The sequence below is a fragment of the Lepus europaeus genome, chromosome 22, assembly GCF_033115175.1.
Source record: "Lepus europaeus isolate LE1 chromosome 22, mLepTim1.pri, whole genome shotgun sequence".
NCBI classification, from domain to species: Eukaryota; Metazoa; Chordata; class Mammalia; order Lagomorpha; family Leporidae; genus Lepus; species Lepus europaeus.
The window spans coordinates 31,081,472-31,203,367 of NC_084848.1; the positions used below are offsets into that span (position 1 = coordinate 31,081,472).

The following is a 121,896-nucleotide window of genomic DNA, read 5'->3' on the forward strand; positions in this document are numbered from 1 at the left end:
TGGATCACTGGAAATGGACCTGCCCTGGAGTCGAAGGATGCCCAGGTCAGAGCCACAGATCTTATTGGCTCTAAGCTGAAAAGCCCTTCACTCAGCCCAACTTCCAAAGTGACCACTGCAGCTGAGGGGATGGTCAAGTAGGGTCAGCAACATTGCAGGCAGAACTGTAAATTTCTTGTTAGAGATGCCCCCTGCCTTTACCTGGCCAGCTCTCCTTCCAGGCCAGCCAAGTAATGAAATTCAACAGAGTGCCTTCCCCTAGGAGGTTCACACCTCCCTTAGGATGTACCCCATGTGAAGAGATAGATAGGCCTGGGCCTCTGAATTTACAAGGCCTAAAGCCCACCAGACTATTATCAAGCCCCTTCTGTCAGGTTCTATTTGCCTCTCAATCAGAAAAATTACTTGTAGCTTAGACAGCACCTTTCTTAGCTCCTCTAATAATGACTCTGTCCTTTGTTCTAAACCCTGCCTAGCGCACTTGGGCCTCATTCCTTCGTAATCAAACCTCTACTCTACCACCAATGGCTCTACTCCCATCCTGTGTGTACTGATGGTCCTCTTCCCCACTTAATGCTGGTAAATGCCACTCTTAGGATCATTGGTTACTATCCTTACCCTGTCTTTTATGACCTTGTCTAAATATGATCAGAGTTGGCGAACTTGGAAGGCTTCCATAGCCTTGGCAACTCATGACGAGAGCCTAGGGTGGTTACTGGCGCCATAAACTAGAGTGTCCATTTGTTGGGTCAACAACAGGAGTCACTGTTAACTTGCTCCTCATGTGGGATCTCTGTCCTTAGTGTGCTGTACATTTTGACCTAATGCTATAAATAGTACTCAAACAGTATGTTTCACTTTGTGTTTCTATGTGGGTGCAAACTGTTGAAATCTTTACTTAATATATACTAAATTGATCTTCTGTATATAAAGAGAATTAAAAATGAATCTTGATGTGAATAGAAGGGGAGAGGGAGCGGGAGAAGGGAGGGTTGTGGGTGGGAGGGAAGTTATGGGAGAGGGAAGCCATTGTAATCCATAAGCTGTACATTGGAAATTTATTTTAAAAAAAAAAGAAATATCTTTGGAAAAATGGCAGGGCAAAGTCACTGCTTATCAATAGTCACATTGAAGGAAAATGGCCTCAATTCTCCAGTTAAAAGACACAGACCAGGCCGGTGCCACGGCTTAATAGACTTATCCTCTGCCTGCGGCACCGGCACACTGAGTTCTAGTCCTGGTCGGGGCGCTGGATTCTGTCCCAGTTGCCACTCTTCTAGTCCAGCTCTCTGCTGTGGCCCGGGAGTGCAGTTGACGATGGTCCAAGTGCTTGGGACCTGCACCCCCATGGGAGACCAGGAGAAGCACCTAGCTCCTGGCTTTGGATCAGCACAGTGCACTGGCCGCAGCGGCCATTGAAGGGTAAACAAATGATAAAGGAAGACCTTCTCTCTCTCTCTCTCTCTCTCTCTCTCTCTCTCTCCTTCTCACTGTCCACTCTGCCTGTCCAAAAAAAAAAAAAAAAAAAAAAAGACAGACTGGCTGAAATGATTAAGGAACAAAACCCATCTATTTGTTGCTTACAAGAAACACATCTTCCCAACAAAAATGCATGTAGACTGAAAGTGAAAGGTTGGAAAAAGATATTCCTTGCCAACAGAAACCAAAAAAAAGAAGGTGTAGCAATCTTAATATCAGACAAAATAAACTTTAACACAAAAATTGTTAAGAGACAAAGAGGGGCACTATATAATGATTAAGGGATCAATTCAACAGGACGATGTAACTATTATCAATGTATATGCACCTAATTACAGGGCACTGGTTTATTTAAAAGATATGCTAAGAGACTTAAAGGCAGATGTAGACTCCAATACAATAGTACTGGGGGACTTCAATACTCCACTCTCAGAAACAGATAGATCAACCCGACAGAAGATCAACAAGGAAAGAGCAGATTTAATCGACACTCTAGCCAAAATGGATATAACAGATATCTACAGAACTTTCAACCATACACTTAAAGAATTTACATTCTTCTCAGCAGTGCATGGAACCTACTCTAGGCCATAAAGCAAGTCTCAGCAATTTCAAAAGATTCGAAATCATACCATGCATCTTCTTAGACCACCATGGAATGAAGTTGGAAATTAGCAACTCAGGAATCCCTAGAGAACATGCAAACACATGGAGACTGAACAAAATGCTCCTGAATGAACACTGGGTCATAGAAGAAATCAAAAGAGAAATCAAAAACTTTCTGGAAGTAAATGAGGATAACAAAACAACATACCAAAACTTATGGGATACAGAAAAAGCAGTGCTAAGAGGAAAGTTTATAGCCATAGTGCCTACATCAAGAAATAGAGAGGCACCAAATAAATGAGCTATCAATGCATCTCAAGGAACTAGAAAAACTGCAGCAACCAGACACAAAACTAGTAGGATAAGAGAAATAATTAAAACTAGAGAAGAAATTAACAGAATTGAATCCAAAAAAAATTACAAAAAATCAGCCAAACGAGGAGCTGGTTTTTTGAAAAAAATAAACAAAATTGACACACCATTGGACCAACTAACTAAAAAAATAAAAGACCCAAATCAATAAAATCAGAGATGAAAAAGGAAACATAACAACAGACACCACAGAAATAAAAAGAATCATCAGAAATTACTATAAGAGTTGTATGCCTGCAAACAGGGAAATCTATCAAAAATGGATAGATTCCTGGACACACAGAAATTACCTAAATAGAACCATGAACATAGAAAACCTAAACAGACCCATAACAGAGACAGAAATTGAATCAGTAATAAAGTATCTCCAAACAAAAAAAGACCAGGACCAGATGGATTCACTGCTGAATTCTACCAGACATTTAAAGTAGAACTAACTACAATTCTTCTCAAACTATTCAGAACAATTGAAAAGAGGGAATCCTCCCAAATTCTTTCTATGAAGCCAGCATCACCTTAATCCTTATGCCAGAAAAAGATGCAGCAGAGAAAGAGAATTATAGACGAATTTCCCTTTTGAACATAGACACAGAAATCCTCAATAAAATTCTGGCCAATAGAATACAACAACACATCAGAAAGATCATCCACCCAGGCCCAGTGGGATTTATCCCTGGTATGCAGGGATGGTTCAATGTTCACAAATCAATCAATGTGATACACCACATTAACAAACTGCAGAAGAAAAACCATATGATTACCACAATAGATGCAGAGAATGCATTTGATAAAATACAACACCCTTTCATGATGATAACTCTAAGCAAACTGGGTATAGAAGGAACATTCCTCAATACAATCAAAGCAATTTATGAATAACCCTTGGCCAGCATCCTATTGAATGGGGGAAAGTTGCAAGCATTCACACTGAAATCTGGTACCAGACAGGGATGCCCACTCTCACCACTGCTATTCAATATAGTTCTGGAAGTTTTAGCCAGAGCCATCAGGCAAGAAAAAGAAATTAAAGGGATACAAATTGGGAAGGAAGAACTCAAACTATCCCTTTTTGCAGACGATATGATTCTTTATTTAGGGGACCCAAAGAACTCTACTAAGAGACTATTGGAACTCATCGAAGAGTTTGGCAAAGTAGCAGGATATAAAATCAATGCACAAAAATCAACAGCCTTTGTATACACAGGCAATGCCATGGCTGAGAAAGAACTGCTAAGATCAATCCCATTCACAATAGCTACAAAACAACCAAATACCTTGAAATAAACTTAACCAAGGACATTAAAGATCTCTACGATAACAATTACAAAACCTTAAAGAAAGAAATAGAAGAAGATACCAACAAATGGAAAAATCTTCCATGCTCATGGATTGGAAGAATTGACATCATCAAAATGTCCATTCTCCCAAAAGCAATTTATAGATTATTTGTGATACCAATCAAGATACCAAAGACATTCTTCTCTGATCTAGAAAAAATGATGCTGAAATTCATATGGAGACACAGGAGACCTCAAATAGCTAAAGCAATCTTGTACAACAAAAACAAAGCCGGAGGCATCACAATACCATTTCAGGACATACTACAGGACAGTTGTAATCAAAACAGCATGGTACTGGTACAGAAACAGATGGATAGACAAACGGAACAGAATAGAAACAGAAGAAATAAATCCAAACATCTACAGCCAACTTATATTTGATCAAGGATCTAAGACCAATTCCTGAGCAAGGACAGTCTATTCCACAAATGGTGCTGGGAAAACTGGATTTTCATGTGCAAAAGCATGAAGCAAGACCCCTACTTTTCACCTTACACAAAAATCCACTCAACATGGATTAAAGATCTAAATCTGCAACCCGACACCATCAAATTATTAGAGTATATTGGAGAAACCCTGCAAGATATAGGTACTGGCAAAGACTTCTTGGAAGAGACCATGGAGGCAAAGGTAGTCAAAGCAAAATTAACAATTTGGACTACATCAAATTGAGAAGTTTCTGTACTGCAAAAGAAACAGTCAGGAAAGTGAAGAGGCAACCGACGGAATGGGAAAAAATATTTGCAAACTACACAACAGATAAAGGGTTGATAACCAGAGTCTACAAAGAGATCAAGAAACTCCACAGCAAAATAAACAACCCACTAAAGAGATGGGCCAAGGACATCAATAGACATTTTTCAAAAGAGGAAATCCAAATGGCCAACAGACACATGAAAAAATATTCAGGATCACTGGCAATCAAGGAAATGCAAATCAAAACCACAATGAGGTTCTACCTCACCCTGGTGAGAATGGCTCACATTCAGAAATCTACCAACAACAGATGCTGGAGAGGATGTGGGGAAAAAAGGACACTAACCCATTGTTGGTGGGAATGCAAACTGGTTAAGCCACTATGGAAGTCAGTCTGGAGATTCCTCAGAAACCTGAATATAACCCTACCATTCAACCCAGCCATCCCACTCCTTGGAATTTATCCAAAGGAAATTAAATTGGCAAATAAAAGAGCTATCTGCACCTCATTGTTTATTGCATCTCAATTCACAATAGCTAAGACCTGGAATCAACCTAACTGCCCATCAACGGAGGATTAAATAAAGAAATTTTGTGATATATACTGTATAGAATACTATACAGCTGTAAAAAACAATGAAATACACTCATTTGCAACAAAATGGAGGAACCTGGAACACATCATGCTGAGTTTAATGAGCCAGCCCCAAAGAGACAAATATCACATGTTCTCCATGATTGATGACAACTAACTGAGCACCAAAGGGGAAACCCATTAAGTGAAATGGACACTATGAGAAACAATGACTTGATCAGCTTTTATCGTGGCTGTCAAGGAACAACTCATTATTTTATTTCTTTTAGTATTTTTTGTTCTACTTAATACCATTGGTTGAACTCTTTAATTAACACACAATTATTCTTAAGTATTTAAATTTAACTGAAAAGTGATCTCTGTTAAATATAAGAGTGGGAATAAGAGAGGGAAGGGATGTACAATTTGGGACATGCTCTATTGGACTTACCACTAATGGTAGAGTCAGAAACGTGCCTAGGGATTCCAATTCAATCCCATCAAGGTGGCATGTGCCAATGCCATCTCACTAATCAAAGTGATAAGTTTCAGGTCACAATTGATCATAATGATAGGACTAGGAGTCAAAGGGATCACATAAACAAGACTAGTGTCTGAAAATACTAACTGGTAGAATTAAAAAGGAGAGAATAATCCAACATGGGAAGTGGGATACACAGCAGACTCATAGAATGGCAGATGTCCTAAACAACACTCAGAATCAGCCCTTAAGGCATTTGGATCTGGCTAAAAAGTCCATGAGATATTTCAGGCATGGAAAGCCAAGACACTCTGGCAAAAAAAAAAAAAAAAAAAAAAAAAACACCTAAATGAAAGATCTCTGCGAGTGAGATCCCAGTGGAAAGAACAGGCCATCAAGGACAGAGGTACCTTTCTCTGAAAGGAGGAGAGAACTTCCACTTTGACTATGGCCTTGTCTAAATAAGATCGCAATTGGTGAACTCAAGAGACTTCCATAGCCTTGGCAGCTCATGACAAGAGCCTCAGGTATTACTGACTCATAAATAAGAGTGTCAATTGTTAAAACAACAACAGGAATCACTGTGCACTTACTCCCCATGTAGGATCCCTGTCCTTAATGTGTTGTACTATGTGAATTAACGTTATAACTAGTACTCAAACAGTACTTTACACTTTATGTTTCTGTGTGGGTGCAAACTGTTGAAATCTTTACTTAGTATATACTAAGTTGATCTTCTGTATATAAAGATAATTGAAAATGAATCTTGATGAAGAATGGGATGGGAGAGGCAGTGGGAGATGGGAGGGTTGCAGGTGGGAGGGAGGTTATTGGGGGGAAAAGCCACTATAATCCAAAAGTTGTACTTTGGAAATTTATATTTATTAAATAAAAGTTTAAAAAGGCTTGTTATTAAACTTAATGTGGTACAGTATTCACCCCCATCTAGTCTTCGCTTTCCTTGGATCACAGCTGCACTCCATTTAATACCTTCACTCCTCCTTGTATCTACATGATGCAATGTAAATAAGTCCTGAACAACACAAAATTGCCTCAATAGTCCCCATATTTTTTTTGACAGGCAGAGTGGACAGTGAGAGAGAGAGACAGAGAGAAAGGTCTTCCTTTGCCATTGGTTCACCCTCCAATGGCCGCCGCGGCTGGTGCACCGTACTGATCCGAAGGCAGGAGCCAGGTGCTTATCCTGGTCTCCCATGCCGGTGCAGGGCCCAAACACTTGGGCCATCCTCCACTGCACTCCCGGGCCACAGCAGAGAGCTGGCCTGGGAGAGGGGCAACCGGGACAGAATCTGGTGCCCCGACCGGGACTAGAACTGGGGTGCCAGCACCACTAGGCGGAGGATTAGCCTGTTGAGCCACAGCACCGGCCCGATAGTCCCCATATTTTAAAGAATAGCTTTTGTTCTTCTTATCAGACCGTTATACGTGGAAGTACATGTCCCTGAGTGCTCAGAAAATGATCACACCATAATGCCATAGGACCATAGAAGCCTGAGTCTCCATTTTTTAAGACAATCATCCAGAAAAGTTGCTAATTCAGAAATATCTGCATTTTTAAGGTAAATTAGCAAAATTTCATTATATTAAGTCACTGCCATGGGACTACTGTATTAAGCTGCTAATTTGTTATGGAATTTCTTGTTCATTACAATGACTAATGAAAATCAAATCACTCTTGAAAGAAGGTAATAGATTTCTGGATATGAAAACAGTCCATGATATATTTGAAATGTATTTTATATTAAGTGGGAGTCAAATGATATTGTTTATGACACTTGGTATTTTGGACAGATTTAAATAGTTTGGGAAGAGAAAATGATGGGAGAGAGGTGAATGATGAGAGAGAAGGAGAGTTGAATGATCAATAGAGCATTCACTAACTTGTGAAAGACTTTAATGTGAGAAATGAAAATCTTTCTATGGTCCTACTTGCTAAGGCTTGAGTGAGTCAAATTGAATGGACAGAGAAAGAGGAAATCCACACATTTCCTTATGACTTTAAGTGCTAAAACCAACAATGATATAGATTTTATAAGGAACAATTCTTCTTAAATAATTTTATACTATTCCAATTTATCAATAAATATGAATAGCAGCCGTGTTTGTAATGAAATGCAATACTTATCTAAAGAATGACATTAAAGATAGGAGGGGCATAATGTTTGAGATACATAGAACAGATGACAGAGTTAAGTTTTTTTCTGAAAACACAGATTTGAGTTAATGTTTATATATTTTCCCGTATCCAGGATCACATGCTATTTCAAGACAACTTAAATAACATTGCAGTGAAAACTAATTTTAGTGGAAATTTCAGTTTATCAAAGAACATGTGTTTTCAGGTTTCCAGGGCATGTCATATATTGTAGTCAAGATTGATGTTATTTTGGCTGTGTAATTGTTCCAAAATTTACTTGCTTAAAAAGCACTGACATTTATTCTGTATGAGACTTAGGGCATGACTTTCAAAACACACATTTATTCTATCAAGAATTGGTTCACAGCTTGTCTGGGCATGTTATTTCAGGGTCTCCATAAGATTTCAGTCATTGTTTGGCTGGAGCTATAGTTCATAGGAAGGCTCATGAAGGAAGGTTCAACTATTATACCATTTATCTGAGCTGTTGTCACATGATTCAGTTTCTCCAATGTTGCTACACACCAAGGGCCTTGTTTCCTTCCTTGCAATGGTATAGACATTTTCCTCAGTTCCTTGCTACTTAAGCCTCTCTAGCTTACCTGACAGAGCAAGCAAGCACCTGACAAAAGCCAAATACTTTATGAAGATGAGACTGAATCTCTGTCGCTAACTCAGAAAACAATATCTTAGTCTGTTTGCCATAATCATTTGTTAGAAGCAAGTGATTGTGTCCAAACCATAAACGGGGGAGATCTTTACACAAATGTGTGATATTAGAATACAAGGTCATTGAGAACCTTTTCAGATGGCTATACTGAGGTTCCCTCACGAATGTGCTAAAGTGTTTTGACAATAATTGGCAGTGTCTGCAATGTTCAGAGTTATGAAGTGCCAGTAAATATGCTCGACCAGGAATGACTTACGAAGACATGGTTGGTATGAATGCCTGGGTGACCCTGTGACTTTTACATCCAGGATAGTGTGTCATGTTCAGTGGTAGCCATTTGTATAAGGGGAACCTGCAGTGACTGTGATGTGCAATGGCAAGTCCTTGTTGGATACCAAGTAGATGTTTCACCAGCTTGCTATTGAAAGTGGAGTAGCATAGTTGATTTATTTGGAAACTCTGTGTTTATGTTCCAGTGAGTGGCAGAAAAACATGTTACCAATGAAGAACATGTTGACATTTTGTGGAACACTGCAATGTCCTCGTGTTGTCTATAGAGCTGGGAGAATTTAGCACACTATGTTTCCTAAAGGATAGGGTCATGGTACTGAGTGGCCTGCTACAGGACTAATAATTCGGTAATTGGGCCAGAATATTTGTAATGTAAACAAGACAGTACCTCTAATGTTTTCACATATCATTTTTTTCTAGTTCATTTACTTTTGGTAGTCTTATGTGAGAGAAACAAGTTATAGAAATGAGAATGCTTTTAAAAACAAATTGAGAATAACGAATCGAAGGAAATACTTATCAGAATTCTTAGTAAGGAAGATATCACCCTGGAACTTACTGGGAAAAATAATCTAATCACATTGGCAATTAAATCATTATTTTGTGATTCTGAGGTTATTATGTTCAAAAAATCACCCAGGAAATGAAAACAGTTTCTATGTTTAACTTATCTTGCCTTTCACGTCTGGCAATATTTTTGATTCTTTTACAGGAAATAGCAGAATGCTTAGATTCAATTTAAAAACAAATCTCTATTTCCTCTATTTCTTTCGCATTTGCTTCTGCTGTTTTTTTTCTTTTCTTTTCTTTTCTTTTCTTTTTTTTTTTTTTTTTTTTTGGACAGGCAGAGTGGACAGTGAGAGAGAGAGACAGAGAGAAAGGTCTTCCTTTTCCATTGGTTCACCCCCTCAATGGCTGCTGCAGCCAGTGCGCTGCAGCTGGTGCACCGTGCTGATCCGAAGCCAGGAGCCAGGTGCTTCTCTTGGTCTCCCATGCGGGTGCAGGGCTCAACTTGGGTCATCCTCCACTGCACTCCCAGGCCACAGCAGAGAGCTGGACTGGAAGAGGAGCAACTGGGACAGAACCGGGCAACTGGGACAGAACCAGCGACCCGACTGGGACTAGAATCTGGAGTGCCGGTGCTGCTAGGCAGAGGATTAGCCTAGTGAGCCGTGGCCAAGCAGAAAATCTTGCTTGTACATGTCTGCCCTGGTTTTCACAGTGAATGGCATTTTTTCAAATTGCTTATATACAGGGTTTTTGCCATGTAAATATTTTATTGTTAGTGTAAAACAAATAAGCATATAACATAACATTTTCAGTAATACAGATGGAGGACAAAAGAAAATATTTGTGTAACAGGCCCCCTGAGTTTCTATAGTACCACATGCTGACTTTGTGATTACAGGAAAAGTCGTAATCTTTCTGAGTTTAAGGTATACATTTTGCATCCAGAGTTGAAATGTACTTCTCCAAATTTTGGTAATGGCAACAATAGAACTTAAGGAAGGCCTGAAATATTTTGGCACTTAATATATACCAAGTGCTATGGACTTCATTTTTTTCTCATATTACTCTCTTGCTTTATATTAAACCCAGGTTATTCCAAGTATGTTTCTGATATTTTATATCTACTATTCAACTACAAAATAGGAAGTCATTCAAAAACAAAAGTCATTCACCATTGATAAGTCACTCCATAATGCCTCTGGTTATTGAACTCATGGAAACATCCCTCCAGATATTATAGCATTCAAGCACCTCATTAAAAGTGAACACTGGCCTGTTGCCCTTGTTTTCCCATGAGTGCATGGCCTCCATATCACCTGTTCTCTGCTCTCTTGCCTGCATGCTTGCTCCAAATGGCTCCTGGCCTGCTCTCTGCTTGGTATGGACCCAACTTAGCATCTAGCCCTCCCTTTTACTCCTAAATAAAGCCCTCACTCTCATGTGTCTTCTTCCCACTGAATAAAAGCTTAAAACTTACCATGTTGCCTGCTTTATTTGAGCCAGTATTCAGAATTCTTCTATGAATAAGTGGCAAGAACCCATAGGGTTAATATTGAAAATTATTAATAAGCAAGACAATATCATAATGGCTCCCCAGATAAGACTCTAAGTAACAAAGGGATTCCCAAGGACTATTTATTAATATTTGTTTGATTTAAAACTGAAGACCAGCAACATGGTAAGAACTGGCTTCCTGTGGTTTCTAACTTTACTCATCTTTTTGCACTCCACTCGCTCCCCTATCTGTCACTACAGACTAAAAAACCAGCTAATGATATTTCAGGAAATGGCAGGATTCTGTGGAATATGGATTCCAGGATTTGGATTCCAAACTTTTGTATTAAGCTTTTTTAAAAAAGATTTATTTATTTATTTGAAAGTCAGAGTTACACACAGAGAGAAGGAGAGGCAGAGAGAAAGAGGTCTTCTATCTGCTGGTTCACTCCACAAATGGCCTCAATGGCTGGAGCTATGCTGATGCGAAGCCAGGAGCCAGGAGCTTCTTCCAGGTCTCCCACATGGGTGCAGGGGCCCAAGAAGTTGGATCATCTTCTACTGCTTTCCCAGGCCATAGCAGAGAGCCAGTTCATAAGTGGAGCAGCCAAGACTCAAACTGGTACCCATATGGTATGTCGGGACTACAGGAGGCAGCTTTACCTGCTATGCCATAGCATCAGCCACTTGTATAAAGTTTTTTTTTTATTTGACAGGTAGAGTTATAGACAGTGAGAGAGAGAGAGAGAGAGAGAGACAGAGATAAAGGTCTTCCTTCTGTTGGTTCACTCCCCAAATGGTCGCTATGGCCAGCAGTGCACCGATCTGAAGCCAGGAGCCAGGTGCTTCTTCCTGGTTGCCCATGCAGGTGCAGGGGGCCAAGCACTTGGGCCATCGTCCACTGCCCTCCTGGACCACAGCAGAGAACTGGACTGGAAGAGGAGAAACTGGGACTAGAACTCAGAGCCCATATAGGATGCTGGCGCCGCAGGCAGAGGATTAACAAAGTGAGCCATAGCACAGGCCCCAAGCATTATTAAGGTTTATTCATGGGAATTAATTGGGGTCAGGGAAGATGGCAGTATAGCAATGGGGTGCTCCAAGTCATGCAGGGAAAAATAGAGAATTAATGAGCAGAGAGGATACAGGAAGGTGGCGGAATCACGGAAAGGTCACACAGAGTGACTCAGGAGTTCACCAGAGATTGCCCAGTCCATGCCAGGGAAAATAGAGAGGTGCCCGAAGTGCATAAAGGAGATAGCATGGAGACCCAGTGAGGAGACAGCCGCAGCACCTGCAGAGAACCAGGTTGCAAACCCACAGAGATGCAAACATGGATAAATGGAGAGATTTAATGAACAGCGCTTGATGCTTTTAGGGGGAAGATGGAGAAATCCTGGGGGATGGGCAGAAAGGTTGAACACGCCACAATCCTTCAGTGTCTTCCCCCTCCCCGCAACCAGAGCTTTGGCTGGTGGGGAGAGGCCTATGGAATGTTTACATTTTTGAGCATTGGCAGCTGGCTACCGCTTGTGCCTCCCACGCACAAACCCAGCATCTGCAAGGACCACCTCACAAAGCTCCAGGAGGTGGAGCTGCGTGCTTCCACTTGCTACGGGCACAGACACATAGCAGCTCATAACAAAGGGAAATAAGTGTAAAAATCAAACCAATCAGGGGTTGGTACCATGGCTCATTTGGTTAATCCTCCAAGATGCGGCACTGGCATCTTATGTGGGTGCCAGGTTCTAGTCCCGGTTGCTCCTCTTCCAGTCCAGCTCTCTGCTGTGACCCAGGAAGGCAGTGGAGGATGGCCAATTGCTTGGGCCCTTCCACCCACATGGGAGACCAGGAGGAAGCACCTGGCTTCTGGCTTCAGATCGGTGTAGCTCCAGCTGTAGCGGCCATTTGGGGGGTGAACCAATGGAAGGAAGACCTTTCTCTCTGTCTCTCTCTCTCACTGTCTAACTCTATCAGTCAAATAAAATTTTTAAAAAATCAAACCAATCAGAACCCAAACAGAAATGCCAAAGGACAAAGCAAAATTTTGAATAAGAATAGGGAAGAATCTATGAATTTGCCAATGGAGCAATCTAAATCTTCAGTAATTGAGGCTGAAGAAGAAGAAATTGAAGCCATGCCAGAAAAAGAATTCAGAAAATTAATTATCAGATTACTTAGAAGCAATCAGAAACAGATTCAAGATCTGAATGAAAAGCAATCCCAAGTAATTGAGATTCTAAAGAGAAGCTGAAATGAAAAATTCAATTGACCAAATAAAAAATGCCATGGAATCTCTCAGAAATCAAACAGATGAAATAGAAGAATGAATATCAGAACTGGAAGACAAACTTCCAGAAATAATGCAGTCAAGCCAAACATTAGAAATTAGAAGATTAAAAATCATAGTTGGATATCTACAAGATTCTATCAAGCAATGCAATGTACAGATCATAGGATTCCCAGAAGGTGTGCAAAGAGAGAATGGAGTAGAAGGCCTTCTTAATGAAATAACATCAGAAAACTTCCACAATAGGCAGATTGAAAGAGATGTCCAAATACAAGAAATACGCAGAACTCCCCAAAGACACGACCAGAAAAGGAATTCACCACGACACATTGTGGCAACACTCAACTCAGTGAAACACAAAGAACATGTGCCAGAGAGAAATGAGAAATCACATTCAGAGGTAATCCAATTAGACTCACCCCAGACTTCTCATCGCAAACCCTACAGGCAAGGAGACAATGGCGAGATATATTCCAAATCCTAAGAGAAAAAAAAACTGTCAACCCAGAATACTCTACCCTGAAAAACTATAATTTATGAATGAAAGAGAAATAAGGATTTTCCACACACAAAAAAAAACCAGAAATTGAAAGAATTTGTTTCTTCATACCCAGCCCTACAACACTGGTCAAGGATGTGCTGCATACAGAAACACAGAAACAGGAACTTCACTACAAAATACGACGAATGCAGAAAATGACCCAGCAAAAGTACAAACAAAATCCAAAATGCATAAATAGCTCTACTTAAGGAAACATGGCAGGGAAAAGACAGTATTTAACCATAGTCACACTGAATGTAAATGGTCTCAACTCCCCAGTTAAAAGACACAGACTGGCTGAATGGATTTAAAAAGAAAACCCATCTATCTGCTGCCTACAAGAAACACATCTTAGCAACAAATACATATGCATACTGAAAGTGAAAGGATGGAAAAAGATATTCCATGCTAACAGAAACCACAAAGAGCCAGTGTGGCCATCCTAATATCAGACAAAATAGATGTAAACACAAAAACTATTAAAAGAGACAAGAAGGAAACTGTATAATGATTAAAGGATCAATTCAACACGAAGATGTGACTATTATAAATGTATATGCACCTAGGGGGCTGGATCTATGAAGCAGTAGGTTAACCCTCCCCCTGTGGTGCTGGCATCCCATATGGACGCCGGTTCTAGTCTCGGCTGCCCCTCTTCAAATCCATGTCTCTGCAATGGCCTGGGAAAGCAGTAGAAGATGGCCTAAGTGCTCGGACCCCTGCACCCACATGGGAGACTGGGAAGAAGGACCTGGCTCCTGGCTTCAGATCAGCACAGCTCTGGCCATTGCAGCCATCTAGGGAGTGGACCAATGGAAGTAAGACCTTTCTCTCTGTCTCTCTCTCTCACTGTCTATACTCTCAAATAAATAAATACAATCTTTTTAAAAATGTATATGCACCTAATTACAGGGTGCCTGGTTATTTGAAAGAATTATTAAGTAATTTAAAGGGAGACATAGACTCCAATGCAATAGTAACAGGGGACTTTAATATTCCCTTTTCAGCAATGTACAGATCAACTGGACAGAAAAATCAATAAGGAAACAATAGAGCTAATTGACACTATAGAACAAACAGACATAGAAGATATCTACAGAGCCTGCCACCCCACAACCAGAGAATGCACATATTTCCCCTGGTGCACACAACTTTCTCTAGAACTGACCATATGCTAGGCCATAAAGCAAGTCTCAGCAAATGCAAAAAAAAAATGAAATCATACCATGCAACCTCTCAGACCATAATGCAATGAAGCTGGTAATCAACAAATCAAGAATCTCTGCATCATATGCAAACACATGGATAATGAACAACATGATTCTGAATGAGCAGTGGGTCAAAGAAGAAATCAAAAGAGAAATCAAAACATTTCTAGAAACAAATGAAAATGGCAATACAACTTATTAAAATTTGTTGGATACAGCAAAAGCAGTGCTAAGAGGAAAGTTTATAGCAATAGTGCCTACATCAAGAAATTGGAAAGGCACCACATAAATGAGCTATCAATGCATCTCAAGGATCTAGAAAAACTACAGCAAACAAAACCTAAAACTAGTAGGGGAGGCAAGCGCCGCGGATCAATAGGCTAATCCTCCGCCTTGCGGCGCTGGCACACTGGGTTCTAGTCCCGGTTGGGGCGCTGGATTCTGTCCCAGTTGCCCCCTCTTCAAGGCCAGCTCTCTGCTGTGGCCCGGGAGTGCAGTGAAGGATAGCCCAAGTCCTTGGGCCCTGCACCCACATGGGAGACCAGGAGAAGCACCTGGCTCCTGTCTTGGGATCAGCGCGGTGCGCCGGCCACAGCTTGCTGGCCATGGCGGCCATTGGAGGGTGAACCAATGGCAAAGGAAGACCTTTCTATCTGTCTCTCTCTCTCACTGTCCATTCTGCCTGTCAAAAAAAAAACTAGTAGGGGAAAAGAAATAATTAAAATTAGAAAAGAGCCATAGCCGTGGCTTACTTAGATAATCCTCTGCCTGTAGCGGTGCCATCCCATATGGGTGCCAGATTCTATTCCTGGTTTTTCCTCTTCCAGTCCATCTTCCTGCTGTGGCCCGGGAAGGCAGTGTATAATGACCCAAGTGCTTGGGCCCCTGCACCCACATGGGAGACCAGGAAGAAGCACCTGGCTCCTGGCTTTGGATCGGCACAGCTCTGGCCATAGCAGCCATTTGTGGGGGTGAGACAACAAGAAAGAAGACCATTCTCTCTGTCTTTCTCTCTCACTGTCTAACTCTATCTGTCAAATAAAAAATAAAAATAGAGAAGAAATCAACAAAATTGACGCCAAAAAATTACAAAAGATCAGCAAAACAAAGAGCTGCTTTTTGAAAATATAAACAAAATTGACATACTATTGGACAACTAACAAAAAAAAGACCCAAATCAATAAAATCAGAGATGAAAAAGGAAACATAAGAACAGACACCACAGAAATAAAAAGAGTCATCAGAAATTACTAAAAGGAGTTGTATGACAATAAATTTAGCAGAAATGGATAGATTCCTGGACACATACAACCTACCTAAATAGAATCATGAAGACATAGAAAACCTAAACAGACACATTACTGTGACAGAAACTGTGACAGTAATAAAGGCCCTCCCAACAAAGAAAAGGACTAGATGGATTCAATGCTGAATTTTAGCAGACAGTTAAAGAAGAACTAACTCCAATTCTTCTCAAACTATTCAAAACAATTGAAAGAGAAAGAATCCTCCCATATTCTTTCTATGAAGCCAGCATTACCTGAATTCCTAAACCTGAAAAAGATGCAGCAAAGAAAGAGAATTACAGACTAATTTCTCTGATAAACATAGATGCAAAAGTCTTCAATAAAATTCTAGCCAATAGAATCCAACAACACATCAGAAAGATTATCCACCGAGACCAAATTGGGATTTATCACTGATATGCAGGGATGGTTCATCATTCACAAACCAATCAATGTGACACACCACATTAACAAACTGCAGAAGGAAAACCATATGATTACCACAATAGATGCAGAGAAAACATTTGCTAAAAAACAACACCCTTTCATGAAGAAAACTAAGCAAGTAGGGTATAGAAGAAACATTTCTCAACACTTTCAGGCAATTTATGACAAACACACAGCCAGCATCATATTGAATGGGGAAAACTTGGAAGCATTCCCACTGAGATCTGGTACGAGACAAGGAATCCCACTCTCACCATTGCTATTCAATATAGTTCTGAAAGTTTTAGTCAGAGCCATTAGGCAAGAAAAAAAGATCAAAGAGATACAAATTGGGAAGGAGAAAGTCAAGCTATCCCTATTTGCAGACGATATGATTCTTTATTTTGGGGATCCAAAGAACTCTACTAAGAGACTACTGGAACTCATCGAAGAGTTTGGCAAAGTAGCAGAATATAAAATCAATACACAGAAATCAACAGCCTTGTATACATAGACAATGCTATGGCCGAGAAAGAACTTCTAAAATGAATCCCATTCAAAATGGCCACAAAAACAATAAATACCTTGGAATAAACTTAATCAACAGTGTCAAAGATCTTTATGATGTGAATTTTAAAAATTAAAGAAAGAAATAGTAGAAGATACCAAAAAATGGAAAAATCTTCCATGCTCATGGATTGGAAGAATCAATATCATCAAAATGTCCATTCTCCCAAAAGCAATTTATAGATTCAATGTGATACCAATCAAAATACCAAAGACATTATTCTCTGATCTGGAAAAAAATGATGCTAAAATTCATATGGAGGCACAGGAGACCTCGAATAGCTAAAGCAATCTTGTACAACAAAAACAGCAGAAGCCATCACAATACCAGACGTGAAAACATACTACAGAGCAGTTATCACCAAAACACCATGGAACTGGTACAGAAACAGATGGATAGACCAATGGAACAGAATAGAAACACCAGAAATCAATCCAAACATCTACAACCAACTTAAATTTGATCAATTAGCGAAAACCAATTCCTGGAGCAAGGACAGTCTATTCAACAAATGGTGCTGGGAAAACTGGATTTTCACATGCAGATGTATGAAGCAAGAACTCTACCCTACACTTTACATAAAAATCCACTCAACATGGATTAAAGATCTAAATCTATGACCTGACACCGTCAAATTATTAGAGAACATCAGAGAAGCCCTGCAAAATATTGGCAAAGGCAGACTGCTTGGAAAAGACCCAGAGGCACAGGCAGCCAAAGCCAAAATGAACATTTGTGATTACCTCAAATTCAGAAGTTTCTGTACTGCAAAAGAAACAGTCAGGAAAGTGAATAGGCAAATGACAGAAAGGGGAAAATAGTTTTCAAACTACAGAACTGATAAGGGATTAATATCCAGAATCTACAAAGAGATCAAAAAAATCTACCACAACAAAACAAAAAACCCACTTAAGAGATGGGCAAAGGACCTCAACAGACATTTTTCAAAAGAGGAAATCCAAATGGCCAACAGACACATGAAAAAATGTTCAGGATCTCTAGCCATCAGGGAAATGCAAATCAAAACCACAATGAGGTTTCACCTCACCCCAGTTAGAGTGGCCCTCATACAGAAATTAACTAACAACACATGCTAGCGATGATGTGGGGTTAAGGCATACTAATCCACTGTTTGTGGGAATGCAAAATGGTAAAGTCACTATGGAAGACAAATCTGAATATAGCCCTACCATACAACCCAGTCTTCCCACTCCTCAGAATTTACCCAAGGGAAATTAAATTGGCAAATAAAAGAGCTATCTGCACCTCAATGTTTATTGCATCTCAATTCACGATAGCTAAGACATGGAATCAACATAAATGCCCATCAATGGAGGACTGAATAAAGAAATTTTGGGATATGTACTCTATGGAACACTACACAGCAAATAAAATTATCCTAATTGGGACCAGCACTATGGCATAGTAGGTTAAGCCTCTGCCTGTGGAGCTGCCATCCCATATGAGCATTGTTTCGGTCCCACCTGCTCCACTTCCAATCCAGCTCACTGTATTGCCTGGAAAGGCAGTGGAATATGGCTCAAGTACTTGGGCCCCTGCACCCACATGAGAGATCCAGAATAAGCTCCTGGCTCCTGGCTTCATATTACCCCAGTTCCAGCCTTTGTGGCCAGTTTGAGAGTGAATCAGTAGCGGATGGAAGACCTATCTCTCTGTCTCTCCCTCTCACTGTCTGTAACTCTAATTCTCAAATAAATAAATAAATCTTTGACAAAAAATTAACCTAATTATTTTTTCCAACCTTACCTTTCTCATTTTATTCTCATCATCACAGTTAAATATTACCACTTTCCATTCATATACAGTAATAAATTTATTGCTGGCCATGACAGTTTTTCCAAATAACCCAATTATTTTCATGTGTTCCTATTTCCTTATAAGTCATAACACACTGTATGTGTTCATATTTTCTGGTAAGTCATAACACACTTCTTTTTTTTTTATTTGACAGATAGAGTTATAGACAGTGAGAGAGAGGGAGAGAGACAGAGAGAGAAAAGTCTTCCCTCCGTTGGCTCACTCCCCAAATGGCCGCCACGGCCAGCGCTACACCGATCTGAAGTCAGGATCCAGGTGCCTCTTCCCAGTCTCCCATGCAGGTACAGGGGCCCAAGCACTCCACTGCCCTCCTGGGCCACAGCAGACAGCTGTATTGGAAGAGGAGCAACCAGGACTAGAACCCGGCGCCCATATGGGACGCCGGCACCACAGGCAGAGGATTAACCAACTGAGCCAGGGCACCAGCCCCCAGAAAATACTTCTAATATATGAATTAATCAATTAATTTATTCCAATCGGTTGTATTCATCTTTTTTTCTAAAATTCTCTTTTTTCTTATACAGTAATTTCATCATGGCCAATTCATTTAAAGCTGACATCAACTTTTACTTATAACCTTTTGAGTATTTCTGCCTACACCACCTTTTAAAAAAACTCTCAGTGTTGCATATATTGCATCTAAACACTAATATATTCTTGCTTGTTTTCTGAATATTACTGTGAGTATTGAAGGTAAGATCCAAAAGAGGAAAAAACAATGGGTGACAACATGACCTAATGAGGAGCCCCCACTTTTATCTCTCTTGCACAGCCAAGAATCAAAATAACAAGTCAATAACTGTATATCAGTGGGGAATATGCAGGAAGCCCTCAGGAGTTAGAGATGTGAGATCACAGCAGAATAAAATTTAGGGGCAAACAGTAAGAGGGAGGGGACAGCGGACTTTATCTCCAGGGACAGTGAACATCAGCAATCTTAGTTACAGGAGCGATCCACAATCAACACAAGCATGGATAAGATACCTGGATGTGCTGAGTAGCATTGCATTAGAGAAGGAACTTAGCGTGCATGTGACACATACCCCAGAACAAAGGCTACAGAATGTGTATCTTGAGAAAGGAGTCACTGTGGGATATCATACTACCATAAGGGACAGAAACCCCTAACAATTTCCCATCCCTGGCTCTTCACCAACACTCTACCATTCAGGAAAATGTTTCATTGATTCCCTGAAAACATGGTCATATTATATGTTAATCAAACTTTAAAATAACATCAGAAAAATAAGTTAAACTAAAAAATATAAGGATTTTTTCAAGGAGAATATTAATTTAACACTCTGAAAAGAGAACATATAGAAATCTCTATTGAACTGTGCTGGCTCTATTTAAGATATAACATTTTCCCTAATGTTTAATTTCTCATTTGAAACTTGGAATATTGCCAACAATGTTAATGTGGACTACTGAAATACTAAAGACTTTCAACAGTAAAAATAAATAAATAAAAGGAGAAAACATACACTAAGTTTAACTTGGCATTTTCTTATAACCAGTTGAATATATTTATATAAAATTCTACTTTGTAGCTTAAATTTATGGACAATCTTATCTAAAAGCCATTTAAAATAAAACTCTTAATAAATGGCTTTTAGATAAGATTGTCCATAAATTTAAGCTGCTAAAATCAATCAAAGATACATTTTAATTTGTATGACCTGAATCAGTGTATCATATGTTTTAAACTTGTTGGTAGAAAGAAACTAAAAACATTTTATATGGTTGTGCTTAAGTTTACTGGTTAAACAAACTACACCATGTTAGATATTTAAGATGTGTTTTCAAATACATGATTCTTAAAATTTATAGAAGGCATTGGACCTTCCGGTAAATGTTTTATTAAGTTCTTATCTAAGGGTTGAAACGGTTTGCTAAGTATTCATGTAATATTGCTATTGTCAGCAAGTGATCTAGGACTTGCTCCCTCATTTCTCTATTCTAAGCCCAACTTGTTCTTTCATTTCTCTATTCTCTTCAAGGTAGGGAACTAATTCTATTATGAAGGAATCTGTGGGACGCACAATTTAATCTTTAGACCTTATAAGAGATGGCTGACATTTTTCTGTAATAGCATAGCCAAAATAAGAACTTAACTAATAATCTCATAGCTAGATTCACATCGCCATCAGCGAAGTATACAGTAAGTAGAAAAAACAACCTCCCTTTCAGACCAAAGGGAAAGAAAGTTTTAAAGTGAGAATATAATTTTCCTCATGGGCATTGTCTACCTTAGAAAACCTACTACAGAACATGCCTGTGACTATAGACTTGTAGTTCAGGCCACCGAAGATTAGAGATGGGAAACGGGCACTCCCTTGACTTGCATCCTCTGGTCTGCTTTAACACAAACCAGGAGGAAAAGAAAGCTAGGCATCAGAAGCAATGGGTGGCAGGCCTATTAATGGCTGATCTGTGCAGTGATCTGCCCTCAAGGAGACCCAACAGGCCAGTCCACTGCAGTGGCTTTCAATGTGGTAAGCCTGGGCTTCAGCAGAAGTCAGCTTGTGAAGAGCCCTGGCAGCTCTGCCAAGAGTTGGATCACTGGAAATGGACCTGCCCTGGAATCGAAGGATGCCCAGGTCAGAGCCACAGATCTTATTGGCTCCAAGCTGAAAAGCCCTTCACTCAGCCCAACTTCCAAAGTGACCACTGCAGCTGAGGGGATGGTCAAGTAGGGTCAGCAACATTGCAGGCAGAACTGTAAATTTCTTGTTAGAGATGCCACCTGCCTTTACCTGGCCAGCTCTCCTCCCAGGCCAGCCAAGTAATGAAAGTCAACAGAGTGCCTTCCCCTAGGAGGTTCACACCTCCCTTAGGATATACCCCATGTGAAGAGATAGATAGGTCTGGGCCTCTTAACTTACAAGGCCTAAAACCCAACAGATTATTATCAAGCCCCTTCTATCAGGTTCTATTTGCCTCTCAATCAGAAAAATTACTTGTAGCTTAGACAGCACCTTTCTTAGCTCCTCTAATAATGACTCTGTCCTTTGTTCTAGACCCTGTCTAGTGCACTTGAGCCTCATTCCTTTGTAATCATAACCTCTACTCTACCACCAATGGCTCTACTCCCAACCTGTGTGTACTGATGGTCCTCTTCCCCACTTAATGCTGTATAATTGTTCAGACCTGGTTAAGGCCACTCTTAGGATCATTGGTTACTATCCTCACCCTGTCTTTTATGACCTTGTCTAAATATGATCAGAGTCGGGGAACTTGGAAGGCTTCCATAGCCTTGGCAACTCATGACGACAGCCTAGGGTGGTTACTGGTGCCATAAACTAGAGTGTCAATTTGTTGGGTCAACAACAGGAGCCACTGTGCGCTTGCTCCTGATGTGGGATCTCTGTCCTTGATGTACTGTACATTTGGATTTAATGCTATAACTAGTACTCAAACAGTATGTTTCACTTTGTGTTTCTATGTGGGTGCAAACTGTTGAAGTATTTATACTAAATTGATCTTCTGTATATAAATAGAATTGAAAATGAATCTTGATGTGAATGCAAGGGGAGAGGGAGCGGGAGAGGGGAGGGTTGCGGGTGGGAGGGAAGTTATGGGAAGGGGAAGCCATTGTAATCCATAAGCTGTATACTGGAAATTTATATTCATTAAATAAAAGTTAAAAAAAATTCTACTTTGTAATTACTTCTGAAAGTGTTAAGAGCATAGTGTCTGAAATAAAATAGTGGTGTGTTGGGACTGGTGCTGTGGCATAGCAGGTAAAGCTGTGGTGCCAGCATCCCAAATGGGAGCCAGTTCAAGTCCCAGCTGCTGCACTTCTGATCCAGCACCCTGCCAACGTGCATGGGAAAGCAGCAGAATATGGCTGAAGTACTTGGGCCCCTATATCAGTGGGAGACCTGGAAGAAGCTCCTGGCTCCTGGCTTTGGACTGGCCCAGCTCTGGCATTGTGGCCATTTCGGGAGTGAACCAGAGCATGGAATATCTCTCTCTGATTCATCCTTTCTCTCTCTCTCTCTTTCTCTCTCTCTTTCTTTCTCTGTGTGTGTGTGTGTGCACGCGCATGTGTCTGAATTTCAAATAAATTTTTGAAAACTGCAGTGACTGAATTTCTGTTTTTTTAAAAGGTAGTGATGTGATTTTCTGGACAGTTTTAAAAAGATGAAGGGGCTGGCGCCATGGCGCAGTAGGTTAATCCTCTACCTGCGGTACCAGCATCCCATATGGGCACCGGTTCTAGTCCTGGCTGCTCCACTTCCGATCCACTTCTCTGCTATGGCCTGGGAAATCAGTGGAGGATGGCCCAAGTCCTTGAGCCCCTGCACCCACGTGGGAGACCCAGAAGAAGCTCCTGGCTCCTGGTTTTGGATTGGCCCAGCTCCGGGCATTGCAGCCATTTGGGGAATGAACCAGCAGATGGAAGACCTTTCTCTCTGTCTCTCCCTCTCACAGTCTGTAACTCTACCTCTCAAATAAATAAATAAAATAATTTTTAAAAAAAGAAGATAAAGTCAGACCTTCTATAAAAAATGAAAGAAAGCCCTTTGAAATATGCAAAGTTACAACAAAAGGTTGATAGAAAAAAATGGAATTAAGAGGTAAGTTTATTTTACTGCAAGTATTTTGAAATTCATATGTAGATTTTTTCATAGTATGCATTTCCATGAAATTTTGGGAGACATCACAAATGCACAGACTTTTTAAAAATTTCATTTAAGGTATACAAGTTTCATGTATTTGATATATACAGATTTAGGAACATAGTGATACTTCCCACCATACACCCCCTCCTGCCCACACTCCAAACCTTCTTCCTCCTCTCCTATTCCCACCATTAATTTCTACAAAGATATATTTTCAGTTTACTTAATACTCATAAGGTTAATCGTACACTAAGTAAAGAAATCAACAAAGTATGAAAAAATCACTGTTCCTTAACAGTATAGACAAGAGCTATAAACAATCATTGATTGAAAATTGCCCATTTCATTCCAATACGTTACATTTTAGGTACTTGATCAATTAACCCAGATCAGGGAAAATATATGACATTTGTTCCTGGGACTGGCTTATTTCACTAAGTATAGTGGTTTCCAGTTGTATCAATTTTGTTGCACAATACAGGATTTCATTTTTTTACAGCTGGTAATACTCCATAATGTATATATATGGTAATTTCTTTATTCAGTCATAAGTTGATGGACATCTGGGTTGATTCCTTATCTTAGCTATTGTGAATTGAGCTGGTATAAATAAGGGGGTACAGATAACTGGCTCATATGCTGATTTCTTTTTGTTTGGGTAAATTCCCTTGATGGGATGGCTGGGTCATATGCTAGGTTTATATTGACATTTCTGAGGTACGTCCATACTGTCTTCCACAGTGACTGCACAGTTTACATTCCCACCAAGAGTGGATTAGGGTACCTTTTTCCCCACATCCTCACCAGCATTTGTTGTTTGTTGATTTCTGTATGAAAGTCATTCTGAGGTGAGGTGAAACCCCATTACGGTTTTGTTTTGCAATTCCCTCATGGCTAGTGATCCTAAGCATTTTTTCAAGTGTCTGTTGGCTATTTGAATTTCCTCTCTTGAAAAATGCCTGTTCTAGTCCTTATTGACTTGATGTCATTCCATTTTTTTAGGTGTTGGCTTTGATTACCTGTGCTTCTGGGGTATTTTCCAAGAAGTCTTTCCCTATGTCAATGTCTTGCAGAGTTTCCCCAAAGTTCTCTAGTAATTTGATGATATCAGGTTGTAGATTTAGGTCTTTGACACATTATGAATGAATTATTATGTAAGGTATAAGGTGGGCATCTTGCTTCATAGTTCCGCAAGTAGAAATCCAGTTTTCCCAGTACCATTTGCTTAGAGACTGTCCTTACTCCAGGGATTGATTTTTAGTCCTTTGTCAAAGATACGTTGACTGTAGATGTGTGGATTATTTCTGGAGTTTCTACTCTATTCGACTGGTCTATATGTCTGTTTGTGCCAGTACCATGCTGTGTTGATTATAACTGCCCTGTAGTATGTCTTGAAATCCGGTATTGTGAAGCCTTCAGCTTTGTTTTTGTTATATGAGATTGTTTTAGATATTTGGAATCTGTTGTGTTTCCATATGAATTTTAACATAGTTTTCTCTAGATCTGAGAAGAACGTTCTTGGTATTTTGATTGGGATTGCACTGAATCTGTAAATGCTTTTGGTAGTAGGGACATTTTGATGGTATTGATTCTCTCAACCCCTAAATATGGAGATTTTCCATTTCTTTGCATGTCTTTTCTATTTGCTATCTTTAATGGTTTTTTAGTTTCCTTCATAGAGGTCTTTGATTAAACCTTGGTTAAATTTATTCCAAGGTATATATATTTTTTGTAGCTACTGTGAATGGTATTGATCTTAGAAGGTCTTTTGTGTATACAAAAGCTATTGATTCTTGTATTTTTTTATATCCTAGCCCTTTACCAAACTCTGTTATCAGTTCCAATGACATAAACATTTATAACAGGTGGTTCTGTCAACCAAAAAACATCTGCAAAAAAGGGAAGATTAGGATTCTGTGCTAGATTTGAGTCTAATATGTCTCAATTTTCTTATTTTAACTGATGTAAGAGAGATTTTTTTTAAGTTGAAGAATTTATCAATTATATGGTTAAAAAAAGAAAAACATCTTATTTCATTTCTTTTAATAGAAACATTTAATTTATTTCATAGATACAATTCAAAGATTAAAATATTTTCCTTGGTCCCTTCCTCTCTTCTTCTCTCCCTTTCTTTCTATTTTTCTTTCAATATTTGAGATAACAAATACAATATACTCAAAGGCTTACGGATCTACTAAATGAAGAGTTCAACAAGTAAAAAGTAAAAACACCATACTTCAGCAGGTACATAGGCAAGGGCTATAAACAAAAACCTAATGAAAAGATGTCAATTTCACTCACATACAGCAAATTTTAAAAAAATAAAAGATCTTTAAAACTATAATAGTATATACGTGTTACTCATCTATATTACAAAAATTTAAAGCATAATTAGAGAAAATTGCAGTTGCAGCAATACTGATACACACTGATATTTCTGCTTTTTGTTTGCATGTTTTTTGCTTTATTTCTTTTCAATTTATCTCCCACTTATAAGTGAGAGTATGTGGTATGTATGTATGTATGTATGTATATGTATACTTACATATTTATTTGTTTATCCATTCACCAAATACATACTGATTTTTTCTCCAGTTTGTGGAATAAACTTAGAAATAATGCTAGGGCCAGCGCTGTGGCATACCAAGTAAAGCCACCGTCTGCAGTGTGGCCATCCCATATGGCCGTTGGTTCATGTTCTGATTGCTCCACTTCCAATCCAGATCTCTACTATGCCCTGGGAAAGCAGTAAAACATGACCCAAGTCCTTGGGAGCCTGCACCCACGTGGGAGACCCTGAGGAGGCTCCTGGATCCTGGCTTCAGATTGGTGTAACTCCGGTCATTGTGGCCAACTGGGGACTGAACCAGCAGATGGAAGACCTCTCTCTCTCTCTCTCTCTCTCTCCCTCTCCTTCATTCCTGTGTAACTCTTTCAAATTAAATAATTATCTCTCCTTGCTCTCTTGTCTCGCTCCTCTCTCTCTCTCTCTCTCTCTCCTTCTCCCTTTTTCCTTCTTTGCCCCTTCCCACCGGCCTGCTGGGTTTTCCCCAATAAACCCTTTCCCTTAAAAATAAAATAAATAATTAATTAAATAATTAAATCTTTATAAAAAGAAGAAACAATGCTAAGAATAATAATAAACCATATGACATGGCTAAATTCCTACAATTGGATTGCTAAATCATAGAAAAACATAGATTTAACTTGAAGGAAATTATTGTCAAACATCCTAAATTTTGACATTCATGATATCTATACACTCATATTCTATCAAAATCCCTCACCTCCACCCAATTTATATAGGCAATAAAAAACACCCAAAACTCCTATAAAGAGCTTTTATTCTCATCACTAGTCCTTATAATCATAAGTTTAACCCTTCCTTGAAAATATTTTAAGAAAAAAATCAGTAACTGTCCAAAAATTACACCAACCCATTTGTTCTTTTTCTACTTATGATTTCTGATTAGAACTTCCAAGATTCAGCCCAGGTTGCCCCCACATTTTGTCTCTTCCATAGGACCTCTGCCCTAAGGGTCCTCAGCTCAGGACAGAATCAGAATTCTGAGTGTCACACAATTGTTGTGTAATAGACCAACATTTCCCCTTCACCTCTCACCTGTAGCCACACTCTGGTCTCCTAATCACTGCCCTGGTGGGAAAGCTGATTTCAAGGGATGGTCTTCCCTGCTCCCACTTGACTGCATTTGCGTTGGCCACTGGCTCCCTTCTTCATGGGGCCTGCCTGCACCCAGGCCCAACTAACAGGAGCTCTCTGGCTACATGTGCTCTGGACACTCCTGTTCCCTGCCAGCTGCTCCCATGCCCCACCAGCATGGCGCTTCACTTCTTCTGAAATCGTCATCCCAAGGAAGGTGCCCCACAGGACGGGTAGAGTTCAGGCACCAGCCCAGCTATCCTACAGCATGCGCTTCCAAGGCCGAAGACACGTGCTCCACATGAAGCTCAAGAAGAGCTTGGTGCCCAGAAATTTTCCTGTTATTACCGACAATGACCAGGGTGCAATGCAGGAAGACTACCCATTTGTCCCCCGAGACTGTTACTACTACAGCTACCTGGAAGGGGTTCCTGGGTCCATGGCCACAATGGACACCTGCAACGGAGGTCTGCGTGGCATGCTGCAAGTGGATGACTTCACTTACGAAATCAAACCACTGGAGGCTTCTTTGAAATTTGAGCATGTGATTTCCCTGCTTGTGTCAGAGGAAAGAGAAGAGGAGGCTAAGCACTGTAAAATTGGAGGGAAAGACACGTATCAAGCCTCTGAAGAGGAAAATCATGCCGAAACTCCGAGAGCAGGTCCTGTTTATATGTGGCAGGTACATTATAAAGTCTTGAGACTGCACTACACAGTTTCAACCTCTTTACGGAATATGAACCAAAATGAGACCCAGATAATAGAGAATGTGTTCATTATGAACAATATACTGCATTCTATTTATCGGCCAGCATCCCTAAATGCTGCCATACGTGTTTTGTGCATATGGAGTATAGATAGATCAGGTGTAACAGACAGACCTCATCCAGAACGTGCTATAACTGATTTTGGTTTGTGGAAATTATACAACTTGTTTAATGCTATCCCACATTCTACTTCTGTGCTTTATACAGGACACTTAATTGCGGGACATAATTATTATGCCAGTCCTGGAGGAATATGCAATCCTAACTGGGGTGCATTATTTGTATGTGTATCACGGTACCATTTATTTTTGGCTGCGAGTATTACTGCACATGCATTAGGTCATAACCTGAATGTAGGTCATGATTCTGCAGGTTGCCACTGTTTCCGAAGAAGCAGTTGTGTCATGGCTCCTGTGCCTGGTCTTCAGGATATGCTAAGCAATTGCTCTTATAACATCGTGTATCAAAGGGTTTTTTTCTGGGATCCTTGCTTGAGTACTCCAAATGTTCCATACAACAATTTTCCTTATGTAGCTCCTCGTTGTGGAGACAAGATTAAAAATCAGCAGGAGGAATGTGACTGTGGCTCCTTTAAAGAATGTATCAAAAATAAGTGTTGTGAGACTACTTGTACCCTCACCCTCGGCAGTGATTGTGACCATACTCCTTGCTGCAACGAGAGGTGCAAATTATCTGCCCCTGGAGTCATTTGCAGAGACACTCTTGGGATTTGTGATCTGCCAGAGTATTGTGATGGGAAAACAGAAAAATGCCCAAATGACTTTTACATCCAGGATGGAACCCCATGTTCACCAGTAGCTGTTTGTGTAAAAGGAAACTGCAGTGACCGTGATATGCAATGCCAAGCCCTTTTTGGATATCAAGTAGGTGATGGCCCAAAAGCATGTTATGAAAAATTGAATATTATTGGTGATCGATTTGGAAACTGTGGGATTAGGTTACAACGACCTGGAAGCGTACCTTTTAAATGTGAACAAGATGATGTTTTATGTGGAATGCTGCACTGTGGAAACGTCAAGGAAATACCTGGTGGAGGACTGCACACTACATTTAGACGCATATTAGTGCAGGATGTTAAACAAGAAGAATGCTATGGATTCGATACACATCATGGGTTAGACCTGCCAGAAATGGGGCTTGTCGTCGATGGTGCAACATGTGGTCCAGGAAGCTTCTGTATGAACCAGAATTGTACTTTTCATGCAGACATGAAATTTGACTGTGATGTGAAAACATGCAATTACAAAGGAGTGTGTAACAACAAAAAAAACTGTCATTGTGTGCGTGGTTGGAGACCACCAAATTGTGAACAAAAAGGACCAGGTGGTAGTGTAGATAGTGGCCCCCCACCTGACAAAGAAGTTGGTATTCAAGCTAAAATACTTGTAAATGTCAATAAGGAATTACTTTTAATATGTGTTCGATTAAGTCTTCTTCTGTTTGCAATTATTGTTGGTGCCCTTACAACAGCAAAACGGTATATAGAGAAGAAAGTATTGAAAGATGAATATGAAAGTGATGAATCTTTGTAAATACTACTGGGAGTTCACACCTGGAGGGGATCACATCGAAACTTACTGGGAGCAATGATCAATAAACACTGGTAATTCCAATATCTTTAAGTGATTCTGAGACTGTAATCTTGAAGTAAAATCACATGCAAATAAAAAGTGAATGCTGTCTGTTAATTTCATTAATATTTGCTATGTGATCATGTTCTTTCAACTCTTGAGTAAGCCAAAAACTCTTAGACTCAGTAAAAAGAGGAAATGCACTTACTTAAAATTCTTGTTCTAATATTTTTGATGCAGTTGTATTTATGTCTGTTTCATTTAGTACCCACTTGTAACATATTTTTCCAACTGGTTATCAACTAGCCTTTTTTGTTTATTTGATTTATTGTTACATGGTAACAATAAACATAAGAAACATTTGCCAGTGACACAGAAGCAAGATGAAAAATCTTTTTGCCATAAGGAACTTAAGTTTCAAAAGTTTTCTATCAACTTCTATTATATGGCCATAAAAGTTTTCTATCAACTTCTATTATATGGCCATAAAGAATTAATATTTAGAATTTGAAAGATCACTGTAAATTATGAAAAGGAATGTATTTTTCCACAGTTATGTTATGCTTAAAAGAAAAGCCTAGAACACTTCATGAACTTAATTCTTTTTGAAACTAGCTTCATTACTCTCATATCTATTTCTGAGTTTTGCTAAACATGCAGTAGTCCTACTATCATGTTTTTACATTTTTCTTTATGGTTGAATGATAAAATAAAGAGTCATTTCTCACTGATATATCATTTCATTATTCCATTTTATTGAAGTCGTAGGATCCCACATTTAAAATCTTAGAAATTGGCTGGTGCCGTGGCTTAACAGGCTAATCCTCCACCTTGCGGCATTGGCACACCGGGTTCTAGTCCTGGCTGGGGTGCCGGATTCTATCCCGGTTGCCCCTCTTCCAGGCCAGCTCTCTGCTATGGCCCAGGAAGGCAGTGGAGGATGGCCCAAGTCCTTAGGCCCTGCACCTGCATGGGAGACCAGGAGAAGCACCTGGCTCCTGGCTTTGGATCAGCGAGATGCGCCGGCCGCAGCGGCCATTGGAGGGTGAACCAACGGCAAAAAGGAAAACCTTTCTCTCTGTCTCTCTCTCACTATCCACTCTGCCTGTCAAAAAATAAAAAATAAAAATCTTAGAAATTGGGGCCAGCGCTGTGGCTCAGCGTGTAAAGCTGCCACCTGCAGGGCCACCACCACATATCATGTGCTGGTTCGATTCCTGCCTGCTCGGCTTCCAATCCAGTTCTCTGCTATGGCCTGGGAAAGCAAGGAAGAAAGCCCTAGTCCTTGTGCCCCTGCACCCGTGTGTGAGACCAGGAAGAAGCTCCTAGATCCTGGCTTTGGATTAGCTCAGTTCCAGCCATTGTGGCCATCTGGGGCATGAACCAGCAGATGGAAGATCTCCTTCTTGCTGCCTCTGCCTCTCTGTAACTGTGCCTTTCAAATAAATAAATAAATATTTTAAAAAAATAAAAAATAAATAAAATCCCAGGAATTGCCACAAGACTGCCTGTCCATAAATGACAGGATGGAGTACTCTATGAAAAACACAGAACTTATCTGAAAGAAACAGATGTTTCTAACTTGTATGTAATAATTTAGGTGGTAGGACACAAACAAAAATAAGTGTTAGCATCAGCATCAAGGCCTTACAGTGGTATTCTTTCAAGTGGTTTCTAATTAGTATCAAGAGATTTCAGACATTCATCATACCATATTTTTTTGCCAGTTAGACAGTGAGAGACAGAAAGAGTTACAGACAGTGGAGAGAGACAGAGAGAAAGGCCTTCCTTCCGTTGGTTCACTCCCCTAATGACCGCCATGGCCGGCGCTGCACCGATCTGAAGCCAGGAGCTGGGTACTTTCTACCAGTCTCCCATGTGGGTGCAGGGACACAAGCACTTGGGCCATCCTCCACTGCCTTCCCGGGCCACAGCAGAGAGCTGGACTGGAAGAGGAGCAACTGGGACTAGTACCCGGCGCCCCAACCAGGACTAGAACCTGGGTGTCAGGGCCACAGGCAGAGGATTAGTCAAGTGAGCCACGACGCCAGCCCATCATACCATATTTTTTAATAATTGTTTTATTTATTTGAAAGCCAGAGTTACAGAGAGAGAGAGAGAGAGAGAGAGAGAGAGAGAGAGAGGCCTTGCATTTGTTGATTCATGCCAAAATGGCCTCAATGGCCAGGCCAGGGCCAATCCAAAGTCAGCAACCAGTAACTTCTTCCATGTCTCCTTGTGGGTGCAGGGGCCCAAGAATTTGCATCTTCCTCTGCTGCCTATCCAGGTGCTTTAGGTGAGCTGGATTAGAAGTAGAGATTTCACTGTGGCCAGTGAGTGGCGCAGCAAGATAAAGCTCCATTCTGCAGCGCCAGCATCCCATATGGGCATCGGTCTAGTCCCAGCTGATACTCTTTCAATCCAACTCTGCTATGGCTTGGGAAAGCAATAGAAGATGGCCCAAGTCCTTGGGTCCCTGCACCCATGTAGGAGACCCGGAAGAAGCTCCTGACTCCCGGCTTCAGCTCTGGCTGTTGCAGTCATTTGGGGAGTGAACCAAAAGAAAGGAAGACCTCTCTCTTGCTATGACTCTACCTCTCTCTGTAACTCTGTCTTTCAAATAAATAAAATAAATCTTTTTTAAAAAAAAAGAGGTTTCAGGATTTGAAACTGCACCCATATGCATGCCAGCATACTAGGCGGTGGCCTAACCCACTGTCTTACAGCACTGGCCCTCATCGCACCCTTTTCAACATGACTGAATAAACCCAGTCATCACAGAGCAATAAACATCAGAGTGAACCTTTCAAAGATGGTTTTCCTGTTTCTAGGGATTCGGCAGATGCTGAGCGAGGTGATGCTGCTGATCAAAGGTTTTGAGGAAGTACAGACATTAATAAGGACAACCATAGGGCCAGAAAGAAGATAAGGATCAGGATAGAGGGAGGCTGGAAAAGAGGAGTGGGTTGTAAGGCACAGAAGCAGAGGAGATGGAAGAGAGGTCTCTGGGAGGCAAAACTGTTGAGATTGTTGACAAGAGGCTTAGTCTGTTCCAAAGATTTCTCTGCCCCTCGTGTTTGTACCAGCTTAACAAAGCTATCCCTGGGGGTGTCAGCTAATCTATTGCCCTTTCCTTCTAAGAGCCACACAATGCACAAGTCTGACAACTTCATGTAATCAAAGGGCCACTGAGTTCATGACTGTACCGTCTGAAATCATGCCATGTTCAGTGCACATGAAATGAACTGCCAACATTTGCAGAACTATTTTTTTAGCTCAGATCTGGACAGGCTGTTAGGTTGATTAGAAGACTGATTGCATATAGCTGTTGCAAATACAAGAAGATCCCCACTTGCTTTAGGAAAATTGACTAATTTCTCAGATCATCCAAACATCAATGAAGAACAAGAGGGAAATACCAACTTCTCTCTGATAAAAAGCTGACCTAAAATATCGAGTGCCACAATATCTATGCAATGACAGAAATCAGAAACCAGAGCAAAGGAAAAAAAGAAAGAAAGAGCAGGTCTAAATATGTCAAGCAAGGGAAACAGAGTCCTTTATGGCATGCTGACCTTGAATGCAAACCAGGAAGTTTGGGTGTTTGTCCAAAGCTATCTCAAACACCAGCACACAACTACATAAAACAATGTGTGTGTCTATTTCACACATTTTTAAAAACTCACAAGATATTACTCTACCGGACCTAATCCTGTCTATACACGATCACCAAATCTGGTTAAAGGTTTGTCAGCTTTATTCAGGAAGTATCAGGGAATACGTGCAGACAAGATGAGATCACAAGTGAACCAGGATCAAGGTTACTTCAAGACCAAAAGGGTTAGAGCGACTCTCCTTGTTCTTTCAATGTGAGGAGCAGTTTTAACCTTAACCGACACTTGAGGGAGAGAGTAAGTTCTGTTTTCCTGCCTCTTCTTTGGAGACACAATAGGGAGACCCAGAGGGAAAATGCTGCGCTATATCCACTGACTTTGAGCCAGGCTGGGAGGGTTGACGGTGTGATGGGCACCCACACAGGATTCTAAGTTACCCCCATCCTCTGAGCATATCACGGGCTCCAAGGGCTCAAACTGCAAACGTGGAGTGCACACAGGCAGACGGCCCTGGGAATGTCTCTGCTCTCCTTGGATGGGGCAGGCCTGCGGGGCCGAGCAGATACTCTGCACTCCCTAATTATGGGGGCCTAGTGTGCTGTGACAGTGAGAATTCTGTGACTGCACAAAAGGGTGCACAGTGTTGCTGGTTATCTGGACAATCAATGTTTCTGGTGCTAGAGGCTCAGAGCTCTCCAGCTGACTGTTGTGGCTCCTTGCAGAGGGTTCCTGGCTCACACTGAGTTCCACACAGATCCTTCATATGGTTTTGTGACAGCCTAGATGGGAGTTATACCCACTGTGTGCTAATCATGGTCACTGATAACCTTGGAGTTGTATCCATTTTGATGCAAATGGTGTAACACCACTCTTTTTATAGCTGAATAACATTGTATTTATATATAAATGTATACAGGGGAGGGAGCCAAGAAGGCGGAATAGTGAGGGCACACAGATAGTCCGGGAAAAGATAGTTTAATAAAAGTGGAGATACTATAGTTTCAGGGAAAGGTTCAGGAAAAAAAAACTGCAGAGGAAACTCTTCCGGAACTAGGGGGGTATGGTGGACCTTCGTGGAGGGCAAGGGCGCCCACGGCTTGGAATCCCAGCCGCGGAGAAGCACCAGCGCTGGAAAGGGAGGTGAGGTGAAATCTCAGTAGCCGGAGACATTGGCAGGGAATGGCAGGAAGAGCCTAGAGGGAATGAGGCTTGAAGCTCCGCTGGGGAAAGTTCACCAGGCTAACTAGAGGAGAGAAAAAGATAGATAAATAAAAGGGACTGGCACGGACATGAGTCTCTCTATACACTCACCTTACAAAGGCGAGTAAGATAAAGAGCAGGCGCCATTTTGGACATACGTAAAAGTGGCATCTGCCATCAGCTAGGCAGAAAAACCTGACTCTGGTGGGGAGAAATAACAGGAGGTTAGGACCTAGTGAATGTGTGGAGCTAATGAACTGAGACTGTGAAAAACTGAAGGTGCGGGAGAGAACTCACAGAGATGTGAGTACTCTCCGGAGAGTACACAAACTTGGTAACCTGGGCAACCCGGTGGGAGACTGCAGAGGTACCCACAGGGGCCAGATTTCAGACACTGACTACCTTCAATTCTGCTCAGCTGTGAGGAATTACTTCCCTTCTGAATTAAAAGAGAGAGAGAGAGAGAGCAAGAGAGAGAGTGAGAGATTCACCACTCCTAACCTGGGTGTGTCACCTTTGGCACACCCTTAACCCTGAAGAACCAAACAGAGCTCTCTGGCCATACCCATCATAAACCTCTAAGGATCCATCAAAAGCAAACAGTCCACTTAATCTAGAGTCAGAGTATAATGAGAAAAACCACTACAGTGGAGAAACCAAAGAATAAATCCAAAATGCCAAGCAATAAAAGCAGAAACTGAGGAAACAAAACAAGGAAGATATTATGATGCCTCCAAATGATCAAGACCCCAATTCAAGATTATGAAGATGATGAGATAGAATAAATGCAAGAAACGAATCTCAAAAAAATTATAAGAACATTAAGAAGTTCTCAAAAACAAATTCTTGAACTACAGAAATCCTAACTGGACAGGATAGAAACTCTCTTGTGAAAATGAAATAATAAGAAGGAATCAAAATGAAATGAAGAAACTATAGAACATGAAATTGTGATAGTGAAGAGAAATCAAAATGAAATGAAGAATTCAAAAGATAAAATGACAAACTCATTACAGAGCCTTAAAAACAGAATGAGTAAAACAGAAGAGAGAATATCGGAATTAGAAGATAGAGCACAGGAAGGTATAGAGTGAAACCAACGAAAGGAAGAAGAAATTAGAAATCTAAAAAATATTGCTGGGAATCTACAGCATACTATTAAAACACCCAACATTCGGGCTCTAGCAGTTCCTGAAGGCATGGAGAGGGAGAAAGGATTAGAAGGCCTTTTTAGTGAGATACTAGCAGAAAATTTCCTGGGTTCGGAGAAGGATAGAGACATTCTAGTACAGGAAGTTCATAGAACCCCTAGTAAACATGACAAAAAGAGATCCTCACCACGACACATTGTAATCAAACTCACCACAGTGAAACATAAAGAAAAGATTCTAAAATGTGCAAGAGAGAAATGTCAGATTACTCTCAGAGGATCTCCAGTGAGACTCACAGCAAACTTCTCATCAGAAACCATATAGGCTAGGAGGGAATGACAAGATATAGCCCAGGTACTAAGAGAGAAAAACTGCCAGCCCAGAATATTATATCCTGCAAAGCTCTAATTTGTGAATGAAGGTGAAATAAAGACCTTTCATAGCAAACAGAAATTGAAAGAATTTGTCACCACTCATCCAGTCCTGCAAAAGAAACTCAAAGATTTGTTACACACAGAAACACAGAAACACGGCCATCAATACGAAAGACGTTAAAAGAAGAAAAGATCACAGGAAGTTAAAAGCATATATTAGAAAATATCTTTGGGAAAATGGCAGGGCAAAGTTACTACTTATCAATAGTCACATTGAACATTAATGGCCTCAACTCTCCAGTTAAAAGACACAGACTGGCTGAATAGATTAAGGAACAAACCCACCTATTTGCTGCTTACAGGAAACACATCTTTCCAACAAAGATGCATGTAGACTGAAAGTGAAAGGTTGGAAAAAGATATTTCTTGCCAACAGAAACCAAAAGAGAGCTGGTGTAGCCATCTTAAATCAGACAAAAATAAACTTTAACACAAAAACTGTTAAGAGAGACAAAAAGAGGCATTATATAATGTTTAAGGGATCAATGCAACAGGACGAGGTAACTATTATCATGTATATACACCTAATTACAGGGCACCAGTTTATTTAAAAGATATGCCAAGGGACATAAAGGCAGATGTAGACTCCAATACAATAGTACTGGGGGACTTCAATACTCCACTCTCAGAAGTAGATAGATCAACCCAGCAGAAGATCAACAGGAAACAGTAGGTTTAAATGACACTCTAACCAAAATGGATATAACAGATATCTACAGAACTTTCAACCCTACACTTAAAGAATTTACATTCTTCTCAGCAGTGCATGGAACCTACTCTAGGACTGACCACATACTAGGCCTTAAAGCAAGTCTCAGCGATTTCAAAAGAATTAGAATCATACCAAGCAGCTTCTCAGACCACAGTGGAATGAAGTTGGAAATTAGCAACTCAGGAATCCGTAGAGTGTATGCAAACACATGGAGACTGAACAACATGCTCCTGAATGAACACTGGGTCATAGAAGAAATCAAAAGAGAAATCATAAACTTTCTGGAAGTAAATGAGGATAACAACACAACATATCAAAACTTATGGGACACGGCAAAAGCAGTGTTGAGAGGAAAGTTTATATCAATAGGTGCCTACAACAAGAAATTGGAAAGGCACCAAATAAATGAGCTTTCAGCACCTCTCAAGGATCTAGAAAAACTGCAGCAAACCAGACCCAAAACTAGTAGGAGAAGAAAAATAATTAAAATCAGAGAAGAAATCAACAGGATTGAATCCAAAAAAAACACTACAAAAAATCAGCCAAGCGAAGAGCTGGTTTTTTGAAAAAATAAACAAAATTGACACACCATTGGCCCAACTAACTAAAAAAAGAAGAGAAAATACCCAAATCAATAAAATCAGAGATGAAAAAGGAAACATAACAACAGACACCACAGAAATAAAAAGAATCATCAGTAATTACTACAAGAACTTGTATGCCAGCAAACAGGGAAATCTATCAGAAATGGATAGATTCCTGGACATATGCAACCTACCTAAATTGAACCATGAAGACATAGAAAACCTAAACAGACCATAACAGAGACAGAAATTGAAACAGTAATAAAGGCCCTCCCAACAAAGAAAAGCCCAGGACAAGATGGATTCACTGCTGAATTCTACCAGACATTTAAAGAAGAACTAACTCCAATTCTTCTCAAACTATTCAGGGCAATCGAAAAAGAGGGAATCCTCCCAAATTCTTTCTATGAAGCCAGAATCTCCTTAATCCCTAAGCCAGAAAAAAATGTGGATTGAAAGAAAATTACAGACCAATATCCCTGATGAACATAGATGCAAAAATCCTCAATAAAATTCTGGCCAATAGAATGCAACAATACATCAGAAAGATCATCCACCTAGACCAAGTGGGATTTGTCCCTGGTATGCAGGGATGGTTCAACGTTTGCAAAACAATCAACGTGATATACCACATTAACAAACTGCAGAAGAAAAACCATATGGTTATCTCAATAGATGCAGAGAAAGCATTTGATAAAATACAACACCCTTTTATGATGAAAACTCTAAGCAAGTTGGGTATAGGAGGAACATCCCTCAATACAATCAAAGCAATTTATGAAAAACCCACAGCCAGCATCCTATTGAATGGGGAAATGGTGGAAGCATTTCCACTGAGATCTTGTACCAGACAGGGATGCTCACTCTCACCACTGCTATTCAATATAGTTCTAGAAATTTTAGCCAGAGCCATCAGGCAAGAAAAAGAAATTAAAGGGATACAAATTGGGAAGGAAGAACTCAAACTATCCCTCTTTGCAGACGATATGATTCTTTATTTAGGGGACCCAAAGAACTCTACTAAGAGACTATTTGAACTCATCGAAGAGTTTGGCAAAGTAGCAGGATATAAAATCAGTGCACAAAAATCAACAGCCTTTGTATACACAGGCAATGCCATGGCTGAGAAAGAACTTCCAAGATCAATCCCATTCACAATAGCTACAAAAACAATCAAATACCTTGGAATAAATTTAACCAAGGACATTAAAGATCTCTATGATGAGAATTACAACATCTTAAAGAAAGAAATAGAAGAGGATACCAAAAAAATGGAAAAATCTTCCATGCTCATGGATTGGAAGAATTGACATCATCAAATGTCCATTCTCCCAAAAGCAATTTATAGATTCAATGCGATACCAATCAAAATACCAAAGACATTATTCTCTGATTGGCAAAAATGATGCAGAAATTGATATGGAGGTACAGGAGACCTCAAATAGCTAAAGCAATCTTGTACACAAAAAAAAAGCCGGAGGCATCACAATACCAATTCAGGACATACTACAGGACAGTTGTAATAAAAAAAAATCAAAACAGCATGATACGGGTACAGAAACAGATGGATAGACAAACGGAACAGAATAGAAACAGAAGAAATAAATCCAAACATCTATAGCCAACTTATATTTGATCAAGGATCTAAGACCAATTCCTGAGCAAGGACAGTCTATTCCACAAATGGTGCTGGGAAAACTGGATTTTCATGTGCAAAAGCATGAAGCAAGACCCCTACTTTTCACCTTACACAAAAATCCACTCAACATGGATTAAAGATCTAAATCTGCAACCCGACACCATCAAATTATTAGAGAACATTGGAGAAACCCTGCAAGATATAGGCACAGGCAGAGACTTCCTGGAAGAGACCACGGAGGCAAAGGTAGTCAAAGAAAAATTAACTATTGGGATTGCATCAAATTGAGAAGTTTCTGGACTGCAAAAGAAACAGTCAGGAAAGTGAAGAGGCAACCGAAAGAATGGGAAAAAATATTTTCAAACTATGCAACAGACAAAGGGTTAATAACCAGAATCTACAGAGATCAAGAAACTCCACAACATCAAAACAAACAACCCACTTAAGAGATGGGCCAAGGACCTCAACAGACATTTTTCAAAAGAGGAAATCCAAATGGCCAACAGACACATGAAAAAATATTCAGGATCACTAGCAATCAGGGAAATGCAAATCAAAAACATGAGGTTTCACCTCACCCCGGTTAGAATGGCTCACACTCAGAAATCTACCAACAACAGATGCTGGAGAGGATGTGGGGAAAAACGGACACTCACCCATTGTTGGTGGGAATGTAAACTGGTTAAGCCACTATGGAAGTCAGTCTGGAGATCCTCAGAAACCTGAATATAACCCAACCGTTCAACCCAGCCACCCACTCCTTGGAATATACCCAAAGGAAATTAAATTGGCAAATACAAAAGCTGTCTGCACCTTACTGTTTATTGCAGCTCAATTCACAATAGCTAAGACATAGAATCAACCCAAATGCCCATCAACAGTAGACTGGATAAAGAAGTTATGGGACATGTACTCTATAGAATACTATACAGCAGTAAAAAACAATGAAATCTGGTCATTTGCAAGAAAATGGAGGAACCTGGAACAAACACATCACGCTGAGTGAAATAAGCCAGTCCCAGAGGGAAAAATATCATATGTTCTCCCTGATCAGTGACAACTGACCAAGCATCAAAAAGGAAACCTGGTGAAGTAAATGGACACTATGAGAAACAATGACTTGGTCAGCCCTTATCATCACTGTTGATGTACAATTTAATACTATATCCCTTTTAGTATTTTTGTTTGTTCTACTTAATACCATTGGCTGAGCTATGTTATTAACAGACAATTATTCTTAGGTGTTTAAAGTTAACTGAAAAGTGATCTCTGTTAAATATAAGAGTGGGAATAAGAGAGGGAGGGGAAGCACAGTTTGGGACATGCTCAAGCTGACTTGCCCCAAGTGGTGGAGTTAGAAATGTGCCTGGGGATTCCAATACAATCCCATCAAGGTGGCATGTACCAATGCCACCTCACTAGTCCAAGTGATCAATTTCAGGTCACAATTGATCATAATGATAGGACTAGGAGTCAAAGGGATCACATAAACAAGACTAGTGTCTGCTAATACTAACTGATAGAATTTAAAAGGGAGAGAAGGATCCAACATGGGAAGCGGGATACACAGCAGACTCATAGGATGGCAGATTTCCTGAACAGCACTCAGAATCAGCCCTTAAGGCATTCGGATCTGGCTGAAGAGCCCATGAGAGTATTCTAGGCATGGAAAGCCAAGACACTCTGGCAAAAAAAAAAAAAAAACCTAAATGAAAGATCTCTGTGAGTGAGATCCCAATGGAAAGAATGGTCCATCAAAGAAAGAGGTACCTTTCTCTGAAGGGAGGAGAGAACTTCCACTTTGACTATGGCCTTGTCGCAATAAGATCAAAGTCAGCGAGCTCAGGGGCTTCCATAGCCTTGGCAACTCATGACTAGAGCCTGGGGAGATTGCTGATACCATAAACAAGAGTGTCAATTTGTTAAGTCAACAACAGTAGTCACTGTGCACTTACTCCCCATGTAGGATCTCTATTCTTAATGTGTAGTTCAATGTGAATTAGTGATATGACTAGTGCTCAAACAGTATTTGGCCTTTGTGTTCTGTGTGGGGCAAACTGATGAAATCTTAACTTACACTAAATTGATCTTCTGTATATAAAGATAACCAAAAATGAATCGTGATGTGAATGGAATGGGAGAGGGAGCGGGAGATGGGAGGGTTGCGGGTGGGAGGGAAGTTATGGGGGGGAAAGCCATTGTAATCCATAAACTATACTTTGGAAATTTATATCTACTAAATAAAAGTTTAAAAAATTATACTTGGAACCTGAAAAAAAATAAAGAACAAAGAAAATGATGGCACCATAATGCCAAAGGACTACTGCAGCCTGCCTCTCCATTTTTAGGCCAATCACCCAGAGAAGTTGCCAACTCAGGAATATCTGCATTGCATTTTAAGGTGAATAAGTAGCATTTTTATTATATTAAGTCACTGAATTAGGACTACTGTATTAAGCTGCTGAGGATTTGTTATGGAGTTTCATGTTCATTACAATGACTAATGAAAATAAAATCACACTCGGAAGAAGGTAATAGATTTCTGATTTGAATAGAGTCTATGGTATATTTGGAGTGTACTTTATGTTAAATAGAAGCCAATAGCTATGGTTCAGGATGCCAGATATTTTGGACACAATTAAACAGTTTGGGGGGGGGGGAGGAGAATGATGAGAGAGAGGGAGAGGTTACTGATTAACAGAACATTCTGAAAGGCCTTAATGAGAGAAATGAAAATCTTTTTATGGATCTACTTGCTGAGGCTTGAGTGAGTCAAACTGAATGGATAGGGAGAAAGAGGAAGTCAACACATTTTCTTCTGACTTTAAAGGCTAACATCTGCTGTGAGTCTAGAATACACCTTTAATTAGGAATAATTATTTTGAAATCATTCTAATATGTTGTAATTTATCAGTCAGTACACATGTTTCTAATGGAATAAAATACTTATCTAAAGGGTAACATTAAAGTTTGGAAGGAAAATATTGTTTGTAATACTTAGACTAGACGACAGAGTTAAGTGTCAATTGAAGTGTGCTTCTGGAAACACAAATTGACTTTTTTTGTTTTCCCATATCCAGAAACACATGGTGCATCAAAGCAATTTAAACAATACTGTAGTAAAAACTGATTTAAGTAGAAATTTTTATTTCTTTACCAAAGTAAGGATTTGTTAAACAACTTTGCAGTCCATGCCACATGAAGAAGTCAAGACTGCTGTTATTTTGTCTGTGTAATTGCTCCAAAATCTAGTGGCTTAAAAAGCATACATATTCATTCTTCCTGAGACTGTGTGTCTTTTAAAAGCTGTGCTCCAAAACAAAAGTAATAAATAGATAAATAAAGCCACGCTCCAAGTCTCAGAATAAAGGTGTGTGTGTGTGTTTTAAGTCCCGCCATGCTCCAAGTCTCAGAATAAAGGTGTGTGTATGTGTTTTAAGTCCCTACATTTTGGAGCTATTACACAGCCAAAATAAAAACAAAGTCATGACTAAAACATACACTTATTTTATCAACAGTAGGGCACATTATTTCAGTCTTTTCAAGGATTCAGTCAAGGTTTGAGCAGGGATACATTTCATGGGAAGGTTCCTGATGGAAGGATCGGCTATTATACCACACGTATGGGCCACTGCCATGATTCAGTTCCCCCAGCATTGCTACACAACGAAGGCCTCAGTTCCTTTCTTGCAATGAAATTGTTGCCTTAGTTCCTTACTGCTTTGCCTCTCTGGCTTATTTGATTAGAGCAAATACTGGACAAGAGCCAAATAGTACATGAAGATGAAAGTGACAATCTCTATAACTAATGCAGAAAGCAAAATCCTACTTTTTTGCCATATTCAATTATTTGGAAGTAAGTAATCATGTCCCAATAGTAAAAGGGGAGATCCTTACACAAATGTGTGAACATTAGAAGGCAGGATTCATTGAGAGTCCTTTCAGAAGGATGTCACTGTGGTTTCTTTGAAGAATGTGCTAAAGATAATGTTTTCACACCACAACATTGGCAGTGTCTATAAAGCTCAGAGTTTTAAAGTAATTGCCAAAATGCTCCACTAAGAGTGATTTTTTTATCCATGTTTTCCTTTAGTTCTTTGAATATATTGAAGCCAATGGTTTTATAAACATTGTCTAGTAAGCCTGACATCTGAACTTCTTTGCAGATGAGTGCTCTCAATTTATTTTGTTCCTTTGAATGAGTATGTCTTACTGTTTCTTTGAATATCTTGTTGTTGCTGTTGAAAATTGTGTACTTGATTATCATAATGAGGTAAGTGGAAAATATACTGTAATTCTTCTCCAGTGCTGCTTTTCAAAAAAATATATTATAAATAAGCCCTTTTGAAGTGAATTAAGACAAGATAAATATCTCTACTTATGTGTGTTCAGTGAAGTCTCTGTTATGTGAGCTCATGCTGAGCTAAACACTTTGACAGATTTCTTTTTTAGTTTCAGGACTATTTTGAAGATGTATTTTTCATTGTTATTGATGGTTATTTTCCTGGGTACTTTAAAACTCTGAATTTTTTTATTCAGATCTACAGAATTGGTTCACACAGTTTTGAGGCTTTTTCTTTTTCTTTTTTCTAAGACTTTTATAGGAGGGGCAGATGCTGAGCCTGTCAATTAAGACCTCTGCCTCCCAGGGCTGGCACTGTGGTGTAGCTGGTAAAGCCGCTGCCTGCAGTGTTGGCAACCCATCTGGGTGCCAGTTCGAGACCCGGCTTCTCCAATTCCAAACCAGCTCCCTGCTATGGCCTGAGAAAGCAGTAGAAGATATCCCAAGACCTTGGGCCCTTGAATCTGCGGGTGAGACCCAGAAGAAGTTCCTAGATCCTAGCTTCAGGTTGGCTCCAGCCGTTGCAGCCACCTGAGAAGTAAATCAGTAGGTAGAAGACCTCTCTCTCTCTCTGCCTTTGCCTCTGCCTCTCCGTAACTCTGCCTTTCAAATAAATAAGTAAATATTAAGAAAAAAAGACTCCAACCTCTCAATCAGAGTACCTGCATTCAATTCTTGGCTTGGATCCTGACTCCAGCTTCCCGCCTATGCAGGCCCTGGTCGGCAGTGGAGATGGCTCTAGTCTTTAAGTTCCTGTCACCCACTGAGATCTGGACTATATTTCTGGATCCTCACTATGATCCAAATGAGGCATTACGGGTGTTTAGGAAGTGAATCAGGGGATGAGAGCTTGCTCTCATGTGCACGCTTTCTCTCAAGTAAATATGAATAAGAGCTTGCAACTTCCAAGTATGATATTTTGCTGATGTCATTTTCATTCCATAATTTTAAATCACAATTAAAGAAAATACATAGCATTCATTGCGACCCACATGAGACAGAAAAGCAAAATCCAATTCAAGAAGGTTGTTGAGGGGTGATAATCTGAGTTACCAGTTAAAATGGCACTCATGACTGCATCCCATATCACAGTGCTTGGTTTAATATCAGTCTCCTCTTGTGACTCCAGCTTTCTGCCAGTGTGAATGCTGTAATGCTGCAGATGATGCTTCAAGGATTACCCACCAACAAATCCTGGATTAAGTTCCCAGATACCAGGATTTACCTGTACCAGTCCTGTTCATTGGGGGCATTTGGGGAGTAAATCAGCAGATATGAGCTCCTTGTCCCTTTGTATTTCTGTTTTTACCTGCCCTTCAAATAAATTCAATAAATAAAAAATTAAAACATGATTACTAAAATAGTAAAATTACAGACTCACACAAGATTACTCTAAACTAATTCATTTTTTGGTTCATCCCTGTGTCTGTGAATAGTCCTCCTGAAAACATTTAGATTCTTCATGAATTTATGCAACATATTGTCTGGTTTTGCTCCTTCTAGGACCTGCATATTAGAAGTAGTCTAATGATATTTCCAGCATTACCACTCTCATGTCATTTTCATCTTCACAGATTTAAGTAACCATTTTCCAGTCACATACAGTAATAAATGTATTGCTGGCTATACAGTTTTCCCAAATTATCAAATTCTTTTCATGTGTTCCTATTTTTTAACAAGTCATAATACACTTTTTTTTCAAAGATTTTATTAGAAGGTAGAATTACAGTCAGATAGAGGGAGAGACAAAGATAAAGGTCTTGCATCTGCTAGTTCACTCCCAAAATGACCACAATGGCTGGAGCTGGGCCAATACAAAGCCAGGACCCAGGAGCTTCTTCCAGATCTCCCACATGGCTGCAGGTTCCCAAGCAGTTGGACTATCTTCCACTGCTTTCCCAGGCCATAAGCAGAAAGCTAGATCAGAAGAGGAACAGCTGGGACATGAGCCGGTGCCCATATGTGATGCTGGCACTGCAGGTGGAGGCTTAGCTCACTACGCCATAGCACCAGCCCCCCATAACACACTTTTAATGTAAGAATTATTTAATTTCATGATCTTACCATTACACTTAATTGTATACAGCTTTCATATATTTCTTTTTATCAAGTAATTTTATCATGTCCAATTCACTTCAGATTGGCATCAAATTCTACTTGTAACCTTTGGAATATTTCTGCCTACACCAATTTAAAAGATTTCCCCAGTTTTGCATACAACACATCTGAACGCTAATATATTCTTACTTGTTTTCTGAATATTACTGTGTGCTACTATTCTCAAACAAAAGATCCAAAAGTGTAGAAAACATTGGGAGTCAAGATGGCCTAACTGAGGTGCCTCACTTTTTTCTTCCCCAGCAAAGACAAGAACCAAAATAATGAGTAAATAACTATCTCAGCAGGGAATATGCAGGAAACCCTAAGAACTCAGAGACATAGGATCACAGCAGACTGAAAGGCACCAAGAATGCTAGCAGCAGAGACCCTGGCCCCATAAACATGGGGAATCCCCACTGCAGGAAAAAGAGGAAGCGGCAGGACCCAGCAGATCCTATCTCCAGGGATGGTGGATATCAGCAACTTTAGTTACAGGCAGGATCCACAACCATCACAAGCTTGGAATCCAGTAAGGGAAGCTACCTGGATATGCTGGGTAACATTGCATCAGAGAAGGAACTTTTCATGGCGACCCCACATACACCAGAACAAAGGCTGAAATTGTATGACTGCATCTTGAGAAAGGAGTCACTGTGAGGAATCATACTACCTTAAGAGACAAAAGCCCCTCCCAATTTCCCATCCTCAGGTCCTTACCACCATTCCAGTCTCCCAGAAACAAATGATTGCAGCCTCATATTCCCAGCTGGACCCAGTAGAGACAGTGGCTACAGCACTTTAACCCAAGTGGTGTTCTGCATTACATGGGACAGATGTTCCAGCACAGCGGGTTCTGTTACAAGACCTTAGAAGTCAGTTCACTCTGCACTATAGGCCATCCCCTGAAGGGAATGGGACTTACAACACCTGGACGCAAACGTCTTCTGGAGTTACCTAGAATCTAGCAACATTGTTTGTACAGACACACACACTTGAACTAGCAGCTTCCGTGTGGGCTTTGGTTTTACTGATTACTCCAGACTATACTGCTCAAGTCCAGGATGCCTAGGCTTTGGTGGCTATGTTTGCTTGTACACGTCCATTACAGTTGCCAGGGATGGTGTCTGCTGGGGGCTGCTGGCTCAGTTCTCTTCTGCAGCAGAGTCCAGCCTTAGTGGACATCTCTGACACTCAGGGCTGGAACAAGCTTGCTTAGGTGGGCAGGTCTGGCTGTGCAGCACCTGCGGGGGTTTTGGCTGGCAAGAAGGCTTGGTGAGTCCTCCTGATTACAGCCCTGCTTAGCTTGGAAATTCCTCGCTTTGGTGACCCCATTTCCTCAAAACACACCAATGTGGGCAGTCAGTCATCGCCTCCAGCCCACATCAGCTGCAGTGAGTGCTCCTTACTCGATCCCAGTATCAGCTGAAGCAAGCTACAGCATGTATGATCTTTCACACCTGCCTGAGCTACCCACTACATTCTCCAGGGGTCTTGGCTGTGGGAGCTCCCAAATCCCAGCACCTCTGACATAAGCCCAGAGGGGCTGACCTGGTATCTTTGGTGGTGCATAGCTAGATGCTCTGACTGTGCAGCTCCCCTCTCCAGCAGACCTCAGCATTGGTGAGTGCCCTGCTCCCAGACTGACACAGCCTAAGCTTACCTAATTTGGGCACATACAGTTAGTGGTGCATATGAACTCAGATAGTACAACTCTCTTAACCTGTAGGCTCCTGCTTTGATGAACATCAGACCCTAGCCCAGTGAGGCCCAAGGCCTGAGAGATCTGAGCCTGGATCAAGGCACAGCCATTGTAGACTAGGCCTCCATTTTGTAACTCAGGTCTGACCGGGCCCTGAACCCTAAGCCAAAAGCTCCTAAAAAAGAAAATAAAACTCTCCTTGCGATAAGCTCTCCTAGCAACAGCCAATTAACAAATACCAGGGAAATACGCAAAGTTCCAGGTGTCTTTTCAGGAAGTTAAGGCGATTGATAACATCCCAAAACCCTGCAGTTTGGCAAGTACACCCTAGCAGCTTGGACCCTATACTTTAGCCAATCATAAAACGACAAGTATAAATTTAAAAATATAAGCCTATCAGATGCTGTATAGCCAAACTTTTTTGTTCAACTGTATAAAAACCCTAACAACCTTACTGTAGGGCCGCCGATCCAGCCCAGCTGTGCCTGGTGCAGACGTCGGACCAAACTTGAGTTTGAAATAAAACTCTTGCGTTTGCATCAGCCTTGGCTCCTGTGGTCTTAATTGGTGGGAATCGGACGCTTCAGTACAACAGGCCATCCTGGCTTTGGCAAGTGTGGTTGGTCATGCAAAAGCTTTCTAGTCTACTCAGCCCCTTTCTCCAGTCTGGCTTGGCTTGGACAAGTGACCCAGACATCAGGCTCATTGCAGCAAGTATACCCTAGCATTACTGGGTAGGGATGGTTGATTCCAGTAGCTCGGGCTTCAGGCCTCTACTTCTTTAGCTTACCCTGATCTTGGAGAGTGTCCCAGCCCCCAGCCCCATCACAGCACATGCCTGCCTATGCTTTGGTGGGCACAGATGGCAAAACACACAGGCCACAGACCCCAGCCACCACCATAAAACCCTGTATACCCTTGGTGGGACTGAAAGGTGCCCCTCATCCCGCCTACACACACAGCTACTATTGCTGTGGCCATCAGTAACAGCGCTAAACTACATAGAGAGGCTATATCTCACCATCCAACTGCAAACAAAACCCAAAACAGCCTGCCAAAGTCATATCTGAAGACATGTCTTCTGAAGAAATCTTAAATCCATGAAAACCACCACTTAAAAATGAAGACAACTGATCTACCAGCTGCACAAAAATCAGCAGAGAGATAAAAGAAATATGAAAAATCAAGACAATATCATGCCCAAAAAGAATCCAAAGACACTTTGGATTCATATTAAACTCCACAGAAAGGGAGATTGATGAGATGCCTGATAGAGAATTCAAAATAATCATTATAAGTATGCTCAAAGAGGTGTAAGAGACCACAGACAGAAAGTTAAGTGAAATTAGAAAATAAATGCATCATATAAATGAGAAATTTAGCAAGTAAATAGAAATATTGAAAAAGAGCAAACAGAAATCCTAAAGATGAAGGACTCAGTAAATCAAATAAAAATACAATTAAAAGTCTTAATAATAGACTACATGAAGCAGAAGAAAGGGTACTCAAACTTAGTCAGGTTTTTTGTAATATCCCAGACAGGAAAAACAACAACAACAACAACAACAAAAACAAACAACAACAACAAAAAAAAAAAAAACAGAGAAAGAACAAAAAAGAAAAAAGAATAAAAATAATGGGTTATTTAAAAAATTAGAAATTTCTGTAAATTAGTGGAAATGGAAACACTTCCGGGACCAAAACTTGTGTGGTACACCAAGATGGAAGTTTATAGCAATAAGCGCCCACATCCAAAGAAAGAAAAAGATGAAGCAAGCTGGCACCGTGGCTCAACAGGCTAATCCTCCACCTAGCGGCGCCAGCACACCGGGTTCTAGTCCTGGTCAGGGTGCCGGATTCTGTCCCGGATGCCTCTCTTCCAGGCCAGCTCTCTGCTATGGCCAGGGAGTACAGTGGAGGATGGCCCAAGCGCTTGGGCCCTGCACCCCATGGAAGACCAGGAGAAGCACCTGGCTCCTGCCTTTGGATCAGCACAACGCCAGCCGCAGCACGCTGACTGCGGTGGCCATTGGAGGGTGAACCAACGGCAAAGGAAAACCTTCCTCTCTGTCTCTCTCTCTCTCACTGTCCACTCTGCCTGTTAAAAAAGAAAGAAAGAAAGAAAAAGAAAAAGATGAAGCAAACAACCTAATAAAGTATCTCAAGGATGTGGAAAATCAGGAATAAACCAAACACAAAGTCAGTAGAAGTCAAATAATAATAAAAATTAGAGCAGAACTAAAAGAAACAGAAACTAAGAAAACACAAAACATTAATGAAATGAAGGGCTTGTTTTCTGAAAAGATAAATAAAATTGATAAACTTTCAGCTAACCTAAGGAAAGAGAAGACTCAAATTAATAAGAGATGAAAAGGAGATATTAAAACTGATACCACAGAAATATCATTAGGGACTACTATGAGCAACTATGTCAACAAATCAAAAGATCTAGAAGAAATGGTTGCACGTCTGGAACACATTACCTTTCACAACTGAACTGTTAAGACACAAAAAACCTGAACAGATTAATAGCAAGTAATGATACTGAATCAGTAATAAAAAGTCTCTGATTAAAGAAAAACCCAGAATCAAATGCTTTCACTGTTGAAGTTTATCAAGCTTTTCAGGAAGCACTAACGCCATTATCCCTCAAATTATTTCAAAAACTGGGAAGGGTGGGAATGCTCCAGTGGGAACCCTCCCAAACTCCTTCTGTGAGGTCATCATTACCCTGATTCCAAACCCAGACAAAATAGACACAATAACAAAAGAAAGAGAGAAGTATACACTCATGAACAAAGATGCAAAAACTCAACAAAATGCTAGCAAGTTGAATCCTACAACACATCAAAAAGATCATTCACCTTGACCAAGCTGGATTCATCTCAGATGAATCAACATTCAAAAATCAATAAATGTAATTCACAGCACCAGTGAATTAAAGGATAAATATCCCATGGTCACTTCAATAGATGCAGAAAAATTGATAAAATTCAATACCCATTCATAATTTTAAAATACCTTCAACGAATTAGGTATAGAAGATAACTACCTCAGCATAATAAAGATTATCTATGACAAACCCCAGTAAACAATTCATTAAATAGGAAAAAGATGAAAGCCTTCCCTCCAAGATCTAGAACCAGACAAGGGTATCCCTGCTCACAATCTTATTTAATATAATACTGGAAGTTTTAACCAGAGCCACTAGGCAATAAAAATAAATAAAAGGCATATAAATAAAAGAGGAAGAAGTCAAACTAGCCCTGTTTTCAGATGACATGACTATAAAGTGAAGCCAGAAGACTGTACCAAGTGACTATTAGAACTGATATGCAAATTCGGTAACGTGGCAAAATACAAAATTAACAGTCAAAAATCAGCAGCTTTTGTATATGCCAATAAGGAACTTACCAAGAAATAAATTTTAAAGCAGTCCCATTCACTATAGCTCCCCCAAAAATAAAGCGTATTGCAATAAATTTACCCAAGCATGTGAAAGACATTTACAATGAAAATTACAAAATATTCTTCAAATAAATTGAACAGGACATGCAAAAATGGAAAGACTTCCCATGTTCATGACTTAGGAGAATTAATATTACTAAAACTTCCATAACAACCCATTGCACCTTTTCACCAAGATGGTGCCGAAGGCGAAGAAGGAAGCTCCTGCCCCTCCTAAAGTTGAAGCCAAAGCAAAGGCCTTAAAGGCCAAGAAGGCAGTGCTGAAAGGCGTCCACAGACACAAGAAGAAGAAGATCTGCACGTCCCCCACCTTCCGGCGGCCCAAGACACTACGCCTCCGACGGCAGCCCAAATACCCTCGGAAGAGCGCCCCCAGGAGAAACAAGCTTGACCACTATGCCATCATCAAGTTCCCCCTGACCACAGAGTTGGCCATGAAGAAGATAGAAGACAACACACTGGTGTTCATTGTGGATGTCAAGGCCAACAAGCACCAGATCAAACAAGCTGTGAAGAAACTCTATGACATTGATGTGGCCAAAGTCAGCACCCTGATCAGACCTGACAGAGAGAAGAAGGCCTATGTGCGGCTGGTTCCTGACTATGATGCTCTGGACATTGCCAACAAAATTGAGATCATCTGAACTGAGTCCAGCTGGCTAATTCTAAATATATGTTTTTCCATCATAAAAAAAAATTGCTATTTACAGATTTAATGTGATTTTTGCCAAATGTCAATGAAATTAATTGCAGAACTTGTTAAAAAATCATCTCACAATTCATGTGGAAATACTAAAATACTCCCAAATAGTCATGTAATCTTGGACAATAAGAAGAAAACTGGAGGCATCAAAATACCATATTTCAAGTCATATATAGTGCGATTGGAACCAAAACAGAATGATACTGGCATTAAAATAGATACATGGACAATTAATGAAAAATGGAAATCCAGAAATAAGCTTGCACACCTATAGCCAACTTACCTTTGACGAAGAAGTAAAACACACCCTGGAGAAGAGACAATCTCTCTTATAAGTAGTATTGGGAAAACTGGATATCCATATGTGAACCAGACCTTCTACCTTGCAATCTGAACAAAATAGATCATTCAAGATGCATCAATAACAATAACTCTGAATAGTCCTTGTCTAGACTATTGAGGAACAGGCTTTGTTTTTTTCTTTTCTTTTTCTCATACAAATGTTCAACTCTTTACCTAGAATAGAGTTAAACCTCTGTATATAAAGTTAAATGAAGATAGATCTTAGTGAAAAACAAAACAGAGAACAGGACAGGGAAGAGGAAGAGGGGTGGGAGAGTGGGTGGGAGAGTGGGTGGGAGGGCAGGTACAGGGGAAGAATTATTATGTTCCTAATATTGCATTTATAAAACACGTGCAAATAAATTTACAAAAAAGATGCATCAATGATCTCAATTTAAGACTCAGACCTATGGAACTGTTAAAATAATGGTGGAAACACTTCAAGAGATAGGCACTGCAACAATTCTTTGGACAAGATATCAAAAATACATGTATTCTGTCTCTCTAGTTCATATTCACAATAGCAACATTTCTTGTATACCTTGTAGGCATGCTGTAGGACCGGAGCAGAGTTCAATATATGTTCTCTAGTCCCAGAATCAAGGCTTTTGTTGTTATAAGCCACTGCACCAGTTGGACTCTCCTAGTAGAACCTGAGGAATAATGCATCTGCTTCACACAGTCCTAGAGCCACAGCAACTGTGGGAAAAGGAGACAGCCACATTAATCTCCCTCAGCACCAAGAACAAGTTGCTTTTTTATACATTAATGCCAAACTCACTGAAAGAGAAATCAAGAAAGATCCCACTCACAATAGTCACAAAAAATCAAATATTTAAGGATACATTTAACCAAAGAAGTGAAAGAGTGAAAGATCTCAACAATGAAAATTATGAAAAATTGATGAAAAAAATGATCAAGGACACACAAAAAATGGAGAGATATTCCTTGATCATGAGAAGATAGAGATAGATAAGAGAGAGAAACAGAGAGAGAGAGAGAGAGAGAGAGAGAGAGAACTATGTGTATCAGTTTACCACAAACATAGTTTTGTAAAATTTTGCTATACCAGTGTCAAAGGGTCAAGAATATAATACAACTGTAGTTTCAATTATTTGTAATTACTTTAAAATTTACTGTATGTGAGTTAAATGATCATTTTTCCTTTATCATTTATGGCTATAGACTATAATCCCATTAAACTAGGGTCTTTTTGCTTTTTACTTGTTAAACTTATTATCTGGTGAAGCACTAAGCCATCTTACTGCAATGTAAATTTAAAATGTTATCTCAAAAACTAAAAAAATAAAGAAAGGGAGAGGGAGGGAAGGTAGGTGGGAGAGAAGGGGAGGGAATATTATATTCTTAAAATTGTACCTGCAAATTATATTGACTCTATTAAAATTAATTATATAAAAATCTTAAATCACATTTAAAAATACACAAGCCAAGGAACCTATGCACAGCAAAAGAAACAATCATCAGAGTGAAGAGGCAATGAACAGAATTCATCTGACAAAGGAGATTAATATCCAGAATATATAAGAAACTAAAAAATCAACAACAAAAAACTAATCCAATTAACAAACGGACCAGGGAAATAAATAGACCTTTTTCAGAAAAAGAAATAAAAATGGCCAACATATACGTGAAAAAAATGCTCAACATCACTAGCTATCAGGGAAATGCAAATCAAAACCACGCTGAGGTATCATCTCACTCATGAAAGAATAGCTATTGCCTAAAGGACAAAAGAATATCAAATGCTGGTGATGATATGAAGAAAAGGGAACTGGGATGTAAATCAGTGCAGCCATTATGAAGAATAACAGAATGGAGTTTTCACAGAAAAGTAGAAATAGATCTACCATGTCACGCAGTTATTCTCTTTCCAACTACATAGCCCAAGGAAATAAAACTCGCATATGAAAAAGATACCTGCACTCTCAAGTTCATTGCAGCACTGTTCACAATAGCAAAGATATGGAATCAATCTAGATGTTCATCAATGGAAGACCAGAAAAATAAAATGTGATGTAGATATACAATTGTGTGCTTTCTTGCGATCAAAAACAATGAAATCCTAACATTTTAAGCAAAATGAATGAAACTGGAGATGACTATGTTAAGTGAAATAACACAAACTCAAAAAGACAAATACCACATATTTTCTCTCACATAAGGGAGTAAAATGAATAACATAATGTGTGTGTATATCCACATTTTTTTAAGATTTACTTATTTATTTGAAAGAGTTACACAGAGAGAGGAGAGGCAGAGAGAGATAGAGAGGTCTTCCATCCAATGGTTTACTCCCCAGCTGGCCACAACGGCCAGAGCTATGCCAATCCAAAGCCAGGAACCAGGAGCTTCTTCCGGGTCTCCCACATGGGTTCAAGGGACCAAGGACTTGGGCCATCTTCTACTGCTTTCCCAGGCCACAGCAGAGAGCTGGATTGGAAGCGGAGCCCCTATGGGATGCTGGCACTTCAGGCCAGGGCGTTAACCCACTGCGCCACAAAGCTGGCCCCAACACATATATTTATTTTCAATCCAATTTTATATACTCAACATATACAAATAAATATTTATATGTTCAATCCAAATTTTTATACAGACACACACACACACACACATATTCAATCTACATTTGAAAGAGTGATTACTAGAAGTTGGGACAGATTGGGGGAGAGAATGGGAATTGAATAATGGGCACTAAAATACTGTAGCCTGAATGTAAAAGGTTCTGATATGTTGCAGCAAGTGGGCTGACTATGTCTCAAGATGATGTGTAATATCCTGTAGAAAGAACAGGAAGATGAGAACTAGTAGGCTGCGAACACAAAAGAGAACATACAAAAATCTCTACTGAACTGCACTGCTTCATTAAAGATAGACCATTTACTCTAATGTTTAATTTCTCCTTTGAAAATATGGATATTTTCAACTATAGGAAAATTGAAGATTTTTTTAACAGTAAAAAATAAATAATAAGGCCGGCACTGCGGCTCAGTAGGCTAATCCTCCGCCTTGCAGCGCCGGCACACCGGGTTCTAGTCCTGGTCAGGGCACTGATCCTGTCCCGGTTGCCCCTCTTCCAGGCCAGCTCTCTGCTGTGGCCAGGGAGTGCAGTGGAGGATGGCCCAAGTGCTTGGACCCTGCACCCCATGGGAGACCAGGAGAAGCACCTGGCTCCTGCCATCGGATCAGCGCGGTGCGCCGGCCGCAGCACGCCTACCGCGGCGGCCATTGGAGGGTGAACCAACGGCAAAAAGGAAGACCTTTCTCTCTGTCTCCCTCTACTGTCCACTCTGCTTGTCCAAAATAAATAAATAAATAAATAATAAAAGGAGAAAACAAAGGAGATTAAGTTTAACTTGGTAAGTTCCTTATAAGAGGCTGAATCTATTTACATGCAATTTTACTTTGTAATTATTTTTGAAAAAGTAAGAAGATGGTGTCTGATATTAAGTTGATAATGTGAAAATACTAGACAGTATCAAAAAGAAAGTGAAGTCAGACCATCTATAAAAAAGAAAACCCTTCGAGGTACAACAAGGATACTACAAAAGGTCCATGGAAAATGGAATTAAAAGATGAGCTTATCAAGACACCATCACATACTACAGGGCAGTTGTAATAAAAACAGCATGGAATTTTCACAAAAATAGACATGTAGACCGATGGAACAGAACAGAACCCCCAGAAACTAATCCACTCATCTACAACCAACTAATCAACTAATCTTTGGCAAAGGAACTAAATCAATCCCTGGAGAAAGGATAATCTCTTCAACAAATGGTGCTTGAAAAATTAGATCTATGCATGCAGAAGTATGAAACAAGACTCTACATTACACCTTATACAAAAATCAACTCAAAATGGATCAATGATATAAATCTATGACCTAATACCATCAAATTACTAGAGAAAAGATCAGAGAAACTCTGCAAGATTTTGGCATAGGCAAAGACATCTTGGAAAAGACCCCAGAAACATAGGCAATAAAAACAAATATGGACAAATGGGATTATATCAAGCTAAAAAAGCTTTTAAAGTAAAAAGGAAATACTCAACATGTGAAGAATGAATTGATAGAATTGGAGAAAATATTTGCAAGCTATGGGGCCAGTGCTGTGGCGCAGTAGGTTAATATTCCATCTGCGTTGCCGGCACCCGATATAGGCGCTGAATCTAGTCCCGGCTGCTCTTCTTCCAATCCAGCACTCTGCTGTGGCCTGGGAAAGCAGTAAAAGATGGCCCAAGTGCTTAGGTCCCTGCACCTGCATGGGAGACCAGGAAGAAGCTCCTGGCTCCTGGCTTCGGATCAGCACAGCTCTGGACATTCCGGCCATTTGTGGGGGTGAACCAACGGAAGGAAGACCTTTCTCTCTGTCTCTCCCTCTCACTGTCTGTAACTCTACCTCTCAAATAAATAAATAAAATCTTAAAAAGTTTTTGAAAATTATGCAACTGATAAAGGGCTAATATCCAAAATCTATAAAGAGCTCAAGAAACTCAGCAACAACAAAACAAACAATCCAGTTAAGAAATGGGCAAGGGACATGAACCAGCATATTTCAAAGGATGAAATACAAATGGCTGACACATGAGAAAATGCTCAGGATCACTAGCCATTATACAAGCAGTTCTGAAGGCATTAAAGTCAGGAAGGTCAGAGCTTCCATAGCATGGCAACAGCTTTGCAGATTTCCACATCATGATAGTTAAATGGTAAAGCCAAGAGTACCAGAAGACCTGCCTTGGTAGCTTTCTGTGGATCTCCATGAACATAGTAACAACTTTTCCTAGGCCCCAGTGACTATGGAGAGTGAGAGCTGCCACCAAGGAGTAGTCCGTCACAAAGCATGGGTTCAAACAAGCACCTAAAAGCAGGTTTAGTAGCAAAACATTGACAACTTTCTCACCAGTCCAGTGGAGAGATGTAGTATGGGAACCAGAATGACAACTTGGTAACAGGTGAATGTGCTATGCTCCATGCTACCCTGGAGAAGGTCAGTCCTGGAGAAATGCTGAGATGTGAACAAGTCTCACCACCAGCCTTCAGAGGAACGCATCTCAACCTCTTGGGCACCTCAAAGGGCACTCAGCCTCTAAAGCGGTACCACCTCACTCTGGAGGGCTCAAAGTTATCCACCGGCCCAGAAGCAACTATATGACCAAGACTTTGGCTTTTCTTGTAAATGAGATGAAAAGACACTGAAGGATTTTGAGTAAGGACATGGAGCAGTAAAACATTTTTATAGCAAGAAACCAGATTATAAATCATTACATGTGCCCTACTAAGGAATCTGTCTTTGAGTTGAAGACTAAGGAAAGCCACTGATAAATTTTAAACAGGAAAGTTACAGAATAAAAACTGAAGGGTGGGATCATGGATGGGAGAGAAGGTAAGGTGGAAAGTGTCACTATGTTCCTAAATTTGTATATATGAAATTTGTTGACCTTAAATAAAATTTTTAAAAAAAATTGAATTCTAGAAATATCTGGAAACATGTAGGGGATAAATTTAAGGAGCTAAGACTATATCTAAGAGATCATTTAAGAGATTCCTAAAACAATGCAGATAAGATTGCAAGGATATGAATTAAAGAAATCAGCTTAAGAATGAAGAGGAAGAAACAGTTTTGAAACTTAAGAACACAAATTTACTGACTGGGGCCGGCGCTGTGGCATAGCAGGTAAAGCCAACGCCTACAGTGCCGGCAACCCATATAGGCGCCAGTTCAATCCTGGCTGCTCCACTTCTGATCCAGCTCTCTGCTATGGCTTGGGAAAGCAGTGGAAGATGGCCCAAGTCCTTGGGCCCCTCCACCCACATGGGAGACCCGGAAGAAGCTCCTGGCTCCTGGGTTCAGATTGGCATAATTCTGGCCATTGTGGCCACTTGGGGAGTGAACCAATGGATGGAAGACACCCTCCCCCACCCCCCGCCTCTCCTTCTCTCTATGTAACTCCAAATTTCAAGTAAATAAATAAATCTTTTTAAAAAATTTACTGACTGAAGGAGTGAGGAGGTTAGAAGAGAACAATCTGGGATATTTCAGATTTCGTATGTAAGTCACTAGTATACAGAGATATTATTCAACTAAATATATAATGAAATAACTAGGACAATTTTTTTCTAAATATCCTAAATGAAAAGACTGTTAGATATAGCAAAAGTTTCTTAAATAAATTTATCTTAAGCACATGTCAAATTGTACTAACTTAACAAGTGAGGTGACTAAAAAAGAAATGGTAATTCTGAGAAAGTAAGAAGGATTATATAGGTGAGAGACAGGCTACTTACATAGGTAACTAATTGGCATTTTTTAAAACAAAGCTTCTGCTTTTAAATTTGTTTAAGATTTATTTATTTGAAAGGTAGAATGATTGGAATGATACAGAGAGAGGGAGAGAAAAGAGAAAGGGAGAGAGGGAGAGGCAGAGGGAGAGAGATCCTCCATCCCACAGTTCACTTCCCAAATAGCTAGGGGCCAGGCTAAACCAGGAGTCAGGAACTCCATCCAAGTCTCCCACTTGAGTGGCAGGAATCCAAGTACCTATGCCATCATTTGCTCTCTTCCCAGGCATATCAGTAGGAAGGTGGATCAGAAGCATGAGCAGCTGGGACATGAACTGGCACTTTGATACGGGATGCCAGTGTCCAGAGAGGCAGCTTAACCTGCTGCACCATGATACCAGCCCCTAATTTGCATTTTAAATAGAAACATTAGACATTCATTCCACAGAATACATATCAATAGTTACAAAGGAAGTCTTCAGAATGATGATTGAAGATACCAGGCAGGTAAACTCTCTCCAACAGGAACAAACTGCACAATTAAGAAGCAAGTGATACAAATACATCTGAACCTCACATTGGAATAACAAGGTTCCATCCCCCTACAGCAATGTCATTTATGGCCAGCTACCATGAGTGCATGAAATGGTGTCAAGAGACCATAAGCAACAAATTCTAATTTTAAAAAAACTGTATCATTATCAATAAAAGTTAACAAAAAGTAAACAAAGATACAGAATATGTACGTTAGTCCTTTCTTAGTGATGGAATAAAATACTTTCTTTTGACAGTTTGAAGAAAATAAGGCTTCCTTTGAAGTCAAACATGGATTCATTTTGAGGACATCAACAATGTCAAAGGAACAGCTGAAATAAACCCAGGCAGTCAAACTAAGACACTCATGGTAGCAATGGGTGATAAGATAGCAAATGACAACTACCGTGTAAACTTTTGCAAGTGACTGAGATTAGGTTTCATCATCATTGACGTTCATTCCATTCACTGAAGGCAACTCTTAGATAAAGCAGTAAATAAGGAGCAGGTGCAGACAGCACTGCAAATGCAAAGATCTGGAGCAAAACCAAACTTCCTTGAAAAACAGAAAAAAGTACAGAGTATACGTAATGAGTAGGGCAGGGGATTATGGTGAAAGAAGAGTTACAAAGCTATTAGAGGACAGATCACATGGTTTAATAGAAATTTTAAGGACACTGGCTTTCATTCTAAGTGAGATGAAATTCAAGCAGGAACATGATGCAATCTGATTTACATTTTTGTTAGACTGCACCAGCCTTAGGAAGAATGAACAGGGGATAGGGAACAAGCAACAGTGTAAATTATTAGGAAGAACAGCCAAAGTAGAGTTTGCTCTTTGTAATAAGATGGAAGTGGCAGAGGGGCAGTGTTGTGACACAACAGGTTAAGTTACCTCCTGGGATGCTGGCATTCCATATGAGTGTTGGTTCTAGTCCCAGTTGCTCTACTTCCAAGCCAGCTTCCTGTTAATGTGCCTGGGAAAGCAGCAGAAGATGGCCCAAGTGCTTAGGCCCCTGCACCCACATAAGAAACCTGAATAGAGTTCCAGGCCTCTGGCTTTGGCCTAGCCATTGTGGCTATTTGGGAAATGAACGAGCATATGGGAGATATCTCTCTCTGTCTCTCCCTCTCACTCTGTAATTCTGCCTTTCAAATAAATAAATACATCCCTTTTTTTAAAAAAAAAGGGGGGGTAGTAGTGGCAGAGATTGTCAGATATAGGCTATATTTTGTATGAACTGGACTTTCTCATGTGTTGAATATAAGGTATGAGGGAAAGAACAGAATAAAAAAATGGTTCTTAAGATTTTTGTTCAAACTGGACAAATTAAGTTATTCAAAGAAAGGGAAAGACTAAAGATAGTATACCTTTGAGGGTAAAGGGATTAAGAATTCTATTCTTATCAAGATGATGTAACATGCTTGTTAGGCATCTAAATTTTGAGGTAGGCAACTAGGACACAAAAGATTCACGTTCAATGAAGACAGGTGAAGGCCAGCATATAAATACTATTTATAGCTAGGGGACTAAATTAGATTTCTTGTGGATAAAATGTATGTATACAGAAGAAAAGAGTAACCAACCAAAAGGGTTGCTAGGAGATGGATATAAAGTAACTGTGAACTCCTTGCTGATACCTGCTGTCATTAAGCAGCAGTGCAACCTTCCTCAAGAACATGGAAATTAAAAAATCTATTAATACTTCTACAAAGGTTAAACTATAAACCAAACATTTAATGAGCCAGAACAGAGATATTCATTGCCATCTTCCAAAATCTTCTCTATAACCTGGGTCATGGGTAAAATTCTGTGCCTCAAACATTCATATGTTGACATCTTAATCCCAGTATCTCATAATATAACCATATTTGGAAATAAATTATTTAAAGAAACAATTAAGTTAGAAATATCTTTATAGTATACTTTAATCCAAAATGAGTGATATCAGGCCAAGAAAAAAAGAGTAAGAGGTTTTTGGGAACAAGTTATCATATAAAGTGGCTTTATATAAAGCATCAATTTTGATAAGCATCAGTACTAGCTTTCATTTGTAACACGGTTTGTAGCATTGGAAGAAAAGGATTCTGATTGTTGAAGCGAATTGTTATAACTGCAAAGAGATGATAAAATATTAAAAAGCATTTTCTAAATTCATAGCACATGGTTAATTTGAGCTTCTATTCACTATAGTATGTTCCATTTTCATTCAGTTTGTTTATTTGCTATTACTTGATATCTGTAATCTCTTTTCCTAACAGGTACAGCATTGTAACATACCTTTTAATAAATGTCATGACATCTGTACTCTCTTAAAAATATTATCTTTATAAGAATAATTGGGGGTGGGGGAGCTGACATTGTAGCATAGTAGGTTAAGTCTCTGCCTGTGGTGCAGGCATCCTATATGGGTGCTGGTTCATGTCTTGGCTGCTCCTCTTCCAATCCAGCTCTCTGCTAATGGGCTGGGAAAGCAGTAGAAGGTGCTTGGGCCCCTGTACCCACATGGGAGACCTAGAAGAAGCTTCTGGCTCCTGGCTTCCAACCAGCCCAGCTCTGGCCATCATGACCATTTGTGGAGTTAACCAGCAGATGGAAGATCTTTCTCTCTGTGTTTCTCCCTCTGTCTGTCTATAACTCTGCCTTTCAAATAAATAAAATCTTTTTAAAAAATCATTAAGAGGAAATTTGGACATAGAAATGTGTGCACACAGGAAGAACCATGTGAAGACAAGAAAATATGATAATCTGCAAGTCAAGGAAAGAAGCCTTGGAGAAAAATATTTCCTGTACATTGATGTTGCACTTCTGGCCTCCAGAACTGTGAGAAAATAAATTTCTGCTACTTAAGCCACTCAGTCTATGGTATTTGTTATGGTAACCCTGACAAATTAATATAATCTGATTAGATGTTATCATCTAAGAAAGCATAGAAGACATAAAATATGCAGGAGTCTGAAACCAAAGGGACCAGTTACAGGACAACAAGCTGGAACAAATTCTACATTAAAGGAGAGGTATATAGGTCATAAATGCAATCATATCCATAAATTAGCCATCACAGAAGCTGACAGAATAGTGAAATAATGGGAGGTGGCAGATAAGAGATTAGAAAGATAAGGTGAATGTATAACATGAAATGTGTAAAAATACAGCAAGATATGAGTAAATGTGAGGCAAGGTTTCCACTGATCTTGTAATGGTGGACTGACCTTGTCATCAAGATCTATACTTTTTACACATTTTAAGGTCACAGAACCTTAAACAGAAAGACTAATTTAGTGTCACTTCTGCCAGTGTCCAATGGCCCCCAATATCCATTCTCCCATTTTTAGTTAATAACAATCCTAATTTTTTTTTAGTTAGAACATTTCCACCCTGCTAATACATAGCATATTCTATGTCTCTCTCATAGTTAAGTATAATCATTTAATAGGCTTCTAGCCAAGGAGATACAAGAAATATATGAAACTTCCAGTAGGTTCTCTTTGGCATTTCATTCCCTTCTTGAAAAGTGAATATGAAGGCTGAAGTTCCAAAAAGCATCGTAACCATCTTGGGCCATGAAGTAAAGGCCACACTCTAAGGATGAGCACTGAGGGGGTTATAGAAAGATGAAAGGAATCTGATTCCTTGGCGACTGAGGAGCTTCTCTATTAGCCTTTGACCATCCATCTCTAGATCTTTACTGTGAATGAAATACAACTTCCATCTTAGCCTAATACATATAAAATTAAGTGTGTATCTCTGCTCTAATCTCCCTTCTTTAGCCTATTTTTCCCAGCAGCATCAATTTGTAGACTTTGCCCCACTCTCTATTCCTTAAATTTGAATGTTTATGTGTACATATATCTTCCTTTTAAAAAATAAAAGATTTATTTATTTATTTGAAAGGCAGAGTTACACAGAGAGTGAGAGGTCTTCCATCTGCTGGTTCACTGCCCAAATGTTCACAACTGCCAGAGCTGGGCCAATCCAAAGCCAGGAGCCAGGAGCTTCTTCCAGGTCTCCTGCACGGGTGCAGTACCACTGGGTACTGCTTTCCCAGGCCATACCAGAGAGCTGAATCTTAAGTAGAGCAGCTGGGACTTGAAGCAGTGCCCATATGGAATGAGGGCACTGCAGACGGCCACTTTACCCGCCAGGCCACAGCACCAGCCCCTTCAATTTCTTAATATTAAATAAGGCTTTTGTCAGCAACAATCCAGGAATCTTTTACTTAAGGTCCTGGGAACTATCTCTTCCCAATGTTAATATCAGGGAAAACAGTGCTCTTATCTCTTCTTACTATGGAAGTTAATCCAAGCGGTTTACACTAATCTATACGCACCTGCTTGTCATACAGAGAGCAAAGTATGACTTTTCCTTTGCTAACCTGAATTAACTAACACAGAAGGCCACCCCAAAGGTGAACCATCAGAGAGTGAATAACAAATGGTGTTGTCAAGGCCTCTATGTAAGGACAAGCACGTTATGGTTTGTCCCTGCTTGGCTTATACGAGATTTTTCATTTTGGCAATCTCATCAATGGATTGTCTGTAACGTCCATCCCAGTCTAGTTTGATGCTCACAGAATAACAACATTTTCTTTTCTATATTTGAGGAAATTTTGAGATGCCAAGATTCCTTTTAGATTTTTCCTCAGCAGTATCAATTTCTTTACGTCCATTACCTTAACTAGCCTCCCTCCACCCCAACCCTGCTTTTCCCAAGTACTTTCGACGTTCAATAACTTGGCGGCCTGCTGACCTCACAGTTTGCTCGGAACACCCAACGAGAGACCGCAACCGGTCGGCTGAGAGAACCACGACTCCCAGCATGCCGAGCGCTCTGAGCGCTGCGCACTTCCTCTTCCGGCCCGGAGGCTGCGCGAACCGGAAGTGCTGCTCTTGGACCGCAGCGCGGAGATTGATTCACCTTCACCTGGGCAGAGCCCCAGCAGAACCGAATAGGAGCGGTAAAACATGAACGGAAGAGTGGATTACTTGATCACCGAGGAGGAAATCAACCTTACCAGAGGACCCTCAGGTACGTGCGGGGCGGGCTGTTTTGGGGAGTAGGGGACTTGAGTTGTGTCTTTGCAGAGCAGACCCTCATTTTGTTGCGCCGGATTCACCTGGCCTCCGATAGGCCGGCCCCAGCGTAGGAGGTTAGGAATGTTGAAAGAATATATTGACATCCATCATTGGCTAGATGACGGGTCGGATTACAACACGTATTTCTAATCTGGAAAGATTTCTTTCTGCTCATGGTGCTAGGGAAGCCTAGAATAAAACCCGCTGTTTGGCCAGCATTCCGTGGACACACTCTCTCTTCTATTACCTGGTTTCTCCTTGTTCCTTTGGAGGATCGTTTAGTAAAAATGGGAACGTAAACTATATGACCGCTATATTCCAAAAGCTGCACCTATGGAATTTATATTTATTAAATAAAAGGATTCTAAAAAAAACCAATGTGAACTCTAAATGCACAGATGTTCTGGTGCCAGGATTCCTTCCTCATTTCTGAGAAATTAGTATGTAGTGTCAACTAGACTGTTAAAGCGGGAAGACGCTTTAGAGATCTGTTACAGGAGTTTCCAAACTTGGTTCTGCTACAAAACTATCCAGGCTTTTGTTTTGTTTTTGCTCTTTTATGCTAGTATAAAATTAGAATGCTGATTCCTAGTTCTCATTTCTAGAGATTTGGATTCAGTACGAATTTGTTTTTAACAACTTACATGATTCTGATACAGTCAGATCCTCACACCTTCTGTACTCCCTCCTCCCCCAGATATTCCTTCCCTAGACTGAGCTGTTGACATTGCTACTCACTGCCTGCCTTGGACTTGGTTGGCTTTTTTTTTTTAAGCAGTTGTTGAGTTTATTAAGAGCTTTAGCCATGGGATTGTACTATCTAGGCACAAAGCTTGTTATCTAACTGCTTACTGGTTCTTTGGTGTTTTTTTTCCGCCGAGTGACATCGGTGCCTTAGTTGCTGATCTGTTAATTGGAGGTGATTATAGATTACAATACATAGTGTTTGGATAATGAAATGAATTAATTGACAAAACATCTAAATATCTGTAAAATAATTAGAGCATTGTCTGACACACAGTAAGCAGTATGTATTTGCTACTACTGTTATTTTTATTGGGTGAATGACTAGATTTGCATGGTAAATATTATTGAAAAAGACTCTATAGAAATCATAAGCCCCATGTGTTCCATCTGAAAATGTTTCTAAAATCCTTTTTTCTGTTCCCAGTGCCACTACCTATAATAGTTAATCACTTTTCTCATCTGGAATTTTGCAGTAGCTTAATCACCACTGACAGAATATCCTTTATAAAATATGACTTGCAGAACTACCTATATTTTGTGTCTTTCTTCTTGTTACACAAAATTGGAAGCTGGCCTTATGGAAACATAATTAAGCAGAGTAACTAAGCCCCTTGGATTCTTTCTTCCTATTTTATAACAATGTTTTATTTCTCTCACTCAATACTTACCGACTTTAAAGCTAATATGGAAAGCTAGTTTTCAACCAAAATCTGTTTTTCTGTACATTTCCCCCACTGGTAATTGTTCTTCATATAAGGCCAATTAAAACTATGCTAGTTCCTTTTCTGATTGTCCTGCACTTATTTCCCCTTGCTTCTACTTTGCCTGGTCTTCCTTTAGCCTAAATATCTTGTTGTAACATTACTTTTTGTGATATTTGAGTTTGGGTTCTTGATTCTTTCTTAAGAATTTAATGTACTTTGCAGTGACATCTGTATCATTTCTAGAATCTTCCAATTAGAGCTGAGCAGAATCTTGTTCTGGGCACTAAATAATTTAAATTCAGTATAATATCACTGAATCATTTTTGGCATTTGCAAAGCAGTGTTGCCTAATATTTAGTTCACCATTCACCACAACTTCTGAGTCTGTTTGTCTTGCAGATATAAAGTTCCTAGTGTTTGCATTTTTCAGAAGCATTGGAGTTAGGGCAAACTTCATGGGATTAATTAAAAGAAATTCTATCTAGCTAATATATTGCAACCAAAAGTGGATTAGTTTTTGTATTGTATGTGAGTTTATCCACAGGGTGGTTTCTTGAGTTTTCCTAAACATTTTCATGTCTTAGTCACAGAGCCAGGGAACTTATGAGGAGGGTCAAACCACAAATTCAGGATTGAATATGGATAAAAACAGTTATTTGCAATTTGGTTTGTTCTATTAGCAAGGAAAGGTTTCAAGTTCCTATTTATTTCTAGAATTGGTATACTGATATGTGATACTCTTGGTCTCAGATCTAATTCAGCTTTTCTTCATAGTGTTGTCATGAAGATAAACCAAGAAGAAGTCAGTAATCATCGTTAGAATCCTCTATGTAATTTTTGTAATTCCATCGGGATCTTTCTTTCTATAGGAAGAATATGAAAAGTCTCTAACTAAATATACATTTTTTACAGTGAGCAGCATGGTTATTTGTCTTTATACAGCTTCCTACCCTAAGACCTCATCATTTAATGAAGGTAACTACAAGAAAGTGTGTACTGCTCTGCTTTTGTGCCAATGTTCTGGGATATTTCCACTGTTTATGCCCATTTTGCAAGACAAATTAATCTGTTTCATCTAATCCTCCTTACTACAGGGAAAATTAGAACAATGAAATGAGTGTCTGAGATGGCACAAGGAAATTTGGCATGTAGCTTGCCATCTCATCTGTAACTACTTTCTCAACTGTGGAAGGAGAGACTTGGGCTAGGAGCTCCTCTTTTTTCCAAGTTAATGATTCTTTTGCCCAATCCATGTGTTAGTCTATGATTCTTGCTGTTCTGAACCAATTGGATAAAGAATTGGCAAAGACAATTATAACAATATCAAATGCCTTCAAGGGTTGAACATTTCCATTTCATCATTTATGGAACTGCCTCTCTCTTTTTCTTTTATTGAATCCAGTTTTATTGTATTCTCCAAGGCTCCTGTCTTTTCCTTTATCACACTGAGAGTTCTTGATGTTGGAAAGAGTAGGTAGCTCTAGGAAGCTAGTCTCTAATCTAGCTTTCATTCATTTTGTCAGGTGGAGATGGGCCGTAAAGGTAACCCTCCTACACAAGGGTACCAAGATTAAGATTCCTAGTTTCAGGCCTAAAAACACAATGGGATTCAGCAAGTTGCTCCTAATATGCCATTGGTAAAAAGGGAAGAAAATCTGTTTTCTTCCTTTTTTAAAAAAAAAAAAGATTTATTTTATTTATTTGAAAGAGTTATAGAGAGAGGTAGAGACACAGAGAGAGGTCTTCCATCCGCTGGTTCACTCCCCAGATGGCTGCAACGGCTGGAGCTGCGCTGATCTGAAGCCAGGAGCCAAGAGCTTCTTCCAGGTCTCCCACGTGGGTGGAGGGGCCCAAGGACTTGGGCCATCTTCTACTGCTATCCCAGGCCATAGCAGAGAGCTAGATTGGAAAAGGAGCAGCAGGACTAGAACCAGTGCCCATATGGGATGCTGGCACTTTAGGCCAGGGCGTTAACCTGCTGTGCCACAGCTCCGGCCCCTTCTTCCTTTCTTTTTTTTTGACAGGCAGAGTTAGACAGTGAGAGAGAGAGAGAGACAGAGAGAAAGGTCTTCCATCTTCTGTTGGTTCACCCCCCAAGTGGCCGCTTCAGCCGGCGTGTTGCGACCAGCGCCGCGCTGATCTGAAAATAGGAGCCAGGTGCTTCCTCCTGGTCTCCCATGTGGGTGCAGGGCCCAAGCACCTGGGCCATCCACCACTGCCTTCCCTGGCCACAGCAGAGAGCTGGACTGGAAGAGGAGCAACCGGGACTAGAATTCGGGTGCCAGCGCCATGCATGCGGAGGATTAGCCTAGTGAGCCGCAGCGCCGGCCCCTTCTTCCTTTCTTTAAAGACCTTGCAGAGAATGATGGGTTGTCACAATGTTTTAGTAATAAATAGTTAAGGTTATCTTGTAGTTTGCTAGTTTATGTCTTTACAGGTACATCTTCACAGATGACTGGTAGGTGTTAAATCCACATTATTAGAAGGAGAAATTGTCTAAGAGCAGTTAAGGATTTACCCAAGTTCTAAAGCTAGTAAGTTCAAAGGATATTATTCCAGGTCTGTTGATTCTGTTGCACTATATATTATCTCCCACCATAGTAGCTGTGCTAAGAAGTTGACTGCTAACCTTTCTCCTGACCTCTATTTTGTTATGTCATGCTTTAATCCCTGAAGGATTTGAGCCATGTTAAATGACAGTGGAAAGATTATATAATTTGCTCTTGATAGAACTGAGATCATATCAAGGTAAAAACCTAAAAGCAAGAAACCTCATTAAATCTAAGCATTTGAGCCTTTACAGACCTATCATGTGCTTTGAACTTAACTCTTAAGACTTTTATTAACAATATTCCGATGTATTCTTTCCTTCGTGTGTCAAATAGATCTGAAACGAAGGTGCTGCTTCCTTGCCTTATTTTCTCTTTGTCACATCAAGTCTAGTCCTTTATGAAATTTAGAATCCAGTGGACTTATAATTTTCACATGTGAAAAGTTAAATCTCAGTGAAAGGAGCATAAAAGATTCTAAGGGGCATATATTTGCTGGGAGAGGAAGGAGAATGTGGTAATCTAACCCTGTACTAGAAAAGTTCACAGAATGGAGCTCACTGGTAGGACCAAATTGGTCAATTTAAAGAAGGTGGAACTTACTTTTGTCAGATAGAATAGAAAGATTTTAGGCTAGTGCCAAGGACAGGGATGAGTGTAGCTTTAGCAGTAATAGAAGAAAATAGGCAAACATACTCTTAGGTCAGTGGGTAAAGCATCCTGGAGAGAAGGAAAGGTTCATTTGGGAGATTCAAGGGAGAAAAAGTTGCTGAGGTAGTTAGATATTGGGTTCAGTAGAATCATCAGTATTAATGTGAGAACTTAACCTTTCTTTAAGGTTCCATCTTGAATCCCTTATCTTTCTATTCATTGGGTAAGACTAAATTCAAAAGTCACCTTTTCTAGGATGCTGCCTTCATCCAAGCTAAATGTTCCCATATTAACAATATTATATGCTATTATACATTGGCTGTCATATATTGCCAAGATTTAGGAATTAGACTCAGTCTGTGTGACTTAAAAGTCTGGGCTCTGGTTGATAAATAATTTTTCCACATTCAGGATTTTTATTTAATTTTCTAGTGGTCATTTTACATATTTTCCTCACTCTTTCAGTTAAGTATGATAATTTTCCACAATAAACTACTTAAAGAGATATTTGAGTCAAGAATACCATGAAATGGCAGGGGGGAAAAATCACTGCTATTTTTAAAAATACAAACACTTTCAGCAATTATATCAAAGAAAACCACTCAGTATTTGTGAAAAATGTGTTCTCAGTGTTTCCTTGAGGCTAGCTTTCCTTACCATCTTACAATTGTCAGGGCCACAGTTTGTCATGCTGGGTGATAGAAATTCACACAGCTTCACATTATAGGAGACTCTGGTTAAAAGACTCTAAGGTCTTGAAATCCCAAATTGGCACGATTCTATCAATGCCACTTGTGTAAAATCCATGACAGTCTTGCTTGTCCACCTCAGAACTAAGCTCTTCAGTGATACTGTTTTGTTGCAAGGTCTGCAAGGCTTCATTGTGGTCCTTGATCAAGATCTTCCTGTCCATATTGCAGAAGTATTCCATGACAGATGTGTTATACTGAATGTTCTGCTTTGGAGTATCCAGTTGAAAGACAGATGTCAAGCAGCCCTGTCATGGTAGCTGTTGGACAGTGGGTAGTATTCACGGCCTAGAGCTGCATCATCATTCTCTGAGAAAAATGATAAACTCAAATTACAGAGTTGAAACCTGCATACTCTTTTAGGATATTGGGATCCTACGTCATGGATGACATAGGCCAGGCATTTCCCACTGATGGAGAAGCAGACCCTGGGGACCCAGCCACCAGTGCCCCTGCTACCAAACTCTGACATCAGCTGACCAAAAGGCATTTTGCTGCTCTGGGACATACTGAATGACTTTTCATTTGCTTCTTTAATTGCTTCTTTAATGCCTTGCATTTTGATCCTCCTGCCACCAAAATACAACTGGGGATGCCAGTCCATGCTGAGAACTCTGGAGTGAATTAGCTTTTTAATGCTCTCGCTCACCTACCAATCATTTCAGACTCAAAGTTACAAATAGAAAAGCTCCAACCTCTGCTGCCAGTTTGCTCCTTAGGGGAAACCACATCACAAAAGTGGCTGCATGACTAATCCTCAGGATTACCAGGGTTGGCTTCCAAACACTATCTTTCTGACTCTTGACATAGGCATTGCAGTCTGCCCTGCAGATGACATTCTGAGCCCAGTCAGTGACGCTGATGTGTCCATTGCACTCCGCAAGTTTACAAGCTTGCACCCATTAGCTCCCATTCTTATAGATGTTCACTTGGTGGTGAATAAGAGCAATACAGTCCCTGTTCCAGGCAGGTGTTTGGCTCCAGGAAAAACTAGTGCAAGGAACTTACTCTCATTGTTTTCAGAAGGATGGACTGGAGAAGTGTATAAAAACTCAGAGCAGAGAAATCACAGACAAGTCTGTGGATGAGAATAGTCCTTTTTTTTTTTTTTTTTTTACTGTTTGTTTTCTTACTTGTATGTCTCTTCATATACTTCACTCTAAGCTCCTCTGATTCAAAGAAAGTGTATTTCATTTCTTGTTTTCTTAATACTTTGGTACATGACATAAAGTGATCAGTAAGTGTTCATGAAGTTACTGGGCAAACTGATAGATGTCAGAATAATAGATTGGAATGTTTTTAAATAAAGAGAGCAAGTAAGATGGTCTGTTTCAGCTTTCAAAAAGTCATAAACAAGGTTCTCTGCCAAGAAAGAAAGAAAAGATAATTTGAGAGACATTGAGATTAGACATATATATTTTATGATAGATAAGAAACCAAAAATGAGGAGAAAGAATAGATGGAAAATTCTTTGTAGAGAGAGGAGTATATGGTACAAACATCTGTTGTTTCAAGAATCAGTCTCAAAATCTTTTGCAAACAATGCTTAAGAATAAGTGTAAAGTAAAATATCTAGCACTTACTTTGGGGAAATAGAAAAACAAGCTGAATGGTGCTAAACTATAGAAATATTTTTTTGAGGCCATGTGACTAGGCATAAAAGCAGCCAATGACTGTATCTGATTAAATGAAAATAATTTATTGAGGGGAAATATCTAAACTTTATTGATAGAATTTTAATTGTTGCTTTCAGAAGACTCAAAAAATAAAGAGAAATTGCTTCTAATAGTTCATTTACCATACATTATGTATCTATGCTATGATTAGGAATCATGAATACTAGAATGAAAAATAAGAAACTACCCCTTTTTTAGGAATTTTGTAGTTCAACAGGACAATAATTATGGTAGGCATGTACTAAGTACCATTAAGAGATAGCGTAGTCAAAGAGTGGGGACCTTCTTAAAATACCTCTATTCCTCATTGAATCATCATACACAAAAGATTCAAGAAACTAAAAATGCCTTTGGAGAGTGTTTTGAAAACAAATTAGATGTTATTCTCTCTTTGTACAAAGCTATGGTGTATTCATGCCTGCTGTAATGTAAAGTTAGTTTATCTTATGTTGGGCAAGAAACAGTAGAGTAAGAAGTTGAAAAGAGTTAATGGCAAGTTTCTGGGCAATGGAAAAGGTACATATTGTAATGTGAAGGGAAAATGAAGAATTTGAAGCATTTCATTGTTGAAAACAAGAAACTAATAGAGGCATGATCTCTTATGCCCACCTAAATATTTGAAAGAGAAGCTTTGGAGCAGTGAAAAGAACTCATAGTATACGTAATGGAAAGTACTGCCTGGAGCATGTTTGGTAAGACCCTGTTTTTCCTTGCCTTCTTTAGCTGGATCACCAGGATGGGAGGATTAAATGCTTTCATTTTTTGTTTTATAAGTACTTTTTTGTAGTATTGATTACTGTTTTAAGTTCTTTACCAAAAGGGGATGGGGGGGGGGGGATTGTTTAATTGATTTGAAATTCTTAAGTGGTATCTGTCACTATTGCTCCTGTGTTGAGCATAGGCTTTAGTGGGGCAAGAGTTTAGTTATCAGGAAATGTAGGGTAATTGTCATAGGAATGTCTGGGACATTGGGCTTCCTTCTAGATTTTCCCTTCTTTTCCTTTGTGCCTTCCTTTTCAGGTTATGAAGAAGACTGCTGAGGCTCTCGGAGACATTTTCAGTCCCCCAGAACTGGAAATGTTAGGAACTCCTGACTTAGGTGTTGCTTCCAATGCTGTTATCAGTGAGTTTACACCAGTTGAGCTCTTTCTATGTAATTGGTGTGATATTGGCACAGGAGATACTGCACCCACGGAGGAGAGCCAGATGAAGTTCCTGGCTCCTGGCTTCGGGCTGGTTCAGCCCCAGCTGTTGCAGCTATCTGGGGAGTGAACCAGTGGATGGAAGCTTGCTCGCTCTTCTGTAACTCTGACTTTCAAATAAATAGAATAAATCTTTAAAGAAAAAAATGCGAAATAGGAACTAATATTGAAGTAAACAGATGTATTAAGCACTTTCAGTGAGTATGTGTGCAGGTAAAGGGAAGAAGACATCTAAAGTCATAAAGATGTAGAACAGTTATGGAGTGAGGGTGGGGAGAGAGAAGACAATGGAAAGCCAGAAAATAACAGTTACTAAATTTTTTTTGTTCACTGTGTGACAGGAACTTGCTAATGTCCAAAGATGACCAGAAAAGTAGGTTATGAAGGTTTTGAGTTTGAACATCATCTTCTATATCAGCATTTACCTTCCTTTTTTGTTTTTACTTTCAATTATCATTCATATTTAACATTTAATCTTCAGAATATGCTCAGAATTTTTTTAAAAAATAATTTTTATCATAATTGTATAGAAAATGATAGAAAAGGTCCTAAGTAAAAGGAATACTATAGCCAGTTCTTGTTGCCTGATTGTTACCAAATTACTGATGCTTTGAGAAACTTTTTACTTTCTTTTGTTATTCATTAATAAATAGAAGTCAACAATAGATGTTTGGAATGCTTACATTTAAGAATTACTTTGTTCACTTTTTTTTTTCCCTTTGGCAGTGTCAACAATAGATATTTATTTTTACACAATCTAGAGGCTAAAAGTCCAAAATAAAGTATGAAGAGGTTTGGATTCATTCGAGGCCTCTTTGCTTGAGAGTTGTTGCCTTCTTGCTGTGTCCTCCAATCAAGTTCATCTTTTAATTAGCTTTATTGAGACATAATTAGCATTCATTGATGTACATTCATTTTTATAAAAAATTTATTTACTTAAAAGTCAGAGTTACAGAGAGAGAGATAAAGAGTGACAGAGAGAGAGAGAGAGAGAGAGAGAGAGAGAGAGAGAAAAGGAGAGAGATGGGGCCAGTGCTGTGGTTCAGCAGGTTAAAGTTCTAGCCTGCAATGCTGGCATCCTATATGGGTGCCAGTTTGAGCCCCAGCTGCTCCACTTCCAATCCAACTTCCTTCTAATATGCCTGGGAAAGCAACAGAGGATGGTCCAAGTCCTTGGACCCCTGCACCCACATGGGAGACCGGGAAGAAGCTCCTGGCTCCTGGCTTCAAATCAGCACATACCTCTCTCCGTAACTCTGCCTTTCACATAAATAAAATTAATCTAAAAAAAGGAAGAAAAGGAAAGAAAGAGGGTGGGAGAGAGAGAGAGACATGCTCCATCCGCTGGTTCATTCCCCAGATGGCTATAATGATAACAGCCAGGGTCAGGGCAGGCCAAAGCTAGGATCCAGGATCTTCATCAGAGTCCCCCATGAGAGTGGCAGGTGCACAGCAAATGATGGCTCAAATACTTGGGCTCCTGCCATGCATGGAGGAGACCTGTGTGGTTTCTCAGACTCCTGAGCTTGTATCTTGGTTATCTTACTCTCATAAAATGGGTTATCTTTAATATAGTTAAAGATATTTTAATGGCTGTGGAGGTATCCAGATATGCTGCTGCTTCTTGAGTCAGTTTTGTTAACTTTTTTTTTTTTTTTTAAGATTTATTTATTTATTTTAAGGCAGAGTTACAGAGAGGCAGAGGCAGAGGCAGAGGCAGAGAGAGAGAGAGAGAGAGAGAGAGAGAGAGAGAAAGAGGTCTTCCATTTGCTGGTTCACTCCCCAATTGGCTTCAATGGCTGGAGCTGCTCCATTCCGAAGCCAGGAGTCAGGAGCTTCTTCTGGGTCTCCCATGCAGGTGCACAGGCCCAAGGACCTGGGCCATCCTCCACTGCACTGTATTCCCGGGCCACAGCAGAGAGCTGGACTGGAAGAGGAGGAGCAACCGGGACAGAATCCGGTGCCCCGACTGGGACTAGAACCTGGGGTGCCGGTGCGGCAGGCAGAGGATTAGCCTAGTGAGCCGCGGCGCTGGCCAACATGATTTATTTTCATTGTCATTCAACTATAATGTTTTCTATTTTTCTTATAATTTCATCTTTAGCTTATGTGCTATGAATTTTCCAGACATTTAGATACTCTTTTCTCATTCAGCTCTGTCTTTTGAAACTGAGATTCACTTCATAGGTTAGCCTATGGTCAGTGTTTGTGAATACTGCTGTGTACTAGGAAAGAAAGTTTATGCTATAGTTGTTAGGTGTATTACTCTGTAAAGATAAATTAGGTAAAGATGGATCTTAGTATTTTTCAAGTGTTAAATGTTTTTTCTAATTTTCTTTCTACTTATTCTATCAATTCTCGAGAGTGTGATGTGTTGAAATCTACAACTGTTTCAATTTATCTATTTCTCATTTCAATTTTGCCTCATTGATCCTCAAGTTCTGCTGCTGGGTGCATTTTTTTAAAGGTTTATTCATTTACTTGAAAGGCAGAGTTACAGAGAGAGAGAGAGGGATGACAGAGATCTTCCATTTCCTGCTTCACTTCCCAAATGGCTGCAATGGCTAGAGATGGGTCAGGCTAAAGCCATGAGCCAGGAGCTTCCTCTAGGTATTCCACGTGGGTGTAGGGGGAGCCCAAAGATTTGGGCCATCTTTCAAAGGTGCATCAGCAAGGAGCTGGATCAAAGTGAAGCAATCAGTACTCAAACCAGTGCTCATATGGGATGCTTCTGTGGCAGGAGGTGCTTAACATGCTGCACCACAGTGCCAGTCCCTGCTGGGTAAATTTTCATTTTGTATTTTAATGTCTTCTTAGTGAATTGACCCTTTCTTCATTATGAAATGTCCTTTTTTGTTCCTCATTCTTAAGTCTGCTTCTTATGATATTACTAGGGCAGTATACTCAAGTTTTATTTTGCATAGCATTTGCTTTATGTATCTTTGTCCATCCTTTTACCGCTAACTTGTATTTACTCATGTGTTTATGATTTGGGTTAATATATATTGCTTCGGAAAGATACAATTATCCATTCCGTGTTATTTTTCTTTTCCCTGAAGAATTTCCTTGTACATTTTGCATTAGTGTTAGTCTGCTAGAGATTGAGTCTTGTAGCTTTTCTTTTTCTGAAAACACGTTTATTTTGCCTTACTTTTTGAGGGCTGTTTTCATTGAATATAGGATTCTAGATTGACTTTTATTTCTTTTTTCAATGTCTCAAAGGCTTAATTGCATTGACTTATGTCTTGCATAGTTTCTAAAGAGGTCTATTACCATTCTTATCTCTACTGATTTTCACATAATGTAGTCATTTTCTCTTACTACTTTGTTCTCTTGATACTTGGTTTTGAACAATGTGATTATGATATGCCTTATTATTTTCTTTTTTGTTTGTCCTGATTGGTGTTTGTTGAGCTTCTTGAATCTAGGATGAAAGTAGGCATACTTGTCTGGTTCCAGACTTAGTGGAAACACTTCCGACTTTTCCCCATTCAATAAGATGCTGGCTGTGGGTTTGTCTTACATTGCTTTGACTGTGTTGAAGAATGTTCCTTCTACACCTAATTTGCTTAAGGTCTTTATCATGAAAGGATATCGTGTTTTATCAAATGTTTTCTCTGCATCTATTGAAATAATCTATGGCTTTTATTCAATTTGTTAATGTGATGTATCACATTTAATTGATTTTCATATGTTGAACCAACCTTGCATACCAGGGATAAATCCCACTTGGTTCAGGTGAATGACCTTTTTGATGTGTTGTTGAATTCAGTTAGCTAGTATTTTGTTGAGGAATTTTGCATCTATATTCATCAGTGATGTTGGTCTATAGTTTTCTTTCTTTGGTCTATCTTTTTCTTGGCTTTGGAATTAAGATGATGTGGGCCTCATCAAGGTGTTTGAGAGGAACCCTGCCTTTCAATTATTTTTCATAACTTGAGAAGAATTGGAATTAATTCTTCTTTAAAAGCCTTATAGAATTCAGCAGTAAAGTCATCTGGTCCTGGGTTGTCCTTTATTGGGAGGGTCTTTATCACTGATTCAATCTCTTCTTGATTATTGGTCTGTTTAGGTTTCCTATGTCTTCATGACTCAATTTTGGTAGATTGTATATTCAGGAATCTATTCATTTCTTCTAGACTTTCCAGTTTGTTGGCTTAAGCTGTTTGTAGGAATTTCTGATGACTCTTTTTATCTCTGGTATCTGTTGTTGTGTCTCCTTTTTCTTCTCTGATTTTATTAATTTGGGTCTATTGCCTCTTTTTTTGGTTACTTGGGCCAATGGTTTATCAATTTTGATTATTTTTTCAAAAATCAAGCCCTTCATTTCACTGATCTTTTGTAATTTTTTTTTTGTTTTCAATTTAGTTTATTTCTTCTCTAATTTTAATTATTTCTTTCCTCCAGCCAATTTTTGGTTTGGTTTGTTGTTTTTTTCTAGGTTCTTGAGATTCTTTGATAGCTCATTTATTTTATGCCTTTCCATATTCTTGATGTAGGCACCAGTTGCAGTAAACTTCCCTCTTAACATTGCTTATGCTGCATTTCTGTATCCTAGACCTTTTGATATGTTCTGTTGTCATCTTCATTCTTTTCTTGAATTTTTTTATTTCCCTTTTGATTTCTTTTGTGATTTACAGTTCATTTAGGAGTGTGTTATTTAGTCTCCATGTGTTTGCACATTTTCTAGAGATTGTTCAGTTGTTAATTTTCAGCTTCATTCCATTGTGGTCAGGAAAGATGCATGGTATGATTTCAATTTTTTTTAATTTGGTGAGACTTGCATATGGTCTATCCTAGAGAAAATTCCATATACTGATAAAAAGCATAGGTATTCTGAAACTATAAGATGAGTAATTCTGTAGATGCAAGTTAGGTCCATTTGTACCATAGTGTAGATTAGCTCTTTTTGTTTCTTTGTGGATTTTCTGTGTAGTTAATCTGTCCACTGATGAAAGTGGGGTGTTGAAGTCCCCCATTACTGTTTTACTGCTGAAAGTTTGACTTCAGTGTGTTCTGGTGAAGAACTTTTCTGGTCATGTCTGTTAGGTGTTCTCTGTACCTCGTATACTTGGACATCACTTTCTTTTTCCAAATTAGGGATGTTTACTGTAATTATTTCACTTAATAGCCTTCTAATCCATTCTATCTTTCCATACCTTCAGTAACTCCTAAGACTCAATATTGGGTCATTTGAAAATACCCCATAAATCTCAAACATTATTTTTAATTTTTAAAATTTCTTCTTCTTTTTTTTTTTTTTTAATCTGACTGAGCTATTTCAAATAGTTGTCTTCCAGCTCTTATATTCTTTCTTCCTTCTCACCAAGTCTGTTGTTAAGGCTTTCCATTGTATTTTTATTTGACATATTAAATTCTTCATTTCTAATATTTCAGGTTTTTTCCTCTTCAAAATCTCAATCTCATGGGGAGAATTTTTCCTCCATGTCACCTATGGATTTCTTTAACACATGAATTTGCTCTCATTGCTTCTGAGTAATCCTATGATCATTCTTCTGACTTCCTTTTTAGACATTTCATCAATCTCTTTTTTATTTATTTATTTATTTATTTTTGACAGGCAGAGTGGATAGTGAGAGAGAGACAGACAGAGAGAAAGGTCTTCCTTTTTGCCATTGGGTCACTCTCCAATGGCCGCTGCGGCCGGCACATCTCGCTGATCCAAAGCCAGGAGCCAGGTGCTTCTCCTGGTCTCCCATGCAGGTGCAGGGCTCAAGGACTTGGGCCATCCACCACTGCACTCCCTGGCCACAGCAGAGAGCTAACCTGGAAGAGGGGCAACCGGGATAGAATCCTGCGCCCTGACCGGGACTAGAACCCGGTGGGACTAGAACCCAGTGTGCCGGCGCCTCAAGGCAGAGGATTAGCCTGTTAAGCCACAGCACTGGCCCATCAATCTCTTTTTCTTCACATTCTAATAGAAGTGTTTTTGAGTTTCTTTGGAGGAGTCATGTTGTCTTCCTTATTCTTGTTTCTTGAATATTTGCATTTATTTTTAGGCATTTGTGAAAATACTTGTTGGTTTTCTCCTCTGATGGATTTTAGCTTTAACTATGCAGAGCTTGGTGGAATGTTTGCTCTTTCATTGAATACCCAGAGGTATGTGCTGGGTGTGGCCAGTGCTCCAGGGTGGGTTAAGACCCAGCCTGACACCCAAGTTGGGTATATAAGATCTCTATCATCAGCAGGGGAGAGGGTATGATCACCCCTATTGGTGTAATCACTACTTCACCTCCTCTCTTCCAAGGTGATAAATGACTGAGGTTAGCCCACACTGGTACAGCACTCACCTATGCTGCTGCATGAACTGCACAAAGGATCTGTGCAGTCCTCTGTGTGAGCATGGATCCCTCTTCAGTGACCCGTTCCGGGCAGTCAGGGAGCTCTGAGCCTGTGATTGCCGAGAGACCCAGCTACCCCCTTCCATGCGGTCACAGAGTTCCCACAGTCTCAACACACAAGGCTCCCACAGTCATGAGGTGCAGAGGATTTGCTCTGCCTCACAGGCCTGTCCTGTCCATGTAGAGAGCAGAGGCGATCCCAGAACCAGCTGCCTGTGTGTACTGTGCCTTGGTGGTTTGAGCCTCAGAGCCTGTGATATGTTGAGAGAATGGAGGCACCTCACAGCCCTACATGGGTACCCAGCCTCCTCTCAAACCTCCCCGCTAGACTCAAAATCAGGAAGTAACACAGATTTTTCCCTCTGTTAAAATGTCTCAGTTTAACTCACACAAGAGCCACTGCAGCCGTTAGTGTTGTCAAAACAGCACCTTCTCCCCACCAGTTGCCAGGCACCCTTGTAGGGGAATGGGGAGAAAGAAACATGCTTTTTTCCCTGAGTAGTTAGGCAAGTACCCTGCCCCGTTGTTAGGGCTCCAGGCCAGACTCAAAGACAGTGTGACCCACAAAGCTGTCCCTTTGACAGTATCGCCAGTGGCACAGGCTGCTGCAGTCTGCTCTCACCCTAACTCTCCAAGCTGGCGTATCCTCTACCTCTTGGGTGCAGAGGGCATGTGTGGTGTCTTCCAGGGTCTGCATCACTAGCAGGAAGTTGGATTCAGGAGCTAGAGCCAATCTCACACTCGGGCACTCTAATATGTGATGCTGGCTTGTTAATTGTTAGGCCAAACATCTGCCCCTAATGAACAGATTTTTACACTACCATGTATAGATGGGATGATCACATTTGTTTCAGCTGGGATGCTTTTGAAATTAAAGGGGGAATCCTACAATTACACTGGGGCAATAGGTGTATACCAGTACTGTTAAGACAAACCTGGATATGTGATCACCTCACTTGGAGAAGATTTTCCTGGAATATAGCCAAAAATTAGCAGCTAAATATTGGATACCTTTCTCCCTTTGGTTGTTTCCAGCAAGCTTGTGTTCCAATGGGTTGGTGAATATGCCAGAAGATTGGTGTAGATCTTAAAGACCACCCATGCTATAAACCACTCATAAGGGGAATATCTAGGTCACAGGTTTTAGACATACTTAATTTTAGTAAGTTTGAGTTCTAGTCCAGTCTTTGCCTATTTACAGATATACTTTTTAATGTATTTCCATCATCTAGGAGATTTCACATTTGTATTACATATTTATTCATCTTTCCTACATCAAACAATCTAGTTTTGATCTATAGCAGCCACTAATCTATTTACAGCTACTCCTAGTGCCTTATCCTAATAGAAGGCAACTATTATGTACTTTATAATTTTTTTAGGTTTTATATTGCCCCTAACATTTACCCTTTGAGGTAGAGAGGGCAGAATTTTTAATCCTTATTTTACAGAAAAGGAAGTTGAGGATCAGAGGTAAACTGACTGGCTGCAGTCCACATGTCAGGTAAGTTATGGAGTTGAACTTGGAACCAGTTCTTCTGACTTTGATTTGCTTCTGCAGTAGCTAAAAGAGACAGGGAAAGGGATGCTTTTATGTTTGCGATTAAAGCAGGGACTGCCCACTTTAGCTTTATGTCTTCCTCAGATCATAACACAGTGCCTGACACAAAGTAAATGATAAATAATTTTTATTGAATAAATAATCTGAGGATTATATAGGTATCCAGAGGGCCCATGCTTTGAATTGTAATGCCACTGCTTAGTGCTCTAGTGATTCCCATTTATTGTAGCAATGCATTGGATTATAGATAAGCATAGTTCTATAAATATCTGGCTGAAGAAAAGGCTTCAGGTCAATCCAGGAACTCATGTTAAGTGGTTTGATTTGTTTAAACAAAAGCGATAATGGGTAGTAAATATAGTACCTATTTAATGTGACTCTGTGGGACACTGTATTAATTTGTTATAATAAATTCAGTAAGATTTCCTCCACTCTTTTTTAAGACATTGTTCTGTAGCTTTAAGTAACCAGTAGCAAAGGCAAAGTCCCTCATTTTGCTAACCACATTTGACCTTTGAACAACAGGTTTGAACTGTGCAGGTCCACTTATATGTGGGTTTCTTTTCTTTCTTTCTTTCTTTTTTTTTCTAAACCTCTCAGATGAACCACATACCCTAGAAATACTGAAAAAAAAATTAGATATGTCATGAGTCCATAAGATTTATGTAGAAAAGAGTTTATCATTTACTACCATAAAATTTACACAAATCTACTGTAAAAAGTTAGTATTTATTGAAACTTCTGCACAAAAACTTGAACTATACATGGCCACATTTGTAGTCCAAAGAAATATAAGCAAACATAAAGAAGCAGTATTAATCAAAAACTCCATAATTTCATTGCCCTCTCTTGTTTGCTGTCACAAGAAGTAAAAATTTATATGTGAATTTGTGACTGCATGGTAGGGGGTAAAGGAATGCGAGGTTGGCACCCCTAACCCCCATGTTATTTAGTGCTTCCTATTCCCAAGAGTCCCAGAGATAGCCATAGTTTAGTGAGAGATTCTAACTATGGTCAGAATGTTATGTTTCATTGAAAGGTTGTCTCTTAATAGTTTGTTCCAGTGTTGGGAGAGGCTGCCACAATTTTGAAGTCATTTTAGTCTTCCATAATCTGGCTCCATGTCCCTTTCCACCTCATCTCAAATTATCCCTCCCCTTCAATACCACTTTCTGTGATAGGAAAGAAGACCATCCAGTAATTTAAAGCTCATATTTTTTCATACTCCATCATTCAAGGAAGTTAAAGTAGTCATCTTACAGAAATTGTTATTTATTTATCTATCTATTTATTTATTTATTGAAAGAGAGAACTCCCATCTGCTGATTTACCCACTAATGTCCCCAGTGGCCAGCCAGGACTAGACCACACTAAAGCCAGAAGCTCAAAATCTCATCCAGGCTTCCCATGTGGTGAATCATCACATACTGCCTCGCAGGGTTTGCATTGGCAGGAAGCTGGAGTTAGGAGCTAGAGTAGATATTGAACCTAGGCACATTGATGTGGGACATGAATGTCTTAACCAGTACCCCAAATGCCTGCCCTTGTAAGTTCTATTTTGTATCTTAAAGACTTCTTTTTGTCCTCTAGCTGCAGAGACCCATGTTTCCTGTTGCTTTTTATTTGGTCATATCCTAGTAAATTAAGAACAGTTTATGTAATTATTGGTAAAAGCATAGCTTTGTCTCATGGAGACAATTAACCATGTTAAATTAAGATCAGGAATATCAGGAATGGGGTACTCTGAATGCCATGAATGAGATCAAAATCAAATGTGAGCAGAAGCAAGAATCCCATTATTCTTTAAATCTTGTATAAATCTTTCTTTATATATTCAATAAATCCTATTGATCACTATGTTTTTCTTTTTAGTCCTGCTTGGTTTCAGTTGGCATTTCTGCATACTCTTGACATCTGTTGCTGGTATTACCTACATACCTCACCTATGACTATTCAGTAGCTACATCACAGTCTGACTCACCAGCCTCCCCTGTCCGTTAGCCTTTCATCCCTGCTAGGCATTTTCTTTTTCATTCTCCTCTTCTTTCTAATTCCTTTCTTTCTTCTTTACCCCCATCTCCCTCACTCCTCCATGATTTTCTCAGGGCTGGGCTTCAACATCGTCGGTGGGACAGATCAACAGTATGTCTCCAATGACAGTGGGATCTACGTCAGCCGCATCAAAGAGAATGGGGCTGCAGCCCTGGATGGGCGGCTCCAGGAGGGTGATAAGATCCTCTCGGTGAGAACTGGCTTCGGCCTCCTTCGCTATTTCTTTTCTCCCCAGACTGTAGCTCCTACCCCCAGTCCCTTCCTTGGGAAGACTCCTGCCTGCCAATTTTTGGATCTAGAAATAATGCTGATTGTGTAGTCGAATGGGAGAAACATTCAATCATTCGTTGTTTCCCACCCTACCATTAGGCATGAAGGACAATGTTACCCTCACCTGAAAGAAAAAGCAAGAAAGGAGGATAGGCATTAAGTCTATTTCAGTCCCAGAACCCTTTTAACCCACTTATATAGGTGAAAAATTGATGTGCAATTTGATTTGAAATCTTTCTAATGTTCTCCCATTTCATCTGGTTAACACCTGAACTGAGACATGATAATCATTGATTATATTATTCTCTGGAATTTCCTTAAGGGGAGGGACCAGATCTTTTAAAAATCTTTTCTAGGAGAGAATGATCCAACATGGGAAGCAGGCCACACAGCAGACTCATAGAATGACAAATGCCATAAACAACACTCTGACCTCAGAATCAGACCATGAGATAATTTCAGGCATGGAAAGCCAAGACACTGTGGCAAAAAAATGATCTAAATGAAGGATCTCTGTGAGTGAGATCCCAGTGGAAAGAAGGGGCCATCAATGAAGGAAGTACCTTTCTCTGAAGGAAGGAGAGAACTTCCATTTTGCTTTTGGTTCTGTCTAAATACTGACAGAGTATGTGGGCTCAAAAGGCTTCCATAGCCTTGGCAGCTCATGACAAGAGCCTCGGGTAATCACTGGCATCATAAATAAGAGTGTCAATTGTTAAATCAACAATAAGAGTCACTGTGTACTTGGCTCCCCATGTAGGACCTCTGTCCTTAATGAGTTGTACTATGAGAATTAACGGTAAAACCTGTCTACAAACAGTACTTTATACCTTGTGTGTCTGTGTGGGTGCAAACTATTGAAATCTTTACTCAGTATAGAGTTGATCTTCTGTGTATAAAGATAATTAAAAATGAATCTTAATGAAGAATGGGATGGGAGCGGGAGTAGGAGGTGGAATGGGAGCGGGGGGTAGGTGGGGTATGGGGGAAAGAACAGCTATGTTCTTAAAACTGTACCTATGAGATTTATATCTGTTAATTAAAAGCTTTTTTTAAAAAAAAAGAAATCCAAACAAAAATAAATAAATAAAAATAAATCTTTATTCTCTAAGACAGTTTTCAATGAACAAGTTAGGAAAGTCAGATAAACCTAAAAAGATTGACTGATAGGTCCAGAAATCCATGTTCTTAAAATTTAGAATAAGCCTAGAATAAATCAGAAAATAGGCAAAATAAGAACTTTAAAGATATTAAAAGGCAAAATATAACTCTAGCTCTACTTTCCACTTTTGTTCCTCACCATCGACTGTAGTATCACTATGATATTATCAATTGCAAGAGGTGGAGATTAGCAAGAGTTAAATCTGACTTCAAAGGGCAAGACTTAAGTAGGAGGAAATTTGAACTATCATAAGGTGTTGTCATGACAGTAGCCCCACCTTCTCCAGATGGACCATGCTGTCATGGTCAGAAGAGGAGAAAAACTATTCCCTTCTTTTTCTTGTGACTTGAATAGGGTGTGAGGGCTAAGGGAAAAGGTAAAATAGGTGAATGAAATACAGACTAAGGGAAGTCTTAATTGAGAGAATTAAGTAGTAGTCTCAATGCCTCTATAAGACAGATATATCCTTTTAAAATATTTCTTAGTATGGTTTTGTTTTGAATTCTCCCCTTTGAATTGCTTCTTATGCAGTTTAACGAATTAGTTATAAGCGTGAAGTCTCTTGGCCCTCTTAGTTTCTATCATATTGGCCACTCTCTGCCATCCAGTCCATTTGGGGGCCTACATGAAGGCAGAGTTACAAAGGAAAGCAGAGAGAACTTCCACCTTTTCCTCACTTGGCATCTCAGTATTTGAGAGATCAAGCTCAGTGGTGTGATTCTGAACACCTCTTCACGAAGACTTTATCACTCTGCTTAGTCCTCAGAAAAGAAAGAAAATCAGAAAAAGTAGCTATGAGAGCTACCTGAACGAATTCAAAAATCTAAGTTGTCGTAGTTGATGCAGAATAGAAACATACTATGAATGGCATTGTTTTAGATCTTCTTAATGAGTATTTGGCCTTTCTTCATTCCATTAAGCTTCTCCTATATACGACTTATCAATCTGTGAGATGGAACTACTGATAATCCAACTGTCATCTAAAAAGGGTATTAAAAAGTTTAGGAAGCAGCTTATTTCATCAACGTGGCAGTGGTACAGTAAGGAAATTGAGAATGGATTGTTAAAGATGTAGCATATAGTTAAAATGTGTGCAGCTTAATATTTTTGCATATAAATCCTGTTGTCTTCAGATCGCTGGATCCTAGCCTTCGTGATTTAAGAAGGATTTGAACAGTATAGAACTTAATAAGAGAGCCATATTGTTTGAAAAATTGTGACTAAAAGTAGATTCTTGCAAAATGAGAATAGTGAGAAATTTTTAAGCAGCTAAAACAACATAGCAGCATGCTAAGAACTTTGATTTACCTTTTTTAATAGTATGCTTACCTTATGAGGTGAGTATGACTACTGTACTCACTTTGCAGCTTCTAAGAAATTGAGCCTTGGTGAAGTCAAGCAGCATACAACTATTAAGTGGCAGGGACTAAAATTTTGATCTATCTGAATTTGGAGCCCCTGTTTTAACCAATATACTGTACTGACTCCTAAAAGGTAAATGAGGAGCTAGAATTACTTGTCCTGAAAAGAAAGTGATGTGGTGAACTAGCAATAGATTGTATGTGTGGTTTTATATAAAAGCTAAAATTAGCCTTTATATAAAACAGGAGAGAAAAGAGGAAAACAGGATGTAAATGCCACTGGGAAAGAATTTATTAGATATAGTCTGAGATGAGGAACCTGTCTAATGTAGGTAATTGCTTCACAGAGAAATATTATTGAAAGATCTGTCAAGTTTTCAAAAATGGCTTGAGAGGTAGTGATAGATGGTAGGAGATAAATGTCAAATGTAGCACAGTAGATGAAGCTCCTCCAATGCCAGCACCTCATATGAGCACTGGTTGAGTATCTGCTGCTCCACTGCCCACCCACCTTCCTGATAATGCACCTGATAAAGCAGCAGAGGATGGGCCACCACATGGGAGACATGGATGGAGTTCCAAGCTCCTAGCTTACGCATGGCCAGCCCTGGCCATTGCAGCCATTTGGGGAGTGAACCAGCAGATGGAATCTCTCTCTCTCTTTCTCTCTCTCTCTCTCTAATTCTGCCTTCAAGTAAATAAATCTTTTTTTAAAAAGTCAGTGAAGAAAAAAGCAAATGTCTAAAAACCTCAGCTTACCTAACTTTAAAATTTTATAACAAAGTAACTTTTACTTTATCAAAATATAAGAAATAAGAGACATTACAAGGAAATATATATATATATATATGATATCTCAAAGATATATAAGGTGTATTTTGAAGGATGAGATGTTTATGTTTATGCTCTAGCCACTTAAGGAAATGATGTGCAAAAGAAGAGAAAGGAAAATGCCAGGAAAAGGAAAAGCAGAAATAGAAGTCAGGGATGAAGGAAGATAAAGAATACAGAAAAGAGGGGCCGGCGCTGTGGCGCAGTAGGTTAATCCTCCACCTGTGGCGCTGGCATCCCATATGGGCACCATTTCTAGTCCTGGTTGCTCCTCCTCCAGTCCAGCTCTCTGCTATGGCCTGGGAAAGCAGTGGAGAATGGCCAAAGTCCTTGGGCCCCTCGGCCCACGTGGGAGACCAAGAAGAAGCTCCTGGCTCCTGCCTTTGGATCGGTGCAGCTCCAGCCGTTGTAGCCATTTGGAGAGTGAACCACGGAAGGAAGACCTTTCTCTCTGTCCCTCTCACTGTCTGTAACTCTACCTCTCAAATAAATAAATAAATAATCTAAAAAAAATTTTTAAAAGAATACAGAAAAGAAGAAAAAAATTGTGTACAAGAGAACAAGAAGCATATCCTCTGTGTTCTATCTAGGCCTATATTCCTTTGACTCCAGTTTCTTTTCTAAGAGTTTGTCCAAAATCTGTTCTGGATCCCATTCCTTAAGAAATATTGTGAAAAAAATCTGTGTTGCCTCACTCACCCACATTGTCTCTATAAGTGTCAGACCATAACCATTAAATGTCCCAACTATTCTGCTCACTTTATCCCTTTCATGTTCATAAGTATTCACTTATTGACTCTGAAGTCTCTATCGAATGATGCAATTTCTTTATTAGCCTATATTCACATTTAGTGGACTTTTCTTTCTCCTCACATAGGTTATTTTTCTATGTTGTAAAATTTACTCATTTTTTCTACTAACTTTTGCTAGTTATTAGTAATTAACCTATAAATGTGTCTCTTCCTTACCACCATCTATTTTAGATAACAGATAGAAGTGTCATGATCTATAAATTTCCCATGAGTTATTATCAGCTATCAATTTAATCTTTCCAGCCTCTTTAAATAATGCCCATATATTATCTTGGCTTTAAGTTCTTAAATAACTGCATGCAGTTTTATTTTCCTCATTGAAAATGAAAATTTTCTTCTCAGTATAGGTATTTTATTAATTAATTGTTTTAAAGTATATTTAAGACCATGTTACCTCTAAAACAAAAATGGATATTACCAGTGGAAGAACAGACCTGAAGTTGAGATTAGGGCCATAAATTTCTCACCCAAAGTTCATTTGGTATGTATGCACTGTTGAGAATAGTTTAATGTTGGCATAGGATACTTTGGGAAATTTTGTTAAAAAAAAAAAAAGTAGACTAAGTTTCTCATCTTCCCTGTGTATCTGTCGAAAGGAAGGAGAGTGAATAGTCAAGAATAATTGATCCTCAACAAACTCCACATTTGTATAAAGCTCAGGGTGATTTAGCTGTTTATTATAATTGTACAAATGAATGTTTCATTAAATAACAAAATGGCATAGATTGGGCCAACTATTTCATTTTCTGTTCAGTAATTAATTTAGTCATCAACATTTATCAGCTGTTTTACTTGATGCCCTCCAGAGCACATTTCCAGGTGCTATGGAAAGTTACAAAGAAAGCAAAAAAGTCTCTTCTCTTTACTTAGAAATCAGTGGGAAAGATCCAGCAGCAATCCCCCAGATGATTAGCTACAAAGATAGTGAAATACGCAGCAGAATCCTTTAAACAAAATATTTCTAGGAGAGACTATCTTCTCATCTCTTAAGCTCCAATAACTAGACCTGCTCCTTACACAGGGTAAGCTTCTAATTGGTTGTTCAGAGAATGAATTTCTCCATTAAACACTGAGTTTTTTGGTTAGGCCTGATTAATTAGATTTAGAAGATTTTTTAACATGCTTCAACTTCATCAAAAAGAGACAAAAAATGTGCCTGGAACTCCATCGGAGTCTCCCACATGGATGACAGGATTACAAGCACTTGGTCCATCCTCCACTGCTTTCTAGGCAAATCAGCAGGGAGCTGGATCAGAAGCTGAGCAGCCAGGACTCCAGCCAGCACTAAGAATGGGATACTGATATTACCACAGTTAGCTTAACCCACAATGCCACAGCACCCCAAAACAATTTTTTTAAAGATTTATTTATTTGAAAGGCAGAGTTACACAAAGAGATCTTTTATCTTCTGGTTCATTCCCCAAATGGCCACAAGGGCTGGGGCTGGGCCAAGCTGAAACCTGGAGCCAAGAATTCCATCTACGTCTCCTAAGTGGGTGGCAGCTGTCCAAGTACTTGGGCCGTCTTCCAAACAACATTGGTCCAGGAAACAGATGTTTAAAGATGGCCAACCACCAAAGTTAAAGCAGAAAGGTTTTTGTTTTCCCTCCAGTTAGCTAGAACAACTCCATATCCCGAATCACTGAACATTCATTCAGCAGGATTTTTCTAGCATGCTTTTATGTGCCCTATCTGGGTTCAGTAAAACTTACACCATGGTTAAAGAAGCTAAAATAACAAGTTAAAAGTCCTAAGATTATGAAGTTGACTGCTTCTACGCAGGAAAGTGAGGTCCAACAATGGGTAATCTGGCCACCACCCAGGAGCTAGTTAGAAACACAGAATCTCAGGACCCTGCCAGACCTACAGAATTAAAATGTAAATCATAAAAGTACTCCCTGGTGAGGCTGTGAGAATTTGAGAACCACTACAGAAGGCAAGTGTTTTTTGAATTTTTAAAATTATGACCTGTAATGGGAACTACATATATTTCTTATTCATCAAATATGAATGTATGAATATGTATATAAACCTGAAACAGAAGTTTAACAAAACAGTACTTTTTAAATCATAATTCCAGTAAAGGGAAAATCACTAATGAAATCTGTGGAGGCATGTGATTTGCATTAAATAGGGGAAGTGGCCTGTTTCAGACAGTTTAAGTTGGAACTGTCTGAATATCAGAATCACCTGGAGAGCTTACTAAACTACAGATTGCTAGAATGAGGCCTAGTAATTTGCATTCTTTACAAGATTCGAGGTGATGCTAATATTGTTGTTGTGGGGACTACACTTTGAGAACTTCTGGTTTGTATTAGTAAGGATGGTGATAAAGAAAATGGATTCTATAGACATTGAGGGGTAAAATCTACAGAACTCGGTGGTTCATCACTGGGCTACAGGAATCTAAAAATCCATAGAGGGGGGCTGGCGCTGTGGTGCAGCAGGTAAAAGCCCTGGCCTGAAGCACCAGCATCCCATATGGGCGCCGGTTCTCGTCCCGGCTGCTGCACTTCCCATCCAGCTCTCTGCTATGGCCTGGGAAAGCAGTAGAAGATGGCCCATGCCCTTGGGCCCCTGCACCTGCGTGGGAGACCCGGAAGAAGCTCCTGGCTCCTAGCTTCAGATCGGCACAGCTCTGGCCATTGCGGCCAACTCGGGAGTGAACCATCGGATGGAAGACCTCTCTCTCTCTCTCTTTCTCTCTCTCTTCTCTGCCTCTCCTCTCTGTGTAACTCTGACTTTCAAATAAATAAATAAATCTTAAAAAAATCCATAGAGGAAGTAAATATTGGGAAGCAAATTCAGCTCTTTAGCAGGAGTAACATTGTCAAGGGAGAAAGTTACAGTCAAGATTTGTTCTATGGGGCTGATTTGTGTTGGCCAAGAATGGAAAAATAGTTCTTTACACAAGGAATTTTGCACTTCTAAAAGGTCTCTTATTTAGGGTTTAATTTTAATTATTTTTATTAGAGACAGACAGACATGGACAGACAGAGAAAGCTCCCATTTGCTGGTTTACTCCCTAAATGTCTGCAATAGCCGGGATTCAGGGTGGCTGAAGCCAGGAACTGAGAACTCAGTCCAGGTCTTCCATGTCGGGAGTAAAGACCCAATCACTTGAGCAATCACCTGCTTTTTCTCACAGTGCACATCACTCTAATTTGAGATGCAGGTGTCGTAAGCCATGTTTTCAGCTGCTGTGCCAGTCACTAACCCCAAGGTTTAATTTTTAAATAGGAACTAGACTGTTTTAATATTACAGTACCTTTAGCCGTAACTAGAAGGGTAGAAAGCCATAACTGGCATATGCTGTATATAGCAGGTTATTTTGCCTGGTGTCACCAATGTTTTTCTTTTTGTTAGCAGAAGGAGGCTCAGATGAGATTCCATAGTGAGTCACTGACAAGTAGAGCTGTGATTAGAATCCAGGCCTTTGGCCGGCGCTGCGGCTCAATAGGCTAATGCTCCACCTGTGGCACCGGCACACTGGGTTCTAGTCCCGGTCGGGGCGCTGGATTCTGTCCCAGTTGCCCCTCTTCCAGGCCAGCTCTCTGCTCTGGCCCAGGAGTGCAGTGGAGGATGGCCCAAGTGCTTGGGCCCTGCACCCCATGGGAGACCAGGAGAAGCACCTGGCTCCTGCCTTCGGATCAGCTCGATGAGCCGGTGGCAGCACGCCGGCCGCGGCGGCCATTGGAGGGTGAACCAATGGCAAAAGGAAGACCTTTCTCTCTGTCTCTCTCTCTCTCTCTCTCACTGTCCACTCTGCCTGTCAAAAAAAAAAAAAAAAAAAAAGAATCCAGGCCTTTCAGTTTTGTGTAATAATGAGATTATGTCTGCCAGCCTTTTTTGTAGTTAAGCCTTTCTCAGGTTGCACTCTGGAGCCACACTTCAGGAAAGCAGGTGGCATTTATGCTGAGGTGTGTACCAGTGCCCCTCAGTCATTACACAGGTATAGTGATGAGCTGAGATATAACCTGTTCAGGTTGGAGTAGAGTGTGAAATGTAAAATGCAGAGCTCAATGCCAGCTTTAAGAGAGTTACATAGCATGCAGAGGCAAAGAAGGGAATCAGTTGCATCTAGTAAAGTCTGATTTAGGAAGACTTTGTCAGTGAAGTGGCATTTAACCGTGTTTTTAATGCTACTTCAATATATAAAGTTAATAAAAATGTTAATACTTGAATACCCTGTTTTTGTCCTACTCTAAAAATGTTTAAATATATAACATTAAATAAAGCAAAAATGAAAAATCAATAAAACTTTGATTTACAGTGGTACGTTGCCAAAATAAAATCCTTGCTTATGATGTAAATTTGTATAGGTTAATGTTTTATGAAAGGTTTAGGGCCAGGCTACTTGAGATTGAATCATGACTTTGATCTTTCTATTCTGTGAACTCGTGGATGAGTGTGTAGCCTTCCTGTGCTTCTCTTTTAACACTTAAAAAATGAGGGTTCCTAACTTAGAGGCCTATTGTGAACACTAAATCAGTTAATATACTAAAGGTGAACAGACAACTCCAGGCATAATAATAAATTTTTAATAATTCCTGGAAATTACAACTAAAGCAACAGTTATTTTAAGCTCAGTAGTTTCATGATTGAATGTCATATAGGGACTCAGTTATCTCACTCACATTCATGTTACTATGAAACTTTGGCTCTGATATTGAGCTGTGACCTTATTCAGCAATCGCTGACATGACTGCATTATTAACTTACTTGTTTGCCTCTAGAAGAAAATGTGTACTTCTTTACAGTGAACAACAACAGTTGTTACATGGGCTAGATTACTTAATAAGCATTCTCACTATAGCTAGTAATTCTACACCTATTCTCTCCCCCTAGAAATTAACTAGAAGAGTGAGTCATTGAGAATTCATTGTGATAGAAATACTGAAGTTTCTTTCTTATGGCATATCTGCCAAGAAAAAAAGCATAGTCGGGAGGTAGCTTGGTAACATAACAGCAAAGTCCATCAGCAAAAAAATCATGTATTCATTTTTATAGTAGCAGGACTGACCCTTTTAAAGATCAATCTTGGGGGCCAGCGCTGTGGTGCAGTAAGTTAAGCACCTGCCTGCAGTGCTGGCATACCACATGAGTGCCATTTCTAGTCTCAGTTGTTCCTTTTCCAATCTAGCACTCTGGTATGGCCTGGGAAAGCAGTGGAAAATGGCCCAAGTGCTTAGGCCCCTGCACCCACATGGGAGACCCAGAAGATGCTCCTGGCTCCTGGCTTTGGATCTAGCTGTTGCAGCTACTTGGGAATGAACCAGCAGATGGAAGACCTTTCTCTCTGTCTCTTCCTCTGATTGTCTGTAACTCTGCCTCTCAAATAAATAAATAAAATCTTAAAAAAAAAAAATCAATCTTGGAGGATAAATAGAATTTGGAAAAGGGGGAAAGTATTTGGCTGGTTTATATAACTCAGATATGAAGGTAGGATTTTTTTATGTGTTAAGGACAGTGAGTATGTGATTTGGCTAGAGCCTAGTTGAACCAAAAAGCTGAGTTAGTTATTTCCTGTAGGGTTTTGCCTACCAGCATGAGAAATCAGGCATGTACTCTTTCACTGCTTCCTAATTTTTGCTTTATTTTTTAAAAACTAGAATACAACTGTATTCTGTTGTCTAAGGAATTGTACTTTGGGGAGATTTATCTGGAGACACAGTGGTGAAATAGATTGGAATGGGGGGAAGATGTAGAGGAAAGCAAACGAAGGAGAAGATAATCACAGTGATTCCATTAAGAGTGGCCGTATCCTAGAATAGAGAAGCAGTAGGAAACAAAATACCCCAAGAGAGATGTCTCTTCCTTTCAGATAAATAAATCTCTCTTTATAAGTGTTAGACTGCAGGCTGTGACAGTATACACAGGTACATAAAAAACTTCCTGGGGAGTGGAGTGTGTACATTTGGCATAGCAGTTATGTTACCATTTGGGATGCCTGCTTCCCATTTCGGAGTGCTTGGGTTTGAGTCCCAACTTCACTTCCAATTCCAGCTTCCTGTTAATGTGCACCTTGGGAGGCAGCAGGCGATGGCACAAGTGATTAGGCCCCTGCCACTCATGTGGGAGAACCAGACTGAGTTTCCAGCTCCTGGCTTCTGCCTGACCCAACCCTGACTTTTGCAGACATTTGGGGAATGAACCAGCATATGGAAGATCTTTGTCTCTCTGCCTTTCAAATAAATAAAAGATTAAAACACATTTTTTTCAAAAAGTTCATGGTTCATAGGAAATGGAATTGAAAGATGAACTTTTTTTGGTGTGGAACTTTTTTTTTGCCCTTGCATAGTGTTTGATAATGTACCTTTTTCATGAACTTTTTAAAGACCCCTCCTTTGCTCTTTTGCTTGGATTTCAAAATTTTTTGCACCAAAATTTATCTTTTAATTCTGCTTTCCACAAACTTTTTGAAGTATCCCGTATTATATGTGAATATTGCCAGAATAGAATAAATTTTAAAAATTACAAATTTTAGTCTGAATAAATGGTAGTGGTAATAGGAAATAAGTCAGCATGTTTTGGTTTTATATAAAGTTACAAAGAGGCTTTGGATATATTGAAGTAAGATTTAGCAGAATATTTAAGAATAGACTTCCAGTAGGAAATTGGCCAATCCAGAAGTACAAGCAGGAATAAAAGCTTTGGGTTTTTTGTTTTTTTGTTTTTTTTTGACAGGCAGAGTGGACAGTGAGAGAGAGAGAGACAGAGAGAAAGGTCTTCCTTTTGCCGTTGGTTCACCCTCCAATGGCCGCCGTGGTAGCGTGCTGCGGCTGGCGCACCGCGCTGATCCAATGGCAGGAGCCAGGTGCTTCTCCTGGTCTCCCATGGGGTGCAGGGCCCAAGGACTTGGGCCATCCTCCACTGCACTCCCTGGCCACAGCAGAGAGCTGGCCTGGAAGAGGGGCAACCGGGACAGGATCGGTGCCCTGACCGGGACTAGAACCCGGTGTGCCGGCGCCGCAAGGCGGAGGATTAGCCTGTTGAGCCACGGCGCCGGCCAAAAGCTTTGGGTTTTATAAACTTACAGATTATGGTTGAAATTGTGAAAATTCACCATAGAAGAGAGGAAAATATGAAGCAGTGACAGTGAAGTACATTTCCTTACCTAAGAAGGAGGAAAGGGGAGAGGAATCAGGAAAGTAGTCAAAGGACTAAGAGAGCTAAGTGCTTATAAGCAAAATAGGAGAAGGTTAAAAACAGCAAGAAATGATTGCGGCCCGTGCTGTGGTGTAGCAGGTAAAGCCACCACCTGCAATGCCGGCATCCAATGTGCTCCACTTCCAATCCAGCTCTCTGTTATGGCCTGGGAGAGCAGTAGAAGATGGCCCAAGTCCTTGGGCCCCTGCACCTGCCTAGGAGACCGGGAAGAAGCTCCTGGCTCCTGGCTTTGGATCGGTGCAGCTCCAGCTGTTGCGGCCATCTGGGGAGTGAACCAGCAGATAGAAGATACCTCTCTCTCTCTCTTTCTCTCTCTCTACCTCTGTTTCTCTGTAACTCTGCCTTTCAAATAAATAAATAAGTATAAAAAAATGGTATGAAATCTGAGAAAGCGCTTTATAGCATCTGGTAAGTGGAAGTCACTGCTGAGCTTCACGAGAGCATGTTCTTCCCTCACACCTACGTATTTTGAGATTACAAGGGAATAGAGTGAGTGAGTGCTGAGGAAGTGAAGGCAATGAATGCAAACAGTTTTGTAGTGAAAGAAAGAAGAGAGAAGATGGGAATATGATGATAGTGGGTTCCAAGACATACTTGTATTGTTTTCTTCGTAGAGGAGGATGATTTAAGTTAAGAGAGCAATAAAGGAATTAAGGAATCGGGCAAAAAGTGATCTTGAGGTCTGTAAGAGGCTAGAAGGGATGTGATGAAGAGCATCTGTAGATAACTTAACCTTGATAAAGAAATGACCTAATCCAGAGAGGGAAAGGAGCAGTGAGCAGATATCCCAAAACTATGACGGGGAAGAAAAGAAAAGGGAGAGAGTGTCAGAAGTAATCGCACAAAAAAAATTAAAAAAAGAAACAAAGGAGTCTCTTGAGAGAAGAGAGTTTTAGGGAGTTTCATATATGAGTAGAAGGCAAATTTTAAGGATAAGCAGGAGTCAGCTGAGATCTATGATAGAGAGTGTGACTGTATCTTTCTCCAGGAATATTCAACTCAGTAATGGCAAGGAAAGTAGATTCATTGTGTTGCCCAGCACTGGAAAGATAGCAGAAAATTATGAGGACAAGGGCCTCTAGTGATTTAACAAGTGCTTTTTCACAGTTACAGCCAGAGCTCCTAGGTGGGTAACAATGCAGATAAAATGTAAAAAGATAAAGACTTTGAAGAGGATAAAAGGGAAATTCTGTAGAGGAATGGGAAATGTGGAAAGAGTAGGGATTATGGTCAGGTTTTTTAGAGTTTGAGATATTAAGAGCTGGAGCATATCTAATGTTGAAGTCTGAATTTATGTCAATCAATTGCTGGCTGAAGTGGAATGGAGTTTGAAATTGTTGAGAAGATGTACCATCTGTCAGGCAAAAATATAGGTAGATTCATTGATCAAAGATCTCAGGAGGTGAAAATAGGGGAGGGATACTTATGAACTAATGGAAAAGAAAGATTATGACAAGGAAAATAAGAAGGTTGAAAAATCCAAAGGCTTGAGCTTCACCTGAGCTGGGAATAGTTGGTGAGTCAATGAGGAGGAATAGTAGTGTAGAAGGAACAATGAAATGCAAGAGCATTTTGGTATTCCCCTATTAGTTAGAAACCCTACCCCTACCTACTCTTATTCAGCAATCTCACTAAGCTTCAGTTTCTTCACTTGTAAAAGGAAGATGAAAATAGTATCAACCTCATAGGATTATTGTGAGAAATAAATTAGGTAATTTATGTACAACACAGATCCTATAAAAAAGATACTCTTGCTACTGTTGCTGTTGATGTTGGCATTGACATGTGTAAAAGATAGGTAGTCTTGCACAAGGTGGCTGTACTGTGTCGGTGAGTACAGCACAAGTTAGATACCACTTGTGACCAGTGTCTCTCCTAACACCAAAAAGTTTAAGTACCAGTATTCCTTCACATGACTCACTTCTATATGGTAGGAGTGTCCTAAATTGAAATTTTTTATGGGTTTGTATTATCACAGAAACATGGTTTTTAGCAAATGTGAGAAGGATAGGAGTGTCCATGAAATCACGGAAAATACTTCACACTATTGAATAAGTACTATGGACCTATATAGATTTGCACCACATCAGAATAAATTGTGGGAAAATTTTGTGTAGAATTGTATTTCTACAATTGAAGATGGCAATGCCAAGAATTAGGAATATAAAGGATGAGGTAGTAACCTGGAAGGTTGTTTTAGCTGTAGGGAAGCAGGGTAATGTTCATGAATGACAAAAAGTACATTAGTGAGACAGGCATAGAAGAGGAAGGAGAAACCACTTTATTTTAGCATAGGATCTCTTCACATGGCCCATGGAACCTCAGCTCTAGGAAAAGAAAGCTTTGAAAATGAAAAAAGCTACTCTGAGTTCTAAGTAACTTTACCCGTACTCCTAACACTTAGAATATGCCTGGTAGGAATTAGTTTTTTTAAAAGGTTTGGCTGCATAAAAGTAAATTGTTGACTTACGAAAATTAACTTTCTGTCTCTTACGACTCTCCTTTGACAGGTAAATGGCCAGGACCTAAAGAACCTCCTGCATCAGGATGCTGTAGACCTCTTTCGTAATGCAGGCTATGCTGTGTCCCTGAGAGTACAGCACAGGGTAGGTGTTACTTGCAGCCAGAGACCTGGCACCAGGCCTTTGCACCATTCTTGTGATTAAACTGCATGTAATCTTCAGTGGTATATGTGTGGTTGTTAATTTTTCCTTTCCCTTTCACTTTGACTTTGACTTTTTTGAAGAACTTACTAGCATGGGCAGGGACCCTCTTGTGCTTCTGTTCATCTTTTTTATGTATTTTTTTATGTATTTTAAAGGCAGAGTTAGAGAGGGGGTAGGGAACAGAGAGAAGGATCTTCCATCTGGTGGTGCATTCCCCAAATGGCCATAATGGCCAGGGCTGGGCCAGGCTGAAGCCAGGAGTCCGGAACTCCATTCTGGTCTCTCACATGAGTTGTAGAGGTCCAAGTTCTTAGGCCATATTCTGCTGCTTTCCCAGGTGCGTTAGCAAGGAGCTAGATTGGAAGGGAGCAGTCAGGACTCAAACTGGTACTCGTGTGGGATGTCTATGTCACAGGCTGCAGCTTAACCTACTGCACCACAACTCTAGCCCCTTCTGTTCATCTTAAAGGACATTGGGTAACAGTGTGCTTGACACTCAGGTGCTAGTTTCGAGGTAATATATGCCTTGAAGACAACCAGATTAAAATTGATGCAGGGGGAAAAAAAGAAGCATTTTTTTACTTTTTGGTAGTAGGAGAATCATATCTGATCTTTTTTTTTTTTAAAGGGGATTTATTTTATTTATTTGAAAGAGTTATAGAGAGAGGTAGAGACAAGAGACAGAGAGAGAGAGAGAGAGAGAGAGATCTTCCATCCGCTGGTTCACTCCCCAACTGGCCACAATGGCTGGAGCTGCGCCAACCCAAAGCCAGGAGCCAGAGCTTCTTCTGAGTCTCCACGTGGGTGTAGGGGCCCAAGGAGTAGGGGCCACTGCTTTTCCAGGCCATAGCAGAGAGCTGGATCAGAAGAGGAGCAGCCGGGATTAGAACCGGCGCCTCAGGCCAGGACGTTAACTCACTGTGCCACAGCGCCGTCCCCCATATCTGCTCTTAAAACTCTTAATTTATAACAATTTCTACAATTGTAACTACAACAATGGTGAAATGCCTGGTGCGTGCTATCTAATGTCCTTTTTCTTATTTATTTATTTGAAAGGCAGAGAGAGAGAGAGAGAGAGAGAGATCTTCCATCCACTGGTTCAATCCCCAAATGGCTACAACTGCAGGAGCTAAATCAGGCCAAAGCCAGGAGCCTGGAACTTCATCTGGGTGCTCCCACTTGGGTGGTAGGGGCTCAAGTATTTGGGTCATGTGCTGCTTTCTCAGGTCCATTATAAGGGAGCTGGATCAGAAGCAAAGTACTGGGGACTGGAACGGGCACTCCAGTATGGAATGCCAGCATTACAAGCATTGGCTTAACATGCTGCACCACAACACTGGCCCCTGATTTTCCCTATCACATCTATGGATCTTCTTACCAACCTAGTGACACTTTTGACCAAAGCTGTAGTGCTCAGAAGGGAGCTCTAATAAGAAAATGATGGGGCTGGGGCTGTGGCATAGTAGGCTATGCTTCCGCCTCTCACACCAGTATCTCCTATGGGCACTGGTTCATATCCCAGCTGCTCCTCTTCTGATCCTCTGCTATGGCCTGGGAGAGCAGTGAAAGATGGCCCGAGTGCTTGGGCCCCTGCATCCATGTGGGAGACCAGAAGAAGCTCCTGGCTCCTGGATTCAAATTGTGTCAGCTCCAGCCATTGTGGCCATTTGGGGAATGAACCAGTGGATGGAAGACCTTTCTCTCTATCTCGTAATAACTAAAATCTTAAAAAAAAAAAAAAAAGTGGAATTCAGAATTCAGTCAAGACTTCATCCATTCCCGCATTTACTTCTTTCTTTTTAGTATTTCGGAATTTGCATGATGGGAGGGGAAATCTGGGTAGATATGATTTCTCCTGTAGTACTGAGGATTTCTGTGAGTATTCATTGAACAGGTTCAGTGTACCTTTAACATCTTTTCCTGCTTAAATTGGTGCACTCTGCCTCATTAAGTGGCCTAGTGAAGGTTCAGAGGCTAAAGAAGATTGAGAGGTTCTAATGGAAAAGATGAAGAAGGCAAAACATGAAAGATATCTGTGAAAACAGCCAGGGTTACAAACAGAGTCTGGGTGTGATGGAGCAGAAAACAGCTGCTTCCACCTTGACTCTTCTCTATTTTTAAAGTATGGGAGAATTTATGCAGGAGATTGGTAAGTAATTATAGGCATACACTTCGGATATGATTAGAGTTAATTTTTAATGTTTGTGGAAATGATTTCCCATGTTCACTTCTCAGGAAGCCTCCATAAAGAACTACTATTAAAACAGATTCTTCTGTTTAGGGAATTGGCTCAGCCCTAAGAACCGTGCTTTCCTCTCAAGCATGCCCTTTGAGGACATCTAATCAAGAAATGAATGAAAGATGTAGAGATAGAGTAGAGGGTATAAAAGGTAGTTCATACAGTTTTGCCTTTCACATTGAAGGGTAAGAGTTACTTCGGTAACTTCAGTATAATGGCATCATAATTATTACAACTTAGCCACTAAAAGTTGATACAAAAAGGGCCATCCTGAAAAAAAAAAAAAGACTAAGAAAGACCATCACACCTCAAATGTTTTTAAGTAATAGAAGATTATAACTATTAGTATTTATTTATCTGAGTCTTATTCCTCTGTTCCATGTAGGTTTGACCTTTATCTGTCTAGTATGACAGACTAGGGAATGAAGGACAGGACTCCATCTAGGACAGAGTGGGTGCCTTTGGGAATTGGAAAACATTTCCAAGTATTGATATCACACTTTTTTTTGACATTGCCTGGGTCTTCTCTTGTTGCATTCTGATGACAGATAATCTTTCTAAGTAAACATTTCCAAAAAGATGCACTCTTCTCCCCAGTAATATTCTGGTCTCCCATGTGATCATTAGGTTTCATCTTATATCTTCCTTTTCCTATTGTGATACACATAGAGTTAAGATGGAGGCAGTACAGGAAGAGGTTACCTGACTTGTCCCCTTAGGTTGGCAGTGCAACAAAGTTAAATGCCTCCCTTTCAGGCTTTTTTTTTCCAGAAGAACCTGTGTCACTGATGCATCACTGCCTTCTACTGGGTAGCGGTTGAGGCTTATAGTTTTGGGTGGTCCAGAGTCAAGGTGGGAAACATAGATTAGTCACTGGAGTTAACAGTTTTCCTTCTCTTCCAGTTACAGGTGCAGAATGGACCTCTTGCACATCGAGGTGAAGGGGAGCCAAGTGGCATTCCCATGGCTATGGTTCTGGTGCCAGTGTTTGCCCTCACCATGGTGGCAGCCTGGGCTTTCATGAGATACCGGCAGCAGCTATGAAAAGTTTGCTTTCCTCCAGTGCTCCCATTGAAGATACATTTCTCTGGCCCTCCTCCACTACCATTCTACCATATCTTTCTCTCTCTCTACGTAGCCAACACATGATTTAAAGTGACCAATGCCCACCCATAACTTTGCGGTTCAAAATCGCCAAATATTCATATTTTAATGGGAGAGTAAAGATATTTTTTGAAGGAAAGCTGAACAAATATTGCTTAGAGCAAAAGAAGAGATACATATTTCATTAGGCCTTCTAATAGAAATGTCAGCTGCCATCCAAAGAGAGAGAGGTCCTGACTTCCTGTCACCATGGGTGATACTTTATTTCTAAGCTGGCATGCCTCAAAGACCAGCTGTATGATATGAGAGGAAGAAAGGAATTTTCTTTATAATGATCTTCCTAGGGAAATTTTTGTGGCCTTTATTTAATTTCTAACTACATACCTGGGTGCCTATATTAAACAAAGAAGAGTGAAAAGAGCATTTTTACTTTTTTTTTACAAGGTAAATACATATATAAAGTACACATACAGATACATGTATGATAGTGTAGTAGTAATGCCTTATGAAGAACTGAAGAGGTGAGGTAGTTGCTCTGGTTTCAAGGTTTCTGATCTAAGGCATGACCTTAATTGAAGAATTTAAAGAGATATTTGTAAGCATGTATAGTGGGAACCAGGGAGTGAGCCTTAAAAGAGAATGCCCAGTCCAGGGCACTAAAATACTCACTCAACCAATTAAAGTTCTTGGAAGGACAAAATTTCTTCTCCTAATAGCTGTGGTGAAACTGAGGCAAATTTCCATAATCCAGTTCTCAACTCAATCTTTAAAAAAAAACCTTTCAGGTATAAAGATAAATAACAGTAGTGAAGATAAATACGGAACCCTCGGGCTTCACTTTTGACATTTGTGGTACCTCACAGGGCTGTGAAAGTGTCAGCTGGAATGATTGTGGTCAGGGCTGTGACAATAGGGCCAAAGCAACCCAGCAAGAAAACTCTCGAAGGACAAAAGACAGTGCCTCCCAGGGTAGCACCTGAACCCTCTCAAGCTAGTTACCATGTTTTTAAATTTCTAGTACTAGGCAAAATTTGTAAGAAGGAACTGCATCTCGGCCAGGAGGGGCATGAAATCAACTCTGTTTCTAATTGAGTTACAGTGGAAGGGCCTTACTGCTAAGCTTTAGTTCTAAACACTGGTGATGGCCTTTCATTAATAAATTGTTTCTCAGGAAAAGGAAGGGAAAGTTTTCTGTTGTTTCAGGGTGTAGAGAAATTTGGTGGATATTTCATGGGGAAACCCCAGAAGGAGGATATGGATGCTAGAGAATACCAAAAATGTGATGTCCTTATAACCATGTTGGTTTTAAAGCACGGAGGACTAACAACCATGGTTAATGTTTTGGCTTTTAAAAAATAATTTTAATTGTCTATATACTGGCCAGACTGTAAGCCTTATATCATTCTGACAGCAACATTATGAAGACTTTACTGCAGTCTGGCAATTATTTACCAAATATTGACTCAACATCAGCATTGCCAAATACTTTTGCAAAGAAGTAAAATGTATAGCCTCGTTCTAAAGAGCTTTTTGGTTTTGGTTGGAAGAGAATACTTAGAATTAGCCACGTAGGTAGAGCAGTATAAGTTGGTGTCAAATTTATATCAAAGATAGCAAAAGAAAAAAGTTACTGCGAACTAGGGCACTTGAGAATGTCCCATAGAGAAGGAACAAGTTAAGGTGACCCTTGGGGACCTCACAGTTTAAGAAAATTCATAAATAGTTAATTCATAAAAAGTTAAAAGCATATCATTAAGTTAATAATTGTAATTAATAATGAAAACTGATACCAAGCACAAATTGATGCAGTAACAAAGAAGTTATGCAGGTGACCATCTTTTTTTTTTTAAGGAATTCAGAAAAAGAAAACTGTCTCGTAATGGTTTCAGGCTACCTTGGAAAGGGCAAGGTTTTGAGATTAAAAGGTCCAGTAAGACCTTGCTCTGTATCAACTGTTGATATAGGGAGAAACTTGTTTTAAACAATCCTGACATGTATACCCTTTGACCTGAGCTGTTCAGCACCCCCTGAGACTTACTTAGACAAGTGGACTCATCTAGATTCCAGAGAGAAACACTGACAGTATTCGAGTTCTCATCTTTGCCAGCCCCACTGTGGAGGTACTACCTCTAGGTCCTCCCTGTCTTTGAAGGCACATGTAGCAGCATCCACAAAGGGCATGCTTACCTCCCAGAAGTCACCTCAGGATTTGGACAGTAACTCCTGGGAGGACCTTGAGACACACAGACTGAAGCAAATGACAAGCAGGAAAGAGAGCTATTTAGTTTTTTGTTTATTGGTATATGTAAATTTAGAATACACCTATTCCATCATTAGTAGAGGCTTTGCTTTGGCTGATAATGGATTCTGATGCACTTTGATGATTTAGGTTTTCTTGGAAATTAAAGACCAAAATATTAATGATTTAGGCAAATAGACTATTCAATTTATTATTCTGATTTTGTGAAAACAAATTATTATCATAGATGAGGTATTAGAATCTATTACAGGTTGTAACAAAAAAAACCTCATGTTCTTTAAAGATTATATCTAATTAGATTATATCTAGTGTTCCTCCAGCTAAATTATTATGTTCAACATTTTGAAAATTGATTGGAAGTATTTTTAAGACCTGATACTGAAAACATTTCTCTGTATTTATCATTTTGTGTTATGTATATATAATTCTAATAAGATATTGTTTGTTCCAGTTGTCTCTGTTTGCTTTTCCTGCAGAGTTTTAACTTGTGTGCTATTGATTTAATGTAATTACACCTTGTAGCTATGTATAATAGAAAAAGGAAGTTAGTATTTGTTATTGCGTTCTGTGCCAGGAACTGTATCAAGACCTTCTTGTCAATGCCTCACGACTTCGAGATTTAAGAACTGATATAAAGATCAGAGAATAAATTATTTTCCTAAGATTTCATAGGTGGTGATAATGGAATCAGGATTTTAACTCGAGTGCCAGCATCAATAATATGACCTTCCTGGTACTGGTCCTCTAAGCAAGGTCTGTGGACAAAAGCATCACCATTACCTGGGAAAGCAAATTTTGGGGCTTCATCCTGATCTCCTGAATCAGAAACTCTTGAATGTGGACCCAGCAATCTGTGTTTTAAATAATCCAAGTGACTCTGATCCCCACTGAGTTTGAGATTCACAGCTCTGTGCTGATGCGTTCTGCCTTTTGTCAAGTAGAATCACCTGGAACACTGGTAAAAGTCTTTATGCCCAGGCTACAGATCAAATTAAACAGGACTCTCAGGCAGCAATAAAATAAAGTTCATCAGATGATTCCAGTATGCAAGCTCATAAACATTCTGTGGCATTTAAACCTGATGATATTTACATTCAATTACATAGAGACATGGCTGCAGCTAAAATTAAGAACTTCAGAGCCCAGCTCTTGGAGCTCTTCCTCAAGTATAGACATGGAGTAAAAAAGTGGAATATTCCTTCACTCCTGATTTGTTAAGAACTGATAGACCTCCAGCAAAGTGTATTATTAGTGTGCTTAATTTGGTGCATGTATTAAATTAGAACTGAATCACAGAGGATTGAAACTAAAAGGAAAACAGAAAAAAATATAGGATGGATCTATAGAAGAGATGAGAAAGCCAAGGTGCTCAGAGATGATGTAACTTAGCCACAATCAGACTTAGTCTGTTATAGAAGTGCCCTGTCTCATGTTTCTGTCTTAAATATATGCACTTTCTGAACATTTAAAAAATTATCTCCATCCACTTTCATCTTGGTTTGGGCTTTGAATAAAGACAAAAAAAAAAAAAAACTGATCAACAACTGAAGAGTATTGCAACCATCATGATTGGAGTGGAGAGATTCCACCGAACAATCTGAGACAAAGGCCTAATAGCAAATTCAATCATACGAGTTCTTCTGAGATTCATTCCAGTAGTTGTAAACCAGAGACTTTTTTTTACAGTAAACATTGTTATTTAAAAATTTATTTGAATATTTAAAAATATATTTAAAGAAATCAACCAACTTAAGGAAGTATAGTCTGTCAGATATGTATAGAAGTAGAGTTCATGGGCCGGCGCCATGCTTAACAGGCTAATCCTCCGCCTTGCGGTGCCGGCACACCGGGTTCTAGTCCCGGATGGGGCGCCGGATTCTATCCCGGTTGCCCCTCTTCCAGGCCAGCTCTCTGCTATGGCCCGGGAAGGCAGTGGAGGATGGCCCAAGTGCTTGGGCCCTGCACCCGCATGGGAGACCAGGAGAAGCACCTGGCTCCTGCCTTCGGATCAGCGCAATGTGCTGGCCGCAGCGGCCATTGGAGAGTGAACCAATGGCAAAGGAAGACCTTTCTCTCTCTCTCTCTCTCACTATCCACTCTGCCTGTCAAAAAAAAAAAAGAAGTAGAGTTCATGTAGTTTCATATAGATCTAGTAAACATTCTAGTTAGTTTTAAAGGTATTTTATCTTTGGACAGAGGAGCATTTTTTCCTTCATTCAGCAAATGTAACTCATGAGTGCCAACTATGTGCCAAGTGCTGGACAGATAAAGAAAAATAAAATAGTCATTCTGAGCTCAGCATCTGAAAATGGGAGAATATTTGTGGATAATCTTGATGCTAAGATATTTTTTCCTCACATCTAGAAGTAGAAATTGAATTCTGAAATTCTGCCTCTCACCTAAAATAGGTGTAATGTTGGCTGCTATCTAGAATAAGTTTTTGCTTTTCCTCTTTTAACTGCAGATCTCTTTAAGACCAGCACCAATTTCAAAAGGTCAATTAAGAGACAGTATTTTAAGGAATTCTGTTCTGATTGGAGGCACATTCTTGACTGCGATAGTCTCTTGTATTTCTGATGTCTGCTTACAGAATGCACAGCACTTGATCTGCTTACCTAGTGCACTTGATAGCATAAAAACCTGTATTAGAGGAAAGCATTGCTGCTTCTGAGAATCAAGTTGTAGCAAATACTAGCTCCTGTTTCTAAAAGTTTTCTTCACTGTTCACATTTTGCTTTTACAGGGGGAAAAGGGAAGGAGAGAGGCCTGAAGTAGGTTTTCTTTTTTTAAAAGATTTAAATATTTATTTGAAAGAGTTACAGAGAGGAGAGACAAATTTTCCATCCACTAGTTCATTCCCTAAATGGTTACAATGACCAGGGCTAGGCCAGGCTGAAGCCAGAAGCTTCTGGGTCTCCCAAGTAGGTGCAGGGGCCTAGGGACTTGGGCCATCGTCCACTGCTTTCCCAGGTGCACAAGCAGGGAGCTGGATTGGAAGTGGAGCAGCTGGGACTTGAACTGGTGCCTATATGGGATGCCAGCACTGTAGGCCGCTGATTAACCCACCGCACCACAGCACTGGCCCTAGTAAACATTTTCGAAGGCAAGTTAATCATTAGCCTAAAATCATTTACAGAACGTTATATTTGCTATAATCATTAAATTCATTGACTAATTACTGGAAAATGGGATGATCCTCTTTCCTTGTTTACAGGTTTGCAAGTGGAGATACTAAGTTGAATCTCATTTTAGTCCTATATCTGAAATACTGATTTGACTATGAATCTTTATTACTTGATATATGTGCATTTTACTTCCAGGTTATGTTGTTTGTAGTAAGATTATCATTCTTTTGAGCCCTACTTTGTATTGATTCCTTTCTACTTTGTTTCTAAAGTCAAATTGCATCCCTAGATATAAATAGTAGTCAGTTTCTAAGATCAAATAAATGCCCTATGGCAACTTGGAAGACAAGTGTGTGACACAATACCATATAATCTAGAGAATATCACTACAGATTAAATATGGTAAAAGAGCCATCAAAATCCATTATAATTCCTCTTAAACTTTTACTATTTGATACCAGTTACAGCAGATGAGATAAAGTATATCTAAATGTAACTAGCCAATATTAGCATGCAATAAAAACTTGTTGAATTTGTCACTGAATCTTTACAGCCTGTATTTTACCTCATTTTGGAGAGCCTTGATTAACTACTTTTTCTTATTTTTCTGCCACCTTCTTTGAGTAGCACCTTTGACAGAACAATGAAAAAAAGGACAGAAAACTAGATGGAAGAGTGGGCATTTGGCACGTCAGTTAATACTCAGCATGAACATGCAGATCCTATGCTAGAATGTCTGGATTTAAGTCGAAGGTCTTTTCCCAACTCCAGCTTCCTGCCCGTGTGCACCCTGAGAGGCAGCAGGTGATGGCTCAAGTAGTGGAGTCCCTGCCTCTCAGGTGGAAGAGTCAAATTGAGTTCCAGGCTCTTGGCCCAGACCTTACAGGCATTTGAGGAGTGAACCAGCGGATGGGAGATTCATTCTCTCTCTCCCTCTCCACCTCCCACCACCTTTCAAATAAGTACAGTTTTTACAACCATTCCCTGAATTATAACCGGCTAAAAATTACTGAGTTTTTATCAATATTCTAGACAGTATTATGAATTATTTGCATGTGTTTATGTAAGCCTCACAACACCACTAAGATAACTGCTGCTGTTAACCCATTTTAAAGGTAAGATAAGTGAGACAGGTTAAGTAACTTGTCCTGATCATATAGCTATTAAATGCCAGAGCTGGGATTTAAATTCAGGAAGTCTGGCTTCAAAACCTGCATATGTGACCGGTGCCGCGGCTCACTAGGCTAATCCTCTGCCTTGCGGCGCCGGCACACCGGGTTCTAGTCCTGGTCGGGGCACCGATCCTGTCCCGGTTGCCCCTCTTCCAGGCCAGCTCTCTGCTATGGCCCGGGAGTGCAGTGGAGGATGGCCCAAGTGCTTGGGCCCTGCACCCCATGGGAGACCAGGAGAAGCACCTGGCTCCTGCCATCGGATTAGCGCGGTGCGCCAGCCGCAGCGCGCTGGCCACGGCGGCCATTGGGGGGTGAACCAACGGCAAAGGAAGACCTTTCTCTCTGTCTCTCTCTCTCTCTGTCCACTCTGCCTGTCAAAAAAATTTAAAAAAAAACTGCATGTGTGATCGTAACGCTGTACTATACGCTGCATACTGCAGGCACAGCCATGGGTCACCCTTTTGTACAACCAATGTCAAATTCTCAGCTGTGCAAGGCAGTGTCAATATTCCTATTTTTGATAAACTAACCTGACAAAATTAACTTGCTGAAGATGCAACAGTAGTTAGTGCCAGACCTGGGAATTTACTTCAAGCCAGTGAAGAGTCTGCCACTCTTCCAGTCTCCCAGAAAATTAAAGTTTCTTAGATTTAACATGATTAAACCATGCTGTCACAACTTCCCATTATGGATAATGGGAAATTGATTATACCAACTTAAATGTCCTATAACAATGACAGTAGCAGTACCATCCTGTTTAAACAATGTTTGAGTGCAGTTGCAAACATTTACTATCTTCCATCCCCTGTGTAGGATACACAGAAGAGAAATAGGTTTGTGCCATAGAATGAGTAAGGACTTGTCAGAACAGAATGTTGAATAAGTTCATTTTGCATCTAGCTGACTTTAATAGGTAAAGATAGTTTGTATTGGTTATCATTGCTGTCACACAGCTTAAGTAAGCAAAGTTCATGCCTAGAGTCAAGTTACTGGTCTGTAACTGTTGTGTATGTAGAATGGCCATTTTTCCCCTCATGGACACAATTATCAGTTACATAACCACTACAAAACTAAGTGGCTTAAAGCAACAATATCTTAAAAGATTCTGTAAGCTGCCTGTTATGCCTCTGACAACTTCCAGCAGAAGTGAGGAAGCTAGAAGTGAGGCACCGGTTTCCATATCAATTTGTTGGTGACCCAGAACCGGATTCAAGTTCCCAAATAACAACTGTACGCGGGTGTTCCGGAACCAAAGTTCCGGAACAGTTTCTGTGCGGACGCGCGAATTTGTTGCTATGAATCGATTGCTTTGGGCTGGCGGAGGCCTTTGCGAGGAGGACCGTGCGCGGAACTGCGGAGGGAGGGAGAGAGAGAGGGAGGTGAGTGGCGGACGTCCCGCGCCGGGCGGGAGTGTGCAGGGAAGGGCGCCTAGGTGAGCGGGGGAGCTCTGCCATGCTTGCCCCCGCGGTGATGCGCGCCCTGCGCAAGAACAAGACCCTTCGGTACGGCGTCCCCATGTTGGTAAGTGGAGAGAGGAGCGTGCGGGGCCGGGTCCCGGAAGGGGTGGGGCCTCGGCAGAGCGTGGACGGACCCCGGGCCGGCCGGGCGGGCGGGCGAGAGTCCGGACTTGGGGGCGGTCTCACAGCCCTCCGCTCGGGTCCCCTCTCCCCGGCCCCCGGCCAGCGTCTGCGCGCTGGTGAGCGTGGGGTCTTCCCTACGGCCAGTCCGGTCTCTGAACTGGAACTCGCCACCCTGCGCCCCGCCCCCGTTCCCCGGATCGCCGGAATGGGTGTGTTTACTCGGAGTGGAGGAGCTAGATCCCCCGCCCGGTAACTTAACTCTACAGGTTCTGGTGTCCCCCCCGTTTGAGCGTCCTCGTTTGTGAACTGCTGTAATCCTTCCGAGGTTTGACGCGCCAAATAAGGCGTTGTGAATAAAATGTTTAGCACGGCGCCTGCGGCACGGCAGTAGCCCACAAGTGCTCGCTGTGGTATAGCTAATGTGTGCGTCTAAAGCGCTCTGAAAGCAGCTGTGATGCTTAACGGAGCCGCAGGGAATTTTATACTGAGTCGCCTGACGTTGTCGGGAGGCCGCAGGTTCAGGCCGCTGACACAAGACCAACCGCAGCTGGGATCTGCACAACTCATTTGATCTGCTGGTTTGCCATGGGCAGCTTATTTGGTTTCAGAAAGCTTTGAAGTCACGGTAAAAAAAAAAAGTAAAAAAGGCTGTTTGCTTTTTTATCTTTTTTTTTTTTTTAAATACACAGCAGTGTATTACCTTGGTATGAATGTTAGTACAGGTAAAGTTACTAGCTTTTGCATTTAAGCAGGACTAAAGGGAAGAAGTGACTTTAGAAAGGTAATGGATATTTTTCACTCATCTTTGATGACTTGGAATTTTTATTTTTTTTTAAGGTTTTATTTATTTTATTTGAGAGAGTTACAAACAGTGAGAGAAGAGACAGAGAGAAAGGTCCTCCATCTGCTGGTTCACTCCCCAGATGGCCGCAACGGCCAGAGCTGCGCCAATCCGAAGCCAGGAGCCAGGAGTTTTTTCCAGGTCTCCCATGTGGGTGCAAGGGCCCAAGCACTTGGGCCATCTTCTACTGCTATCCCAGGCCATAGCAGAGAGCTGGATTGGAAGAGGAGCAGCCAGGACTAGAGCCAGCGCCCACATGGAATGCCGGTGCCTTCGGCGGAGGATTAACCTACTGTGCCAGGGCGCCGGCCCGCTGACTTGGAATTTTGAATCATCTTTAGGGAACTGTCAGTTTTTATAAGTTTAAAAATGACTATTTCAGGATGAGTATTTGGGAAACAGTTAAGCTGCTGCTTGAGATGCTGCATCCTGTGTGGGTGTGCCTGGGTTTCACTCCCCACTGTTTCCAGTTGTAGCTTCCTGCTCATGCACTCCCTGGGAGGCAACAGGTGATGACCCAAGTGACTGGGTCCCTGTCACCACCATGGCTGACCTGGATTGAGATCCAGGCTCCTGACTTCAGCCTGTCCCAGCTCTGGACATTGCAGGCAACTGGGGAGTGAATCGTGGGTGGGTGATCTCTGTTTGTCTCTTTACCTTTCAAATAAAATGATAATGAATTCAAAATTTAAAAATAACTTTATATCATAGCCAATATATTTGTGTAAATGACAGGGCATATGTAAATACTATCTTCTCTGCAGATTTCTCTGCCCTAAAATAGAGTCTCTCAGAGCATGATTGGATGCTGACTGAGAACAGCAGCATGTCTCAAAGGAAGCCAATTTGATTTTGTTTCTTATCTTTCAAAATTGTCAAACCAAGGTCTTAAAATTGCTATGCATGGAAGTACCTTCTAGAGCCCCCCCCCCCCCAAAGTGCAAAGTGCCACAGTGATTTTCTTCCAGCTATGGTACTCACGTCTGCTCTCTGTCTATATGAGACCCAGGGGACCATGGTTCTCAATATGAGCCCTCGGCCTGTCTGTAATTTTATAGAGGAAAATGCTTTGTTCAGTGCTGTAAAATTTGACATTTCTGGAAAGAACTCACGATGTATTTCTTTGTTGTGAATAAATCAAATATGCCATTATTGCTATATTACATTCATTTTAAGTTGATATTGCTTTCTCTCTTGGATAAACATTAATACTTTATATAAATCTTTAACATCATATAGAAGAGGACTTGGACTATCAACCATTTGCTAATACTACTTTTCTTGCCTTTGCATGGATTTCAGAATTTTGCACCTAAATAAGCTCATTCTTAATCCCAATTTCTGTGAGCATTGATTAAAAACTTTGATTGCATCTTTTTAAATTTAATTTTTATTTATTTGAAAGGCAGAGAAGGGGAAAAGACAGATCCATCTACTTTTTCTCTCTTCAAATACCCACAGCAGCCTCTCATGCCCACAAGAGCTGACACAAGAGCTCCAGGCTATAGCCAGGAGCCAGGAATTTAGTATGAGTCTATCACTTGGGTAACAGAGACCCAACTACTTGAGCCATCACGTAGGCCTCCTAGGGTGCATATTAGCAGGAACAGGAATCAGGAACAGAGCTGGGATGTGAACCAAGCTTTCCAGTATGGGATGTAGTCTTTCCAAGCAGCATTATGGCTCTATGCCAAATTTGAAGTACCTTGTGTGTGAGATATGAATGGGGAGCTATAGGTGATTCCAAAGAAGCTGGCTGGAAGAGCTGGATGAATGTAATTGACATTTATTGGTATATGAAAATTGGTGAGAGGCAGGTTAGAACTGAAAGGGAGTTGAAGTAAATATCATGATTTATTCTTTCATATTGAAGTGTATATACCTATCGTACTTTTTTGATCTTTTTTTAAAAAAGATTATTTATTTGAAAATCAGGATTACACAGAGAGAACGTGAGAAAGGGAGTGAGTGAGTGATCTCCCGTCTTCGGTTCACTCCCCACTCCCCAAATGGCCAGGCCAAAGCCAGGAGCTTCATCTGGGTCTCCCACATGGGTTCAGGAGCCCGAGCACTTGGGCCATCCTCCATTGCAGGGAGCTGGATCAGAAATGGAGCAGTTGGAATTAGAACCAGTGTCCATTTGGGATGCTGGTGCTGCACGTGGCAGCTTAACCCCACTGTGCCACAATGCCAGCCCCTACCTATTAGATTTTCAAGAGAAGAAGTCAAATAGGAAGGCAGGTTTTCAGTTCAATGTAATATTTTCCATTAAAAATGTACATTTAGAGGTTGCTCAGTTATAGAGGTTGCTTAAATCTGTGGAACTGCATCACATCACCTTGGGACTCGGTATTGGTTGGAAATAGGTAGAAGAGGTATAAAGAGTGAGCTTGTAGGGTACTCCAGCTTTATGATGGGAGGAAGGATGAGTAAAAGGAGAGAGGAGGTAGGAAAGGCAGTGGTGTATCTTTTTTATTGAAGCTAAGAGACATAACTTATTTTACTTACACAAACAATTCTTATATATTGACCTTGCAGATATTAGCTGCTTTGTATAACAGAAATTTCTCTTGATCGTCCTTGCTTTTTGTTGTTTTAAGTTCATTTTTTTGTCAGGGTAGAATTTGCTAAAATTTTTATGTGGTCCCACTTACTGGGTTTGAGATTCGTAGACTTAAGTTTTGTTGCTATTTCCAACTTCAAAATTATATAGGCTTATATGTTATGTTTTATACCTTACTATATTTTTTCTTTAATAATATAAATATATTGATGTAAAAAGGAAGGTAAGGATCAAACTTTATTTTTTTTTTTTAGACTTTTGCAGCTTTAGCATGAGGGAGTAAAACTAGGTAGGTTTTGGGTTTATTTGTGCAAGGAAGATTCATAAATCAGGCAACACTCAGAACCAGAAGAGGTTCAGGGAGCTACTTTCTGCAACATGGGCAATGGGTATTTGCAGACGTAAATAGGAAGTAATGTACAAAAGCTAGATACAAGTAGACATTTACTTTATTTGTACGTGCTCTCATAAGTTGATCAGGTTTTGTTTTTTTACCTACTAAGTTAGGTTACATAAGAACTCCAAATAAAGAGACAAGTAAATGTCAAATTTAATTTAACAGTGAGCAAATCATTTAGTTGGCTGTGCTTTTATTTCCTCATCTAATACACACACACACACACACACACCCAGTTGATAGGTCTGTTGTAAGGTTCAAATAATAGAATGCTGGTCATGATGTCATTTTAACCATCAGGTCAAGTACAGCAGTGGTGTTCTGACTTTGTTTTAGGTCATGATGTGCTTTAATGTTTCTGAGACAGTTATGCTCTCTTATCCGAGGGTTCATTTTCCACAGTTTTAGTTACTGCTCATAGTCAACCACAATCCAAAAGTATTAAAAGGAAAATTTCAGAAATAAATAATTCCTGCTTAAAAATTACTTTTATTACAGTATTATTCTATTTATTATTGTTGTTTATATATTACTATACCTAATTTATAAGTTAAATTTTATCATGAGTATGTGGGTATGGGAAAATACTTAGTATATAGAGAAAACATAGTATTTAGAGTTTTGGGCATGTATGGACATCTTAGAATGTATCCTCTGTAAATATGTGTATCTCCTGTATGTACTCCATCTACTCTGCAGAGATGAATGGTGACTCACCAGGAAGAATAATCTGTAGGATTTTGTATAATCTGTCTATAATGTTTACATAAGTGATCTATGGATAGACTGAATTCTGTGTTGTTATTTTGTTTGATTGTTTCATTTTTTTTCAGTTGCTGATTGTTGGAGGTTCTTTTGGTCTTCGTGAGTTTTCACAAATCCGATATGATGCTGTGAAGATTAAAGTAAGAATTCTAATTGGAGTTTGATATGTATCTTGTATATGTAATGGCTTAGGGGAAGTGTGTAATCAGAGCACCACACAGTCTGAGGTTGTCTTGCTTTTCAAAGCTAATTATGATTGTATGATCTTTGTGCTCTTTTTAAAAAATTTTTGTTTTATTTTCATTTTGTATGAAAAACAGAGACAAAGAAAAAGAGACAGAGATCAGTCATCTACCTGCTAGTTCATTCCCCAAATGCCTGCAACAGCCAGGACTGGACCAGCCCAAAGCCAGGAGCCTGGGAAAGATAAGAAACAAAATCAAATCGGCTTCCTTTGAGACATGCTGCTGTTCTCAGTCAGCATCCAATCATGCTCTGAGAGACTCTATTTTAGGGCAGAGAAATCTGCGGAGAAAGTATTTAGTGCTGGTTGCTCCTCTTCCAGTCCAGCTCTACTGTGGCCCAGGAGGGCAGCAGAGGATGGCCCAAGTGCTTGGGTCCCTGCACCCACATGAGAGACCGGAAGGAAGTGTCCGGCTCCTGGCTTCTGATCGGTGCAGTGCCAGCCATAGCGGCCATTAGGGGAGTGAACCAACGGAAGGAAGACCTTTCTGTCTCCCTCTATAACTCTATCTGTCAAATAATAATAATTAAAAAAAGCCTATTTAATTTTCTTAATTTTGTAGTTTGAGAGAAACCAACACTAGTAGGTATTAGAATAAACATTAAATTTTAAAAGAATATATTGGTTTTTATGAGGGAACAGATTTTGAGTCTCACTGAATAACTTCAGCTAACAGTTTTCAATTTAAACTTTGTTAAAAGATTTTAATTAGCATCCCAAGTAGTTTATCAAGGAGTTTTTCTCTTTCCCTTTAAGAAAAGAGGTATAGGGCCAGCACTGTGGAGAAATAGGTTAAGCCTCTGCTGCAGTCCTGGCATCCCATCTGGATGCCAGTTCAAGTCCCTGCTGCTCTGCTTCCAATCCAGCTCCCTGCAGATGGCCTGGGAAAGCAGTAGAAGATGGCCCAAGTGCTTGGGTCCCTGCCGTCCATGTGGGAAAACTAGATTGAGTTCTGGGCTCCTGGTTTGAGCTCTGCCCAGTCCTGGCTGTTGCAAGCATTTGGGGTATAGGCAATGGATAGAAGATCTCTCTTTGTCTCTCTGTCTCTCTGTCTCTGCCTTCCAAATAAAACTGAAAATAGATAATTTTTTTAAAGCTGAAGTCGAGAATATTGTTAAGAGAATGAAGTCAGGTCTATAAGAGGAAGATGAAAAGGAAAGGCCTACTGAGACTGAGAGATTGGGGTTGGTTGATGTTGAGAAATCAAACTAAGCTGAAGTTAAGAGTCAGTGTTCTGGTGAGGTTGAGTTCAAACAGTGGAAATGAGCCTGAAAGGATGACTGTTGTCCTTACGGATGGAGATGATAAGATTGTTTGGGGTTGATGGTGCTAGAAGAGTTTGAAGTAAAGGTGGGGTCTCAAGGACAAGAATGCTGAAGTCAACAGGGCTTGAGACTGGAGACTGCTAACAACTGTAAATCCTCTACAGTGGATCATCCATTGTTTCACCACACTGAGTACTGCAATTTAAGTGTGCAATTTAAGTACATTGCAGTTGTGAGCAGTAACAATCTTTGGCTTTACCTGTCTGTTGTGCCTTGTAAAGGGGTATTATAGATACAAGTCCATGTTTCCTAAGATTCAGATAATAAAATGATAGCAGTTACAATACCAGTACCAATATGGTCCAGACATCACTGAAATAGAAAGTCAAATAACTTCTATTTTAATGACAGATAGAAAGACACATACAACTGGATTAGGGAGATAAATAGCATACAGAGCATACTTATAGCCTAATATGCAAAGAAGAATTGAAATTGGGCATATTGGAGACAGGGATGTGAAAACATTTGAAGACAGTCTCTCAGATGCAGGATGAGAAAGGCAAGTACTTACAAAGTACTCATCTTTCCACTAAAAACCAGTACTCAATCTATAATAGCAGCTGCTGAATTAGCTTGTATACCATGCTAACAAGAACATTCAATGTTACATTGTTTTCTTGATTGATCTATAAAAGTAAATAAAGTTTCATTTTTCTGAACCAGAAATCCTGTGGATAAACAGAAGGCGAAACTTTGTTACTGGATCTCTTGACCTCCTATAATGGACATAATATTTCTATTATGCTTTTTAAGTTTTGTTTATTCCTCATTCTTTTTTCTTTCTGTACTTTAATTTGTATATTTTCTATTATTTTATCTTCTAGTCTCTAAACCTGCCACTTGCTGTGTCCAATCTTTTACTAAAGCCATCTTTTGAATATTGTGATTTGATTTACTGTGTTGTTTTAGTTCTGAACTATTCATTTAATTGTTTGTTAAATATTGTAATACCCGGACATCCTGTTTTTATCCACCTGACAACATGACATATGACATGTGACAATCCCAAACCCAATGCTTAGTTTTCTCTCCCAACGGTTATTCCTTCAGTATCTGTGCCAATAACTTATGCTGTATTTTTTTTTTTTTTTTTTTTGGACAGGCAGAGTGGATAGTGAGAGAGAGAGACAGAGAGAAAGGTCTTCCTTTTGCCGTTGGTTCACCCTCCAATGGCCGCCGCGGTAGCGCGCTGCGGCCGGCGCACCGCGCTAATCCGATGGCAGGAGCCAGGTGCTTCTCCTGGTCTCCCATGGGGTGCAGGGCCCAAGCACTTGGGCCATCCTCCACTGCACTCCCTGGCCACAGCAGAGAGCTGGCCCGGAAGAGGGGCAACCGGGACAGGATCGGTGCCCCGACCGGGACTACTTATGCTGTATTTTAACTCTTAAGGATCAGCAAGCTTTTTCTGTAAAGAGCCAGATTTCAATTTTAGACTCTTTGAGTTCTCACAGCTGCTCAACTCAGTTGGTAAAGTACAAAAGCAGTCATAGATAAACATAAGCTCAAATACAGCTTCATTTGCAAAAATAAGGGTTGGACCATATTTGTTACATGGGCCATGCTTTGCTGACCCCAAGATTTTTCATTGCTAAATAGTATTCCACAAATTATGGCATTATTTATTTATCTGTTTTACTGTTGATAGGCATTCAGAGTGATTTGTGGTTTTGGCTACTGAGAATTATTTGGTGCTCTGAACATTCTTGTATAATTTTCTCTTGTACAGAAAAGCAGTTGCTCGGTCATAGGGTATATGTATCATATTTCAGCTTCATTTGATAACGCCAAACTGTTTTTCAAAGTGGTTATATCAGTTTGTACTCTTACCAAAAGTTTGTTATTCTTACCACCTCAAAAACTTAGTAATACTTAGTCCTGTCTGGTTTTTTTTCTATAGGATTTATTTGTTTATATGTTTGTTTGAAGGACAGAATGACAGGGATCTTTCATCCACTGGTTCACTCCCCAAATGCCCACAACAGCCAAGGCTGGGGCCAGGCTGAAGACAGGAGCCTGGAACTCCATCCAAATCTCTTACGTGGGTGGCAGAAACCCAAATCTTGTGGCATCATTCACTACATCAGCAGGAAACTGGATGGGAATTGGAGTAGCTGGGGCTCCAACCAGCACTTGGTTTTGGGATGCTGGTGTTCAAGTGGTGGCTTAACCCACTGGGCCATGACACCTACCTGTTTTTTTGTTGTTAAGCCATTTTGTTGGGTATGTTATCAATTATTATTTCATTATGATATGAATTTCAATTTTCCATGAGGCTGATCACTTTTTTTATGTCTGTTGACCATTTTTATTTCCTATTTTATATATCTTCTGTGGTATGTCTATTCAGCTCTGTGGCCCTTTTTTTTTTTTTTTTTTTTTTTTTTTTGCTGGAGTTTTGAACTTGCTGTTATTCTTTTTTTATTAAAGATTTATTTATTTATTTATTTGAAAAGAAGAGTTACAGAGAAAAAGAGATCTTCCACCCACTGGTTCACTCCCCAAATGGCCGCAACAGCTAGAGCTAGGCCAGTCCAAAGCCAGAAGCTTCTTCTGGGTCTTCCACATGGGTGCAGGGACCCAAGTACTTGAGCCACCTTCTGCTGCTTTTCCCGGCACATTAGCCAGGAGCTGGATAGGAAGTGGGAGCAGCTGAGACTGGAGCCAGTGCCCATATGGGATGCTGGTCCCACAGACGTCAGCTTTACTTGCTAGGCCACAGCAAGTAAAGGCCCCCTCTTGCTGTTTTCTAAGAATTTTTTATGCATGCTGGATTATAAACCTTTTAGTCTTTACTTCGTTAGTAGTATCTTTTGATGAACAAATTTCTTAAATTTAAATGTAGTCTGTTTTATTTCTCTTTTACTTTATGGGTACTATTTTTACTTTTGTCCTTTTAAGAACACAATACAAGCTTTGTGAGGATTACACAAGGTAGTTTGTATCAAAATGCCTGGCATATACCAAATGTCCAGTGAATATTAGCTACTGTTGGCTGTAGTGGTACATTCATTGTGGTAGTGGGTGCTACATTAGTTTTGATTATGTAGTTGGAGTGGATGGTAGAGGTTTTGCATGTTTGTATTGGACATACTATCTTAGCCATCCATTCTGTAACTTTCAAAATTAAAAACTGAATCTAGCAGATTTAAATAATTTATGATTCCAATCTCTTTTCTACAGATTGATCCTGAATTGGAAAAAAAACTGAAAATGAATAAAGTTTCTTTGGAGTCAGAATATGAGGTACTGTATGTTATTATCCTTTATTTTATAATAATCTTTCTAGTTAGTGATCTTCCCCAAAATAAACTTAAGTTGTTACTAGTGCAGAAGAAATCACTTATCTCGAATATATGGTATCTGGCAAACTGCAGATTAACTATCCCTTACCTGAAATGCTTGAGACCATAGACATTGCAGGTTTTGGAGTGTTGTTTTCTTTTTAACTTTGGAATATTTGCAGACTTTATCGATTGAACATCCCTAATAAAATGTTTGCCAAATTTGAAATCTTTTCCTATTTTATCAAAATTCAAAAAGTTTTGTGTTTCAGAGTGTTTAGAATTTCAGATTTTCAGGTTAGTAATATTCAACCTGCATATAGTCATTTGAAAAGAAAATAAGGATGGATCCATTTTCATTTACAGTGAATAAGTAGATTTCAGACAGACCAGGAAATTTTTAATAAAAAACAGAATGCTAAAAATCCTGGGAGAAAAAAACTGGAGACTTTTTTTTGTGGTCTTTAGTCTGAAAAGCCTAGTATTAAACAAAACCTAAAGCTATAAAAATAAAGATTGGTAATTTCACACCTGAAATTTTAGGCGTTCAGCCTAAAAAATGATGTAATAAAATCAAATTAGAAATCCTGGAAATATTTTCATCTTATTATGGCTAATTAATTCATTTAAATATGAATAGCACCTCAAAATCAATATGAAAAGTCTATCAGCTCAGTTGATCAGTAGGAACTTTGGCAAAGCATGTGAGAATATAGAGGAAAAGAAAAATAAGTATCATTTTTTAGCATGGACAGATGTTCAAAATAAAATAGGAATGTAAATAAAAATTGAAATGAGATCATCTGATTAGCAGAAATCAAAAAGTTTATCAGCACATGTGTGAGGGAAGACACGCTTGATCTTTTCTGGTTTGCTCACTTTTTGGAGTGGACCATATTTGCCTGCTTCTTTATATATGTGGTCATTTTTGGTTGAAAGTTTGGACCCTGAATAACACAGTGAAGAGATTTCTGGTGAGTCTTGATTTTCATCTTAGCAGAAGCTTAATTATTGTCCAGTCACCTTGAATTGGTGTTTGTGGGGTTGTTTTTTTTTTTTTTTTTTTTGGTGATGGATGGATAGCGATGTTTTTCTTATTTTGTTTTTGTGCTTTATGAAGGAGAATCTATGTAAAGGCCACAGGGTTTTGTAGGCCCCTCTTGGGCTCGGTCTCCAGCCTGTCTACCCAGGGAATCTTGTCAGGGCTTGGTTTTAAATTTTGAGATGTGTTTAAAAAAGTCTTACTCTTGGGCATAATCTTTTATTCCTTAAGAGCATCCTGTTAGAAAGTGTCTTAGCTGGGTGTCAGGGTAACAACAAGGTGGTGAGGAACAGTCTCCACTCTGGTGGGCTCAACATCCAATACTCCTGACTGCTTTTCCTCAGCATTACTTCACCTGCTGCACAGTCAGCGCTGTAGCAGACGGCTGTTGAACAGTGATCTCGGTGGTCTTGCCCAGCACCTAACAGCCCACGTTTTAGTCCCTCTGCCTGTGCTGGAATCTTCCTTTCAAAAGATCTCTGAAGACTGGCCCGAATTTACTGTGAGTTCTTCTGCCAACTCTGCATCTCATCCAGGAGCCGTTTTGTTTCTCTGAAGCATATTTACCTTCTGTTATCTGAATAAATTTATTCTTTAATTAAAAACTTCATAACTGAGGCTGATTTCATAACTTGAAAATACTTTACCCTCTTCTTGCATATTAACAGAATTTTATTCCTCCAAATATACTTATTGCAGATTCTTTGTAAAACTATAAGCAAAATTACACAGGATTTTCATTTACTGCTTCTCTGTAACTTGGTAAAAATTGTAGTGTGCTACTTGCAGAGGGTACTCCAGAAAGTTCATGGAGAATTGAATCAATTAAAAGATTATTTTGTTAGCAAAATTGTTTTGAAATCCATGTTTTTTTAATAATATGCATTTTTATATGAACTTTATAAAGACCATTCATATAAATAGTCATACTGTGCCAGTAGTGATGTTATGAAGGGTTTGGGACTAGATTCTCATTGTAATTCTTTTAGAAACCAGTGAATTTAAGTGCAGTGGAGGATGGCCCAAGTCCTTGGGCCCTGCACCCCATGGGAGACCAGGAGAAGCACCTGGCTCCTGCCATCAGATCAGTGCGGTGCGCCGGCCGCAGCGCGCCTACCGCAGCGGCCATTGGAGGGTGAACCAACGGCAAAAGGAAGACCTTTCTCTCTGTCTCTCTCTCACTGTCCACTCTGTCTGTCAAAAATTAAAAAAAAAAAAAAAAACAGTGAATTTAGGCGGGTGCCACAGTTCACTAGCCTAATCCTCCACCTGCAGTGCCAGCACACCAGGTTCTAGTCCCGGTCGGGGCGCCGGATTCTGTCCTGGTTGCTTCTCTTCCAGGCCAGCTCTCTGCTGTGGTCCAGGAGTGCAGTGGAGGATGGCCCAAGTGCTTGGGCCCTGCACCCCATGGGAGACCAGGAGGAAGCACCTGACTCCTGGCTTTAGATCGGCACAGCGCCAGTCGTAGTGGCCATAAGGGGAGTGAACCAATGAAAGGAAGACCTTTCTCTCTCTCTCTCTCTTTCTCTCTCTCTCACTGTCCACTCTGCCTGTCCAGAAAAAAAAAAAAAAAAAAGGTGAATTTGAGAACTAAGGAAACCAATATAGATTATGTGATCTACCCTTTTCACTGTTACTTTTGAGGAAATTAATGCCCAGACAGCTTAAATCACTTGCTTAACATAATCCAACTAGTTAGTAAAAAACTAATGCTTAGAATCCAAGTGTTAACTAAGGTAAATTAATACCATGTTGCCTGTATTTGGATATACACTATCTTGTGTTTTCTCTGCTTCTATTTGCTAGCTTATTCAGTTATTCCAGAATATTCAAAATAGAAGATGCATAAAAGTTACTGTCAGGTCAGCAACAAAAGAGTGAAGAAATATGAGAGTACTTCTGAAAGTTCTTGGAAAAGTAGAATTAAGACATATGGGTTTTTTTTTTTAAAGAATTATTTTATTTATTTGAAAGACAGAGTTACAGAGAGAGGTAGAGCCAAAGAGAGAGAGGTCTTTCATTCTGCTGGTTCACTCCCTAAATGACCGCAATAGCCAGAGCTGAGCTGATCTGAAGCCAGGAGCCAGGAGCTTCTTCTGGGTCTCCTATGTGGGTGCAGGGGCAGAAGGACTTGGGCCATCTTCTACTGCTTCCCCAGGCCATAGCAGAGAGTTGGATTGGAATTGGAGCAGCTGGGACTCGAACCAGTGCCCATATGGGATGTGAACGCTGTAGGATGGGGCTTTAACCCGCTGCACCATAGCACCAGGCCCAAGACATATGTTTATTTTGGTACAAAACCATTTTGAAATCCATGCACAGTGTTTTAATATGCATTTTCCATGAAGTTTTGAAGACCATGCATATGAACGGATTTCAGAAGGCTTTGCATCAGAATAAGTTTATTTTTGATTCCGTTTCCGTGAACTTTTGAAGTATACCCATGTGTATGTGGTTCCTTTTCTTCCTCCCTTCTTTCCTGTGCTTGAGAGACAGACACTGCAGGCTCAGTGAAGGCAGGATGATCCAAACTGTAGCTGAAATTATTTTTGATTGCCCAAAAGGGTTTGGCGCAGAGTAGCTGTGGGGAAAGTTTTTTCATTCTAAAGCCTAGACTTATATCTTGGCAAAGACAAGGCATCTTTGTCTCTCTTCCTTCTAGAAGACTTTAGGATCTGTGCCTTTGCTCCTCTCTGCTGTCACCCATGCTCATCCTTTAGTCATTACCATGCTGGCTCAGCCTTCAGATTTACACTCTTGTGTGCCCAGAGTCTTCCCTTTCTTTGTGCTCTCAAAAATAAGGTGCATAGACTCTTTGTATTTTACTGATTTTATTACTATATAGGAAAGGATGGGCATTAAAATATCAATGGCAGGGAAGAAAAGTTCTAAATCCTGGGAAGTAAGGCATTTCTTCAATTATTACGTATGATCTGCAGTTGATTTATTTGCTAAAGTTATAATTGAGGGCCCGGTGAATTATCTTCCTTCATTTATCATTCAGCAATGTCCTAAGCAAAGCTGTGGGGCTTTACTAATATGTATTCTTTCATTTTTGTGGTTCAATAGAAAATAAAGGACTCTACTTTTGATGATTGGAAGAATATTCGAGGACCCAGGCCTTGGGAAGATCCTGACCTCCTCCAAGGACAAAAATCCGGAAATCCTTAAGAAAACTTGATTTTTCTGATTTTTTTTTTTAATGAAAATGTTATCAGTTGGACTTCCCACTATATGTTATTAATCCAGTGGGAAAAATCCCAATTCTGCAGAAAACTGGATATGAATAATTTTGATAGTGGATAATTTTGATAAAAGTCATATTCTAGTCTATACTTCTCAGCTATTTAATTTGCAAATGAAATAACAGTATTGTCTCTATGTATTTTACACTTTTCAGTAAAGCTGTGAATACTACACAAAAAAATGATTCCGTTCTTTGACTGCCATCCACATTCCTTTTCCAGTAGCCACTAGGGCAACATTGTTACTTTACTATGCTTGCTAATGAGAACAGTAGGTTTGGATCCAAATTCTCATATTAAAGTCAAACTGATTTTATACCACATGTCTGTAGGAAAACAATAGTGATAACAATCTAATAAGAGTTTGTTTCATTTATAATATGTCACATACTGGGCTAAGTAGTCTACAAAGCATCACCTGATGATTATATTATACCTTTAAACATGTTAAGAAAACGAAATTATTCCTGGGTAAGCCAAAAATCATGTGGTAGTATATGATTATAAGCATATAAGGTGAATTTGTTGAGGTAATCTACAGATTACTATAATTTGGGAAATATGCTTTATGCCTTAGTATAATTTGCATGCAAATTGACCCTCTAGCTTTTTGTTTGTTTTTAACTTTGAGTTTGCTATGATCTGATCTCTAAGCAAAAGGGTAGACTTGAGGGAAGTTAAATTTTTTTCTATCTCATTTTCTCCTTTTCACTTGTTTCCCTGCTTTTTGGTATTTTCGTGCTGAATTCCAGACATCTAAAGTTGCAACTGAAATATTCCTATGACAGTTGGCAAAATATTAT

The 121,896-nt window shown here is 39.9% G+C and overlaps 3 protein-coding genes across 3 annotated transcripts; all 3 read left to right on the forward strand.

The window, feature by feature from the left end:
• Positions 1-27,194: 27,194 nt before the first annotated feature.
• On the forward strand, positions 27,195-29,438 carry LOC133751444 (disintegrin and metalloproteinase domain-containing protein 20-like). The gene has a single exon (XM_062181489.1). It carries the CDS (start codon positions 27,195-27,197, stop codon positions 29,436-29,438), a length of 2,244 nt encoding a protein of 747 aa, XP_062037473.1.
• A 33,740-nt stretch (positions 29,439-63,178) lies between these two features.
• On the forward strand, positions 63,179-105,174 carry SYNJ2BP (synaptojanin 2 binding protein). Its single transcript, XM_062181594.1, has 4 exons — positions 63,179-63,335; positions 81,689-81,825; positions 95,752-95,847; positions 99,050-105,174. The coding sequence occupies exons 1-4, from the start codon at positions 63,272-63,274 to the stop codon at positions 99,188-99,190; spliced, it is 438 nt and encodes a 145-aa protein (XP_062037578.1). The 5' UTR covers positions 63,179-63,271; the 3' UTR covers positions 99,191-105,174.
• Positions 105,175-106,687: 1,513 nt separating this feature from the next.
• On the forward strand, positions 106,688-121,181 carry LOC133751515 (cytochrome c oxidase assembly protein COX16 homolog, mitochondrial). The gene is given in 5 exon segments (XM_062181595.1): positions 106,688-107,328; positions 112,022-112,093; positions 116,706-116,768; positions 120,918-120,998; positions 121,000-121,181. Coding segments are annotated over 5 exon segments (315 nt in total). The 5' UTR covers positions 106,688-107,259; the 3' UTR covers positions 121,030-121,181.
• The last annotated feature ends 715 nt before the right edge of the window (positions 121,182-121,896 follow it).

What these genes read in the sequence shown, in the direction of transcription:
- SYNJ2BP (XM_062181594.1), top strand. Translation starts at nt 63,272, where the DNA reads ATGAACGGAAGAGTGGATTACTTGATCACCGAGGAGGAAATCAACCTT. An exon ending in CCTTACCAGAGGACCCTCAG is followed by an intron (nt 63,336 to 81,688) that starts GTACGTGCGGGG and finishes TGATTTTCTCAG; the next exon opens with GGCTGGGCTTCAACATCGTC. An exon ending in CCCTGAGAGTACAGCACAGG is followed by an intron (nt 95,848 to 99,049) that starts GTAGGTGTTACT and finishes CTTCTCTTCCAG; the next exon opens with TTACAGGTGCAGAATGGACC.
- LOC133751444 (XM_062181489.1), top strand. Translation starts at nt 27,195, where the DNA reads ATGGGGCCTGCCTGCACCCAGGCCCAACTAACAGGAGCTCTCTGGCTA.